The sequence below is a fragment of the Haliotis rubra genome, unplaced genomic scaffold (genome assembly GCF_003918875.1).
Source record: "Haliotis rubra isolate DU_JTF1 unplaced genomic scaffold, ASM391887v1 Scf306, whole genome shotgun sequence".
NCBI classification, from domain to species: Eukaryota; Metazoa; Mollusca; class Gastropoda; order Lepetellida; family Haliotidae; genus Haliotis; species Haliotis rubra.
In genome coordinates this window covers 204,884-326,761 of record NW_025766976.1, presented here as the reverse complement: position 1 = coordinate 326,761, position 121,878 = coordinate 204,884, and the positions used below count along the sequence as shown (strand labels likewise).

Here is a 121,878-nt window from a genome sequence, read left to right as displayed (position 1 = left end):
TTGTTAATTCTTTAAAATGGTGAAATCACCCAATTTCGGTGACAGAAAAGGTTACAGTAATTACAAAATAAATGCAAATTGCCATTTTTCACAGTCCAATCCTTAGTCCCAGGAATCAGGGTCTGACGGTCACAAGACAGGCAGTGCTATGTATAAATAAACCACCACTTAGGACAACCAGTTCGTGTGGTATATTCACTCAAGTGCAAATGAGGACATGTTATGTTTACTAGACTGCTGGTTAACAATATATACTACAAACAAAAAATATGGGAACACTCTAAAATTTGATAGTCGTATATAAACTGAAACGTGGTGACGTCATGTGTATTGTCTTCCACGTGCACTAAGCAGTTGTGATCGGGCATTTGAATCAAACATGGCGCTGGTGTGTTTCAGCACCTTTGTTTTTCGCTGTTTTTAACAACGTTTCATTTCACTCAAACTCAACGAATATTGAATCAGTTGCTTCACTGCATGTTCCAACATGTCGTTTAAAGTGCCCATTAAGCCCACAAAAAGTTGCGTTTACCTTCGAATATAAATGGCCTCACCACGTTTCAGTTTTGCCATGACTATCAAGTTTTAGGGTGTTCCCATATTTGTTTGCTTGTAGTATACATGTTGTCTGTGGAAGTTGTTGAACATTGTAAGAGTTATTTTCCCCTTCCTGGAGTGGTTAAGTTGCTCTGGCGATAATTTGAATGTACCCCAGGCATACACTAGGCCATTGTATCCCTAAATTAATTTTTAAGGGTACAATCAGCGGCTGTTTTCACACGTATCAGACTTGGCACAGTATCAGAACACTGGTACGACTAGTCTTCGGTAACCGGCGATGTGACATGAAATACAGAAAATAGAACTGATCTACAGTAATCAACAGGATCGGGTGGTCACACTCGCTGACTTGGTCGACACATGTCATCGTATCCCAACTGCGTCGATCAATGCTCATGATTTCTTCCACTGGGTTGTCTGGTCGAGACTCGTTTATTTACAGATCGCCGTATGCTAGCTGTAATATTTCTGAGTGGGGACGAACAACGAACAAACAAACAGTAAACAATACAAACTATTGGCTATATAAGGCTGGCCATGAGTGACTGGTTAGTAGTGGCGTTTCCACCTTTGATGTCTTCGTAGTCCCTTTCCTACAGATGTCTTTTTGGCAGTCGGTTTTACTCCGAAAGAGTCCTTGGTCCACTTCTGTCTCTGGCGGGCTTCAAGGTCCACTTCTGTCTCTGAGGGGCTTCAAGGTCCACTTCTGTCTCTGAGGGGCTTCAAGGTCCACTTCTGTCTCTGGGGGGCTTCAATGTCCACTTCTGTCTCTGGGGGGCTTCAAGGTCCACTTCTGTCTCTGGGGGGCTTCAAGGTCCACTTCTGTCTCTGGGGGGCTTCAAGGTCCACTTCTATCTCTGAGGGGCTTCAAGGTCCACTTCTGTCTCTGAGGGGCTTCAAAGTCCGCTTCTGTCTCTGAGGGGCTTCAAGGTCCACTTCTGCCCCGAAGAAGTCTTCTTAGTAGTCCCTTGCCTCCAGACACTATACACGAACATAAGCCTGCTGTGGGCGTTCTGGACGACGCTGACCAGTAGATGGTTAAGTAACTTGAACACAGAGGTCGGAGGACGTAATGTTCCTTGGACAGAGTTGATGGTTCTTGTGTGTAATATACAACCCAACTCCGAGATTTGTTTATGATTGTAGATTTAAGTGCCGAGGTCGAATTGTTATTATTCTCCCAATTCGCCAACTCCGGATGCTGTGGTTAAATTGAGTGGTAAATCCAACGTCATGGGCACAGCCGTTGAGTGCAGGAGTCAGACAGCGTTCACCAAACCTTCACATAAACAAACAACAAACACATTGTCACCACTTGTGTGGAGCTTTGTGTGTTGATCTTAACAATGTCACCTTGTACGCTGTTCATGTGAGACTACATTTTCTCCGAAAGGTTTATTGGAGAAATATTTCATGCTGAGAGTGGTAGGTTCTACTTGATTTCACATTTGACAATTGCAATGCGGTGAGCATAATACGACGATTCACTCATCTCGGTAGGGACCCGTTTCACAAAGCTATCGTAGCCCTACGACTGTCGTACCTCCTATACTGTAACATAGACAGTTGTAGCGCTACGATAGCAGTTACAGCGCAGAAGCATTAATTTTCAATTACGCTTAAAGGACGCTGGGCTGATGTTTGTTTGGTCTTGCCTTTCTTTGTGGATGGATTCGTATGGGTGAGTGTTTATATAGTTCATCTTGCTGTCATTAGTAGTTCATAGATAAATAAATTGTTTGATTCACCACACACTCTGTTTAAGTAGTTACATGTGTTATGTCTCTTCGTGGTGCCAGGATCCGCTTACTAGGCTTCGATTCATCCAAACTACAATTCACGGTCCATCAGCATCTCACCCTAATCATAACTCTGCCTCTGTTTCACTCAAGTTGTGGATGCCAACGTCCTGTGCCGGTGTGATTGGTTGGTTGGTTGGTTTAACGCCGCACTCTGCAATATTTCAGCTTTATGGCGGCGCTCTGTAAGTAATGAGTGTATTTTTTATAGTGCTAAATACTCCAGGCACTAAGAGTCTGCTCCAGGTGCTTGCACAGCACATTACTACCCCAGATAACCCAAGCTGCCGGCGTTAGAAGGTTATAGTCACATGACTTATCCCACCGGGTACCCATTTTCTGCTAGGTGAACAGAGGCATGTTTGAACACACTCTCTTGCCTAAGATGAGACCACATGTATCACATGTTTCGTTGTGGGACCGGACTGAAGTCCTAGAAACTCTAAGCAGTCAAGCTGCCGAACACGGTCACCCATCCGAGGACTCTCCGAGCTCGACGTTGCTTAACCTCAACCGCTTTATGACCCGAGCACCATGCACAGGATCACATGCCACCACTTAAATAATCAAGTCTGGACCAGAATCCAGTGATCAACAAAATGGGTATCCATCTACGCAACTGGGATACGATGGCATGTGTCAACCATGTTAGCGAGTAGCAGGGGCGGATCCCCCTTCTCCCCCGAAAACATTTTCACTGAGGAGCATGTTCCCCTAACCTTTGGACTTCATGATTTTTGTATACACATATGAATTACTCGGTAAGAAAGACAATGTATACATATATGAACTGTACCTGCTTAATTCTGTTATTCACCTTCAGAAAAGTGTAACTACAGAAAAGATATTTCTTTTGTATGTGACACATCTGTAGTATTTTCGCAAACAACATAAGTATATTAATTTCATTCTTCAGTAGAAGTGGAAGCAGATCAAGGGGCGTAATTGCGTTAAATACCAGAGATTCTTGAGTTGTTTCCCTTTGCGGGGCGAACTTCAAGGTGTTTGGAGAGAATGATCTGCTGTGGGTGTAATAAAGAACCGGTGTTTTTCGCAAATTGAGGTTGTTGTTAAGATTATTTGGATTCGAAAGAAACACAGCATTTTGGAGTGATTTCATAAATCACATCGTTCGCTTTTTATCATCACTCGTCTAAAAGGGGTGGCAGATGGTGTCAATATGTACAGGTATCTTGGTATTGTTGCCATCTTAGTGTCATGAACAAAGGCTTAAACAACAAATCAGCATTATCCATCAAACATTTTCTTCATATAAGTTCTATATATTGTTCTATAACTTCAGTAGATTAAATGTTATGATCACACCTATTATGCACTATTGGTCTTGTCGTACGAGGCGGGGCGGTGGGGTATCCCAGTGGTTAAAGCGTTGGCTCGTCACGCCGAAGACCCGGGTTCGAATCCCCACATGGGTACAATGTGTGAAGCCCATTTCTGGTGTCCCCCGCCGTGATGTTGCTGGAATATTGCTAAAGGCGGCGTAAAACCAAACTCAGTCAGTCAGTCAGTCAGTGTCGTACGAGGCGGCTAACAGGGTCGGGTGGTCAGACTCTGAACACATGTCAACATCCATACTCATTACGTCAATGACTAGATTGTATGGTTCAGACGTGGTTCAGATTGTGTTTACAGACTGTCGTCATACAGCTGGAATATTGCTGGCGTTTAACAACAAACAAAATCAGAAATCTTCAGAATGACATTATACGACTGTTTCTTTCAATTTGGGACCACTCCCTCAACGCATCTTAATGCAATATACATTCTCAGTTTAAAATCTGTACGATGTCTCGATACCTGTTTAGAAATTTGACCTTATCGCTCATCAACGGAACATAATATCCATGTTTCGCTGTAATAACTTCAGACTTGCTGTAAAATGCGTCCGCAGAACAAAAGACTCCTTAAATAGGACTGTCTATTCAGATGTACCGAGGGCCTTGAATATGTCGGCGGGGACAGAGTGTACCATGTGTACAGCGTCTACGTCCGAGCGAACGCTTTAACCAATAGGCAACGTTGAAGAGGTGAGTATCACGTTCTTAATTGTTTGATCGGCATTCAAAAGTTGGTGAGTCAAAAATGAAACATACAACTTTATGGATGACAACTTCTTATTTATTGCATAGGGCGGCGTTTCGATGTAGATCCTTACACCGTTATCAAACTAGGTGTAAAATCTCCAGCGAAACGTCTTTCATTTTACCTGCTCGATGCTTTAAACATTGTTGCAGTCCTATAACGGTGTATCGGTTTTGTGTCGAAGTAAAACCCGTAGAGATGCAGGTCTTGACCGCTTTGAGGAGCATGTGTGTGTGTGTGTGTGTGTGTGTGTGTGCTAACAAACCTGGACACATAATTCGAGCGAACGTTCTAAGGTTTTGGGTGTGCCCAGGGGACTCAACTCTGCACATTGACCATCTGCACCTCAGGTGACTTGAACAATTGATAACTTGAAACCATCTGTGTAAATTTCAGACTCTTCTTTTCCAAGAAACATGTTAGTTGCATGTTTTGAAGTAGTGGACACAAGATTATTCCAGACAAATATATTAATATCAAGGTCGTGGTGACTAGAACATTGTCTTCACGTGAACTGAACGTGCGTGGATGTATTTCAGAATAAGTATTGTACTCATCGTGTCATAAATTAATTCAAGCTCATTTTCAATAGCTTTTGTTTGTAGTTATTACCGAAGTGTATTGTATATACGATATCCTGTATTTTGTAGTATAATCTACACAAGCCCTAATGGATAACTCGGGTACATGGTCAGGTGGTAAAAGTCGATACTAACGGAAATAAGAGGTGAGGTGAGGTGAAATTGGGTTTTACGTCGTGCTTGAGAATATTTCGCTCATATGACGACGTGCATGCGTGTGTATGTGTACTGCTGCTTGTACTAGCCCAGACTTAAGCTGGTTTTTAAGTGCTAGACCACTGAGATACCATGCCGCAGTGAAGCATGAATACCCCACTCAGACACAATATACTGACTCCGAGCCGACCAGTCCTTGTTGTGCCCATTAATGCCGAGCGCCAGGCAGTGACCAACAAGTACCATATATTAACGTCTTTTGGTATGACGCGGTCGGGGATCGAACCCGCGACATTCCGCTCTCCGGGCGGACGCTCTAACCCCTACACCACGGAGGCGGTCCGGAAATAAGAGAACCAGAGGTTGAAATACACCAGCTTCGAGTGAACAGTAATGGTTTGTGTAATAATAGGGTTTCGTTTCTTCATTTGAGTTCTATATCACCGATAAAAACCGGTCCACGGGTGTGAGAAAGATGATGCATACATTAAACGTTCGCCTCCACAATCACAAGAATGCTAGACCAGGGTTCATAATGGATTCAATCCACCCAACACCCAATTCTCAACAACACCGAGCTGCAACAACGCTATCCACTGTGCCCTTCGTTGAAAGACGTCTCCATTCAGCGTTATAGAAAGAGACAATAAAATGTTTACATATTTTAATATGCTTTCATACTTACATGTGGTAATAAATCTATACATGATATTAAACACTCCCCTCCCATATTCAATGTCTTTTACTCTTTGTTCAATGCTACAGCATGGCAGGAAATACACGATTGCAGATAAAAATAAGACACTTTAGGTTTATGCAACATTTGATGACGTAGAACGCAGTTTATATGACGTATTTCACAAGCGTTTGACCAACGGCCAGGTACTATTGTTACATATCCCCAGATTCCCCGAATAAAACATGATTATTTAATACGTAAAAAGTCTAAAATGATAACGAAACTAACAACAAAATATTTATAATCTCATAAAAATTTTGATTTGAAGTGTATCGCGCTATGAATATATAATGGGTTTTATAATGAAATGTATGAACATAACTCTTGCCATAACTTATATATTGCTGTATAAAATATGAGACAAATTCTCAGATCTCACTGCTCCTTTCACCACACACGTCTCAAAACGTCACTCTCCGTGCAACACCCATTCTTAAAATATGCACTACTTATATTGCAAGGCACAACTCCCAGGAATTACAACACTGAGCACCAATTCCTTGTTACAAAGCACACTATTGGTCTCCACGCGTAACGAGGATTCTGATTGGACGCACTAAGCCGATGGCAGGGATTCGTCAGATCTCGATCAATCTTTTCAAACACGGTGACCCTGACCTGAAGTTATGCAGCGTGGTCAAAGATCGCACAAGAAGATCCCTGGGGTAAATAAAATTTGGAAGCTACTGGTTTATGGTCCGTTTGCACTAATGGAATGGTTCATTTAAATCTTGTCGGGGTACTAGGTGTTGTTGGTGTCTTTGGTGTTGACGGAAGTCGTCTCGTGCGCACCATAGACTTCGTAGGTGTAACACTTCCGGGTCGCTGAGGCGTGGACGATGAACGAGGGGAAAACGTCGTGGGGGTGGTCGGTCTCGACCTGGGTCGCGTTGACCCGAAGGCAACTGTAGGTGTGGGTGTGGTTGATCTGGGCGTGCCGTACACGCCAGAATGTCTGCGGTTACTGGGTGTTTGCCCGGGTGTGGGAGTGCGCGTGCTTCGTCCACCACCCTGGTTGGATGCTATACTAGAAGATGAAGTACTGAGACGTTTCGAACGACTTAGACTCCCCGTTGAACCTGAAACAGAAAAAAACCGTGTACGTTTCCATCACCACTGAGGGAGCTTGTCTGTCAAAGAGGGATGTTCAATACAAATTCATTAGTGCATATTTTAGTGTCCAAATGAAACCTATAATTCATTCAGTAATAAGTTATAACAAGCAGTTCTAATTCAATTTAATATGTGTGATATTTACGTAATTATCTAATATAAGTTAAACCATATACAAACATGTGGACTTTTCAACTTAAATGATGTTTGTTGACACATGTACAATTCAACAGCTCTATGCCAAATGGTTAATACACATATGGACACACTAGCATTTTTTAGTAATTGCTGTTTCTATGACGAATCACTAAAACTGCAAGTGGATTTCTAATCACAGGAAACACGTGAACACACACACATGAATGTGAAACTTTGAAACTGAAACAATGCGAACAGCTGCGAGTAAAGGTTACTGCATGAACTAGATTCTACAGGCAACGATCATTGTTCAATATTTGTTACTTCTCTCTCATCCGGGTTAGTCACAGGCTAACATTTTCAGTAAAGAGTTCTTTTCATCATAGAGCAAAACCTTGCTAACTCCACAACTGTATTTGCACCAGCTGGTGAATACCACGATTCATTAACTGCCGTCATCAAAGTTTGAATATTGTACAACGCCGTTTAACAGCATTATTCCAGCTATCCCATGGCGGTCAGTCAAAATAGTCAAGGTGGGGTCAGGTATTCAAACATCATGAACATCGATTTATACAAGTAGGATACGATGACATGCATCAGCCTGGACATAAGAGCACTTCAGTATTGTGTTGGCTTTGTGGCAGGCGACCCCGTATGGAGTGAGTGAGCGAGTTGAAGTTTACGCCCCACTCAGCAATATTCCAGCTATATGGCGGCAGCCTGTAAATAATCGACTCTGGACCAGACAATCCTGTGATCAACAGCATGCGCATCGATCTACGCAACAGGTATACGATGACATGTGTCAACCAAGTCAGCGAGCCTGACTACCCGATCCTGGGCCCCGTTTGGACCACAAGGTACATGTATAACAACTGTACATTGCTCGTCGTGAACTACTGCCAACATACTTCCAACAGTATCGCTGACAATAAGCTTACGTTGGTGAGACAAGATGTCTTTTACAGATATAGGTGTGTGCATGATGAAGTTTGGAAGGAATAAACATTTACTCTTTAAACGGACAATAATCGCTGCCACGAACGACACAGTTCTATACTACTCAAACCTACCAAACTCTGGGTTTTTGTTAAGAGAACCATTAGCATTAGATAGGTTCACCATAGAGGAAGTAATTCTACTGCGCCGCAAGGACGAATCTGCTGAACTTCCGGCTGAAAGAGCAATTGTGAACACACGTGACAATGTGACGTCATTAACAAACACGTGTGAGCCATGTTAGAAGTCCCCCTACCCCTACATAACTCACTTGTATCAAAGGGCCCTGAAACAAATTGCATAGATATTCATGCGTATTTATATACAAGCTTGTATATTGGGATAATAGGATATATTGAATCGCTTTACAGGGTAGATCAACAATTGGATGTAATATAAGCATGCTATATTTATCGTTATTACATTGCTGATTGTATTGTATGTATATCAGAGTTAGTAAACACACTGGACATGCTTGTTAAGGATGCTATAATAATGATAATAATGCATATATTATTCAGATTAACCAATATGATATAAGTAGGCATGGACATGAGTAAATATTTGTTATTCGTAGACCCGAAACTCATCCAGATTTCACCATATTATCGGAGATCCGCTACCGAAAATGCTATGGTTTAAAGACCAAATCACACGTATGGAAAATTCACAGCAACCACTGAGTACGCATGCTCAGCACCAGCCAATCACACTTCGTGTACCTGACGAATTCGATGACGCATATCCTGTGTCGTTTTGGCGTCGCCTCACCCCTGTGGGGAAGGGTGAAATGCTCCGCCCGGGGGTGCTACCCCTCCGGCCGTAAGTGTTAGGAGTTGACCCGTCAGGAAGTAATAGGGTGTCCCTGAGATCATAATTTGAACGCCCCCTCACTGTGGAAGTAACCAGATTAGTCACGTGATGAAAAATAAACCAGGACGAAAAAAGCATAAAACCCGGATGTATTAAGCAGACATTGCCAACACACACGAAGCAACACAATATCTAACATTTACCCAATTATACAAGTTCAGCCAATGAGTATTAGCATGATGCGTTCCAACGCATTAAAGCAACATTAAATTAATACACATGTGAGTAAAAAAGGTAAAACGAGTTAGCTCCCGACAAAAATATAAAAAAAGGAATATTTGTTATCTTCTTGTTAGGGATGGACAAGCTCATACATGCAAACATATTGGACTGACTAAGATTCATGGACCCACTACAGTGTCACTTGAATCGAGTATGTTTAAATAAATAATGGCCGTTTCAAATCAGAATGCACGTTTTACAAACTGTGCTCCGATCGGTCACTAATCTATGTTAACTTATCATGCAAACGGTAATAAGGTGTGAATAAAAGTTAAAGCTGTACAACATGTTAAATATACAAATATTGATCATGCTCTGTAAATAATTCATAGAACAATAATCACAATGATTTTTATAGCGTTTTCTAACTGAATGACACCGATATAATCAATGAATGCACTATTAATGGCACATGCGATATCGCAAATTATATAAAACGTAAATTAACAATAATTATCACGATTTTCACTGCCTCCTTGTACTCGTGTTAATTTGAGGGAAGGAGTGGATCTGGTTGGGAAGGAGAGAGTAATCAACCAAGGGCCGACAACTCGGTGATACTTACACCGACAGGGGTCGTTCTGCTCCAGGAACTCCTCCAGCGTGACCCAGCCTCCTCCTACTCTCACCATCACGCAGCTGTTGAGGAACCGAACCAATCGGATTTTCTCTGTCTCACCGAACTGAAACACGGGACGGCTCTAAGATGAACCTCAACGACAGCAACCGCTGACGGGATCTATCTTGCCCTCAACGTATTTTAACTATTTATCGTTCCAAGGCTTCCCATGCATGATACAAAATTTTACTAACACATTAAGCATGCAGTTTTATTGGTTGGAATCGACCGACGTTTTTACCCATTATTCCAGCGTATAACCCGACTTATATCAAACTACAATATGAGGTCTGCCTACAGCTTGATCTAGACACCCAGAGATGTAAATTGGCCCGTTGCATATTGTATTTCTATGAAGCACCATGCTACGTATGAAATGTACTACAAAGCCGAATGTCTGCCGAATCTAGACCTATTTCGCACATGCAAGCAGAAAGTCGGATCGGTAGAAAGATTAACTGCATCAAAAGACAAAATATGCACATGACCTCAAAAGACTTTAAAACTCCACAAACCCCATTGTGTTCAAACATCGTATTTGTGGGATATAGATATTCCCAAGGGCGATAAAATTCTGTACCACACCAAGCAAGTTCAACAATATTCGTGTTTTATCATATCAACAAGCGCAGGAAAGTAAACAGAGAAACATCACCACAGACAAAATGGCCCTTTCTAAAAAGTCAACATGTGAACTCAAACAAGTCAACATGTGAATAGTGAACAAGTAAACAAAACTCGTGATGGAACCACTCAATCTCACCCGACGTTTTCGTGAGTCTCCAAACTGAAAAATTTGAATTAAAATATAAATCAAATTTTTACAAACGAAAGATCAACAAAATTAGTGCTCACAACGAAACATCCCTCAATGGTGAAAGTTTGGAGACAAGAGTTATCTACCTTGTATTTGCCTTCGTCCACGAATTCGGCCCGGAACTGATGCCGACATTGACACGCCGACACTTCCCGCTCTATCTCATCATGGATCATCTCCACGTCAGACTTGGACCTGTTCGCAGCCTTCGCTCGGGCGGATTTATTCTGGGGATGGAAAGTCACATTTTACAAAGATGGATGATTATCTGACAGAGATGAACACATCAGTGCATGACTTCGGATTAAGAAATAGGCCAGACAGGTACGTCTGCAGTTCTATTAATCAATCACACTCTGTAACTACTTTACCATCACTGCAAGGATGGCGGGAGAATATAAGTCCCTCTAATACCGCAAGAATTATGGTACAAACTACCCATATGTGAACGAAAATGATACTACATAAAAGTCTGTTTGGTTCCTGTATGTTTTAGATATTTTAGCCTACACTAACACAAGGTTCTACAGCTCACCTTTTCTGGTTTAAGCGCATCAATAAACTCCTTGTATTCCATGTAATTCCTTCTATCAAATATGTCAAACACTGCATTCAGTTCCGTCTTGTTGGTCGGGAATTCTGCAAAAGAGGAGTCCATGTTCATAAAGATAAAAATATAACGTAGGGTAACTGAGTTTCCGAGGGAGAATCATCTGTTTGGAACAAGTGTTGGGCCAGAACCAAGTGAAGGAATACATACTTGATTTCAACATTCCTGTGACGAACTCCTCCCGCGTCACACACCCATCGCAGTCTCTATCCTGCCGCCGGAAGAAGTCCGTGATTCGGAACTTCTTTGCCTGGATCCAGTTCAGGTATCGCTGTCTCCAGAGGTCAAAGTTGAAATTCTTAAAGCTCTCCAACTGTAATTAAGAATAGATTGATATTTTGATATGATCCCACGATGCAGTACTTGTAACCATGTTATCGTTATTAATATCTCATAATACATCATGTTCAGATAGTTATCGGAATGTTACCTCTAGAAGTGTGTCGTGCGCATCTTGTAGTTTCTTCTTCCGGTCCACTGACATCCGCCATACTGTCCGCCATTTGCTCTGTAGTGCTGCCACTCGCGGGTTATAGCCATCGACTTCGTTCAGCCGCATATTGCTGTAAGTAAGGGGAGAGAATTCAGTGGGGACAGGTGCAACTCATTTTCAAATTTAACAACTACATTTAATAGTTGTTTTAAATACCAATAAGCATTATCCGTTTCATTTCATCGAAAATATGAACATAAATTGTTGTCAATGTGCTCAACGTAAGAAGGATCCTTTGATTAACGTACTCTATCGACTTTGACATTCTACAGCTTCTGATATTCAGAGATGTTGAATAAAAGCACAATAGTTTTTAAAATCTGACTTAGTATCTCCAACAACCATCTGATGTTTACTACTATATTCTCAGCACCATAGGAGAAGCGTGGACTGGAGTAAATAGTAAATAATTTCTCCTGACAATGTTGGTTACCTTCCAAACTGCCTGTTCGCTTTTGATTCACTGTTCACCAATTTGGTCAGTCTCTCAGCATCAGCGTTTTTACTGGTAACTTCTTCGTGGAACTCCTGCAGAACAGAATGGTTGAAAGACTGACCAAGGCTCACTTCAAATGTTTCCACAACCTTGTACTGTCCCATATCAGAGTCCAAGTATAATTTAATTGATCGGTTTGGGATTACATAAAAGCGGTTTACATGTGCATTATGTGTTGGCTATATGGAAGCAAAGCAGAGTCCCAATTTATGGATATTTTGATATCTATGGATATAGATATAACTTTAAATATGTTCATATGAGAGTTACACTGACAATGTGCTTGGCAACGAAACCATTTTGGATTTCTTGTTACCTTAATTGGTCAGGAGAATATACAAAATCTTTATTGCAAACAGTGATTAATTCATTGCTGGTTCCTCGATTACACCCAATGATTTTGGTTTTGGTGGATAATACATCTATATTTTCACGTGCTTATATCTTCCAACTTACCAGGTGCTCCTTCAGCAGTGTCTCGACAACCTTGAGATCATCAGGGATAGGGTCCCTCTCCTTAGTGGACAACAGGGCCTGGGCGTCGGTCAGCCAGGCCAGGAGCTCCTCCAGGAGTGCAGCGTTACCTTGGATGTTCCTTAGGGCGTCTTGCAGTCTCTGTGCTCGACTCTTGGCACGCTGCAGCAACTGTAACCGGAACAGTCACCAATACATTTCATCAACACACGAACCCTTCATAGCTAAATATATACCAAGTTGCGTTCACTATTAACATTTGTATTGGAAAACCAACAGTAAATAAATTAGCTGATAAGGGATAATTCATTTGTAAAAGATTTGACTAAAAACAATAGAAAATCAGATGAGTGTATGAAAACAGTGCTCTTGTGTGTGTCATGTCATGGAATTGGTGCTATCACTCACCTGGTCCCATCTTGTCTGAGTGATAGTGAGGTAGTACTTGACAAATCGGACAGCATTTGGATGACAGGCCTGAAGGATCTCCTCAGCGAGGGCCTTGATCTTGTCCACTGTATCCTGGTGGTTCCGCAGCTCCTCCTGGAACTTCTACAACAACAACACACATCGGTAACCTGATGAGCAAACATAATAATGGACAGGACATAGAGAGCTCGCTATACTGTCTGGTGTGCTTGATTTCAGCTTTGTTAATACTTCTCATCTACTGTGCTAATGTTCGCAATTTAGTGTGCTTATGTTCATCATCTACAGTGCTTATGTTCATCAGCTATGCTTATGTTCATCATCTACAGTGCTTATTTCAAGCATACATTGTGCTTTGGTTCATCTACTGAGATCATATCGAGCATGCTCTGTGAGGCTATGGCGTCTATATTCAGTATTTGATCGTCACCTACCTCGTGCTTTTCAATCAGCTGTATGATGGCCACCTCGTCTTCAGGTAATGCTCTGAATTTCAAAGCCGATTCAGCCTGTGGTAGAAACTCTCGCATCGTCGTGACCACGTCCTGGAACTCTTCGGCCTACAATAGCAATAATGTACTGATGCACAAACAAATCAAACCGTAACACCAGGAGGAGGAATACAGCTTGTATTTTGAGCAATGAAGTCAGAATTCAAATATCAAGTTCTCTATTAGTTTCTTGTGTAAATGAAGGTAAACCCATTACACCTGATAACCCATGGACAACACTCTCCAAGCTTATCATAAACGACTACACCTTCTACAATTGTCTTGAATGGTACTGGCGACTGGTTGTACTGACAAAGTGAAAGCCTACCAGTTTGAGAGCGTCCCTCAGTTTGTTGTCTCGGACGTCGCTGAGGTAGTTAACCCTCTCCCACAACTCGGCCAGCTCGTCAGCCTGCGACCTGGGGATGTTGCCCGCCGTCTTCATCGTCGTCACTGTCGTCTCCCGGGCCGCCAGCTCCTGCTGGATCGCCTACAAAACACATTGGAATTACAGAAAACAACATAGATATATATCACCCTTTAGATGAACACAAAATCGACAGCCATTACACAAATAGTTTGAACGAAAATTGTATCAAACACAAACGATAACGTTTACTTGCTAAATTGAGCCGGACGGATCATGCAATACAATAATGATGTGTGATATTTGTGTCACCTCACAGATCATGGCGAGGACAGAGTGAATGTTGTCTCCAAGCAGCAGTATTCCAGCCGTATCAGGTCCAACCCTCTTCAGAGGTAGATCCTAGATTCTACTCAAACAGTTGTGACTTACCCGATGCTGTTCATACAGCATGTGGACGGTGTCCAAGTCTCCTAGGACTTGCTGCTCGTCGGAGATTGTGGCCTCTGCTTTCTGCAGCCATTCCAGCAGGGACTGGATGGCGTCAGACACGCGGCCTGATGTCAGCAGTGCCTCGTCCAGCTTGTTCTGACTGTAACAGAAGACAGACGTGTTAGTCGTGTAGAAGTGCAATCAGTACATACACTCATAAAATACTCTGAAGAACCCAGAGAAGTACCTTCACAAACTCGTATAAAGGCTTCTGTAACATGTCTGCTGGTGCGTGCAATCGCCTGCTGTTGTGAGTGCTCATAATATCGCCTGCTGTTGTGATTGTTTATAACAGCGTCTGCTTTTGGGACGCTCATAACAGCATCTCCTATTGTGGTCGTCTACCGTTGCGATTGTTTCTAACATCGTCTGCCGTTGCGATTGTTTCTATATATATCGTCTACCGTTGCGATTGTTTCTTACATCGTCTGCCGTTGCGATTGTTTCTAACATCGTCTGCCGTTGCGATTGTTTCTAACATCGTCTGCCGTTGCGATTGTTTATAACATCGTCTGCCGTTGCGATTGTTTCTTACATCGTCTGCCGTTGCGATTGTTTCTAACATCGTCTGCCGTTGCGATTGTTTCTTGCATCGTCTGCCGTTACGATCGTTTCTAACTGCGCGTTGCGTTTATGACACTGCTGTTGGGATTATTTATGAGATCGTTAATAAAAGCAGCGTCTACTGCTGTCCACAACAACGCCTGAAAGACAGCCCATGACAGTGTCTGCAGTTGTTGCGATTGGTGACACGTTTATGTCTGCTGACGTGCCCGCCAGTGCGCAAAACATGTGTTAACAAAATGTCTCATCAAGTGTAAAGCACTTCTGATGAAGAAAACCATATTCGATCAGAGCGTCACACAAACTGTGAATCAGCCATATGCAATTACAATCCGATTCGACATTTAAAACAACAAAGCATCGTACCCAATCGACATGTGCGCAGTTATATACATATAAACGCCAAAGACAGCTGTTGTCGCGGTACATCACGATCCACGCAGAACTACAAAATCGGAATATTCAAACAAGACATCATCCTATTTCAACATAATTTATCGTCATCTCGCCATACCGTCAAAAGCACAAGGTGGACAATTTCTGGAAATAACTTCTTTAGCAATTGTGACTACTTTTTGACATGCAACTTCTAAAATTGCCGATCAAAAAGTTCTTCCTTAAAATATCGATCCGACACATCAACACCTATAATCATTATTCATCAATGGGTTATGTCCTGAAACAACGGAGGGGCCGTAACTCTCACCAATCATTCTGTTCAGTCTTTATCCTAAACAGGTCTTTTCGCAGGAGCAGTTTACTTGTGGTGGTCGTCATAATTACTGCGTTCTACCATCTGCTACAACTTGTTCTGACCGCCAGAGCCCTGCATCCCTTACATACTGTTGCCTATCCCCGACGACTGGTGAGTGGTCGTCAAACTTACAACAACACAAGCATCGAGCACCCTGCTGGGTTGATTGTGTCATGCACGAGAATTACCTGCACGTGTACACAATAGACACGTTCCTTTGTTGTAAAACATGCGGCGTTTTTTAAGACGACAGATCTATTGTGTGACCCTGTGTTGTTTTGACGGCAGTTTGACCCCAGACAGGTAGTAGCTGTTCTTATAGGATTAACTACTAATCCGTAAGTCCTTACGTAAACGATAAGTAGTAAACACACGATTGTAAACAATGCAAAATCTGTTTTACATTGTTAAATTTTATCAACTCTAAAACATTGTCACGTGTCAGATTTGCTCGCGTAAAAATCGTGGAAGGAAGCGGTTTAGGCGCCTATGGTGAATCTCAGCCTTGACGTCCTGTGAAAGTCGTGAGATTCCCACGGTTAATGATTGAAGTGGGACAGAAGGCTGCGCTTTGTCACAAACTTGTTTTTCATCCGGAAAATGATTCAATGAATCCGTTTTATGGTCACAGAATCATGAAAACATAATTGCTGATGTTTTGGTTAACGTCCAGTCTAAAATAGCATGTAATTCCTGATTGAAATGTCAATCGGGGGGCTCATAACGGCAAAGAGGAGATAACTCCTATCGACATAGTCATCACATGGAAGGAAAACCTCTTAGTTGTCCAGAATTAAGGTTGGAACATTAAGCATAAATACAATATGACATGCATATTCACAAAAGTCAGTATGACACACTTCATAACTTTTATCAAAATATACCCTCACTAACGATTATTTTATATAAACAATATACAATTTAATTTATTTTCTCGTATTTTTTTCTGAATTATTATAAGGTAATTGCCTAAGGTTTCCTGTTTGTCCAAAAGATTTAGGAAAAAATGCCACAATGTTCTTTATAAAGAAAACAATCTTGAAAAAGGCACATTTTTGGGCCACGACAGACAGTCAACGTCGATCGTGCTTGACGTAAACGTTACCAGGATATTTACATGACATGATAGCAAATCCTCTATGTCATTAGGGATCTGAAGAAGTATCTTCATTGACGGTAAATGTCCTAGAAACTGAAACGATCTGAAAGTGGGAAAGGACATACCACCTACCACGAGGCACGCATTTGTCGGGAAGGTTGTAATCACCATTAAGCCCCTGGCTGCCTTAGCCTCGTGAAAGTCAACATTAACCTCAGTTGACGTCCACATAAGTCAATAAGGAGAGCAGTGAAACTAACTTCACTACGTTAGGCCTGTATCTGAATCGCGAACCGATGTCTACAGGTTGCACACAAAACTATGCTCAACATACACGGAGCAGCCACGACATACAGGGAGTCCCCAGCATCGCGGGCAGCTCAGTACGACGTTCAGGATGCCCCCCCCCCCCCCCTTTGCATAGCAGTAGCTCAGTACGACGTTCAGGATGCCCCCTTGCATAGAAGTAGCTCAGTACGACGTCCAGGATGCCCCACCCCCCTTACATAGCAGTAGCTCAGTAAGGAAACCGAAAAGCTTTGCCTTGAGTAGAAAATATTTTGATGATAGCTACGGTGACAACACAGCCCAAAAAGTCAGACAGTCTGGGAAATTTAACAGTTACACAAAAGTTGTTTGAATTTCCCACATCACTTAACAAAGTATATTATTTGCAGCGATAACACACAGCCAAGAAAACGAGTACTGAAAACCAAAAATGAAAGATTTGTGATCATATCAAAGCCTCATTTGAGGTTTTGGAATTTATCGCTTTATCTCTGTGTCAGATAATGTGTACGCCGAGATTCCTATAGGTTAATGTATGATGGTGGTTGGAAGAGAAACTTGCTTACTCGGCATTTTAATGTAGTGCGACAACCTGGCCCTAGCGTACGTACAAACAACGCCGATATGCCCGGAGAAGTGGTCAGCCTTAGCAACGTATACACGGGTATGTAGAGCACTGGCCATGCGGCACGTCCACCCCAATGAGGACACCTAATCATATCATCAACAAACACTGGGTACATGCATGTGAGACTACCTGGCACTACAGGCTTTGTCGGTATGTAAGACAGCCTGAACACTAGCCATGAACGCCATTCCCAGATTACCCTGTCACGAAACCCCAATAAAATAATCTAAATAATAACGATAATAATAATAATAATATTTATATGCATTTGCATGATTTCAGAAAATAAACAGTAAAGGAGCTCCCTTTTCTAAAAAAATATTGAAGAAAATTATCATTTTGTAAGGAATGAATTTATGGATGGAAGGCAATCCTGTCTCGTTGGTTTGCTGGTGGATCGCGACAATCAGTGAAATGGAACCGTGTCTACTGCAAGGAATGTCCACCATGGCCTCGCGTATTGTACTCATAAGTACCCCGTGTGTGTCCTGAAACCCGACCCCACACCCGCTACCCATGATAGATGACGCTCTTTGACTGTTGGGTCGGGTGGTGGATTTGCCAGGTACCCCCGGGGTTAAGATGTATTGGTTGTGGATCGTTTGTAGATCTTTTCCCAAAACCCATGTTGGCTAGTTCAGATTTTGTCAGATAGGGATATTCCTACAGTATTGGTTACTGTACGTACAAAGATAAACCGTGTGAGTTTGGGTAATACAGTATTTCAGATGAATCACGGCGTGGCAGTTTGATGAGGGAGGAACGCTTGTGGGGATGCGGGTCTTGGATGTCAACCTAGCTGCTGAAACTCCTCACTGGATGTCGACAATCCTAGAAAAGTCATCAGGAGTAAGAGAGTGAGTTTTACGCCGCTTTGAACAATATTCCAGAAATATCACGGCGATGGACACCAGAAATGGGCTTCACACGTTGTAGCCATGTGGGGAATCGAACCCTTGTAATCGGCGTGACGAGCGTAGCCTTAACCACTCGGCTACCCCACCCCTTCATCAGGACGAACCGGATTTGAATAAACGACCATTGGTGCTTGGGAAGCCTGAGGGATGCAACTCTGGAGTCGGGGCGCCACCTGTGCTCAAAACAAACTACACCAAGCTGTGGCATCAGACCAAACAGTATCGAGAAGCGAGGGAGGGAGCTGGATTTAACGCCAGTATTCAAGTTATATTACGACCTTTTCACGTAATGATGAAGGAATGCCGGAAGTGATGCGCGGGACCCGGAAGTATACCAACATGGTGAAGCCCTAGCGAACCGATGCGGTGCTGACAAACCTAGACAAATATATATGTATATACAATATGTATATGTAATCGGGGGAACCGGGGTTGGAACCGACAATGATAGGTTCCTAAAGCGCCAAAGGGACGCAATTCTGCTCAGAGAATTGTGTTGTCTCCAAGCGTCGAGAAGCATTTGAGTTCTTGTAAATCGTTTCCCCTTGAATATCTCATAGTTAAGGCACAACATAGAGAGGTTAGATTGAGCTGTCTATGATCAAGTGTCGCTGACAGTCACATCAGACACATTAATGGTTACATTCTTTCCACACTACTAAACATGAGGTATCCTGTGTCTAATACCCAAGGTCCGCATTTAATTGTCCGTTTCACTTCAAACATTGCTTTGTGCGGATTCTCCCTTACCACGTATTCACCACCAGGACAGAGAACACAATTTCCCTGAACATTCTGTTCTCTTGGTCTTCACGAATCAGCCTGCATCACCAAGTTCACAACTTCATCGTCGCCGTATAGTTCAGTCGTGTAATACATTATTGAACAGAGACTTCTGAAACCTAATCACCCCATTCCATTCCGAGAGGGAGGGAGCCGACGCCAGTTCTATGCTAATTTGTCTTTGTTCAAGGTGGCGGAAATTAATAGGTGTTTAGCATGTGCAGGTTCTCCCCAATGTATTAATCAGAGAAGACTGGATCACTGAGCGAGACAGGTCTATGTCATGAGTGTGTTCACCCCAATACAACACATGTCAAGGCATGTGTCATGCGGGCGGTGACCGAGAAAGGACCACTTCTCTACCTGGCGATACCTGTAATTAGGGAGGAACTTCATGTCCCTCTCACTGACTACAACCAAGACGCAGGTCAACCACTGAATCAAAACAAAGAAACCCCACCCAGATCGGATCACGTGCTTGATAACGGTGTTAGAACCGACACCGACACGTCGCTCTCCCTGTAATACAGAAGTTGTTCATCCATAGATTGTTATCCTTCCTTCGTCGTGAGGTGAACGTCATACAAATGTACCGTTAAAGCTCGAACCGTTTATGTGTATGATTAATCATAACTTGGCCATAGAAAGTATGTTTAGTTGTTGTTTAATGCCGCAGTCAGCAATGCCTGTATGAAGGCATAAAGGCAAGAATTTACGGATGTCAACTTCTTTATTACGTTTCGGAGTATATTCTTAATCCTTTACCCATTTCTGGTGTCCCCCGCCGTGATGTTGCTGGAATATTGCTAAAAGCGGCGTAAAACCAAACTCAGTCAGTCAGTCTTACTCCTTTATAAGGCGACTTCCATAAATTCTCGCCTTTATAAATGCCGTTCAAAACTCCCTATGAAGACAGTCTGTACACAATATCTAACCATACAATCCAGTGATTGAAATGATCGATCTACGCGATTGGGATACGATGTCAGTCACAAACGAACTGTTACTCGTCTTACACTTATGGATTGCCGAAGATCTATTCTATCCCGGATCTGCAAGGGTACTAAAGAAAATATTTCGATACCATTAAACATATGATTTAATTTACCCAGACTACAAGCAACACGATTTGAATTACTGTCGTGTTATATAGTTAGAAACTTGAGAGATTTTCTTGTGTTCAGGAAACAAAACCAAAGAAATGCACTTCGTAAGAAGTATGTTATGTGTTTATTATTCTTGAAATATTATGCTAACATTCACAATGTCTTCCAAAGCTTTCCATTTCCACGTTTACCAAGTCAGTGACCTTCCATGGTGAACACTACAACCCATTTATCTGACTCAGCAGTTTGTCAGTTCATAAAGGACATTTACAACCTAGCAATAAAAAAGTGAGAACGTGAAATATGCAGTAGACTAGACCCCGGGTCCAATACCTACATATATAATGTCTTATTGTGACAGTCGGGACAAGTCTACCACAGCCCTTCCTCTGTGCACGTGTCAGGAGACTACAAGATCTGACACAAGGGTCTGTGTTGTGTTTCAGTTCACACCTTAAGTATTATATATCTCCTTGTATAAGTAGGTTTATACACTAGCTTATATACACCATCAATGGGTGTCTTAACTACACCGTCGGTCAATACAATGTACAAGTCGGGTATGCTAAACACGGACTGTGGTGCACTACATAGGATATAGTCCCCGTGGACAATGAGAGGGGACGCTTGTCATCTATTCGTATCATGCTCCGTGTCATGTGTACGTGCGCTCCATACCTCAACACAAAAGGTCTGTTTTATTTATGCATAATGTCAACTCGCATGTTGATGTGGAGACGGATTTCCATACTACACATCTACATGTCTTTCCGGGAGGGTGGTTGACAGACTGGAAGAAGAATTTCAAAGTATCCAAAACGTCTTCGTAAATAAATCAACAATAACCACTCTCGATTATCCGGTCATATATATTCCATTGGCGTATGGGGTAAACTAGCGATGCAGTTATATGAATGGATCAATGAAAATAAATGATGGCACCAGGTGTAAGGTAAGGGTAAGCATGTCCCCAATCTGAAACAAGGGGGCGGTGGGGTAGCCCAGTTGTTAACACGTTCGCTCGTCACGCCGAAAACCCGGGTTCGATTCCCCACTTGTGTACAATGTACAAAGCCCATTTCTGGTGTCCCCCGCCGTGATATTGCTGGAATATTGCTAAAAGCGGCGTAAAAATAAACTCACTCGATCTGAAACAAATCCCAGGGTGTTAAACGTACTGATTACCCCAGAAGGAGCACCTGCGTTAAGTATGTGAGATATCTTTCTCATTGATCATGTACATACAATGTTACGATGCTATTTACGGTGTTCACGCTGAATATAACAGATTGTCTGTCCCATCATTGTCGTGGAAGGATTCATCTTGTTATGACCATTGTCTCTACGAATGTTGATGGGGGTGATGTATTGCTAGGCACTCACCCATAGGGACAGATGATGTCCCTTAACATCTGTCCCTTAACACACAGAACTAGATCACCAAGGATCAACATCTCTCCTTCACTGAATCTAACTGAACTGACAATTATTATTAAGATTACCATTAACTGCTTGACTGATATGCACATAATAATAAAAATACACTTTGCCTGGAATTAATACACTCATGCGTCCCGAGTCCCGCTCCACTAAGTCCTCCTTTAATATCCATAGCGCCGAAAGGACCGGTTATATTCCTAGATCTATCACAATTCCTTTCCTAACTAATTAAATGTTTTATCAGCTTTTTAGTAAACGGTGTATATTTCGTCTTAATGAATGAAACCCCTTGTGTAGATATTTACATCTTTTAATACGTCTCTCAGAAGGAATTACCGCTATATAAATATTATTATTTAGCCAGATTATGGGCTAAGCAGCTGAACCGCGTTCACAATAGTACAAAGAAGCATAGTTTGTAATGGCGAGAGATTACCTCCGTGTATATACTCCCTGTGGAGTTGGTGTATGTTGTAGCACTACCAGGAATGCGTGTCTGGGGACTATAAACTCCATGGCTTATTCAACATAACGACGGGTGCAGCAGGGGTCGAATATTTATCTATTAGCATCTATATTATCCTATGATCAACAGATTACTGGTGGTAACAGCCAACTCGTAACTGTGATGGTATAGGGCGGTGTTGGTCGACTAAGGTGGTGGGAAGGTGCCCACTGTTCACATGGTATTGTTGTCAGTAGATTCGTCAACCTATATCATCAGAGGGGATAGGACTGGTTTGGGGTGGGGTGGGAAAGGGAGGGATGGCGTTTGGAAGGGGTGAGGTTGCGTGAGAGGACAGGCGTTTGTGTGTAGTAGTAGTAGTAGTAGTAGTAGTAGTGGTGGTGGTGAGTGGTGGAGGTGGTAGTAGTAGTAGTAGTAGTAGTGATGGTTAGTGGTGGAGGTGGTGGTAGTAGTAGTAGTAGTAGTAGTGGTGGTTAGTGGTGGAGGTGGTAGTAGTAGTAGTAGTAGTGATGGTTAGTGGTGGTGGTAGTAGTAGTAGTAGTAGTGATGGTTAGTGGTGGTGGTAGTAGTAGTAGTGATGGTTAGTGGTGGAGGTGGTAGTAGTAGTAGTAGTGAGGTTAGTGGTGGTAGTAGTAGTAGTAGTAGAGTGGTGGAGGTGGTAGTAGTAGTGATGGTTACGTAGTAGTGATGTAGTAGTAGTAGTAGTAGTAGTAGTGATGGTTAGTGGTGGTAGTAGTAGTAGTAGTAGTGATGGTTAGTGGTGGAGGTGGTAGTAGTAGTGTAGTACTGATGGAGGTGGTAGTAGTAGTAGTAGTAGTAGTAGTAGTAGTAGTAGTAGTCAGGGCAATGGGAAACGTGGGGGAAAACATAACCGATCAATCATATGCAACAATATGTATTGCAAAGTGACAGTTAATGTTACCTAAACGTATTATTAAATAAGATTGAAGCACTAATACTCAGCATCATACAGTTTAACAATTTGGGTCCGAACACAGAACACCGCCCTTCAGCCCAACACACCCTGGCTTTACATGGTCATGTGTGGTGAGTGATGTCTTCACAGACAGTGTATTGTGGCTACAAAACATTCAGTACGCTGTGAACCACATGTCAAGGTAAATAAGAAGACCCTTCTGGATTCATAAGAGATATTTCCAACAGCAGAGGGGCGGTGGGGTAGCCTAGTGGTTAAGGCGTTCGCTCGTCACGCCGAAGACCCGGGTTCGATTCCCCACATGGGTACAATGTGTTAAGCCCATTTCTGGTGTCCCCCGCCGTGATATTGCTGGAATATTGCTAACAGCGGCGTAAAACCAAACTCACTCACTCTAACAGCAGAGTCAGCTGTAGTTTACAATTCTTTACAAAAGTGTATAAAATCACGAACATGTGTTTATTAATCTATATTACATAGCAATGATATCAGGAGTTCGCGAGAGGGTAGGCGTATCTTGTCCCGACGGTTGAAGAATTACGCCAGACCTGGCATATTGAACATCCTCACATGATTTGGCAAGGTAGAACTTTATTACAAGTCGTCATACTGATAGCAACATGTATATGTGGTCCTATATTCCAAGCCTTAACGATCAATATCCTGACAACGTTACCCAAACACACCAGTCAATAAACATCTAGTGCATACTGGTGAACATCACCTGTCTATATGACATAAGTCGGCCATGTTGGTTCGGGTCACTGCCTATGATAAACTGTGTGCCAACCGTGCTTGGGGGTGTTTACACACAGATTATAGAAGATAATATTTATGAAAATGCCCTGAAACGTCAAGAGGGGATAAATACGTATTTAAACACCAACGCATACACAGCCATTAATGCTTGCATGTATTGGGAAGGACGTATTTGTCTCCGGACTGACATGGGCATGGATCTGGGTTATTCATATTGTTTCAATAAATATGTGATTGTTCGATCCATTCTCGCCATCTGCTACAAGGTAATTGATTGTGAATGCTAAACTTAATCTTTCTTTGGTTTGCAGTGACACGTGGTTGAATATATTTCCTTGCCGCACATGGTACTGTGTTTTGATCGTATTAGCGTGAATAGCATGGTCGTTACTGTAGCCAAACATTAAGGTTTTAATAGCAGTGTACTGTGCCTCTGGCAGCTCTCAGAGGAAACGTTTTAAACCAGATAATTACTATGCTTGAATTTCAGAATGTTAGAAATACTCTAAGGGGCGGGTATTGAATTTACCATTGTTTGATAATCACGTGGGTATCTAATGTGATATTGACATTGTAATTCATCAAATGAAATAACAGGTAAATCGATGAACATATTAAAATAATGCAAATGTCCTACACCTAGTGATACCCAGCGAATATGTACAGTCTTACCATGGCTATAAAAAGAATCACCATAATCACCATCGCTGGTAATAATTCAATCCGTAGGCAAATATTTGTGGCATGCCTAAGGATTATTTAAGACTGGTCATGTCTGAGGTCTGAATCGGTGCCCGATCAAACTTGAATAAATAGGACATAACAATCAGTAGCTGAATAAATGATCTTTTTCTCATGCAAACGTGGCTCTGCAACTGTCGAATACACGTCAAATGTCCCTGATCAATGTCACTTCTAGGCTTTTCGTTGCGAGACCCAGCTAGTATCTGAATTTGGAGCAAACACGTCACGTATCAGAATGTAAATTTGTTCAGCAAATTTTGAACATCATCTGAACCCCTGAGCATGAGCAAACATTTCAATTAAACAACTCCACGTCGTAGTGAATGGGAGCGGCACACCGGGGACAGTCACCTGCATGTGACACAACCAACTCTACAGTACTACATCACATGGCTGACTTTAAACAAATGCTTAATTCATGGATTAAAATTCCTGGTTGCAAAAAGCTTTACTGTTTTTGTCAGTTCATTGTTTAGCGAGTAAATATTCAACAATATTCAAAGATTTAACATTCTCAGTCATTACGAAACCCTAAAACACATCAAAGGCATTCCTGAGACACCTCAAAGAGACCATTCACCCAACCAGCATGATTTGATATGTCACAATTTCAAAACTGATATCTGTTAAGTAATATAAGTGGTTAACAAGGGTCTATTAAACTGAAGCAAACTTGCTTAGTCAGCATATTAATAATTGCCAACAGTACGTTATTGCTTCAGGGATGGGTTGCATACATATATCACTTACACGAAGAAAATCAATATCAACAAGGTTTCGTACAATATACATATATATAATACTTTGATACATTTCAGTTGTATCATTAGAAATGTAATGTGCCATGACGAGAAACGAGGCCAATTAGGAACGCACATATAATATTGTTTTCCAGGAATTCCTAGTTTAATGATGTCACAAATTCCTTAAATGATGTCAACAGTCCTATCAATCACCACAACAAATGACAATGTGACAACCGGTCCAAGTCAATATGAAAGGATTGGAATTGTTACACAATAAACAAAGCTAACGATTGATTTTAGCATTTATGTATTCTGACATGATGTCATGTCGATGGTCATGCTTCAGTGAGCGTGATCCAGCCATGAACAGCAACCGACATGGCCACGGGGTGTAAGGTGTCGTACTAGTAATCAGTTTCAGTGTGGCATATATTTGTCTGCCCTGTTTCTTGTCACATCTTTTGTACTTAAATAGGCCAGGTTAGTTTGGTACTTGAATGAAACATCAGGTTTAGTCCAGATAAAACATGTCAGCAAGTCCTCTGGATTAATGGCTGCAGTGTATTATTTGTGTTTCCTGTGATGTGTTTCATCGAAGCGGAATACTACACATACGTCAATAGCAGCTCACATCGATAATAACTGTGCTAGTTGTTACGCTCGGATAAATTCACACTTCGGTTACATTCATTTATCATTGTATTGCGATCGGGTCATGCCGTTGGTATTGCAACATTGTATATGTATACAAAGCCAGTTCAATAACTGCAATGCCCTATCAAATCATATGGTAGAAATGTAGTAGAGATTTAACGTAAATGTTGCAGTAAAACGTCCAGATCTTAGAAGTAAGAATACAATGCCAGCAAAGGGCAAACTGTTATGGCAGGAGGTAAACAAACATTTGAACAACAAGGACAGTTAAAGACCTGTCTCTCCACTTGCAAGAATGCTTAATATCTCACTGGTCTAGTCTGTGGGAGCAATGAATGTGTGTAGAAGTATGCCTCTGAACTGACATGATTCTAACATCACTGTGGCAACAGGGTAGGGCTTAGTGGGAATGTATATAATCTTACTTTCTTTAGCCTTGACCAGGAGGTCTCTCCAGTGTATTTGGACAGGCAGCGGTAGGCAAATATTCCACTCTCAGCATCGAGACGAAAGTTGGACAATTTCCCTAAATAGAACAGGTCTCAGCATACACCCCTGTCTCACACAAACTCTAATGTGTCAGATAGTGTGATACACACACGCGCGTTTTGTTACTACTGGAATCTCAGATTAGGATACAACTGACATATTTTCTTTTCGCATTATAGTGTCTGGGACAAATCACAGTAGGGGCATGCCCTAATTATCAAAAGCCGCTTACCACCTGCCTAAGAAAACTGACGTATATAAGTAGTGGTAAACGCAACGGGACTCCAGATCAAGCCGCGTTTAGAGCTTACTTTAATATATATGCCTTGAAAGTGTGAACGAATTTCAATACAAGGATGAACCAAGGAAGCTTGTTTATGGCGAACCGTCCGACCTAGGCGGCCATGTTTAAAGTAGGCCAAAGGCAATCAACTTACCTGGGTGACAGGTATGCAGGTAGCGGGAAGAACCTTTCAGGTTCATCATAATCATGATCATAATCATCACTGCCGGCACTCATTGTATTGGCATTCTTACGTAAATCCAGACACACATTGTCAACGTTCTGTCCAAGTTGAGACGCTACCGAGTTTCGGTATCCAGTGAAGCGTTCACTCTCACGAGGTACGGCTCGAATTGTACCTGTTGCTCTGATTCGACTGCACCTGACACAGGTAGAATTATGTGTCCTGTCACACCCTGTGTTTTAGCGTTCCTGAAAACCGACCCCCCGGGATTTCCCATACACCCGAGTGTTCATCAACAGGTGCTATTCTTATCAGCTACACCCCCACTGACCTGGGATGGTTTCACATCACGGTTGCCATATTTGGATGGCCGCCATCTTGTGTGTGTGTCGTTTTCCCGCGAGCGTTGTATCGATTACGGGGGACAGGTGAGAGTGAGGGCCTGGGGTTTACCTGCGATGGCTGGTCTTTGAAGTCAGCAATGCAAACTCATAGGCCCCGGGTATTAACTATTTGGACATGTTACTAGCTCTGTCATCGCATAAAGTATGATATCTGTCTGTGAACGGCATATTGTTTCCATTACTTATGCAAAACCGGATGGTGTCACGGTACTGCTCCAAATGTGCCGGATCATAACAACAGCTTAATTAGAGATACTCGCCGCAGGTAAACGCATAATGAATTAATGAATATAGGGTTAATTATTTTAGTCTTACTCTTCAAATGGCTTCACATCATATGGGGCATGACTCAGGAGCCTGCTATCAATGTGACATCATCAAGCGTTCATACTCAGTGATATACACGTGTATCCGTCATTGATTTACCTCCGTCTCAATATACCCAGTATAGCAACATAGGAAACCTCTTTAAATCGGAACTCCATTACTTCGCTATGTTCGTTTATTGCATGATCCACACTAAGCATTTGTTTACCCTTAATACAGGTCAACACATAGTTTATCTCGAACTGCCCTTAAGTCTAGATTCCGCTGGCCCAAAATCTGCCCAAACATTTATCACGTGGAATATGAACCAAAACAGCATGTACTAATCTAGGTGACTAACCAAGCCGTAAGGTATAAAGTGACACACGATAATCTCTCGTAGATTATATGTTTTGGTTCTGACAGTTTCATAGCTACTCTGATCGAGCTTATCGTGAACACCCAATCAATCCCATATTTCCATACATATTTCTTGTACTTGTACCACATGTCATTGTCTGTTTTCAAGTAAATAATTGACTTGCCTTTGCATGTGTGTTGCGACGGATGTCACCAGTTGGGTTGACCGGTTCGCGAAAAACTATCACTGTCTTATTATGATTCATAAACATGATTACGATAAAACTGAATCGTAGAATAGACCTTGCCTTTAGGATAGATCTTTTTATGATAATTGAAATCATGAATCACTTCTACACTCACATGGGGAGGTGTAATCGACATAAGTTATCAGTACCAAAAGGAATAATGATTTCATATGTGAGTCATCAACCGGTTAATGCCTTGTGCATTAGAGGGCATCTGGAGTGATTGAGTGAGTTTAGTTTTACGCCGCTTTTAGCAATATTCCAGCAATATCGAAAGGGGGGACACAATAAATGGGCTTCACATATTAAACCCGGACCTTCGGCGTGACGAGCGAACGCTTTAACCACTAGACTTACCCACCGTCCCAGAGAGCATCTGGACTTTCTCTGTGATACACTACCAATCGACACTACCAATTTTTCGGGCGTTAAAAACGCAATGCATATTTTTTATCTTGGGAGAGAAGTTTCAGCATTATCTTCCTAGAGGTAAATATACACCCAACAAACAACAAACACAACAACTGGAACACTGAGCAAGCAGCTGTAATAAACAGAGCCGAAACGTTCAAATTTGTCCACACCTTACACGACTTCCCAGACAACTACAAAATAGTGTTTGGCAGTCCTTTATGGGGCAGGGGCCTCTTAGAAGGTCCGTTCACAGATAATTAGAGTCTGGTAAAGCCAGGACGTTAGAGTTAATACCGGAGATTTATAGTAAGTAGGTTTCAGATAGGCAGATAGCTTGTGTAAACATGTAACTCCCAGTATACTGGATAGGAAGAATCGTTGCATACCTAATAGATTGTAGGGTTTCGTACTGACAGTGTGTGAGGTTTTCACTGCTTTTAGCAATATTCAAGCAGTATCACGGCGGAAAATATCAGAAATGGGTCCGAAATTTGTACCTGGGCGGGGATCGAACACAGACCTTTGACTTGACGAACGCTTTGACCACAACGCTACTTAAGCGCCCCTTTAGTGCTGAGGAACCTACAACGTTGAAGGTATTGTTTTGATAAAGGCAATTCCGGTATGAAATATGGCACATAAAATGCACATTATAGTAAAGTATGGTTATAAAAAATTCAAAAGGACCACTGATTTTAGTTCGTTATAAACGAAGTTCGTCATAGGCATTTCGACTGATATATACAGCAAGTGGCAAGACAAAAGAAAACACTTCGTTATATCCGTCTGTTCGATCTAAGCGTAGTTCACTGATTATTCATATATTTATCACGATTTTATTTTTCTCTTTTATATCTCAAGTGGCAGCTACCTTCGTGTAAAAAGGTTACCTTGTAATTGTTTTAAAAGTTAAATACCTGAAAGCAACCAGTCTCGATTATCAACGAATACTCATTCTATTTGGAAGAAATTGCAAAACAGCGGTCAAATTTATATGATAATATCACTAATCTGTGATTCCACCAGGTGGTTGTGAAACGGATAAGCATGCCTAACTTCTCATGAATGAATGTATCTAAATGACCTCAATGTATTCTCAGCCACGAGGTTTTTAATTTGGCATAAATGTATCTAACCCGAGAAGATCCGAGTTAGAATTGACCTTCAGCAGCCCACGCTTGTCGTAAGAGGCGACTATCGGAGTCGAGTGGTCAGGCTCGCTGACTGGGTTGACACATGTCATCGTATCCCAATTGCGTAGATCGATGTTCATGCTGTTGATCACTGGATTGTCTGGTCCAGACTCGATTCGTTACAGACCGCCACTATACAGCAGCAACATTGCTAAGTGCGGCGTAAAACTAAACTCACTCACTCCACGTTAGATCGAAAATACCCAGAAAATATGGAATACTATGGCAGCCACACTGATGATTGGAATTTAATTTAAAACAGATATTAAATGTAATTGCTTTTATCATATATTTAACACAAAGGCATTTCGAGAAGCAAGTATACGGTGTATAGATGTGGTTAGTTCATCATCGCAGCTGGGCCAATGATATCATTGACAATGAGAGGGACAAAGGTTATTGCTTCAAGCTAATCTGGTGATGTCTTGTACTTTAGTCAAGGTACATCTCCATTATGTCTATCCTCCGCACTGCCACGTATAATGATTGTGTAATACTATACACAGCACACTTGCTTATATATTGACGCTTCACGACTCGCCACGTTCATACATCAGTTTCTATGAATATTGTGTTAACAGTTACAGTACTCAGAGAACTACAGAAACGCGGACTTTAGCGGTGCGTTCAAGATTATTGCTCTCACGTGTGCATGCTCGTGCTTGTACTCGTCTTTATACCGGTTTTATTGGGAGTGAGTGAGTCATTATGGTTTTACGCCGCTTATAGCAATATTCCAGCAATGGCACCGCGGGAACACCAGAAATGGTCTTCGCGCATTGTAGCCACGGTTTTATTGTGATAGAATACTGAGATACACTGCAGCTTTCACAGGGTTTCATCCTTCACAATTACAATACTTACTCCTACTTGGTCGGTACTTCTTTTATCCCCTTGACGTCGAGTCCAAGGCAGGGTAACAAAAAGTACCATTTCAACGTGAATGGTTTGATGGGGCCAGATCGAAACCTAGGCCTCACCCTCTCCGAGCACACGCTTTGTCCAGTAACATCCCTAAGTTTTGTCCTTAAGCTTTGTCCAGTAGACCACGACGGTGTTTAAGGAAGGCAGGTATCATAGCAACGGTGTGACTTGAAGATTAACACCTACATCTCAACACGAGTTACAACATAACCCTTCCTACAAACAGTCTATTCACCAAACCAAAATGTCTTCAACACGCAGTCTTTGTCGAGCTAGATCCCTGTTATCGGAAGAGGCTAACAAAGCTCCAGGCAGCTCATTAGTAATGTCACTCACTTATGACATAATCTTGACAACCTGTCAATCAAATGACGTCATGTGTATGCAGTTAAACTAAATGGACCGGCAACGTGACTGGGACACCGTCTTTGGCAGAACTAATGAATATTGAAGGTGTTGGTGTCACACGAATTGTAGATTTTACTGTAGGAAATGTACATATGCTAGAAGGTTATAGGTCACGTTTATGTTATGTAACAGGATGAATGGGAACTGTTACGACAGTCCTTTTCCATGGACCAAACTCTGCCAATAGGTATATATGCACAGCTGTGGCTATGTACATCCCGCTTAAGATGGAGGGCACTAAAAACCAACACTCAACACTTCAGATATTTGTGCTCTATTTTGTCAAAACAGAATCCCGATAGACAACTTTGAATAACGTTTCAACCGACGAAAAGAGCGAAAATAACGTTTTTTCAACTAAAACGAAAAAGTAAAATCCTGTTTTTTTCAAACGATTAACTGTCTATATTTAACCTGCGCCACATAAAACTTAAACTATAAATACATGTGTTTTTTTATATAATGGCATTTTAAATACAGCGTCGTCACGTCCACAACACCGTTCTGCTGCACGGTAACAGTGGTAGAATCATTACCCCGTCAAAAGTACAAGTTCGTGTTCGAAATTATCATTTATCTCGAATATGAATAATTATGAAAAACTGTAAAACAAATAGTAGAAATGATAAGAGAAGTATGATGTACGAGAATGTACTAGTTTCGGTAGTTAGAAATTCTTGGATTCTGAATGTGTCCGAAGAATTTTTACGGTGAGGACGAATCAATAAAGTATTTCTTGAGAGAGAGGATGTACTGCCTGTCCTTGACCGTGTTTAATTGACCTTTTCTCTGACCACTGTCCGACAACACACTGACCATGAGCAAACTGACAATAACGACATGCAGATTTATCGGCTCTCATTAAAACAGAAGAAGTTTGGCTGTTAAAAAAAGAATGTCTGAATAAATTCTATATTATATAATATTCATATTTTATATCAGATAAATTATATTTTCAAATTTAAATGTCGAAACGGACAAAATTCAACACGTATATTTAATTGCCATCGCTGTTACCTGCAGTGGACATCTAGACCAAGGGAGATAATCAGGCAGGTGGGGAGGTTACTTGGCGTCACAGTGCAGTTAAATGTGAATGTGGAATAGTAATTACTCCAACGTCAATGTGACACTGTGGATAACCAGCTTTAATTTATCTGTATTACAATCGGTGACGTAATACACAATCTTAACCCACAGATAACTTACATTCGCTAGATGTTTATCCAATGACCTCAACAAATCTCGAGTGTTGTGGCAATGATAACCAGTGTCTTTAATTTGACAGTGGATGTTAAAAACAAATTGAACTGAATGGATAACTGAAATCAATCACGACACCAGGTGTCCGCGCGCCATCATTTCATGCTCCACCCATAGCACCATTTGAATGACACCGTAGTGGGGCTTGAACCATTTGTGGCACCAATTGCAAAAACAGTACCACGAGATTTGGCCCCGATTTCTCGAAACAAACTTAAGTCTGAGTTTTGACTTAAGTTAGAGTTTTTACTCAAATTTGAGAAAACGCATTTCCAAGAATGAACTCAAATCGATATTAAATTCATACATAGTAGATAATTTGAGTTTGGTGAATAGAATACTGAAGTTGTTTGGGCTTTTTTTATTTTAAAAATGCTGCTGAGTTAAAATTCAGCTGTTTCAAATAGTCAAACTCAGTTTGAAATCTGAGTAAAAACTTAAGTTTGTTTCGAGAAATCAGGGCCTGAATTGCTCTTCAGCAAACCATGCTTGTCGTAATAGGCGACTAATGCCATTAGGTGGTCAGACTGCTGACATGGTTGATTCTTGTCATGGAGTCCCAACTGGTAGATGGTCATGCTGTCAATAACTTGATTGTCTCACACAACATTTGTATGAACAGCTGTCATAAAAGTGGAATATTGTTTAACATGCAAAGATTGTATCTCATGGTTGGCTCATGCTGTCATGCTGTCAATGACTTGATTGTCTCACACAACATATTTATGAACCGCTGTCATAAAAGTTGAATATTGTTTAACATGCAAAGGTTGTATCTCGTGGTTGGCTGGGTTGGTTGAGGTGGAGTTATTTCCCTTGCATAAGCATCACACATTGTGTCTCGGATATTGGGATGAACATCTGATAGTATGCATGGTGACTGGGCTAATTTTGTGTCTGTCCCGATGCTGTCAGCCAGTTGGGTGGCAATGGGTGCCTGGCTAGCACTCAATGTATTCACAAACCGATGCGATAAAGCTGCGTATAGATTGTCAAGCATGACATAAAACATACCTTCACTCACTCTGATAGCAGATCTGAACATTGTAAGCTGTTACCCACTGTTATTTTAGGACAAGAGTTCGGTTCACGAGGTGCCAGAATGATGCGTTCTCCTACCTACATAAAACAACATTCACTCACTCACTCAGACGTGCAGCCGGAACACTTAATGTAGTAATATGTACTGTTATATTCTACACAGTTACCATGTGACAGGGTAAAGGGCTCCTACCTTTTTGATACCACCGATCGGACCGAGTTCCATCTATTCTTCAGCTCATCCAGCATCCCCTGGAGCACCTCCCTCTCCGTGTCTGTCTTGGTGCACCGGTCCTTCAGGTTCCGACCCAGTCGGGTGGTGCTGTAGAACTGAGGGTGCTTCGACGTCAACTGGTGCTGGAATTTCTGCAAATAAAAGAACCAATTTCGAAATGTCCCTTGGAAATAATGATAAAAACATCACATTTCTATTAATCTTACACTGCACTCAATACATACACGGTAAGTTGATATGCCATTAGAAATGCCAAGTTATAGGTATTTTCGGAGAATCTGAAATTTTGGAAAGCATTGAAACCTTACGGCGCCATGTCAATTTTTCAGTCTGGACCATACAATCTAGGGATTGATATCATGAGCAACGATTCAGCCTGATCCATTATTTCTCCTATTACGACAACATAATCATAATTCAGGGAACATGGATCCCTTGCTGTCAAATATACATTGCTTCAGTCATGATACAACCATATCCGAGTGTATCAAGATCAAGCTTCCTATGCCTCTTGACTGGGTTCTGTTGCCGACTTTAACCAAACTATAAACTGATCTCAGATTGGAGTAGGTTATTGGTTCATTTCAGTTGTAGAAACGTGTCGTCTTCGTGTGAGATGTGAAACCCAGGGGTGAAGGTACGGCGTTGGCACATTAATGATCATACATTGACAAATCTGGGATTCGAACCTACGGTTAGCGGGTCATAGGAAATGTAGCTGTACCACTAACTACTGGACTAAGGTGACCCTGTCCACTGTGTTTGGATGTCAAGAATCATTGCCTGGTACTGCTTAATGTGCTAAAATCAACAAACTCCATTTTCTCTGTTATGTGAAATAGTTGTGTAACATACTGGGAGCGAGTTATCACTGCACGATATTATGATCAAGCAATCGGCATGTCGGAACTGGCTTGAAACTATTGCCGACTAACAGCCATATTTCCGGAGTTTACCGATGTTGTTTGAATGTGTGGGAAGAGCATATTTGTCCACCGAGTAGACCAACACAGCAGCAACAGTGACCTTGAATGTGGATATCGGACAGGAGGGGTATTGATGACGTGGGTGGGAGGCGGTGACGGGATGCTGGGGATGTTTGGGTACAGGGTTATCAGTATATTGTCACGTATTTCAAAACTGTCAGTGTATGTTCGCTATGCACTTGGACAATACCGTACATGGTTGAAATTTAATACAAATCTTACTTGATGATTAACAGAACAAGATCATAATGTTGGTTCAGGTGAACCGCCTTATCACCCTGTTCTTTGCTGACACTTGATTAACTATTGACTGAGGGTATAAACCTATAGAGTATGGTGCCACATTACAAATCGTCCGTGAGTTACAATCAACAAGAAATATTTCGGAATCCGTCCACAAGCTGGAACCTAGTTTTCGATACACAAAGCATGTATACAAATAGTGATTCCAAACATCTCGATGCAAGCACACTGTGGTTAAAACTGCCAAAATGTGCATCAGCAGATTTGCAGCTATTTTACTTAAAATTGATACAGTAGATCATTCCATCTGTCTAATCGCAGAAGGATATGCAATTACAGTCAGCAGGATGAATAATCTTAAATTCAAAAGGCCAATGCTAGAGAAAAACAGGTCTCAATACCGGTTGAAACATATTCAACAAGGCGTTAGAGGCAGAAAAACAGTGATGAAAATTGTATGAATGGATACTGGAAATGAGAAACTCCCATCAAGATGATGGACTTCATCACAACATCAGTACTCATTGATACAGCCCAGTCAATGAGGAAGAAAGGCTCAGCAAGATCTCCCACACAGACAAGTGATCACCAGGACCTATTTAGCGTGACGATAGCAGCAGGATGTCAAGTTTGTGACGTGTACGCTACTTCAGGTGTGACAGTCTCATACACGGCCTTAGGTCCCGGCTTATTAATCCGTGAGAGTGAAAAGTTCACACACACCATGTTGAATGTCTGGAACAAACGACCACGGTTACTTAATGCTCAGAGATACAGATCTGGGGTATTGGCCAGAAGGGATGATTAATCTGCCAACAATGTAGGTCAATGAGTGCAGCAAGGAGATGTTCTTTGCCCATATGTTTTGATATTTAGCATGCAAAAACATGAATCGTGCATCTCATGCCTACTTAATTACAACACATGTGTATGTATTATACAAAATTACCAACATTATAGTATATGAAAGCATTCCAAGTCTAAAATTCAACGTAAAGAATCTCTTCCCGCATAAATACAGCACAACGTCACGTTTCTGGGTTCCCAAAATATATGTCAAATACTTCTTTCAAAAAAGGAAGCTATAATTTAACCACAATACTAATTTCAATTATTCATTATTTACAATAATCGTACTTTTTGAATGAATGGACCAAAACCATTTGAACTATAGGTCAGACTTAACAAGTACTAGAGAGCATTGATGGAAACCAATCATTGTCCTACCCTTAGATTCACCAGCCTGTCAAGATTGCATGGTATACTCATTCATGTGGAACAGGAACTGACATTCCTCCACTCGGAGCATAAAGGGTGCATTTTGAAGATTATTGAGTTTACGAGAATATTCCGCTCTGATACTTTGTAGAGAAAACGAGAATTAACATAGTGTTTTATAGTTGCTCAATGTTCTAGATGTTCCAGTGAAACAGTACTAGTTCTCATCTCAAGAAGTTACATATGACCACATTTGAATTTGGAATATTCCTAGGTGCTGCATATTATATGACGTTTGCACGTTTGCAACTTATTAATTTAAAGACAAAGCATTGAAATACTGCACAGTTTTTCACAAACTACTCCTGAAATGGCAAGACGTGGTCAGTTACGACCATCAGGGGCTAGTACATTTTGTATTGAGCATCAGTTGGTTAAAGGGCATCGGGATAAGAACAGAAAATGAAATGTCTACACCACGCCTTTAAGGATATAAGACATCAAAGATGCTGAACCACCTATTTTCTAAAGGCACAGGGCACGTTTCTGCAGTACAAAGAGATATAACACCTCCGACCCTGAATATAAGGTCCTCGCGTCTGGAGATATCAGATCCGATTCAGCACATTAATCCGTTCTCTGCATTCACACGTACAAGTTCCAAATGAAAACATCGCCGTTTAAAGAAGTGTATCCATGCAGGGTCTGTCACTGACGGCCATATTTTCTCTGACTCTACCTTTATGCTTAACGCATCCTCGGTGATAAATCCTTATTTACACACAGGCATCGTTCCCAGCACAATAGCCAGAGGGACTTGTGGAATGTCGTTCACAAAAGAGCAAAGGACTCCTCTCCCATATAATGTGACACCCTTTTTCTGGAGTAAACACTCAGGTATGAACAACCCAGACCGTATGTCACAGATTTGAAAGATGGTGAGCAGACGACACGGGCAAATGTCGTGAAACTGAAGCAGACGACAGAAAATAGCTGAACTGAAAGAAAATTCGGGGTCATACCTTTTGCAGACAGCGTTAATCCAAAGTTTGAGATCTCCGAGATGTTGTGTTTACTGTGTGTGGAGCCGGCCACAGTGACTTTGCTACATGTCGCCCTAGCCTGAAGCGACAGCAGGTTACCTGGCTCATCCTAAGCGGCTCGATGGATAAACCCGATAAAAATGTCACCCACTACTGGGCATGCGTATCATGAATCTGAGAAAGACTGGGAGGCCTTAAACATTATATAAGGTTACCGTTTACAGTCTGTGTCATTTGAACTGTCAACTATGATAGTTGGTTTATGTAATTGATCGCTGTTCGCTGAAGTGGAAAGGGTAGATAATATCCGCTTTGTTCACTGAGGATGATACCACTTGATGAAACAAATGAAATAATTGAGAGATTACTCTTTGACATAGAATATGTTCTTTCTATGAAATATACTACAACACACTCCTTATCGACTACAATAGACAAGAGAATAGTCTGAAAAGAGCCCAGGTTGATTTTATCCATCTTGCCGTTCAGTGACGACAGCTGATGCGGACGTCGCGCTCACGAGCACCCAGCTCAATCTCGCATATAATACCACCGCTATTTCACATTTTAAGAGGAATTTGTTACCTGGCAACACCTTTTATTCATTCAGGTGCTTTGACATAATATTTTTAAATGATTTGTTGCGGAACAAACTTGCCATTAGAACATCTCCTATCGTTGGGATATTTGTTCAAAGTCTCCACATAGCACCGCGATGCACCCTTTATGCAAATCATGTAACTGACAATGACTCTATTATACTCTCTGTTCACCGACCGTTGACCTTGGCGATATCAAGCGAAGTGACTGGTTTACATTTACACACTTCGTAAACTTATCTTCGTTTCACATGACTGACCATGGTTTAAAATGCAGGGACAAGAGGCGTTTCTTGAGGGACAGATTAGGGCATGCTCGACTGACCACCGAACTTCTCATATGGCCAATTTTCTGCTCCAACAATGTCTTTCTTCAGAAAGATTCAACTGACCCATGAAGCTTAACCGACCAGGAAAGATGATTTGGGAAAATTGCCTCAGAATTTATATGCGTGGGAGAATTTGTATTATTGTGGAAAATCGTACGTTAATGTACAGTTTGACAGTAAAACATACGTTACTGCATCCGTTCAGAACATTGATCAATCATGCGAGTGAGTGAGTGGGTTTTAACACTGTTTTGGAAGATATTTATGTTATGTTTGGATGAGTCAACTCGGATGAGGAAAGTTTTAAGTAGCGAAGGTCTTTGAGGTTCACCAAATTCGTGAAACCCAGGAACCAGTCTTTGGTGCTGGCACACATAGAAATTAGGACGAAACTTAAATGATCCGCTTGCATTTCTATGACTCATTTCTACAAAGTTTTAATTAATCTAAACAGACTTAAATGCTTGTTCACATATTTATTATCACCATGCGTTACCGCTTCCCAGTCTCCATCACAGCCCCTGAACCATATTATTTTCCTTCCCGCCTTTTCTTACTCTTAAACGGAGTTGTTTGCTTCTATCAAAATATATTTTGAGACAGTGAGGTTAGTCTGACCGTTTTAGAGATAACCAGGTGTTCAGACTGAGGTAGTGAGATTATGTGTGTGTTGGGAGGAGGATACCGGAGTGGGGAGACTGGTGAGAGGCGCACGAAAACCTCATCTTAAGTTACAGCTTCATGTAATGATATGTACACCGGTGTAGTCCGACATTGTTCCCCGCGTCTTACAGCGTCATGAGTGACAGGTACACATATCAAACTGTCTGTCACCGACGTGATATGGACATCCAGGATTAATGGACACGCAGAGGGCGATATAAGACATGCGTTCGACGAATACTGGCGCTAATAAGTCATACATACCTGTAATGTTCCTCGAACAGCCGTGTTTAAAGGTACCAACACACATTTATTGTGATCATGATAAATCATTATTTTCGCGTGGGCAGTACAAGCACAGAGGAACCTGATACTGGATCATTACATTATATGGAACACTGCCAACAAACACCGGGATCCAAGGACCAGACTATCCATGGAACGTAAGCAGTTATTACTGTGTGTGTTTAAACTGGCATGTTGTTGCCAAAGGGTTTATCAAAACCAACAAACCAATTCCAAAGATGTCTTGTGTGGGGCACCATCAAGTGGGATTATTATATGAGAATGTAGTCGTCTGTCACCTGTTCGACCATAGACATATTTTCTTTCACTGGACAGGAAAGCATCAGACCATGTATATTGTGACCTTGTCATGGTGACCTTTACCGTAACCTTCACTTACAAATGTCTGTCAAGTTCTGCCATCACTGATTTCCATCGATTGATTCATAGCATGGTCAAGGCTGTATTGCCTTTTTGGGCCTACAGAATGTGATTTTCTGATAATCAAGTCAGGTTATTTTGTGGCGTTTTTATGTCATATAGAATGTGTCGTTTTCTGTTTGAGTTCCGAAAATGAATTAACCAAATATGCCATTTTGACGTTACATACTATGCTGTATACTCAAATGGCGTCTTTCTAAGGCAAGAAAGATGTCCCGGGTAGTTGGATGCTTCATAAAGTGAGTGAGTGAGTGAGTGAGACTATGATTTTACGCCGCTTTTAGCAATATTCCAGCAATAACACGACAGGAGAAACCAGAAATGGGCTTCACACATTGTACCCATGTGGGGACTCGAACCCGTGACGAGGAAAAGCTTTAACCACTCGGCTACCCCACCGCCCCGCTTTATGAAGAACCAGACTCTTCCAGGTGACGTGTACCAGCATGTCTTACCTTGAGCTCATCGATGTCTGGACTTGGTTGCTGATGGATTCTTGGATGTGGCCATGAACTTATTCAACATCCGGGAACTGTCTTCAAGCCAGTCCAGCAAACTCCTCCAGGCATCGTGGAACTGCGAAACAAACACACCCACACCGCGTTACTGTGATACTCACTGAGTGAACGACTTTGTTTATTACTGATGCATGGTGGCCGGAAGATGACCACCAGAAGACTGATCAGTGGCCGAAACACTTCAAAATTTGAATCACCAAGATGGAACACAGAGGACATATTCGTAAACGAGTCCGACTTATCCAGCTCCTATTTTGACCTCTATCATCCACATAGGTCAGCGATATTCAAAATCATTTATATAACTGTTATTCTGAATGCAAAACAGGCTGTAATAGATATTATTTCAATCAAACCAGAATTAAGGAACCTATCTCTAACTCCAAAATATCAGAAATCATCATCGTTCATTCATTCCGATATTGCAAGATGGTCTGGTTTGATGCAACACTTGGGCTTAATGGTATTTCAAAAAGAGCGAATGTTGTTTTCTGTCAGTAGTATAACAGCTGCACCAAAGCTGCATGTTAGATAACATAGGGACCAGTTACGCCAGAGGTTTACAGGGAACACCTGGTCCACCGAGAAGGTGTGAGAACTCCATCTGAACAGGTGTCAGTTGCAACTTCTCTTTACCAACAATACCATAGTTTGCTCATATCATAAGAGATATTTAGAGCAGGCTTTGCTATAAAAACATTTTCCTTATATTTGACTCATTAATTAACAACGATAAAGAAAAGAAAACCGCCAACAACAACAAGCCGAAGCTCATACACAAAGACTGATAAATATAATATATTAAAACATCCACGACCTTGAAACCTGAATCTTGACACTATCCATTAACTATAGAGATACATATAAACTGACAACAGCTGCGCTCGGAATACATCGATGTACAACATTCAGAACATAGCATACACTGGTTCATGAAATAAGAATCTCGGTGCTGAGTACTTTATGAACCATTTTTGTTCAATTTATTCACATGCCACAAACATTTGTCATATTCATAACTCACTCAAAAACCAATACTTAATAATTCATCGTACAAATCCCAATAATTCATGTCGACACAATTATTTAATGATTCGCAGCGAAATAAGAACAATCCCATGCATAAACAACATAAAACATCAACAAAGGAGATGATTGAGAAGCTTTAAACAATGCTAGCTGACCATCACGAGTGACCATCCACATCGAGTGACCATCCACATCGAGTGACCACCGACACAGAGTGACCCGGCAGTTGAGCAAACACATGCATTCTTAACTCTTCACAAACTACACTATATACACTTAAATTCAACGTCATATGTCATCACGTGACCCACCCTCTTATCCTCTTTGTAAGCCTGCTGCAACAAGCGCCCTCTCTCGTCGGTTCGCCGCAGCAGTTTCTTCCATCTTAGACGGATTCCAACCAACAGGTTCTTGATGTAAATGGTGTCTTGTTTTCTACCAAAGTACTTGAGGTAGGTTCCAGTTCGGTCTAACGTCAGCATCTTCTCTGCCTGGGCTTCTAGGTCCGCCTTCAGTGCCTGGTGGAGAGGTCGGTCGGTACGTTGTATTGAGTGAGTGAATGAGTGAGTATGGCTTTGGGCCGCTTTTAGCAATAGTCTAGCAATACCGCGGCGGGGACACAGGAAATGGGCTTCCCTTAATCTAAACAAGTTGAGAAATATACCCGGGTCTTCAGCGTGACCAGCTACCTACCGCACCCGGTATATTTTAAGTATGCCGCCATTTAAGGAGGTATTAAAATAAAGTAACATAGTGGTATCTAGTCCCAACTATTCAACTATTATATGTGTATGCAAAGGAGACCATAAACGTAAAATCGGAGGATACAGTTCTTTTGTTTATTTATTGGTTAATTCTGCCTTCCAGCTGACGACGCTCTGAAAGTATTTCAGTCTGGACCAGACAATCCAGTGGTTTAAATCATGAGCATCGATCTACGCCATTGGGATACAGTGACATGTGTCAACCAAGTCAGGGAGCCTGACCACCCGATCCCGTTAGTCGTCTCTAACGACAAACATGGGTTGCAGAAACCCAGTGCCTACCCGGATCTTCTCAGGGGCCCGATGTCTAACGCCGTACTCGGCAGTATTCCAGCTATGTGACGGCGTTATGATAATATCGTATGTTGTATGATGATGTAATCTATAGTTAACATATCCATGCATTATCTAACATGTGAACAGCAACAACATCTTACTGAAATTTTCCACAACATCTGAGTGAAACAAGCACACAAAAAGAAAACTGAACGTGACCAGATCTTGGCTTTAAATGAATACTACACTCAACATACTTAAACACATGCTGTACTTTTAGATGTGTAGATGTAATGCTTACGTTATGGTCCTCGATTTGATGTGTGACCTTTTCCACGAGCTTGCTGGGATACTTGAAGCCTCGCATTGAGATCTCGGCATTATTCAGCCAATCAGTGAAGGCCTTGAGAGTATTGTTGAACTCTCCGACATTGCGGATATGCTCCTCCATTTTTTCCTGCAACAACAAGAAGGGTTAAGTTCTATACCGTTGTAGAAAGTTCGTATTTTAAATCAATACTACTTTGACATTCATTAACTATAAAACAGTTTTAATTGCCCTGTATTTCACAAAGTTCCTTACAAAATCAGTTGTGCCAATGTAGTGAGAATGTACCGCTGATCTCAGTTCAAAGAGATTTGTAAGTGTTTGTTTGTTGTTTAACGTCGCAATCAGCTATATGGCGGCGGTCTGTAAATAATCAAGTCTCCACTAGACAATCCAGTTATCAGCATCACGAACATCGATCTACGCAATTGGGATACGATGTCGTGTCAACTACGTCAGCGAGCCTGACCACCCAATTCCGTCAGTCTCCTCTTACGACAAGCATGGGTTGCTGAAGACCAATTCTAACCCGAATCCTCATGGGTTACGTAGAGTTTGTATTATCAATATTTTAAATTATTGACGAAAGTAGTGTTTATTTACTTTTTAACTTTCATTATGCACACATACCTTCCTCTTGCTGGCTCTGGTTTTCGTGTCCTGCCATCTATCTCTGAGTTTCTTCAGTTTTTCTGCAATGGCAGTGACATCTTCTGGACGGCACTTCTCCACCATGTCTTGACCATTTGTCAGCAGGTTCTGAACCGTCTTCTCGCGGCCGTCCATCTCACCGCAGCGCTCCTGGAAGACCATAGATGGTGTAAAAACTGACACAATGCGGTCGATTGGATTCCTATGCTTTGAAAATCTAATAGTCAATATTTGTAAATTTAACATTTCAGATTTGAGAGTTATCATATTTCATATACATCACTACTCTCAAACAGTCTGCTGAATATAAGTTCACTGTCTTGAAAGTTGTATAAATTGATTTAATTTCCGAAAACGCCTGCAGATTTTCGTGATGTTCAAAAACAAAACTATTTAAAGACAGGCTCCTACACAAGCATTAACAAGGAATAACAATCGCTGCTGATAACGCAACTCCGAAGCTTCAAGACCGTGCGTCCTTTTGAGCCTGTATTTACTGTTTTGAAATTATTTACAGATGACAGTAAAAACGTTTTTTCAAGTATTATTCCGTCTCTTCTATCCGGACGAATGCACCCAGTTCACAGACACTATAACTGACCAAGGATCTAAATAATTTCTATTACTTTAACGCCAATGTATTGAAAGGAACACATTATAAGACGGTACTTCTTCGTTTGTAGCCTGTGGCAGAGTTTCCACAATTTTTCATAACGTAATGCGTATATTCATCAAGAAACATCTGGCTATTTGAGGTTCAGTCATGATCGAGTTAAAAGCTGATGTAAGAAACACAATGTACATACTACAATTTGCATATGAAATCTTGATGGTGACTTTAAACAGATCGATGCATGTCAGATCCGACAAGCAGCTTTCAAAAGCTTAATATTTACCCCCAAATTGAATATTTAACTTGCAAACCTTCAAACAGACAGTAATCAATATAAAGGAAACATTGCATTGAAACAACAAATTTAAAGCCTCCCGAACACAACATTAGACCGGTTGTAGCAATGTTTGAAAAATCCAAACAAACATTTGATCTGAAAAAGATCACTATTATACATTTTTAAAACAGTGCCTCTCGAGCTGGCATTGACTGATCTTTCAAATACATTTGTATGAAATCAGTTGTAATGTATGAGTAAAACTCCTCCTTTCGTCAAGGAGCTACACGGCTTCATATCAGATCCTATGCTGTCATCTCTATTAGACAAGAAACCCGTACCAGGAACTTCTGGTACTGTTTTTCTGCTGTTTCCGGGAGAGCACCGAAGGGGGCATTTGTCTTCAACTCCGCTCGGAAATCATTCGTCCATTGAAGCATGTCGTCAAGGTTACCAAGATATTTCTTGACCTGCAACGCCAAGGATCAATGTTAGGACTTTCTTCATAATGCAAGGTCACATCATATTTCTTCAATGTATTAGATGTTCAATGTACCTTTGTAAACAATAGCAGTGATGATTTGGCTTTAGGTTTTACACCCAAATACAAAACGTAATTTTTAAGCATTAATAGTGATATAATTATGAATAATAGACTCGTCTAAGGGGTACCACCGTATGTTAGTGACTTCCTACCTGTCTTAGAGTTTCCTGTAGTTTATTTTCTTTGTCTTTAGCATTGGCTTGTGTGGCGCGAAGAAGCTCGTTCATGTCGTCACATTTGTGGGTCAAGGCCGTGTCACCGCCGTCTGTCCGTGCGACGATTTCATGAACTGCCTTGTTTAACTTTCGGCACGTCTTTTCTTGATTCCGTAGATCGGCTTGCAAAAGCTGGAACAAAAATGTTAGTAAGAAAAATGTCCAAGACATTTTGGTTATTGTCTTCGTTGCATGTCCATGATGACGTCTGGTTTAGGTGCATATGGTGTTAGAAGGTTATGCAAATTGATACACAGATCATATGAAAATATACATGTATTCAGCAGTCACGTTATCGGACACACACCTGTAGCTTGCGCATGTGTGTTTCCAAGTACTTGGGGTCTCCCTTAATGTGTTCCAGCGGTTCCAGATCCTGCTGAACTGCGTCTAAGGACGCCATGACACCAGACATGGCCTTGTCTACCTCTCCGACCTTGACCTGCATGTCGTTCAACTTGGCCTACATTGGGAAATTACATTGAAACCGTTAACAATGTAACTAAATGTGTACATAACTAAAGAAATGATGAACTAAATCAAATCTAAGAGTACCACATGCAATGAGCGTTTCTGAACAGCATCAGATTCACGAACGAACAATTGTTAATTGAGACCTAATCACACAATCACTTTTAACGCAGATGACATAAAAGGCATTCGTTGTCAGTGGATTGCTGCATCATGAACGACTGTAACGACTTACCTCTCTGTCACCAATGCCTCTGATGATGTCGTTCCACTTCTCATTCGCCTCTTGCACCGGCCGCAACAACGCCTCTGCTGCTACCGGGGACACGTCCTTGAGGGCAGCAAGCTGTTGGTTGAGCTGCTGCATGTCCACGATGTGAGGATGGGTCTGCGACTTGAACAACTACAAACAGGAAAACGGATGACACTATATTGAGACTGTTAGTGAGTCGGTATATGGTAATAGTGAAACAGCAGGTTGTGTTTTACGCGACCTTGCAATATCACGACAAGGGGTACCAAAATCGGGCTCCAGGCATTTCCGCATGTTCGGATTCGATCTCGGACCTTTGGCGTGACGACCGAAGGTTTAATCTACCTGGCTACCACAGAATTCCTTTTCAGCAACATTTAAGCCATATCAAGACGGTTGACAGTGAGTGCGTGAGTATAGGTTTACGCCGCTTTTAGCAATATGCCAGCCATATCGCGGTGAGGGACACCAGAAATGCGCTTCACACATTGTACCCATGTGGGGAATCGAACCCGGGTCTTCGGCGTGACGAGCGAACGCATTAACAACTAGGCTACCCCACCGCCCAAGGCAGTTCACAGATAACAATATGATGTCAACCCCAGCAATGCTTTCGACACTGATACGTCATCAACCACTATGAGACTAATGTCAATGCACTCCTCACCTTGAGTTCTTCAATCTGCTCAACAAGTGTTTTCGGGTCACTGGATGGCGACCTCATGCCCGCAAGCTTGTGTTCTGACAGCGGCAGCCATGACATCACCGACTACAACACAACAACAACATAGCAGTGGTAAGGCGAGTGACACATCGTATGTATAACCTATGTAATATGTATCGCTTTAAATCAGCGCGATGAGGATGCAACGAAATTAAAACTGCGTGTCAACGAGTTAATGGTTACCATGGAAAACCAAATAAAGAACGCCAAAGCACATTGTTACGTAAATATTATTCCCGCTCATATGTTAATTAAGCTTCCCTCGATAGATGTATAAAAAATGTTTTATGAACACCGATATTAATATTAAGGAAATAAAGAAAATTATTAAAAGCGTGGAAAAGACCGACATGACTTTGTAAATAACACGTTTACCCTTGTAAAATGATCAATAAGAAAAATAAGAAATAAAATAAAAATTGAACAACAAATAAGGTGCAATTGAGAACAGGGCAGTGATAAACCATAAGCACAAACATGTAATGCAAAACACTATCAACAAAATAAAGAGGAAACTATATAAACAAGCCATAACAAAGCTAATGGTTATCATCGCAAAAATATGCTATGGAGCCTACGGGAAACAAGGAAATAGGAATCTACTGACAACATGTTAAATATTATTTCATGGAGACAAATATTTAAACCCTCCATCACGAAGAAGGGAATTATGGACAAAGAAAGATAGACTAAACAGTCACGTGACGACACTTATACTTACTCTGTTATACTGGCGACAAAGTAAACACATTTAAAGGTTATTTAGGATCTATCTGATTTATATGTAGGAATTGAACGAAACATTACAGACACAATTATGGAGATAGATTTGCTTTGATGTATTCGTCTTGAGAGAAGTGGAATCCTGACAGCAAGAATATACATTTATACAACATATCAGACACGTACTTGTCATTGAACGAAATGTGAATCTGTGATAAGATAATAGTACAGTTTTGTATGTGAAAAATATAATAATGTTCATTTATGAAAACAATTAAATTATATAATCTTTTGCAGAAAATCATTGAAATATTTGTGAAATGCACACACGGTAGACTGGGAGAATATTAGTTAAAGCTTACGTCTAAGAGATGTGTGAATTTGTCTGCATGCTGGAAGGCGTGACGGAGTTCCTCGCCTCTGTCTTTGACCATGTCGTTGACGTCATCAGCCAGGTTGACCAGATCCTCCATCTGTTTCTGAACCTCAATCCGGCCAGGGTCTCCACACAGGGAACACAACTCGTCCCCGATCTGGGAACACTCTCCCATCAGTTCCCGGGCCTTCTCCATCTCCTTCTTAATGCCCTGAAGAACGAAGCAGCACCATATGTATAACGTGGCCATTTTATACAGAAACAGAGAGACGGTTTGCTGCTTTTGTGACATACTTCATGAAGACAAGGCCTTGCAGCTTTAAGACGACGCTCTAAAAGTATTTGATTCTGGACCAGACAATTCAGTGAATGACATCATGAGCATCGATCTACGCGATTGGAATACGATGACATGTATCAACCGTGTCAGCGAGCCTGACCACCCAATCCCGTTACTCGCCTCTTATGATAAGCATTGGTTGCTGAAGATTTTAGCCTGGATCTTCACGAGTTCTTCATCAGTGACATTCTATATAAATATTAGCCTATATTAATACTATACCGATTCTACCAAACTTCAAGTGTAAAGGGCATTTTAATTGTGAAAATGACAGCCTCTTTCTGAATTCTACAGTTGTGACTTGACTATTTATTACTCACTATATTCTCAGTCGCTTGCTCGCTTACTCACTCACAAATTGCCGCCTTGACTTACACTCAGTTCATTCTGTTGTTCTTTGATTGTAGCGGCGTCTACTCCTGGCGGCTCCTGAGAATACAAGCTGTCCTTGAGGTCGCGCAAACCGGACATAACGTCACTGCAGAGGTCATGGAACTTCTCTGAGGCATGGAGCGCCTTGGTAAGATTCTTGTCACGAGCTTGAGCTTCTTGCCCGACCTCCACAAACATACTGTTGATCTCAGCAACCTTGGCTTTCACATCTTCGACTAGACAAAAATGAAAAGAGAACAAGTATTAATAATGAGCACAACAGCAATTGTTTTGAAAGAAATCACATCATCCAGAGTTATTACATATTTTACCCGGTTTCAATTTCATAGATGTGCACACAACAACAACAGAATGGACACATCTCAACTCACTTTCTGAAGGATCCTCGATTCCATGGGCGGAGACATTCTTGGCGATCTCTTCAGCTTTTGCCTTATAAGGCTTTTGTCTCTCCAGATCTTCCAGCACAGCCTGAAACAAGGACACAGATAATATCACTATGGTAAAGGATAAGAATTCCATTATGGATGGGGACATCTGTGTCCACTAAATACTGCTACGGTATCATTAGTTTTACCTCTTTGAGATACAGGTCAAGGTCCCCATCCACAAAGAGTTCGTAACTTTACGACCTAGCATGACTCTATACTACACAATTGGCTTACGAATGACGTAACGCTACGAACGTTTTGTTGATAGGAACCATGGATATGAGGAGCATACATACCCTGTTCTCATCGATATCGTTCTTCAGTTTGTCGGGTGTGGCTGGGATGGGGTCAGCATTGGCTACAGAGCTCTTCAGGGCAGCCAGCTCCTCCACCAGGTTGTCCAGTGTGTCCGACACCTCCTGGGTCAGCTTCTTCTTGGAGTCGTTCAGCTCCCTGGCCTTCTGTCTGGCCTGGTTCTTCACGTTCTCATACCTCTCGTTGATGCTGAGGAGTTTATTATGGATGTCTGTGGCATCGCCATCACCACACAAGTCCATCAGCTCAAGACCGGTGGAGTTGAGGTCGTCAATGTAAGGCTTGTGGTCATCAATGATCTGCTGTGTACCCTGGGAACATAATTCATACTTTGCATAACTTAACATCTTGGGTTTATGTTGTTTAAAACTCTACCAGCAAGCATTCTTATTAATTGACTTAAAGACAATTGACTTTAACTTTTGCTTGTTTTTGGTTGTTGTTAAAGGCCGCATTGAACAAAATTCCAACGGTCTGTAAAATCATCGAGTCTGGACCAGACAATCCAGTGATCAACATCATGACCATCGATCTACGCATGGGATACGATCGCATGTTTCAACAAAGTCAGGGAGTTTGACCACCCGATCCCATTTGTCGCTTATGACAAGCATGAGTTGCTGAAGTCCAATCATAACCTGGATCTTCACGTATCTAACGAAATTGAATACATTTAAAGTAATTCGTAAGTGTTAGAACACAATGAAAGGCTACCTTTAAGTTTTCGTACTGCTTCCTAACTTGCTCCAGACTTTCTCCTGGCTTGCCTTGCGCTTTCAGTTCTGCTTCCATTTCGTCCAGCCATGCCTGGACCTCGTTTTGGTTCTCGCTGTAATGCGAGGCTAGAGGGTGGGCGGCCTCCAACTGCTGCAGCCTATCAGCGCTCAGCTGACACACGATGTCGGCCTGGGTTTTGATACTGTCCAGTCGACTTTTGATCTCATCTGTCTGTTCATTGGTCGTCTCCCGCAACATCCGGTTACATTTGTTGATGATGTCCTTGACTGCGTTACGCTTCTGCATCAAGTCATCGTTGAAGGCCTGCACGTGTGATAATAGCACGATTATTAATCATATATATATATATCCCTTATAATTCGTTCGGTCATACAGAACATAAAAACGTTGATGTACGTAGGTAAAAAACACACAGAAATAATTACTCTTTAAGAACAATGACATTTGTGATTAAGAACAATGAGATCATCCTTTACCCATGGCTGCTGATCTATCTGCACCCCACCACCCCCATATACAATATTTATTACAGATTGGGTTGATTTGTTACTAATTTTGTATTTTCTAACGCTGCAATACTCAAGCTATAGATGGTGGTCTGCTGAAAAAAAAATCGAGGCTGGTCCGGTGATCGATATCATGAACACACGCCTATGCAATTGGTAAACGATGACATGCAACAAGTAAGCAACAAGTAAGCCACCTAGGCTAACCCCCTGTTCCGCTTGTTGCCTCTGAAGACAAGGATGGGTTGTCCAAGACCACTTGTAATCTGATGCTGATTATCATGGTACTTGAAATAACGAGAAGAGTTCTATGGGTTCTGGAATACAACTTCTATTTTATTTATATGAGCGACGTTTCGGTGTAGCTACTAACACCATTATCACGCAATGGTGTTACAAGCAAGTGGAACGGAGTTAGTAGCTTCACCGAAACGTCGCTCATATTAAAAATATAGAAGTTGTATATCCAAAGAAATCTCCTCGTTGTTCAAAACACCAACTTATAAATGCCACTCAAAGACGTACCATAGCGTTTGATGATCCTTTGCAAGTAAGTGAGGGAACATTATGTCAGGATTATGAGTTAACATCGAAAGTTTGTAACAGAGATGGAATGTGACTTACATTGTGATCACGCAACTGAACACTAAGCGTCTCGGGGTCAACGCTGATTGGTTCGGCTGTATTAATCTCGTTCTCTGCTTTGTCCAGATACTTTAACATGCCGTCTATCTCCGAGAGAGCCTGAAAGGGAGACAACTCATGTTACACATAACAAACGATTTTACAAAACTGAGTAAATACCTTAACAGCAATGAAATACATGGTAAAACATTATACTTTAGGCAATTGTACCACGTGCCGACTAATAGCTAGGAACAGGTTGTGATCTTGCGAATAGCATTTGTTGCCAGAAACGATTGAAACATGTTCGTTTTTACACTCACCAATTTCCGTTCATCTCCATAAACAAATAAATCATTCAGCACACGTTTGGAGAAGGCGCTTCTAATAACACCATCAATATTATTACGGAACATTTTAAAACACTAAATATTCCAGGAACGTGCATTATTACTGATACAAATCTACACTCATCATGAACGCACATAGCACTAGTACGAGATGATCGATCAACTCTAGTGTACTCGGAGTTGGAAATACAAATCAATGGCCATTCTTTAGTTTGGTAATGGACTCTTCCCTTTAGGATAGTCAGTGAATGCAATTTATTGTCCCGTTATGACTTGTAATCGATTTGAAGAATAGTGTGGTTATTGATTAGGAATGCTTTGAATATGCATAACGCTTTGTAAGTATTTGTTGAAGCTAGCCGATTCCCCTGAAACGCAATGGTTCCATCGGCGCAACATATGCTGCCCGTTAGAGATTCTCCATTGGTATTAACAATCTTAGATATTTGTTGATAAAGGAATATAATAATAGTAAGTGTGATCACTTTGGCCTATATTAGACAGAATAACTGTGGAAGAGCCATCACTCTGTGAAAGGGACAGTCACTCAGGCATGTTGCGATTAAGTGAGTGAGTGAGTGACCTGGGTGCAGTCAACACCGCTTTTAACAGTATTCCAATTATTCTACAGCGTGTCGGTTTGCTCGAAGTGAAACAGATTCAAATGTTTATCATTAAAGTGAAACACTTGACCATGGTATGGTACTGACAAGTCTTCAAACATAATCATGTGTGGAGCCCATGTTTGGTGTCCTCCGCCGTGATATTGCTGGAATACTGCCGAAAACCGGATAAAACTAAACTCACAACTCAAACATAATCGGAGCGAACCGGGATTCGAAACCACATTCATAGGTTTCTGGCGTGGCCAAGGGACGCAACTCTGTAAGCGAATCGTGGGGCCTTACACACCTGAACCACATATACAATATATTTATACAAAGGCACATATAACAAAGAGCAGAGTTCATGCTCATTTATCACCTACCTCGAGGGAGACATGTTGCACGAGCAGCTCTGTGAGGTCATGCCACTTCGTCTCCACAGCGCCCAAACACTCCTTCATTGCGTACTCATCAGTGACTCTATCGTCATCCATCAGGCGTCTACAGGCATCTCTCAGTCCCTCCATCTCTTCCTCTCGCTCCTGCTTCTCCTTGTACAGGGCGTCGACCTTTGCCTTCATTGCCTTCTGTGTAGCTCCCTTTGGTTTATTTTTCAAGGACATAATTGACTCGTCCAGCCAGTAGTCAATGTCAGACATCTTGTTCTCGAAGTCATTTATTCCACTTGACACATCTTCCAGCTCTTGGGTCCTCATGTTAGCCTTCCTCTCCAGGTCTTCAATCCTGTCAGTCAGGTCCGACAGTTTCTCATCGGCTCCAGAAACATCATGAGCTTCTCTGGACAGACGGTCAATCAGACCCTTGTTGCTGCTGAGGTCGGCGTTCAGCAGTCTCTGATCTTGCAGCTGTTGTGCCAACTTGTCCTTGTTGAGACTTATTGGTTGACGAGTGTTAAGAATCCTCTCAGCATCAGCAATCAAATCCACAACACCATCCAGCCGACTCATCACATTCTGTTGCTGGGCAACAGCAGAGTCCAGCTGATGTTCCTTGTCTTGGATACACTCCAAGAGGGCAGCATGGTTCTCCTTCTGACCGTCCACTGTATCCAGAACATCCTTAGCCTCAGTCTTGAGACCAGCATCAGCCAACCCAGCAGCCAGTCTCTCTCCCGCTGCAGACAGATCCTTCAACTTTCTCTCCTGTCCAATAAGATCGGCCTTAATTGCCTTCAGATCTCCAAGATCCTTAGCATCTTTGGCAGGGTTCTTACCAAAGTCTTTATCCTCGATTTGCATCAGTTTTTCCTGAAGTGCCGGATAGACAGCAGTGAGTCTATCGTTGAGGTCATCGAAGGATTTCTTGTTCTTCATGAGAGAGGCAAGCCTGTCCATGTGCTTAGCACAGTCTCTGGATATGTCCTTGTATTTTGCCTCAATTGATTCAATCTCGTCATCAAGGATGCCATTTTCGGCCTCTTCGTTAATGGTAGGCAGGATCTGCAGTCGCTTTCTGTAGGCATCAACCTCGCGGTCGAAATCCTGGAAAAACAATAGAGGGACGGATTGAATGAATAGTTGTGTCAGCATGGATCTAACAGCTTTTACCAATTTTCGACCAATGGTACAGCTATAAGCGGAAGAAGTATAGCAGAGAGCAGCAATGAGGGAATCGAATCAGATAGAAAGACAGCAATTATCAGTCTCCTAACTGAACCTATACATTGTCCACATCGTGTGCGCTAAACACACGACATAATCTGAAATGTGAACATACACATTGCCCGTATGGATACATTCAATTTCAATATTACATCCAATGAGAAATATTCAGTCTGTTTCGTCTGTTTCCTTATAATAACAACACAAAAAAGTGTTTGTACAATTTCAATGATATATATCATTATTAGATATATGTGACTTTTATAAATAGAGTCCTTACAGTATCATTAACCACAAGTCATTTTCAGACAAGTTCATTGTAAGACACATTGACTTGTATGTTATTAACACCTAAGAAATACTCTATTCAGCTACCCTACTTTACAATGACGCAGCCTGAGGTTACTTCACTGTCGACACAAGCGTTAGTTCATTACAGGTATGTTTATAGAGGGGTTTGCCACCCCGATACCACAACGCCGTGAACAATGAAGGGTAGTGCACAATACCCTGCCACAGGGTGCTCGTCTATACCCCGTTCTCTTATATCACTCGCTCTATGTGAAGAAATCAGTTCTACTTTAACACGGCTGTTTACATTCAGGTAAATATGGTATTGGGGCCATATCCACTGTTATAGGAATCGGCTAACTGACACAGAGTCGTTGTGAAAGAGAATGTAAGTAATATTTGAGGTGGGGCAATATACAAAAAATGAATTGGGTGTGATGGATTTTCATTTCTCGGAAGATATTTGACAAGATTTCGGAATATATGTATATCGCGAACTGCTGTGTCGAATTTGAAGGGGCCTACGTAAAGAGTTCGAGTTATTTGAGGTTCGACATAACTGCAAAATGAAGAGGAATACGGAAAAAAGGAACACGCTGGAGCCAAACATCTGTTTCGTGATAGCAGTAAGTACGAATCATCTACGCTCGACACAACGTCACTTGTGTATCAGTATAAAGGCCGGGGACACCAGACACATGGCCATTGCAACCGGCGTATGACCACTAAACTACATTAGAACATCACAATGATCAGTATGATAGTGAAGTGACCTATTGCTTTACGCCTGCCTATATACTCGGAGATTTCCGTCGTCTATCAAAACCATTACACCATTCTATAAACAGCCCGTGAGCGAGTTAGAATAGAGTTGAGTTTACATTCTTATCATTACGTCACTTAAATGTGACGAATTACTGACCTGTTTGGTTGAATATTTTGGCATGCTTATAAAACACACGTAAAATGTATAATACTTTTACATGTGATAACAATACGAACTATGACAGTAGTTCAGATATACCGTCACACATGCTACTGTCAATGACAAAAAATGTTATTTCGCTAACATTTCATTTTAAGATCGATTCACGTGATGGAATGTTTACTGGTAAACTATCGCATCAACCAACTTTAAAAAGTCCAAACAAATTCTTGACAAAGGTGTGAAAACATAAATACCTCGGCCTCCTCGTCAAAATCCGACATGTTGATGTTAAGGTTGGCACCCTGTTATTTCCCGAATGAGTCGGGTTAAGCCGAGTGTATCAACGACCCCCAGACAATATCCACATAACATAGGTCCAGGTACCTCCTTCATGCTTACTGATGCATTCGATAGCATTAAGCCACTATAATGAGGCAATATGTCTCCCGTAGCGATAGTGACTGAGAAAGAAGTCATGCCTTATATCGAGGGAACTAAGTATCCCTTAACACTGGTGTAAATTATCTAACGGTTTGTTGATGTCAGTGTTCCCTTATAGCGAGTACATGTTTTTATGACGCGGACTTGATAGAAGACAACGGATGCACGAGCGGTGATTGGTCAAAATTGAATTGTCATTTTGAGTCAAACTGATTTCATTCACAAATCTGTTGTTGATAAAGGTATGTTGATTCTATACTGACAGATCGAAGAAGAACTAAACTTTGCAGTAGTTACAACATCAAAATATAAGAGTTCTTTCAAATATAGATGACGTTCTGTGATGCAAATGGACAGTTCGGTGTTCATCTTGTTTCAGGCAAATTAGGAAAATGCGTTTTTATTAGCTTCGTTCTTATTTACAATTGCTCATTAAGTTGATGATATGCTTATGATTTAACTGAAATCGTACAGTAGACACTACTCCTAGAAAATAGTTTTGAAACTTTAACAAGTGTTATGTCGCTCTTATTTTAAACACGATCGCCTCTAACGTGTGCTACTGCGATGTTTTAATCCTTCTTTCAGCCCCCGCCGTCACTACAACAATCTGAACTGTACCTGTGCCTCATCCCTGAAGCTGTCCGACAGCTTGGCGATATCAGCTAGGGCCTCCTCCTTCTCTTTCACCTCCTCCACGAAAGCCTGCAATAGGAACTGACGTTAAGACGATGCTGTTCGGGACATGGTGATGATGATGATGATGATGATGATGATGATGATGATATTTTACGAAACACAATGCAACTACTATTACTACTACTACTGCTGCTACTTTAAACAAAATACAGAAGACAATCGACGATTGAATTTCAACTTCTAAATAGTACACAAATACATTATAAATATTGTTTAATATAATGAATTAATATGCATTAATTCTATGTCGACATGTTTATGAATTACAATTTTATTGAGTACACACTTACTCAACTGATTGTTTAAATACCCAGTTAAGTGCAAATTCTGATAAGAAAGATTTACCTTGAAGGCGTTGAATTGTGCCTCCACGTCGCCCTTGGAACTCTGAAGGTCTTGGGTGCGTTCGATCGCACCGTCCATCCATTGATCCAGGTTCTCCAGCTTGCTATAGAACTGTTCTAACTCCTCGAACATACCATCCATGCGTTTGGTGCGGGTGGTGGTTTCATTCGACGCCTGAGATTAAACGTAGAAAATGAGGATTTTCTCAACATTTAACATTTAATACGCAGCCTCAAACATCACAATTCCGCAACGCGTCAAGCATTCGCAAATTAAAAATTATCTAGTATGCTTAACACTGGTTGACAAGATCTCCGAAGCAAGTGCTCGATAGGTAAAAATGACATAATTGTTAATGTACCGGCAAGCGCGAAATTTAACTGCGTTCTGACATCATTTGGTAACTGAATAAAATAGATATATGGGCAGTGAACTCTTCATATTCTGATCTGAAACATGTAAAACATTCAAATGCAGTTCGTTTTGTGATAAAACACATACTTACATGAAGGAAGTATCTTGTTCACATGAAAGACGAGCAGAAAGAAATGTACCGAAGTTCATAAAGTACTTACAGCATCGAACCTGACTTTGAGGTCAGCAGTGTTATAGCGGAGTTTCTTGATCTGTTGGTCTCCTTCATCTTTCTTGACACCTTTGTTGTTTTCAATGAGGTCTTCAGCCTGCTTAATGGCGGACCTTACTGCTGGCTCCCGCGTCTCGATGTCGGCCTTCACAACCTGGGGGAACGGAGTGAGGGGTGAATAAGTAAGGGGTAAAGTGAGTAGAGTGTTACGCCGCTTCTAGTTACATTCGTCATATGACACAGGGGACACCAAGAACGAGATTTATATATTTTACAAATTGAGGATTTGAACTCATTTGAACGAAACCTTAACCACTACACTAGTCTGTCTACAAGACCTAAGACAATAACTTAAATTATTTGGCAAGTAATAGCTCTCTAATTAAGTATTGCAGGGGTCAATTTGGATTTAGTTTGTAGATGCATACCTTTAGATAAGATAACTTTGTATCTGGAACACAATGGCACGTCTACAACTACACGACCCCAATACTAACTTGGGTAATAGGTGGGAGGGATGCGTACGTGACACAATAATTATCACAGACACCATGGCGGTCGTTTTGTTTGAATAGATATTCAAGTTTTCAAAGTTTGAATAATTTCCAACCATTATTTGTGTATAATTATAATAATCGGCAGCATTTGCTATTTTTTATATGAAACCAACGATACAAATGTCCATTCAATCAGGTCATGCCCACTTTTCCTGGGAACAAGTCGATTCAGCAAGCAGAATACTGAGATCAAGCTCATGTATCACCTGTGTACGAGAGCAGTGCATTGTACGAATCCATTACTTTCTTCTACGCCCATAGAATAGTATTACACACATTACATGACATGTATAACAGATAAGTTATGAGAGATACATGCCTATCATGGGTAGCAATGGCGTTAGATTTTCCTGGACGCTGACATTATTTCGAGACCGGCCAACATACAGGACATTTCTGTGTAGATAGGCTAGAAACCCTCCATGAGTAGTTTATAGGACATTAATCCGGGCGTAAGCCATCATTCAAAAGCACAGTGAACATTGCGATATGAAGTCAGGAGATATCCCAATTTAAGTGGAGAAGATAGGCCTATATTACTCGCATTGCAGCGTTAACTAGACACGGAAGACCCACCCTCAAGTGCAGTGACCTACTGAAGCTTACCCAAGTGCCCTAAGGTTACTTGTAGGTCTTTAATCATATGTTTGATGATAAATCACTCAATAACAAGTTTTAACTGCTAATTAGTCTCTTTCAACAGAAAGGTCTTACCTTAGTGTCTGTAGATTGCTTTTTCAATTTTTCAAGCCTCTCGCTTGGTTTCCCTTGACTACCAATTGTCTTTTCAACATCACTCAGCCAATCGGTGTTTTCCTTCACATCAACCAAAGCTCGCACAATTTCTTCATCTGACACCAAAAATAGTTCCCCAGTGGAAGGATCAAGTTTGACCTTTGATCCCATCGTCAGGAATCCATGGGCAAGGCCATCTCTCAAGGACATTCTAAGGTCATTCGGGGCAACAAATGTTGTTGATCTGGGATTAACTTTCCCGTTGTCGATAAGGTCTTTAAGCGTCGTAGATGTGTCAACATACTTCTCCGGCTCAATGCTTGGGGTTATCAGGCCACTGGCAATAGCCTGTTCAATGGTCATTGCTTGACCGGAAGCACTGCTGATCACCTTACCAGATTGAGGATCGAACTTCCCTCTGTCCATAAAGGACCCGAGACTGGTAACATTGCCAGTTTCATTGTCTACAAAGTACACATAATTAGGATTCCACACTCCGGAAGTCTGGGCAACATCGACAGGAATAGCTTCACGTGTATCTGCTTTCACAAATTTGCCTGATTTTGGATTTAAAGTTCCCGAACTTATGCTTTCCTGAAGCGAGAGTTTATCAAAAGCAGCAAAGATTGCAATAGCTGCTTCTGGTTCGACTTGGTCTCTCTTGACCGCCACCTGAAGTGGAATGTCCTCACTGACCTTTGAGTCTGCATAGGCCACAACGGGAATGTTAAGAACACCACAGGTTACAGCTTCTTCTATAGATAGCACCTCACTGGTAGTCGGGATCCTCACTCCCTTAATCTTAGTGTCCATTACACCACGGAGTTTGGAGATGGTCTCGGCGTGCTCGGCCATCTGACCGGGGTCAATATGGGCAAAGATCTGAGTAGCTTCAATAGCTTCACTCACAGATATCTCCTCTCCAGTTTCCCCCTTTACTATACAGCCTGTCTTGAGATTACATCTCCCAGCGGCAATGGCTGTCTGAAGACTCATCACCCTATTTGAGGGGACGTCATAGAAGAACGTTGTCTCCGGGTCGACGATTTTCTGAGACACTGCTGCCTGTAGAGTCAGGGTGAGGCCTGTTATGGGATCTGTAACTAATCCTGTGTCGGGGTCAAATTTACCTCCGTCTATCAACTCTCCCACACTGGCCTCTTGGTATGTCTTCAAGATTTCTTTTAGCACCGAGGGTTCAATGAGGCCTCTAGCAGTCGCTTCCTGTAATGGCATGATTTCACCGTCAAGAGTGTCATATTCTGCTGTAGCAAAATTGAGAATTCCCATTTCATATGCTTCATCTATTGATAGAGCTTTTTTGGTTTTGGGATCTCTGATACCTTTAGCACTGGTATCGATCTTGTCTCTGATCTTGCTGTAAAGAAGTTCGTTAGGGTCTATTTTAGCATTGGCAAGGTCCATTCCGTCTACATTGTCAAGATCTGCAGCTTGGAACTTCTGTCTCTTTACCTGAAGTTGTTGGTATTTCAGAACATCACCATCGTCCTTGTCTCGAGAAGGATCAAAAGGTCTTCCCTTAATGAAGCCTCGTTTGATAGCATCAGATATGGACATAACTTCCCCCGTTAAAGGATTCCGGTACACTCCGTTAGCAATGTCTATGACACCATCCTGTATTGCACGCTTGAGTGAGATTTCCTCTCCTGTAGCTGGGTCAATGATTCCTGAAATCTTATAGGAAACATCTGCCAGTTCCACAGACATGAACGCACTATACTCCTGGGCTCCTTCTGCGAAGAGGTCTGGGTCTGCCATCAGATACCCTGCCTTGATGGCATCTAGAATAGTCAGCTCCTCCCCTGTAACTGGATTTTTAAACTTGCCCGTCCTTGGGTCAAGAATTCCTGCAGCAATAGCTTCCTTAACACTGATCCATTCCCCAGTCCGAGGATCTATCACACCAGATATGTCAAATGTTTTCGTGTCAATAGAATTCTGCAGACCTGAAAATCCATTCTCGGCAATATCTCCGTTAACGAAATGATCCCTGTATTCTACAAGGATGTAGCCAAGATGGATGGCTTCTGGAATGGATATAGAATAGTCAGTGTCCGGATTATTGTATGTCCCTTGTTGCTGATTCAGGACGCCTTTAGACAGAGCCTGGAAGACACTCAACGTCTGCTTGTTGCGAGGATCTATCACTCCAGTGATCACAAATGTCTTCCTCTCCTCGAAGTACTCCGTAGTTTCTGAGAACTCCTCGTCTTGTGGTTTGTTTGATTTCTGTTCCTTCACACCGCGTCTTTTCCTAGGTGGCGCCACTGGCTTCTTGGACCTGTGTCGCTCGTGGATGTAGATCTCAGATCGGACAGTGGTCAGTCTGCTCTGCTTTGTAACATTGTCAATATCAATCACGGGCAGTGCTCTGCAACAGGAATAAAAAAAGGTCTGGTAAATGACATCGAATCAGAATGCTATCTTACTGTTTTTCTAATAAACTACCTGTACACATTAGAAAATTACAACGTGATATCAAAAATAATACTTCCCAATTAATAACGTGTCATATAATTTATAATTATCCATTTTCGCACCAGTTTTCAGAAGATAATTAGGACTCTGACGTTGATACTGTGTATTGAGAACCAAACTTCATGAGGTAAAATTTTATATTCCTGCTTTATGAGGTAAACGTCTTTGACAACATTAAAATGTGTGCATTATATTGACATGTGATCGTTAGTAAGATCAAATAATTGTTCACATGTAGATCTGTTATTCGGTATTAACTTACCTTTCAAAGTAGGCCTTGGAGGTGAAGGTTGGTGGGTTCTCCAGGTCTCTGACCACGAGGTGTTCTTCCTCCCGACGAGACCACACGTCTCTCTTGAACGTCCTCGTGTAGGTGAGCAGCTCCTGCAAGGGAGACAACTCGTGTTGGATTGCGCTCATGTGGGACTCATGTGCCGTTACTTAGTGTTTTTATTAATTTCATAAATCTGATACCAAATGCACTATAACTGATTTACAATATTTACATATGATTCTTTCAGTGAATTCACATTCCACGTTTGTCAGAATGTTTAACACGGGCATTGTCCAATTTATCAAAACGTAGTCCAATTTATCAAAAGGTATATTAATAGACTAATTTACTTGAACTCCCCACCCCTACCCCCAAAAAAAAAAAAAATAAATAAAATAAATAAATTGCTTTGCATATTGTAGACATACTTCAGTGTATATAAGGATGAATATTGGCATATCGGTATGTGGGAGCACATCATCAATATTTCAGCCGTAGTGTCACAAACTACATAATATGGTTGCAGAAAACTTACCGTATAAATTCGAAACGTCTTGTTTGTGGCGTTCCATTTATTAACCGTTCCATTCTTCAGGTCTTTTAGGCCTGAAACAAATGATCAAATTACATTATTGTTTAAAAGAAAACATATTAAAAGTATAGATGGTGTGATATAAAAGTGAAACGTGGCTATTTATATAACGACATACACATATGTGTGAGTGAGTGAGAGAGTGTACGGTCTTTTTGTTTAACGTCCCACACAGCAATATTCCAGATGTTGCGGTCCGTAAAAAAACAGACCAGACAACCGTGTGATCAACAACATGAGCATCGATCTACGCAATTGGGGTACGATGACATTGGTCAACCATGTCAGGGAGCCTCATCATCCGATCCCGTTAGTCGCCTCTTACCACAAGAAGACAAATTCAATACAGATCTTCACGAGTAAGCGAGCGAGTTCTCCTCCCCATCAAGGAGAAGTACGATCTTTGAGACGAAAGGCTGGACATAAGGCCGGGGAGCATTCCCAGAGGGGCTGACTCAGCACGTGAGTCAATACAGGGTTGTTTGCAATGACATTAGGTGTAATGTCCGAGTCGTGGTCAATATTATTGCACTCCCACATCAATGTGCGTGCACGTGTGTGGGACTGTAGAAGTTCCGGCATACATGTCGGTGTTAGAGTAACAGACCACTGAGATACCATGCCACAGTATAACATGGGTACCTGACTCTAATCTCACATCCCACTTCTATCCACTTATTGCTTGGCACCAGCCTGGGCAACAACAAATACCATCTTTTTACGTCTTTCGGAATGACCTGGCTGGACTGACAAACTATCCACTTCACAACGGAGGTCAGTTTCCAAATTAAGAAGAGATTATGAATTATGATTCAGAATTGAAGCCAATAATGGCTGCGGCGTACCTGGCTTAACACCGCTGATGACCTTTCGGATATTTGTCATCTGGTTTCGGAAAGCGATGTAATCCTGATCTTCATTGGTTGCAGGTCGCAGCAATTGTGTTGCTTCATTTAGCAACTTCATGTAAGCTGACTTCTGATTGGATGAGAGACTCTGGAACTGTTAAAATAAGAAATATTGCAAGTGACTGAAGTTTCGCTTGAAAGCTTTTTCCACTTCTGAATACATTTATTAATAAATTTGAAGAATTATGTTTGTTTTAAGGATACATGAATTTTGCTGGAGTTATACATACCTCTCGCGACTGTGTTTCCTTGGCAACAGCTGTCATAAACTGCACGAGCTGACGTCTGAGCGTTTGCACAGCTGTATCCCAGTGCACGTGCAGCTGACTTCGAAGTCTGTGAAACAATACAAATATCTGTCTTTATTTCCCTTCCTATTGTCAGTAAGATTATTATATATCTACCATGATAAAGATAATCATATTTTCCAAAGTTGCTGGCATTGTTTCCGTCATTATATATATTAAATTCTGTTAATATGGGTCCCGTGAAGGTCCGGGTTAGAATATTGATCTTCAGTAACCCATGTTTGTCGTAAGAGGCTACTAACGGGATCGGGTGGTCAGGCTCGCTGACTTGGTTGACACATGTCATCTGTTCCCAGTTGCGTAGATCGATGCTGATGATTACTGGATTGTCTGGTCCAGATTCGATTATTTACAGACCGCTGGAATATTGCTGAGTGCGGCGTAAAACTAAACTCACTCACTCACTGTTAATATGGCAGAGTTTACTTTGTAACAGTTTAATACTCCATTCACCATAGTCGCAAACGAAAGACTAAGGGAGGTAACTCTGACATGCTTCAAGTTACCCTTTAGTAAAAATGGGACGATACTCGAGATAAACAATGGATTCGAAACCTAGACCAGGCGACACTGGCACGACTTGAGAGACGAAGTGGAGCTTCAAGCAACTTGTGCATGTTCGGGTGAAAGGGCAAGGGAGATAACTTGGATATTCTTCAAGCAGATCATCGACATATGCACCGGAAACGTAATGTTAGGCACTGACCTCTGAGCTTCAATGAAGGACTTAGGGTCTGGAGGCGGGATGACAAGGATGATGGCGGGGACCTCGACCTCGTGGCCGGCGGACGTCTTCACCTACGACAAAAGGTCTAGTATGTACAAATCACCTTACTACACAAAGGGAGTAACCTTTAAAGGGAAAGGATACATCCAAGAAATTATCAGATAGTTCATCATCATCATCATCATCATCATCATCGACCGCGTACCTGCCATCTTTCTGGATCGGAGTTGTCAATCACTGTAATAGCCTCATCCTTCTCCAGCGAAATCTGAAAAAGCATATCATTACGGTATCAAGCTAATCTAAAACGGGACAGAAAACCGGAATGTCTAAATCTGTAATAACAGGGTCTTTTGTGAGCGTCTGTCAAGGTATTTATTAGACTTATAATTTGCATATAATGTGTACATTTTGTCATAGTAATATTACCAAAGATGAATTTCATTTAATATGTTTTAATGTCCTATTTTGGTGATTCAAAGACGTTAAGTTAACGTTCACAAATGTGTCAAAGAAGCTTTGTCTATACGTTCGTCATTATTATGATAGTATATCCTTCATTTGTGCAGCTTTCAAACCACCACCACGTTGTACGACTTATTGTTTGTCATGTAATTTACTTATACGGAACAAACCTCTTCTTCTGGTCCATCAAGATACATACCTGTTGATGTGTGTAGGTGACTAGGGACGTGGCTTTCAGGGGGTAGGGGGGCAGTTCTTTACGGAAGTAGATGGGGAACACAGACTTGCTCCTCTCACACAGGCGCTCCACACGGCCTTGGTAGTCCAGCAGCTGGTTTATAATCACCTGGAGGAAATACGGTAATTGTATAAAGAGGTGTGAAGCTTCCAGAGAAAATACGGTAATAAGTAATGTTTACTGACAAACCAGATATATGTTTTCGTTTCTATTTCCGGTACGTTTGCTGAATGCCATGCATGCAACATATTAATAACGTCCTAAACTAGAAGTGGCCGGTACAAAGCAACATTTTCTCCCATATTCATTAATCTGATATAAAAGTCAACATACGATTCCGAATACCTCATAAGCATGATGTAATTGGCATTAGTATGACGTAGTGATGTCTGATGATACGCGTTGTTCGCAAAAAGGTAAGCGTATCCTGCCATATTTTTGGAACAGTCACAAACACAATGCATGCAAAGCAAACACGCGAATTTGAGGACTGTGTCCAATTTTGTCTATGTCACCTGTAATTTATGTTGTAAGTATCATTGCAAGCCTTGCATATCTTACCCGGAAGTGGCTCGCCATTAGTTCTGGGTCACGTGTCTGCACCTGCTTCCGGAACACCTCTGTATTCAGCCACTGCAGGAATGTGTGCATGTCTTCATCCAGGTGCTTCACATCGTGATGGAACTGAGTAAATATAGGACACAGTTGTGTTGTACTAAGACCCAAATTGTTTCGAAAAGAAGACAGAAAGAAATAACCCTAAAATAAGCTTTGAATTTAATTTGACAGTTTCAGTATATTTGCGTGGACTTTTAGCAGTTTCATCCAGAGTTGTTGCCCCTACCTGGTGGAACTCTCCTGCGTTCTTGAGGTGCACCTCCATGCATTGTGTCAGGTTGGAGAGCCACGCCCAGCCTTGACGGAGGGCATACACGCAGTCCTGCAATAAACATACATGTTATTGATGTTTGATGGAACAACATGGCATGCATATACTGAGTTGGTCGCGACTAGTCTGAGAAATATGGTGATCCATAAAGAACTGGCATTTTCTGCATAAGTGAATATGGTATTACGCTGCTCTAACAACGTTCCACTATTGAGGACATGAGAAACGGATTTCATACACTGTACCCATGTAGAGAATAAACCCCGCCACTGGGAGTCCCAACCGCATCTTACATTGAGGTAAAAGTGTAGAGGGTACAATTTCCCAGTGTTTAAGCACCATTCATCAACAATACTACCAAAACTTGGGACCCAAGCTTCACACATTGGCCCCAAATTGGGAATCGACCCGGATATTATATCCATTGTATTATCATCTATTTTGCATTTGATGTGCTCTGTACTGAACCTTACTCTGTGCATACGTGACGCCTCCGCAATGTCTTCTCCTCTGTACACGCTCTCAAACACCTTCCGACGGTTACTGAGATACAGAGCTCGGTCCTCGAAATCAGCCTGGACATTCTGGTAAAATACACATGAATTAGATAACAAGTATGTCGGATACACTGCAAAAAATTCAAATGGTCGTGTTTGTTAACTTGCATTCTAGACATTCCTTCGTCTCTCTACTTTGATTTCTCGGGTTGTGAGTACTTTAACAGTGACGTATCGCGTATGATCGTGTTAGAAAATGTTCACGATGTTGTAAAGAACGACAACAGCAGATTATGGATGGATCAGCGGCCGTCAATGGACGTCATCCACACAGCACCCGTCATTGTAACACAGGAATTACCGGCGTCTGTTGAAGCTTCATGCACTGCCACTCAGCCGTGCAGGTTTCGCTAAGCGCCGTGTCGTGAAGTGGAGTGGTGTTTTAGGGTTGTACAATACATTGTAGAAACCTACACCTGACGGATCGGTCAGTGTATGGTCTGATGGATGGGTCAGTATCTGGTCTGTCAGTCTATAGAACTGGTCAGTCTAGCGTCTCAAATCTCTACATTCTTAGTATCTACTGTGTGTCTGTTCTGACAAAAGTATGCACTGAGCGTATTATTGGTGATATATTTTCTCACATGTGGGAATCTCACATATGTAAATACACGGTGGTCAAGATTTGTTATTAGGAAAACAGTTATCACATCTCCTCATTGAACGTATGGATGATGATGGTGATGATATATGAAGCCTTTATTTCTACCTTAAAGGAATTTCATTACATTCTCAACATAAGCATCCTAGCCTTTCAACTCTGTTTGTTTTTATCCTGCATAGGTTATGACTTAATGGCAGCGATCAGATTGACAAAGCTGACCCTTCGCTGCACGATCTCTCACGGAGTCAGTGGACCCCATGTCTTGTTCCAGCGTATATAATAGGGCCCATAAGTAGGTTACGGCACTTCGCGAGACCTTAGTATATCCGGTGACAAATAACGTTTCATACCTTTTCGAATGGTCTCGTGGTTGTCAGTTGACAGTAAGGAACCAATCACCTTTGCAGGAATAACATATCCCTAAATTAGCCAACTATTACGACTGTCAACAGTTGTGACATCATAGTTGTACACTTGACCCGTCTAGTCATATTTGGCGGTTCTTATATAGACGCTTGTCACTTGAATCGGGTTCACCGAATCGTAACCATAAGTAAGCTTAGTACTGGAAGTAGCACCTCGTGAGACTTACAGGCCTTATTGCCCTAAGTAACATTAGATATAGCGAATGTTTGAATCTTGCATTGATAGTGAATTAAACTTTCATGGATCAAGCGAATGGAGGAATCTTTCAAGGTCCGCATGAACACTGACAAGACAGCGAGTGAAGGACTCTGGCATAGATAGTGAATGCATACTGCATGGATCGAGCCAATGAAAGAATCTGACACAGATAGCGTAAATGCACTACACGCTACAGCGAGTGAATGAATGCACACTGTCCAGAGTGGTGAATATGTAGTTCTCCAGTTAACACGGTCTTTATATCTACCTGTCTCAACCGACAGAAATTCTGCAAGTGAGTCAGCCCTGTACTTTTGTAAATCTTCTCAAGGACTATACATATGATAAGTCTATTTAATATCAGTAATACCGGCGTATAGTGGACGAAATCGTATTGTGCTCAATGACTATAAATTAAATCCGATGCCTCTTTCCGATTTGTGTTTGCTCCACGGCGACGTGAAAGCGTCAAATTCAGAAAGGATGGTTACAACTGTCAGTACACACATAGTTCAAAATGATGGATTTAGCAGTCAGTCATTGACGGAACTGTCAATACATACAGCGACGTCAGGGAGAATCGCTCACGCTAAGAAAAGAACACTATTTAATGTTACTTCTATAATCTCCTCGCCATGAAAGGTGACGTGAGATAGCGGATCTAGGTCCCCATGACGAAATGAAACCCACGGCAAATATACCACATACAGTGGCATAAAGTATAAAAGGTATGTCTATCATATTGTTGTTACATTTATTCTGATGAATATATTTACTCTGAATTGTTAAACACGTTAACCATAAAATGTATGCGTAAACTTCAATACAAAATCTTCTGCGAATCTTTCCAAAAGCTGTGCACAAATTGTCACTCCCTTGGGTTAGAGAGCGAAAGTACGTTTACGAAACGTTGTATTTAAATGTATACACTTCTATAAAGTCTTTCGTCTCTTAAAATGATTGTGAGGAGTGTTCCAAATCTGAATTCACATAAAGCCTACTTTTAAAGCCTGGAGCCTATGACAAAGAGGTGAGGTGAGGTGAAATTGGGTTTAACGTCGTGCTTGAGAATATTTCGCTCATATGACGACGTGCATGCGTGTGTATGTGTATGTGCGGCTGCTTGTACTAGACCAGACTGAAGCTGGTTTTATAGTGCTAGCCCACTGAGATACCATGCCGCAGTGAAGCAAGAATACCCACTCACACACATTATACTGACTCCGAGCCGACCAGTCCTTGTTGTACCCATTAATGCTGAGCGCCAGACAGGGACCAACAAGTACCATGTTTTAACGTCTATTGGTATGACGCGGTCGGGGATCGAACCCGCGACCTTCCGCTCTCCGGGCGGACGCTCTAACCACTACACCACGGAGGCGGTCCTATGACAAAGAAACCGGCTGGATACATTTTGTCATTACACAGAAACTGTCGCATATTTACTATCATGATTTGTCCACTGTCTGCTTTGCATCAACGTGTATCCCGGAACACATATAGTGATATCAATGCACATATGACACTTAATGGGATTATCTCGGATAAATAGAAACTTTTGAAATGATCAATTTATTGTAGGCATGCCTTTAACGAGGTGTTTCGTGAGCAAACAGACACTTGCATTACAAACATATAAGACATGTTTGCATGTTTGTAATGGCGATGAACCTTAAGAATAAATCCTCCTTGTGAACATAAAGGAACGACATTATTGACTCCTGTTATGGTGTGCCATCGCTCTAAGAAGCTACATTTAGGAATTTATTAAGAGCAAAAGATTGCTTCATTTGGAAATCGAAACAGACCTTATGAGCCACTAGTGAACAATTATAGTACACGTGTCCTTGCCTTAAGGGTTAAAATGAGGAAGATTTTATTATGGCTATCTAAATGATTCACTGTAAAATAAATACGTGTTTACCTGAAATAGGTTCTCTACCTCACTGACGTATAAAAGTGTTTCCAGGCAACGTTTCCTTTGGTGTGCAGCATCCTGAAATAATAGAATAATTTTTATGACATTTTACGACAATCATACAGGGCAGATGAAGTATTTATGGCACCTTGGCACAGACAATGAGCGCCAGATGATTAGCGTGCTGTGACATCGAGTATATCTGCCAAGGATACTTACCTCTAATAGTAAATATTCATTGTCGGCAGTCTCAAAGTCTCGTGTATGACCCTGTGAATTAAGAAGTGAATGAGTGAGTGAAAGGTGTTTATGCATTTAATCAACAACGGACAAAAGGATTGAGTCTGAACAAGGCAAGATTGATAGAATGATACAAAATCACCAACGATCAAGGTTTTAATAAGGCAAACCAATGACCAATGTTCGATAGTTTGAATATCGACACCCAGTCATTGGAAACAATTATATACATCAGCCATGTTACGTTTTGAGTGACTGAGTGACGCCGCTTTTAGCAATATTCCAGCAATATCAAGTCGGGGGACAGCATAAATGGGCTTCACATATTGTATCCCTGTGGGGAATCGAACCCGGGTCTTCGGCGTGACGAGCCAACGCTTTAACCACTAGACTACCCCACCGCCCCTCCTACGGAGGAAATACGGTAAGTGTGTAAAGTGGCGTGAATCCTACAGAGGAAATGCGGTAAGTGTGTAAAGTTGCGTGAACGCTTTTACCACAAGGTTACCCTATCGCCCCTAAGAGGTTTGAGCTAGTCCATAATTCACCACCGTGATTATACTTTCTCGTTTTATTTTTTATGTTAGAGTATTAAGAAGTATAAATCGCCTTACCCGAGATTTCTTCACTTCATTTAGCTTTTCTCGAATTTCCTTGACGTCATCTGTTTGGCCTCTGAGGTCATCAAGTTCTTGTTGGATGGCGATGTAATTCTTGACAAAATGAGATTCACGGAGTCGTGTCTGCAACAAAGGGGAATGATGTACAATTATGTATGCAGTAATAAAATGATATGACAATAATGTAACGCTATGGCAATGATATTGTCATGACATGCAATGGCCGCGTACAATATACTGGAAGTAATGACATCTTTTCGTCTTTGTGTCCTGGTAAAGTAGGGAACAGTTTCACACGTTATATTTATTTATTTACAATTTTCTTGCACATCATTGGTCCTTAATTTGTATCAGCGGACAATTTTAGTCATGCTTACAGGCGGGACTGTCACTGGGTAAACGATTCTGACACAAAACATAATCATGCTCTCAACTGGACGTACACATGTACAGTAAGTAATATATATCTAAAGAACCGACGGGCTATAAGCACTTGTAGTATATTTTGTTCATGTTGAAAGTTTGGTGCATTTTCGTTTTGAAAGGAAATGATAAGAATGCATATCTTCGGAAAATATAGCGTTTAAGGAATTCATAAAACATATTTCACATACAAGTCAAATGTAAGACTTAAAACCTTTGTTTTGCTACAGAATAAAATATCTGTGAACAGATGGGCAGAATATCTTACGTAGAAAAATCGCAAAACCTAATCTGTGTAGGATAAATACCATCCGCGTTTTACTTCACTGCACAAAACAACACAGATAAACTTTATATCCCACAGTATATATGTATTAACGTAGATAAGCCGTATATTGTATCGTTGACAACGGCAGCGTGGTTTGCTCTTTTCGGCTTGTCAGTCCTGTCATAAACTGCACGTTCTGGTCTACCTCGGTTACACAGGTACTGTTTCAAACTACGTTTGGATAGTCGGGTTGTAGAATGGGCGTCATGGCACTCGTGCCCTGGTGCGTGGGGTTCGTATTGTACGACGTCATACGACACCAACGTTACCACAAAGGGGAAGGTCGTAGGGTGATCCTATATCAAACAGCTCCAGGAACACACATGCATATCGTCTAGGGTAGTACATATACAACCTCGCGACAGCTATAGTTTTATGGTCCACGGGACGTGGATTTATTTTCATGTATCTCACATCTTCAACAACCGTGTGTTATTATTGGTATAAAACGGGTATTCCAAGCGAAATTCAATTCAATATTTGGTGTAATCAGTAAAGCGTCATTCTTTGTGTGATGTGGAATGTGAATATAACTGTTGGGATGGTCAAACCGTTTGTCCATTGTGTAATATCCATTGGTTGTCATTCACGTAAATCAGAATATAATCAAACTTTACCTCTTCAAGCATAACCAGTGTGACAGATAGAGTTTGGTTTTACGCCGCTTTTAGCAATTTCCAGCAACATCATGGCGGGGGACACCAGAAATGGGCTTCACACATTGTACCAATGTGAGGATTCGAACCCGGGTCTTCGGCGTGATGAGCCAACGCTTTAACCACTAGGCTACCCCACCGCCCCATAACCAATGTGACCTTAGCCACAGAAGAAAATATTGCCTGTTGTGTGTCTTACTATCTGGACATACATTTCGTAGTAAGTGAGTTTGATTTTCGACAGCGAATGATTAAAGTTGATTGTATGTGACGTAGAACGTTGACGTGACCATTTTGGTGTGACCCATGAGCACGGATGTGGTACTGACCAACCGAGGGTCATAATCGTGTAGAATTGGGATTCGAACCGGCGAAGACCAGATCCTGGTGCTTCTAAGGAACGCAAACTGTGGCATCGTAGACAATTTTACAATAACCAGGCGATGTGGGTATCGCTAAACAGTGATTATACGAACATACACGTGGCCGAAATACGATAGGTACAAGGAGTTAATGTTTCATTTTACACACGTGTAGGTAATTAACACTAAACATGACTGAGCAGTATTGTAATGATATCACAGCGCGTCAGCGTGATGTAGAAAGAGATCTCTGATGCAGATGGCGCTTTCAACTCGGGTAAAACTGCGAGTACCGGCTTATTCTACTAAGCTCAAAATCACAATCTTGTGTTTGAACTCAAGACCACAGTATTCTGGCATACCTCCTATGATCATAGTGTTCTGTCACGCCCAAGGGACGCAACTCTACATTGTGAATTTTGAGGCGTTAAACGACTAGGACATTTGGGGCTCTTATTAGAATACACACATGACCCACAATGAGAAGAAGTGTTCTGTCACACCAAAGAAATAAATGAGGTTACATCTGGTTCGTTGGTGGTCAAAGGAAAGGAAATAAATGAGGTTACATCTGGTGTTGGTGGTCAATGGAAAGGAAGGGTGTGGCCACGCTGGGCGGGAGGGATAGTGATGTAGGCGGGGAGGATCTGTTACGCGTTGTGTCCTAACAATCAGATGTTTAAAGAGCCAATACAAGCAGATACTTAGGGCTATAAGATAAGATCTGACGTTGAAACAGAGTATAATACAGCGACCTCTTTAAGTGGGGTACAGATAAAATGATTACCGTCAGATGGAGATAGCCAGGGCGTCAGTTACACACAGACTGATCAATTATAACTATTCACGAACTGAGCCAACCGAATACACACTACCAGGTGACAAAGCATTGCAGTTTTACATCAAATATAACCTTTATGACCGTCAACACTACACGAAACTACCAAGACCAACATGACGACTTGACCTCCTGGTGTATGGGAAATGAATGGGCTCATATATCCTGTAGGGTGTGTCAGTGGCGGCCAAGTGACTGGACATTGTCAATATCATATGTGAACAGGCTCTAGGTAGAGTATGAGATTCATACACAGATACAGCAAACTTGAGGTGGTAAATCTGGTATACTAAAGTAGGTCATACCGAGCTGTGATGATTTACTGTTACAGACGATGATTTACTGTTATGGTGGATATTAATGGGGGTTTTAACATTTGATACTAGATACACAGATTTTTGGTAGGCCCTATGCTTTACATACATAAATAAGTAACAAAACACTTTGCATATTATTTCATATAAGATAAATGCGATAACGTCAAACATAGAATGTTTTTTTAATAATATCTACAAATATGTACATAGATAAAACTGACACATATATGACAGACAGTGCTAAAGGAAAAGGTACCATATGACAGTTGTTGTTAGCAGAGTACTGAAATATATTCGTTGTTTGACTTGGGAAAATATTGTAAAATAACCCTCTTGGTAACAGAAAATTAAACAAGAAATTTGGATATGCCCCAGTGACTTTAACAGCCATTTTGTAATCAAAATACACCCAGCTGTGATTTTATAGCAGCTGACATTCCAGAATGATGGATCGAGGTGGTGTATATTTCACAGCCTGAGCGCAGTGGTAGCTCTAAGAAATAGGATGACAATTAATTTATGTCCAAAGGCTTTTGAAAATACGGATTTCTTTTTCAAACATAAGGATAATTTTTAAAATTGAAATTTTATAACCCGCAGAAACGATTCATTACTGTCAATGTTGTTTATGAAAAGAATGAACACATCATTAAAAAATTATATATTGCACAACTCAGGAACTGTTCATTGAACCCTAAGTTTGATCACAACAAGTGTATGGCTTTAAACCTCTCCACCACCCATTACACAAACATAAAATTACGTTGTTAGTTAGATTTGAGTAGATCAACAAACTATTTTATGATCAGTACAGATTATAGAAGCGTTGAATATTATAAGACATAAAGACCGTCATAAATCATTTCAGAAAATACTTTGACTTTACAAATTGGGATAATAAGCAGTTACGCTTCCTTGGTAAATATTTGAGTAAGTTATTAATATGAATATGAAAGTCGAGTTAAATACTGAGTGAATGAAAGTCACTAAAAGAAATAGTGCATTAGCAAGAGGTGTATTGAAATAGCGAGAATAGCTCACTTAACAACCCACTATATGTCTCCCTTTATACCATCACGTAGACCAAATACTAGACGACGGCGTGTAGGATTATACCGGTTCCGCCATAGTGTTGGGAGCAAGAGGTCAAGGACCTTAAATATACATACTTATGAACGCCATACACTGCACTCCACAAAGGTGTGAGTGAGTTTTGTTTAACAGTGTTTCAGCAATATCATGGCGTGTCAGCAAGATGTGGAGGAAAGAAGAGCTGCAGGTCTTTTACCACTTTGGCGAAACCCAAGAGGACGAAAACATTATCAGGGCAAATCGTGGCTTGCAGGCCACGTTCACTGGTCTCGACACTTGTAGGTTACGCACGTCTTTACGTGGAAATCCGTCGTTAAACGACGGGGCCAACACGGTACACAGTGGTCTGCGGCAAGGTGGTATACTATATCCATGCCTTTCCTTTAAATATGCAGGAACATTTTATATCAGCTTGTTGCGTGTGTTTTTGTTATGATAAGGTCTTTAGTATTACAGTAGACAGTCTTGCTGTGCTGTTCTCATGAATATACAGGGGTATTAAACATTGAGACAAACTCATTGTCTGGTATATATTGAAAGGGTATATAAGGTGGTATGACATTTGCTGTGTGCTGTGGTCATAAGGCAATGAATACAGAAGCAACTTTGCACATGCAAAGACAAGATGCATGAAGTTTTATACATTTCCATTCAACGTTTTAAATCCTATTTGAACAATGGGACGGACGTGTAGAGTGATACTGAGTGTTGACAGGGATGTTACATAAACAGGACAATTAGAAGTAGAGAGGTGCTTGAGCACTTCATGTGTCAGGTGTTATCTCATCCATGCTAAGAAATGAATGTTGGGGTATGTGTCAGCCATTATGTCTCAGCAGATGATATCCCGGCTGAGAAAAAGGTAGGGTTGTGTTTCTCAAGCGGACAGCCTCACTACAGGAGTAGTTTGGGAATGACTCAGTGTTTGGTTGTCACACCGTTAGGCTATATGTAGCATTGTATGGGTTTGTTGAAGAGGTAGGGGTACCATGCTGATACACAGACACACGCACACAGATGCGTCAATATGTATATATATATATATATATATATATATATATATATATATATATATATATATATATATGTGTGTGTGTGTGTGTGTGTGTGTGTATGTGTGTATGCATGCATGCATGTGTGTGCGTTATATATCTATATTCACACACACTCTGTATTTGGTTGAGCATGCCATAAATTTCACATCCTCCTATAATTTATATTATCTCCCTACATTCCCCCCCTCCCCCATCCTTTCGTCCCACTCCTGTATCCCTACATCAACGTTATCCAAGATGTTGCCAATTCCAATTTACAAAGTTTCTTTCCTATAGTAACCAGATCCGCTTTTAAGTGTCAGTTTACACGCCTGACAAGAAGTATTGCCAAGTTATCGAACACCACTCACGACCACCTGTTGCGTAACTCGTCTATTGACAAATATAACCCTTTGTTCGGCTCCCGTACCTCATACAACGAGATAAAGAGGCACGAGCTGGCGACGCTAGCAAGGATCGGAATGTTAAAACTAAATATTTTCCAAAACGAATATATTAACGCTGGATGTTTTCTTGTGTTTTAGATTGACATGTATAATCCGCGACGTGCAATGTAAACGAGGTGAATGACTACAAAACACTTCCTCAATATACCTTGTACTTCTCTTTCCAAGAATGATACTATTTTAATGAAGGCTCATTCGAATGTATCTAGACTGATATTAATACATTTTCGCAGGATCATAAACACGTGTATGTATGTATGTACACATTGATTAGCTCGTAGATGTAAACCACAAATCGAAAATATACGTGTCTCAATATGTTTGCATTCTGTAAACACATTACCATTATTGTGTACGATTTCGACTACATCATAACTAACAGTTGTACCAGGTCTTCGCAGAAAGGTGCGGGTATCCTGTCCCAACATTGCACCAAGTCAGAAACACATGCAAAGACAAGGCAATTGTTCACTCGACAAAACACGAAAAATAAGTTTACCGTTACAAACAGAAAATTGCATCGGACATAATTTATCCTGTACGATATATATCCCTGCGATTTGTAGGGGTCAAGTAGAGCCGGGTTAATCCGAACTGTAGTGTTCTCATATGGGATCGTACATTTAAAGAACTTAGCGGATTAACGAATGATTAGTACATTATTTTATTAGTATTGTGGTTTTGATTATGCAAAGAGTTTCAAGGAAATAATCATGGGAAACATGGGTTTCGCAATACAAAGGGTCCAGATTAACGAAGTTACACAGTATTTCCACCCACACGAGCCGACGTGCACGTAGAGTGAAACCAGTTGAGCAATATATCAATACACGACCTTCAATACAAGCGGGGTTTAATATTAAGCTGAGATCGAAGTGAGATTTGTCAGTAATCCATGTCGCGAACTGCGTGTCACGTTCATATTGTGACATATGTCACGGGTTAATACGTCATGTCGTGGGTTTATCTTCCAGCAAACACTCATAAACAAACGTAACCCTTCGAATTAAACATTGATCGTGTGCGGAACTATAATGTCAATTGGGTGATATCGTCATATCGTGATGATATCAGTTTCCGTGTAAATTGCACGTTCGAGATTAAGTTATCACCTGACTTAAAGTGCAACCAAGAGACTCATACCATACTCTGATAGGCCTCCTACGGTCCTATTGTGCATGTGAACTAGGGAATATTTGTATACAAGGAACAACTTTGTTACTGGAACATAAGATAGGATGATTCTTCAACGTCTGGCACCGTGTTTGTGACTTAAAATGACATTTACGTTCAAGCATGTGGACAAACAGATTTGTCAGTGTCTTCAAATGTCATAAATAATCCAATAATAATATCTCACGCCACTGATCAACACAACTTATAATAAATTCTAAGTGAGTAGGATTTTGCGTCGTTTTGAGCAATATTCCTGCAAAACTAAGGCGGGAGACAACAGAATCGGTCTACACATACTGCACCCTTGTTGGGAATCGAACCCTGGCGTTGAGCACGATGGACGTACATTTTAAACACAAGGCTCAACAATTGCCCGTCGAAATTATCACCGCCCACAGACTTTATTCGCTGCAATACATCCGTGAAGTTCCGGGTAAGAATTGGTCTTCATCAACCGATGCTTGTCGTTAGAGGCGAATAACGGGATCGGGTGGTCAAGCTCGATTATTTACAGACCGCCGCTTGAATATTGCTGAGCGCAGCGTTTAACAACAAAAACTCTGCAATGCATTGGTGATGTAACATGTTGTGGCAATGAGTGTCCTGTTCTGAAGGTAGCACTTGCCTCATAGCAAGTCAATATTACTGACTGACTGAGTTTGGTTTTACGCCGCTTTTAGCAATATTCAAGCAACATCACGGCGGGGGACACCAGAAATGGGCTTCACACGTTGTACCCATGTGGGGATTCGAACCCGGGTCTTCGGCGTGACGAGCCAACGCTTTAACCACTGGGCTACCCCGCCGCCCCAAGTCAATATAATCAAACAGTTCTGAGGACGTCTAAAAGTACGTACAGCTGGATGCAAGGATATGTTCTTCGCTCTTATACTTACGAAACTTCTTGGATTCCAGTACATCCCTGAATACCGAGGATGGCGCTCCATTACTTACAGTAATACAAATATAAACACACAAATTGATTTCAGTTCAATTACTCCTCAGCAGGACGCAGTGTAAAAATGTCTGCATCTCTCCTGCATCAAAACTTTGCGCTGGCGAGATGTAAATTACGACATAATACTTACTGCAATCAATATTGACAACATATCGGCTATACGAACAGTGTTCTCCAGATACACATGAGACATACAGTTACGCCTTGTGTTGCGCAGTGCCCACCAACCACACGGCTCATGCCTTCCATAGAGCATATCGAGTGATCATTTCTTAGAATCAATACGGTAGTAGAGGAAACTGGCATTGATGAGGAGGAACAGACTGACCTTGGGATTGTTCAATTAGAAACGGTCACCTTGCTCTTGACTGGATTGAGTAATGGCGCCACCTTTGCTCAAGATGCAAGTCAAGCTGATCCGTCAAGAATGACTGCAAGGCAAGACATTAAGGAAATACTTGTTTCTCAAGGAGAAAAGTATTGTTTACATTATCCAGTTTCGAAGTAGCTTTTGATATTTTATATTGATCCCGTGAGTAAAAAAAATATAAAATAAAATTAATTAATTCGCATAATACGTCCAAACATGCAGTAGATTATATTGATCTGCAATTCATCAGCTGGAGGGACGGTGGGGTAGCCTAGTGGTTGAAGCGTTCGCACGTGACACCGAAGACATTCGAGTGTCACATTCGAGGGTTCGAATCCTTAAGTGCGTTCACTGCGTTACAGCCATTTCTGGTGTTCCCCGCCGTGCTATTGCCAAACCAGATTCACGAACTAGCTGGAGGGCGTTTAAGGACAGTTTCAGTTTCAAAGAGGCATGTTCCATTTACCTTTTAAGACAGAACCATATGAACGTGTTCTCTGTATTGTGTTGTTTAAGTACAGCAAAGCATTGTGTTCAGACTATTAGACATTTTCGGGCTACGTCCTGTGATCTTGTTTGGGTTCATTATACAGCTAATATTTCACTTAATATTTGTCTTGGTAATTGAACCAACAAAGTAACATATACCACTTGGATTCTAATTACAATATGTTTTCATAAGACACGTGTCAGCCGCTTCTAGTCCAGTGCCCTGTAGAGTTAATATACCTGTACATTGTGTTCATAAGAGAAGGTATTTGTCATGTCCCTCGACAATACCAATTATCTCCAACAAAGAACGCCCCTTCCCACGGTGTCTCAACGCGTGTGCAGTAGCCTGGTCAACACTATCAGGTTTGGACATAAACTGACCCTAACTGACCCTTTATACCACCCTTTGTGAGCCTACCTGCTTGGTCAAGTATGACCACAATAGATATGCTTGCATGTATACTATACAGATAGGTAAAAGCGAAGCCATTCCTGACAAAACGCTACCTCAACCGGAAGATTGGGTTAACCTTTTTAAAGGCAAGATTATTGCTTCTTGTTTAAAGTCGCATCCATCAAGGCATCCAAGGCTATTGGATGTCGGCCTGTATATGGTCGGATCTACATTTGACAATCCAATGATTGAGGTGAGGTGAGGTGAAATTGGGTTTAACGTCGTGCTTGAGAATATTTCGCTCATATGACGACGTGCATGCGTGTGTATGTGTATGCGCGGCTGCTTGTACTAGCCCAGACTTAAGCTGGTTTTTATAGTGCTAGCTCACTGAGATACCATGCCGCAATGAAGCATGAATACCCCACTCAGACACATTATACTGACTCCGAGCCGACCAGTCCTTGTTGTATCCATTAATGCCGAGCGCCAGGCAGGGACCAACAAGTACCATATTTTAACGTCTTTTGGTATGACGCGGTCGGGGATCGAACCCGCGACATTCCACTCTCCGGGCGGACGCTCTAACCACTACACCACGGAGGCGGCCCCAATGATTGATATTATGAACAACGACCAATAGAGTTGAACAGGTCAGCACTGACCACTCCATCCATTAAGACGCACCCTTCAGCTATTATGCGTTGCTGGGGCCTATTTTACAAGTTATCACAATGGGTGTAACGAAAAGAGGCCTTTGATGTCATTTGAATTTACATTTGATATGCATCTTCAATAGATTCCCACGAAAATAATATGTATCAATGTACACAATTGGTGTCAAATCGTCGCTACGTATACACTCTTTGTGACAGCAAGGGTTAACGGTAATCATAGCTATGTAAGCTAGTTTATAAGCCCCCGAGTCCTCCGATATAACAAAACACTAAATGGATACAAATCCCACCCGTATGTCGGGTACTCATCAAAGTACATTGTACCCGGGGTATTCAAGGTGGAGGTGATATGTGGTTTTATGTTGCAGTATAATACTACAGTTAAGTCCCATGGAATACGTGAATGTATTGTTGTAACCTGTAACAGACCGGACAAAGTACCGACATATTGGTTTGACAGACAGAAAACGCCCACATTGATTCAATTGCAGCGGGGTGCTCCAATAGGGGCTTACTCTGCTTGTCGAAATATTTAATTAAAACGAAGTGTGTATGAGTGTGTGTATGAAAGAGAGTGAGAATGGAGAGGCAGAGAGAGAGAGAGAGAGAGAGAGAGAGAGAGAGAGAGAGAGAGAGAGAGAGGGAGGGAGGGAGGAGGGGTCAGAGAGAGAGAGAGTCAGCACGAACCACCAAAGAGTTTACTCAAATTAATTTATAATTATAAATAAATTCAGATAATTGTATCAGTACGATTACATCTTTTTACGCATCGCATCCTGTTCCAGTCCTGGGACGCAACTCCGTATAGCACAGAAACATTAGACACTCAGTCGTATGGGATGGCAGACTTGATTAACACACCGATCACGCAATAAACCTGGAGTATGTCAAACCCATGCAGTATTCATTGCATGGAGTCGTCGAGTCGGAGCATCCGAACTACTCCCTGTATCTTATCGAAATCAAAAGTATCTTGTTTCCCTACCCAACAAATTGTGTACCAGTTCTCTTCCCCTCCCGTCTAGCCAAACTGACACAGCACCATGGGCACAAACAACCCCCCTTTGTGTGCAGTCACAGGGCCTCGCGCTCAGTCAATGTATCATTATTGCTGTCTTCCCGTAGTCTGAGCTGGTGGGGCAAGATGTTCAGCCCTCTCCCTGGGCAGTCAGTCAGAATCTAACTCTAACCTTGACCCAAGTCTGTTCACAACAAGCATACCTGTATGTGTAGAGACCATAACAGTATGCCAGCATCGAGATAAGATCCCTGGAGCTTTATGCATGGTATCGTGCAGTAACACGTCAAAACCACCTAGACCTGAATGTTTAACTCAATGGTTATTAATTGAATAGTGCCTATTGGGTTCATCATTTGAATATGTCTCCAGGACCGTTTCTAATTATAATGCACATTAACCAGATGTGCTGTATTGTGTTGCCATGGTAACATTTGATCATACTGAGACAGTTGACATATAAAACATAATACATAATACGTAATGTTCGTTCACGTCAAGGTCATTTTACTTGAAATCCACAAGACATGCTGTTCATGTTGTCTTCCCTTCAGTTTGAAGGACTATAACCCGCAACGGATGGGTTACTGCCTTAATGTGATGGGAACATATTATATACTAGCCGACAGAATGTTGTTGTTTACTTTTGTTGATGTTGATGACAGTTATACACAACTGTTATGTACTAAGAGTACCTACAGCTACAACTGTCATGTACTAAGGGTACCTATAGCCACAACTGTCATGTACTAAGGGTACCTATAGCCACAACTGTCATGTACTAAGGGTACCTATAGCCACAACTGTCATGTACTAAGGGTACCTATAGCCACAACTGTCATGTACTAAGGGTACCTATAGCCACAACTGTCATGTACTAAGGGTACCTATAGCCACAACTGTCATGTACTAAGGGTACCTATAGCCACAACTGTCATGTACTAAGGGTACCTATAGCCACAACCTGTAGCCACAACTGTCATGTACTAAGGGTACCTATAGCCACAACTGTAGCCACAACTGTCATGTACTAAGAGGTACCAATAGCCACAAATGTTATGCACTAAGGGTACCTATAGCCACAACTGTCGTGCACTAAGGGTATCTATAGCCACAACTGTTATGCACTAGGGGAACCAATAGCCACAACTGTTATGCACTAAAGGTACCAATAGCCACAACTGTCATGTACTAAAGGTACCAATAGCCACAACTGTTATGTACTAGGGGGACCAATAGCCACAACTGTTATGCATTAAAGGTACCTATAGCCACAACTGTTATGCACTAAAGGTACCAATAGCCACAACAGTTATGCATTAAAGGTACCTATAGCCACAACGGTAATGCACTAAAGGTACCAAACAGTTATGCACTAAAAGGTACCATAGCCAACTGTTATGCACTAAAGGTACCTAATAGCCACAACTGTTATGCACTAAAGGTACCTATAGCCACAACTGTTATGTACTAAAGGTACCTATAGCCACAACTGTTATGTTACTTAAGGTACCTATAGCCACAACTGTTATGGGTACCAATAGCCTAACTGTTATGGTACCAATAGCCACAACTGTTATGCACTAAAGGTACCTATAGCCACAACTGTTATGTACTAAAGGTACCAATAGCCACAACTGTCATGTACTAAGGGTACCTATAGCCACAACTGTCATGTACTACTAGGGGTACCATAGCCACAACTGTCATGTACAACCTATAGTTACAACTGTCATGTACTAAGGGTACCAATAGCCACAACTGTTATGCACTAAATGGTACCAATAGCCACAACTGTTATGCACTAAGGGTACCTATAGCCACAACTGTTATGCACTAAAGGTACCAATAGCCACAACTGTTATGCATTAAAGGTACCTATAGCCACAACTGTTATGCACTAAAGGTACCATATAGCCACAACTGTTATGCACTAAAGGTACCAATAGCCACAACTGTTATGCACTAAAGGTACCAATAGCCACAACTGTTATGCACTAAAGGTACCAATAGCCACAACTGTTATGCACTAAAGGTACCAATAGCCACAACTGTTATGCACTAAGGTACCAATAGCCACAACTGTTATGCACTAAAGGTACCAATAGCCACAACTGTTAAGCACTAAAGGTACCAATAGCCACAACTGTTAAGTATTAAAGGTACCAATAGCCACAATTGTTATGCATTATAGTTACCAATAGCCACAACTGTTATGCACTAAAGGTACCAATAGCCACAACTGTTATGCACTAAAGGTACCAATAGCCACAACTGTTATGCATTAAAGGTACCAATAGCCACAATTGTTATGCATTAAAGGTACCAATAGCCACAACTCTTAAGCACTAAAGGTACCAATAGCCACAACTGTTATGCATTAAAGGTACCTATAGCCACAACTGTTATGCATTAAAGGTACCAATAGCCACAATTGTTATGCACTAAAGGTATCAATAGCCACAACTGTTAAGCACTAAAGGTACCAATAGCCACAACTGTTAAGTATTAAAGGTACCAATAGCCACAATTGTTATGCATTATAGTTACCAATAGCCACAACTGTTATGCACTAAAGGTACCAGTAGCCACTACTCTTAAGCACTAAAGGTACCAATAGCCACAACTGTTATGCATTAAAGGTACCAATAGCCACAATTGTATTCATTAAAGGTACCAATAGCCACAACAGTTATGCACTAAAGGTACCAATAGCCACCACTGTTATGCACTAAAGGTACCAATAGCCACAATTGTTATGCACTAAAGGTACTAATAGTCACCGCTGTTATGCACTAAAGGTACCAATAGCCACAACTGTTAAGCACTAAAGGTACCAATAGCCACAACTGTTATGCACTAAAGGTACCAATTGCCACAACTGCCATGTATCATCCCGAATCTGCCCCTTGCTGGGCCAACTAGTTGAACTTCTTTCCCATTTACAACCAAACCTCATTTGTTAACTCTATATGACATTATATTCTGACAGTAACTATCCGTGCGACGGTTTAATAGAAGGAAGCGTTTAAGTTAATAAAAGTATTTTCAACACGCGAAATTACAACGACTCTCCAGAAAAGTCGTGATGGTCAGCAATGGCATAGGGTTACACACTATAATTTTAGAATATTCAGTCGTGTTGTCGTCCTCCTCTTTCGTTGCTAAAAACAATAAAAAGCTGATCTGGTTTAGTTAAAAGAACGTTGTTTACAGTAGCAGAGGACTCCATTCTTTTTGTCTGTTGTACGCTTAAACTGAATTGGCACTCAACTGCAGTTCTGACGTCCTGTTTGATTAAGGGTCTTACTACGACATTGGGCGTCGGATTACGTCAGTTTACGACATCCCTGTATCAGTTGCGGTAACGAGGTATTTATGTTAAGCTCTTTCGAATAAACGTGTATGAAATTAGCCACGGCAAAATAAGAACATCAAACAGACATGGTACAGTAGTTTAAGAGACACAGTGTTTAGACTGTTTGAAGATGCTCGAGCCTGTCAACATTGAATGTAATGTCGCATAGTTGTGGCTTAACGTGAAAGACGACCTGGTTGTATTAGCGACATCCTCCAGATTAACAGGAAACATAAAAAGTATATTCAACAAGCTTGCGGAACAAGTTGTCACGTGTCAGTAGCTGTATCACTGTGACCCAACATCATCAACATCTACGTCAAAATGTCAACATGTTCAATAGCTTTTGTTATTGAATTGAACTATTTCCCCATATCAATATCACAAACACTTTCATTGTATTTCACATGAAGTGGAACCGTTGCCCATTTCGTTTCAATACAGGTTTTGTTAATGCGAACGCCTGTAGCACTTGCAGTTGAATTGAACACACATCTGTCTGAACGGATGTATTGGTTGATCGACCTTTCATCGAGACGTTTGATTGATGGGATGTCGGGCACCTTATGACCCTGACGATGCCTGGTATGTCAATATCAGTTACATTAAATGATTCACCCATTCAAATAGTAGTAGGATACTGGCACGCCGTATACTTGATATAATCATAAGTAGGTCAGGTGATATATACAGCAATAGACGCCACCTGTCGCCCTGTCATTTACACAGCAGGCCAAGTATGAACCTGGTATTCGATCATAAATGATGGAATCGATTTCAACGTTTTATATATTTCGTCATATGGACGTAACATCATATTGTAACGAAATATTCGAAACTTTGCTATCATTGTGATGATAATGTACAGCATGATGACATTTCCTTCGACGGGTTGTACACTATGAATTAGAACCAACGCATGCTTTGATCAACATGGTTTCAACGATACAACGGATACAAGACACATTTGATGAATACGGTGAGGGTGAGAGTGAGAGTGAAGAAGTGGGATTGAAGACAGACTGACTGACTGACTTAGGTTTTACGCCGCTTTAAGCAATATTCCAGCAACATCACGGCGGGGGACACCAGAAATGGGCTTCACACATTGTACCCATGTGGGGATTCGAGCCCGGGTCTTCGGCTAGACGAGCCAACACTTTAACCACTAGGCTACCCCGCCGCCCCCTGGGATTGAAGAGGGGATGAGGGTGACGGTGACGGTGGATTGAGAAGGGTAGGAGGCAGGCGAAACACAGCATGGGCCCTCCACTTACACCAAACTGACAGAACCGAAAACGGTTCTGCTCTGTGGCTTCACGTACAAGGCTACCCAACGTCTGAGTGAGATGCCATTACATCAAGACCTAGCCTGAGAGGCGATGGGGAAGCCTACAGTTAAAGTGTTCGCCCGCCACGCCTAAGGTCCAGGTTCGATTCTCTAATCGGCGTAGTGTCAAGCCAATTTCTTGTGCCCACGCCTTGATATTACTGGAATATTGTCAAAAGCCGCGTAATACAATTTTCTCTTACTGCACACGGCGAATATAGGAAGGGTAACCTTTTTGATAAAGGTAAATATGAAACGTCACGGCTAGAATAACCAGTCTCGGTTTTCCAAAGATTCTGTTCGGCGTAAAAGGGGGGGGGGGGGGAAGGTGTAAGTCGGAGATGACACCTGGCCTCATTCGGGCAGCTACAGCACTATACCCTTCAGCCTATCATGGTCACGGCGTGACATAAGTTTGTCACGAATTGCTTGTGTTTCCCACGTTATTCTTTCACATACGTCACGTACAAGTATATATCTACAAACATATTTTACATTTTTTACGTACTGCAAGTGACAATATCACGACACAGCCTCAAGAAAAGGTGTCTGATACCCGTGTTGATGTGACGTGAGGTAGTCTATAGCCACATCCCTGACCTCATCCTGCTACCTCCCAGCATGATATCACGGCTTGACCTCTCGTGACACGGGATTTCACCCGTGTCCTAAAATGGAATGTTTCAAGTCGGAATCTAGGTCAAGTTGCATGCTTGTAAGTGTAAAACCCCTGGTGACATGAAAATTGCAGGTTGTCGTCAAACGTCTGTCTGAGACCTGAACGTACACCCCTGGGTTGAAAACGTCGGGAGAGCGAAGGGAGGGCGGGGGACACGTAACTTGGTCTCAGGGGAACGACAGAGCTAGTTATAGGGTTTAGAAGTGCCGTAACTGCGTCTCACGTAACTGTATCGGATCAAGAGGCGTAGGCGAAGGTTATGACGTCTGTGAAATACAGCTTTTTTGTCAACACAGAGTGGTTAAGATATAGAGCACTACTTATCTGGTTTGACGGCGCGTGTTGATATGTGTTAGCTATAATGATCATATTTACCATGACAGTTTTGCAGGATTAAATTGTAATTCTTAGCGATATTTTCATTGTAACATCTTATTAACATCACAAAGTTGTACACAATATTTCGATAGATGTGTTTGGTTCTATACAACTTCGAATTTCAGTAATATTAACCAGTTTGTCGGCTTGATCTGAAGAAACGTCGAGGTGAGGTGAAATTGGGTTTAACGTCGTGCTTGAGAATATTTCGCTCATATGACGACGTGCATGCGTGTGTATGTGTATGTGCGGCTGCTTGTACTAGCCCAGACTTAAGCTGGTTTTATAGTGCTAGCCCACTGAGATATCATGAAGCATGAATACCCCTCTCAGACACAGCATACTGACTCCGAACCGACCAGTCCTTGTTGTACCCATTAATGCCGAGCGCCAGGCAGGGACCAACAAGTACCATATTTTAACGTCTTTTGGTATGACGCGGTCGGGGATCGAACCCGCGACCTTCCGCTCTCCGGGCGGACGCTCTAACCACTACACCACGGAGGCGGTCGAAGAAACGTTGAACATGATGCACCACGATGGTGAAAACTTACATGCACGATTATGGTGTTGATATACCAACGTTCATAATCAGCTCGATCAATATCAGATTCGAACCCCGATCTCACCAACCAAAGGACAGAACTCTTCAAAGCGAAATGCAGAGCCCTTGACCTTGGCCACGGGTGTCTCGCCTCTGTCCAGAGAGTGTCACCAGCTGTGGTTGGAAAAGAACGTGTCGGGACGTAAAGATAACAAGCGAGTCGCTGGACACCGAACATGGCCCCGACTGACCGCTACAGTCGCCACATGGTATTAACATAACCAGCCAACTGTGGTATGTCCGTCTGGGCTGGGGTCAAGAGTGTCCTGACACTCTGGACCTAGATGAGACAGGACGGCAGTGGACATTCTGAACAACTCACATTTCATGACTGCTTGGTGTTAGGTGATCGATCTGAGCATAGACACGCAGGCGAGGTGTTGTGAAACATGACCCCCAAATGATTTACTGGACTAAATTGACCATGAGTTCTTTGAAGGACTGAAGGAGCACATACAACCCCGCTGTAGGTATACTAGACAAAAGAATATAAAGAACACAAGTGGAAATTGTTTGCTGAATGCTGCCTGCCATGACAGATTAACTTCAAATGAAAACATCGGACGGTCCTTTAACTTTTCAGTAAAATTTGGGGTGTTTCTTAAACATATTTTGTGAAGCATAAAACAACAGGCGAGCAAGATTATGGTTGAGAGGCGGACATTGTATCCATGTGGACAATCGAACCCGGGTCTGAGGCGAGATGAGCGATCATATAGGATCCTATGACCGTTGCACTAACACATTTTTCAATCGGTTCGCGTTAGGACGTCAATTGATCTACATGGGACTATCACGCTGATTCTTCGTAAATTGATGAGTCAGCTGTTTGCAACGTTCTGATGACGTCATCACGACACACCTGCCAGCTGGCTTCGCTCCTGACGTTAGGCTTGCTGCACGTGGATGATAAATAACTGATAACGGTTCCGCACATTTTAATATTGAATAGCAGAAATAATTACAGCCGTGCTCTCCATGGCATAGGGCACGGCTGTCAGATACACTGGAATAACGTTGTTAAGGGCAACCGTAGGAAACGGAATGTTTCTGTCATGGAAAGCTACACAACAAATTTAACTTTTACCGTTATCTCAACTCTCCGTCATAACGGTTGATGATGTATCTGATAAGATAGGACGAGTGATTGTCGGTCTCTAAATCAATCGTCAGTTTAATAGGTCATGTCAAAGATACAGATGGATATAAATTTGGATACAGATACGAATATACATGGAAACTCCCTGGTGTACATAGCTCGATATTGACATCTCAATGTCCCCACCCCGACAGCAGCCCCCTCTTGTGACAGCTCCCCTGGGGGTGAGATAACAGGCACGTCATACCCCTCACACCCCTTGCCTCTGATAACCCACATATAGATAACGGTATATAGTAGGAAACAGGTGTGCAGGAGGTTGATGACAAGGAGATCAAAGAAAACAGCTGTGACTGGCGTCCGCTGGAAACCGTTTTTTAACATGATTAAACACACATCAGGTTTATTATATCGACTGTTAGTGAGTACAGATTTACGCTGCTCAAAGTAATAATCCAGCTTTATCACGGCAGGGGACAAAACTCGACTTCACGTACGCTACACACGAGGGGAATCGAACCCGTTTTTCGGTTTCCGAGCAAAAGCATTAACCACTAGACTACTTCAACGACATGAATATGTTACACATGATGGATCTGTGAAGCTGATTTGCTGAAAATCCGAACCTAAAAAGGACTAGAACGGCAACAAATATTTCTAACCTTGTCTGTGTTTGTCGAATGTATAATTCTCTGGACTTACGCAAACTACACAATAAACAACCAAACGCAATAACAAACATCAAAAGCGACATCCCCGATTTGGAAAGGTCTCCAGATCTGCGCTTAAAGATGGCTGTTTGCTTCAGATAACTCTACCACAATATCCCAAACACCAAACGACATTGACAGATTTATTAAAGACTAACCATTTAACGTGTCTAAACAATGAAACATAACAGTATTTCTTCATAAAGACCAAGCATTTCCCTTCTGGACAAGCCATTCAGGAAACGCGGGTTCGGATTCTGAAAGGTATTCTCGTTGATCACAATAACAACCAGGACCACTACCCACTGCTGGTTACCTGTCCCGTACACGCAATGTTAATAATCAATACATTGGTAGAAATGAGAGTCCCAGGTGACTGTAACAGGGACGTTACCCTGTGCTTAGGCCTCAGTCAATACATCGACCGTGCGTCTTAATCAAGGATTAACAAAGCCAGCCGGCACCTGTGTGTTCCTGAGCCAGTCCTTTCAAAAGTCCTTTCCGAAACAAAAGACGAAATATTAGAAACCATAAAATAGCATTACTTCTCAGGCGATGTCAATGTTCCCAGTAAATTGGCTGAAGCAGATTGTGGGATTCTGTGTGCGAACATTTTGGCAGGAATTGGGTCAAATTGGGTTAATATTTGTCCAGGATATGACAAATATTTATAAGGAGCGCCATCTGACTTTGACTGACTGGTAACAGCCTGACCTTCTCTGTAAAGCGCACTGTCGTACAACGGTTCTTTACAATGTCCATTATTGCCATAGAAGCTAACACGTGCTTATTCCTTCTACTGGTCCAAACCTTTGTAGTTGCCTCTGGAGAGAATTGCCCAACGAGTTGTGAAAATTTATGATAATTCGATCGGCTTATTTCTTACAAAGAACGCAATTATTCGTGAAAAGTCGTATTATTTCATCGCGCACTATATCCCTAAAGCAAAGTCATCATCAAAAGGTATTTACCAACAAAATCGATGGAAATAAAAATTTACGAGTGTTTCCAGCCATGGTTGACATCGACCACGGAAGTTGCTGAATACAAGAAATAATGAGTCTCATTCACAATGACGTCGCACACACGGACTGTGAATCTCAGCTGTAGTTCAACATTAGTCGTCAAAACATCCTGTTAGCATCGCGCCTTGCCGCAAGTTGGCCACACTGTTACATTTCCGGCTTGTCGTAAACTGTTAGTGCAAAATGGTGATAGATCGAATCTCATGGTTTCAATGATTCATGTCAATGGGCGCGGTTTACTTGTCTGAATCATGACACATATATTTATTACAGTATGATTCACACTGCCCACGGTGTAAGTACGACTACCAAATCAATATCTTCTCAAACCCGCTTCTTCTTGTCTACATGTGCAAACTGCATCGGTATCATTGTTGACATTCAACTGAGGTTCGGGATCTTATAACTCCAAAATCCTTTATTACGATTTGGCGCCATGACACCTGAAAAATACCTGCAATATTGAATCAAACAAACACACAGACGACCTTTGTTATGAGCAAATTCGATCCAATATCCTTGTTTGACACAAACAAATCATTTATGACCTGTTCCTACGAGATCTCGCGTGATTGTGTTGAATAATGAAGAAGAACTCTAGGCTTGGTCCAAAATCCGATGTCTTGCTATGGAGTTGTTTTTGTCTGCATTCATTTACTCTTCCTTCTGAGGGTCCGCGTCAGAATTGTTCCTTCCAAATATATTGTACCATCTCAGACAGAGCTATTTTAATTACCAATAGTACGCTATGTCCATTTTAAGGTGTCCATTAATTGCTGTTATTTGCCCTCAAGGCCCGATGGAATCGGTTTGAGTGACTGAGTGAGTTTAGTTTTACGCCGCTCTCAGCAATATCCCCGCTATATGGTGGCGGTCTGTAAATAATCGAGTCTGGGCCAGAATATCCAGTGATCAACAGCATGAGCATACGCAATTGGGATACGATGACGTGTGTCAACCAAGTCAGCGAGCCTGGAATCAGTTTGAGGAGACATTCGGACCAGTTCTGTTCCAGCGTAGACGTTTGACGTTTACTAAAGTACTTATGATTAGCAATATCTCACTCGTCCCTGAACACTACCCTAACGTGTCACCCCTACTGGATGATCTACAACTCACACAAGTGCCATAAACAAAGTGTAATTACTTCTGTAGAAGGTATCAGACTCCTCATCTTGAGACGTCATCAACGTCAACAGCAGCGTCAAACATTACAAGTCAACGGTAAACACAGACAGGCTTTAATATTTGGCCTCGTAGATAAAGACACATTTGCTTTTTACTTATTCAGCATAAATCATCTCTGCCAAGCAGACGCTGGTAAATATTGACCAGCAGGTTTAAAGAAAACCCAGTGCCAACATAGTCGGAATAGTTGGCAGGTCAGTGTAAATATTGACTTCAGGAAAACAGTATTTTTATAATTCGTGACGTTAAATGTTTAGAAGATATCTTGAACGAATAGCTTGATTATAATTAGATTACTTATACGAACAAAACACTGGGATGATATCGAGGTCATTACGTGTCTATTTCAACATCTTACATGCCGTTTATACCATTCGTTGACCTGATCATGTCGTTAACGTTTAATACGGTTATTCATAAACTGTTTTCTCGACAGAGATGAAAAGGGTTTATGTCGGGGATGTTTAAGAAAGTAGTCTGTATAAGCCTTTGATGTTTTCAATGACCACTGGCGACGTGACTTTATGGGTCTTCTCCTTCACAACTAATATCCTACTTGATTACAACTAACTTTCTGTCGAGTGTTTGGCCGTGACTCCTGATGAAGGCTACGTGGTCTTCTGATCTCCTTAACACGACGTTAAGTGTAATATAGCTGAGATCCTAGAGAATCTTCCCTAAACAACCTTGCAGGACGGATTACCTATAAACAACCATTAATTGTAGGATTCTAGTGCTGAATAACGTTGTACTGTATGATTCTACTGATGAATAACCGTGTACTTTATGATTGTATTGATGAACAGCGGTGCATTGTAGAGTTTGGAAACAATATTGTACTGTAGGATGACAGTGATAAACAACGCTGTATTGTTGCAGTTAAACAACGCTGTAAGTAATGGCAGTCTTGTACCGTTGGATTCTGGTGATTGTACTTATTACCAACGTTGTTCTGTGGGATTCTACTGATGTATAGTCTTGTACCATACGAGTATCGTCATCCTACAGACGAACAACGATGTTGTTGATTCTAACGATGCACCACAAAGTTGTAGTGTGGATTCTACTGATGAACAGTGGTATACTGTAGGATTCCAGCAATGCATAACGTTGTACTGTATATTCTAATGATGAGCAAAGATGTACTGTAGGATTCTACTGATATGCATCGGTATACTGTAGGATTCCAGCAATGCATAACGTTGTACTGTATATTCTAATGATGAGCAAAGATGTACTGTAGGATTCTACTGATATGCATCGGTATACTGTAGGATTCCAGCAATGCATAACGTTGTATTGTATATTCTAATGATGAGCAAAGATGTACTGTAGGATTCTACTGATATGCATCGGTATACTGTAGGATTCCAGCAATGCACAGTATTGTACTGTAGGATTCCAGTGATGCACAACTGTGTACTGTATGATTCTAGAGATGACCAATGATGTACTGCAGGAATCTACTGATACACAACTGTATACTGTACCATTCTGTTGTTGCAAAACGTTCTACTGTAGGATTCTACTGATAAAAAACAGTGTGCTGTAGGATTCCAGTAATGCATAAAGTTATACTACAGGATTCCACTGCTGAACACCACTGTATGGATGTATATATCACACCGTGTAGAACACAACATCCACAACACACATCTACTGCAGCACGACCCAGTAGCCATAATGAGAACTATTTATAAAGGATTGGAATAAAATCCAGCCATCGGGTTGGCATGCTGCTCATAAATCACGTGGTCTGGTCCTGCCCTTCCGGCACGTGACAGCATGTTGAACCAGTGCAGCATGTTGGTATCTCGTAAATCTCCGCCATTGCTCCCAGAAAACATGTCAACCTTTTAAGTACACTTGCTTGTTTTCCTATTTCCCCACAATATTCACAGGTAATGCAAAAATATCAATTACATGCTCTAGTCATTCATCATATCAGACGCATAAGTGTCCAATAAAACATGTGTTATGTGATTCTTGTCCATCAATGTCAATTTCGGCGCAGCGCTTGTCTTTAATAGTGAAACGTGTTGCACTGTCAATCATGATAAAATGACACAAGCTACACGGAAAACGTAGGGGTAAATACATATAAAATCTCAGACCGGGGTTTATTGACCGTAGTTTGAAAATATTAAAGTGATCCCTATCGTTACCATTTGAGAATGTAAATGAGTGAATTAATTAACCTCACCATACAAGTATGCCCCCCTCTCTAATTCCACATCGGCACACACGTGTACACGTTTTGTCAGTATTACGATGACCCTCTTTCATGAAAGCCAAATACAATGACAAAATAGCCCTAAAAGTTTTATTAGAAAACGCCACATAAATGACAAGCATAAATAGGTCAAGGTCATTCCAGGGTGAAATACTATTAAGGTCAAGGATGCCGTGAATAAGCCTAAATGAATGTTTAGCGACATAGCTCATTGAGTACCTTGTTCTGACTGACATTCATGCCAAACGTACGGCTATTAAGCTGCGGTTTTATGAACAAGAGCTTTTTTATGGACGAAAGGTGTGACTGGTGTCTTTAGCGCCTCTGCACTACACAATTAATCCTCAGCCAAACAAAACCACCGTGTGTCTTTTCCACCAGGACCCTCCTTGAAGAGACTCGTTACCAAGGCTTGACCTGACACTCTTGTTCCTTTTCAGCTTTAGCATTCCCCTCCCGCTTGTCTTCAGCTTTCCTTCTGGTCAGTGCACTGTCCACGAGATTGTCCAGTCACGAATACGACATGACAGTGTGAAAGCGATGGTTAAGTGTTGCCAAACAAGACGTGACACTTGCAGTGTTCTGTGGGTGTGTCCGAAATGACCTGTATGTAGGTAGTCTGGACATCGGTAATATTTTACACCAACCCTCCTTGTCAGTAACGATAGCATGGTAGGAAATTCAAATATAAGAAACATCGAGATATCTTGTATTTATAGTAGTTTTCTCCGAGTCCAGTTTCAAATACAGCAAACACTCTAAGCTTAAGGGACCTGTGTAACTGCTTCGAGTTATGTAAAATAAAATTCGAAACGACCGCAAAGTAAAGACTAAATGAAGAACAAACAGGGACCGAGCTTCGAGACAACCATAAGTTCAATACAGTGTTTGACTATATTTAAACACGCGAAACGGCATCAGATTTCTTCTTACATATCGTATCCTGTAACGGTCATGGGATGCAACTCCATAAAGCATAAGTTTAAGCATATCACCAGGACACTGAGATCTATTTAGGATACTGATAATAAATTAGTGAGTGAGTGAGTTGAGTTTTACGCCGCACTCAGCAATATTCCAGATATATGGCGGCGGTCTGTAAATAATCGAGTCTGGACCAGACAATCCAGTGACCAACAGCATCAGCATCGATCTTCGCAATTGGGAACCGATGACATGTGTCAACCAAGTCAGCGTGTCTGACCACCCGATCCCGTTAGTCGCCACTTACAAGCATGGGTTACTGAAGATCAATATTCTCACCCGGACCTTCACGGGTATGATCATAAATTAAACCTGTGCACATCGAGCACGTCACTGTTTATGATCTGAAGTCAACACTGTGGAGTATCTGACCAATTCCAGTATAGAGAAGGCTCATGTTACTCTCAGTTATATATATACAGACAGAGAGGGAGGCGTAAAATTCGAAGAGTGAAACTGGAAGTGGAATTGTACCAATATAGAGATAAGTAGTTAAGTAACTAATATGTAAGGCCAGTGGGCATAAAAAGCATCATCTCAATGAATGGATAGATGAATTCGATAACACCCCTTGACGCACGTTCATGGCAGCATAAAGTAGGGTAAACACGCTTCACGGTCACCAATGTTTAATTAATTTAGGCCGCCCTGCTACGAACAGATTCAGCAAGTCAATGTCAAAGTATGAAATAATAATGATTCCCTTAGCCTACAACAGCTCCGCTGAGCTATACACTGTTTTGTAAGCAGAATGTCGTGCTTGGCGTTAAGGAAATGACGTTATTTGCAGTCAATATTCTGCGGGGTTGATTAACGCTGTTCCCGTTTATCTGTTTTATAAATACTGACGGGATGCCATACAAACCCTATACCCACCATGGAGTGATAACTCGTCATAAGACAATACTCGAAAACAAAACGAGTGTATAGACCTAGACTTAAGATGCACACTGTTTGGGATGATGCGTTACTTAAATACCACAGGTCTGCGTCTATTTCTTTAGCCGCGCTAAACCAACATTTTATGCCATGAAGACCTGTTAAGTCAATCCTTGTAATATCCGGGCATCACAGCCGTCAAAGAAACACCAAATCGGAGAATCCAAAAAACAAAAAATATCAAAATACCTGTGGGTGAAAATATCAACACGCGAGGTTTTGCGAGAACTCAACACGATTTAGCAAAGTTTTACAATTGCAAGAAAAAGTTGGATAAACATTTCAGCGTGTTCTTGTGTTAATTCTGGGGAGAGATTCCAATGTTTCCACAACGGCACCACGTACCATTGTTTGCAGCCAGCCAATAGTCAGGACAAGCGGGTCTCTCAGAGAACTATCATAAACAGACTACACACACACAAACGGTAAATATGTATAATGGTTCCAGACATTAGGCAACCAGATCATGTTACGCCAATGCCAACACGCTCGTTACCAAATTATAGCGCCTAAAATAGACGGCATGGGTATCCATGACAACTGGTTTGAGTCTATCCGTGCAACACTGCCTTCCTTCAATGACATTGCTCAAACATTAATCAAACAATTCATTTGATCATTCGATGAGGACTAATTAAAGGTATTAGATAACTGTCTCCTGTATTCGGAATTCAATGGCTTTGACACTGGATTATGTTTGAACGTGTTCAACAATATCAAAATATCAATGGTAAACTGTATTTTATAAAATTTGAAAACAATATGGTTTGTTGTAAAGTAAAATTCAGATAGGGTTTACAGCCACGTCCCCCATTCGTGCCACCGCCTACTGACGTGGGCTGACTACAGAACCAACACCGTATATATTCTGTTGTACTCGTTCACCCAGTGTTTACATGTGAATAAACGCTGTGTACAGTGTACAGTCAAACCTCTGCCACGGTACAAAACAGATAGTTATCAGACCCTCCCACGACACACAAAAATTGCATGAAACTATTTCAATCCAAAACACTAGTCGTGCCTCGGCATGATTGGTAAGAAAGAGACATTAAAGATTTCCTTACAATGTTGTGTTGTATCGGGACTACGAAAACATCAAACGTGTTCGACACATCAGTAACAAGGAGACGTCAGCGCCAGGGCCCCATGTAAAGCTGAGCTGTTATGAAACTAAAGCTGAATGCAAGTCGAAGATTGCATGTGTGTGTTGTAGATATACAGTGACAGTGTTGACCTCCTTTCAGGACTCCACAATGGTACAAGGCCTACGGTGGTACCACTAGTTGTAGACTCAGAGTTCATTTACCCTTTCAAGATGATGAACAACGAATCTCCTCAACTTGTACATACATTTGACGGCTGTTGAGTGTACGGTGAGACAGTTTGCCCATGTATAACAGTTGAGCGACCTAATCGTGTGACATGTGTTAGTATGTTGTTTCATATATTCAGTGTGTTATGTGGAAGGGCATCAGCTGTGGTTATATCTTCATATCTAACATGTCTAATGGATTAAACATTGGTTTCTCTTCCAGTCAGGTGAGAGTGAGTGAGTGAGTGAGTTTAGTTTTACGCCGAATTTAGCAATATTCCAACAATATTACTGCGTGGCACACCAGAAATGGGTTTCACACATTGTACCCATTTGGGGAATCGAACCCGGGTCTTCGGCGTGACGAGAGGACGCTTTAACCACTAGGCTACCCCACTGCCCCCAGTCAGGTGCACACGCACACAGTGATGACACCGGGAGTTTTGGAAAAGGATAACCGTGTCCTGTGCTATCTGCCACCCACATAATCTGGATAAAATAATAACTTTGGCATGCTTGTTTGTAGCTTAGCAACGATGTTAGATTAGGTATTAATGTGTGGCAATATAAAACAGTTGCTATGGTGACAATGCGTATAACTGACTGGGTCAGCGTGCTCCAGTCGAAATGCAGAAAGGTATCAGTGTTAGATAAAAGTATCGGTACTATGGGTTCAAGGATATCCGTGATTTCATGCCTTCCTAATACAATGTATACTCAAGTCATATATCGGCGAAGTACCAAACCCGCTGCTCTAAACTATAGTCTTTGTACATATCACTACTCTGTAATGAACACTCTGAAATAACATGCAATAGTCCAGCTATATAACAGAGCTACAGATAACTTTTGGGGCATTGAGTTATGTACTCGCTTGTGTTCATCTCAATTGGGTATTCTAATTTTCCTTTGAGTAACGTAATAAACTGTACCCACCTCACTGAAACTCAACTGGGTATTTTGCCATTTTCCATTAATTGTACAAAAATATAATAAAGTTTAAATATTGGTTTAAGTGTTTGTTATTTATATTTGATATTTAATATGAGAAACGATAAGAAAGAAGTTGCCAAGTTCATGTGTTGAAATAGTACCTCTCAGTATACCTCAGTTATTTCATCTATCCACCGGTACACTAAGCTAAGATTTGACTTTTGTGTGTACGCATATAAGATCAAATTTATTGAGTATTTACAAAAATTCAAGCGTACTTGTACGCGATAGACATAATAGGAATTGACTTTTCACATAAATATTTGCGTAATTTACGCAGATATTCAGCTTATCATTTCGAAACATTTTGTTTGGGGCTTCAGACATTAGGAACATGCGACATCACCAATATTCTGACACCGACACCATTCCACAGTGAGGACGCAGCGAAACCCTTTCAGGAATGGTGTTGATGACTGGTCCCGAAAGTCCCCGTGTCACTTGAGGTAAACTATTGACATACCCTTTTGTCATCATCCCCACATCAAAGAGCCGCAGCCTCAAACAACGCAGCCATCAAAGGACCCAGGTAAATATACTATGACATTTGAGAAAGGTGGAACCTGTACACTGAGAAACGATGAGCAAGTCGGACAGGTGACTTCGTCGTTTTTTGTTGACAATACCTGTCAATGTGTTAGTTGATGTATGTTGACAAATACGTCTTCCTATACATTCACTATTAACACGGACTCAGGAATCGATAAAATGTCTGTAATTAAGGCTTCTCATAATAATGATTATCATCATTTTGAGTTAAGAAAGGAGCAGTAATTGCCATACGGCTATCCTTGGTGGTATTCACAGACCTTTGAACCATGCAATAAAACTAGCTCCATAGAAATAACTTAAGAAACCTCTATTTGCCATGACATACGAAGCGTTGTGTATGTCAGTGATCCATACAAACGAAATTATGTTGTACCTTGAGATCAAATCTGGATCGTGCCATCTGACTTTTAATGGCCTGAGGTTTGACTACAGAAGTCAAAGGACACCATGCATGGTGTGCATGAATGAAATCAACTGACGTCTTCATCTTGAGCTCAAACACGTGGATGTAACGTCGGGCTAATACAACCAAAGAATGTTTACTGTCAACTCTATGTGTCTGAGCTATGGATCTGCTTCTTTGTGAATGAGGTTCAAAGCGGGTCTAAGCACCCACCCAAATCGTCATTCACTTGATGAGATGAAGACATGGTTGTTGAATGTCATCGTCTTTGTGAGAGCCATAACTGAGTGTGTTGACTTTACGCTGACATTAAGATACACATTCCAATACCATGACCTGTCTGCCAATAGGTTCAAAGGGTTCAAACACGCTCAGGCGTATCAAATCGCTATAATGGCCCTAGACAGCAAACTGCTACTTCAAGCCTGATATACAAATTAACCTACAAACATCAGGTGATATCAGCAGGAGATTCATCGTCCCGGATGCTGGTTTTGAATTTCAAAATTCATAAATTCAACAAAATTCTTTCTTAGAATATGATCTTCATGAAAAGTACACTAACGCAGGGCGTATTTGATAACTGTCATTTGTATGTCATTCACACCCGTTAAAGTTAAAATAAATTAATTATTGGTCTTCAGCAACCCATGTTTGTCGTAAGGGTTGACGTATAGGACCGAGCGGTCAGGCTCAAGCAACCCATAGGACCGAGTCATCAGGCTCAAACAACCCATGCTTGTCGTAAGGGTTGACGTATAGGACCGAGTGGTCAGGCGCACTGATTTGGTCAGTGTTCGTCATCGTGTTCCATTTCCGTGAAAGGATCTCATGATACCAATCACTGGATTGCCTGGTCCAGACTCGACTCCTAACACACTGTCGTCATGTAGCTGGAATATTGCTGAGTGAGGCTTTAATCAACAGATAAACATTTACTTCCTCCGTTCCATGAAATGATTGTATTGTATACACACGTGAGTGTATTTGATAACGGTAAACTTATAACGGTAGACATAAATCAATACACAATAACGCAGCTAACGTAGGCTTGATACATGTAGACAACGATGTACATCCAGACAATCATATGCATGCTGTGTAGGGATACGAGTTGTGTCATATATATATGCAATGTGTTATGACTCACAGACTGAACAAACACTGCATATATTGATTGACTAGTCCAGTAAACCTGGTGATATAAACATGGTGGCTGCTTATCTGGGTGAACGACATCGGATCTCCATTTATAGGCAGCCAGTGCAGCAAAGATATACACATGACCACACACAGGGGATCATCCAATAGTACAACCGAACACCCATACCAGAATGGTATTGTTAGTGTGTTTATTTTCATGGAAAATAATAATGATAACGATGATGATGATGATAACGATGACGATGATGATGATGATGATGATGATGATTGATCACACACTTGTCACAGGTCTGTATCGATTCCACGACTGAATGGTATTGTCAGTGATTTATTTATCATCATCATCACCATCATCATCATCATCATCATCATCATCACTGTCATCATTACACCTATTAAGGCCTGGACAGAGACACCTGGCCAGTCCGATGACACCACATGCACGTCAGTTATTAATTGAACTAACGTTTGCAATTATTGATAATAACGACGTTATCAGTTATCATAATGGCCAACGCTCAAGTAGCTCATATATGAAATTACATACAAGTACCTTAATCGTCCAGGGTCAATCTGACGCTGACAGAATAGAATATATATATACACATCTATCTACCTAAAACGCCCACATCACTTCAACTACAGTATCAAATATCAAAATATTTTTACAGGTGTGTTGCGTTTAATCGACTTGTGGCACAACTTTGTCATCGGTTTAATCTTAAAAAGTAATTGAATACAACGCGGAAATGGGAGTGCCCAATGTAAACATTGATCTGCGCGCGACGTCATCTTAAGAATGGTCCTGTTAAAGTGATAAAATAAACAAAAACGGCAAAACAAGTTTGGTTTTTATGTAGGCTGGATTTCTGTTAAATCTCTCCCAATGAAACAACTCCATCGTATACTACATCGTATACATTAACTACACATGTAGATTATCTAAAAGTTTCATGTTCTCGTTAGATCCGATCGTAAGATATATCATGTAGTTAAACGTGAGGATAGTGTACCTGGGAAAATTACGTTACACTACTTATAAACATGATTACATATCTAAACCAACAACATCATAGTAAAACACGCTAAACGACACACAAGTGGTCGTCGAACTATTTCAAATACAACCAGACAGACCATCAAACGCGCCGCTATGGTCAGGTGAGAGAGAAAGTTTGCATTTAGCCTGTGGAGTGTCAAATACACCGACCGACAACGCGATGAGGCCAGGTATGTCACAGGTGGGAACTCGTACAATCTCCCGCAGGAAAATTGTCAGTTGACAAATCGTTATTAAATATCCCGGTTCAAGCTTTTATCATTCAGGGCACATTCTTACAGCGAAATCGCGTTATTTAGAAGTAAAATTCCTCTTATAACGAGAGCTTTAAAAATGGTGTCAGACTCTGTGTTCACATCTGGGACGCCCTTGCTTTCTCTCACCTGGGCCGACACAACATCAAAGGACACAATGATATAGGTCACTTACCTGTTTTTCTCGTATATCCGACAGGCACTTATCCAATAACCCCGCGTCTCTCCGTGATCCCATTTTACCTGTTAAAACACGGAATGCAATATTTCAGTCATTGTCAACGGTACTCTCTCTGCACATGCGCACACAGTTGTACAGGTAACCGTCTTCCTCATCCCGAAACTCCGCACAGCACTTTGAGGGCTGTTGGGAGTTTAGTGGAAAGCCCAGGTAACTAGTTTGCCACACGGGGCGTTATTTCAGATGGTCTAGTGTAGCAGGTTGTTGTACAGATTATTAAAGATTATTTATGAGTGACCATCTCTATTGTTATTTTTCGCAAAATAGCAATATCTGAGAAATGAATAAATAATATATCTTTAAAAAAACAAGCTATTGAACGAAAAACACAAACACATGTTGAGTGTTTGAGCCCACATACGTGTACTTTTATTCATGGAGCTGAATAGCTTTTGAAAAATAATAAACTACTTAAATTGTTTTACGTTGCACATACACACATAAAACAACGTAAAAAAACACTATTATAAGAGTCGCAGTATAAGCCGTCAGTCCACTGACACACACTGAAAATGTATATTTTTGTTAGAAACGTTAAATATACATATGAAGGACATAGACATAGAGACGTGTGTTGGTCCAATCGTCTCTGGTCATTTATCGTTTGTCCATCATGCATTCACAATACGTGACAGTATTTTACGAAAACAAAGTTTGAAATAAAATCTACAACAACCAATCCCTGCACCCTACCTGTCTGTAAAATGCCTGCACGCATTTTAAGTATTTTATGCCTTAAATAACGCCTCCTCCGTCTATAGAATAACGTCCATACATGCCAGTAAAGGCATCCGGTATATCGTTTGATCAAATACGCAGCTACCACAACGAAGCTGTACATATTGGTCTGAGGGGTGCATGTTGGCTCTCTGACTGTGTACAGCAGGGGGTGAGATATATACCATCAACAGGAGCGTGGTTCTATGACAGGTTTACATAACACGGGCTATGTTTATGTCATATTAACGAAGGCCTGATTAACGCTAATCAGGAGTGGACTGTGGTATGTGTAAAACACGGCTGTCCTGATCAGGTCGTGCATGAGTGATTTCGTGTTGCACGGTCCAGGGAGTACGATATTTAAATTCAGTGAAAGGTCTTTCAGGTGGCACTACAATGGTGGCAGCCTTGAAGTTGATATCGACAGTGGAGAGGAGACTGGCTGATTACCTTAAGCGTTAGTCTTTGAACTGATTATTTCCCTTCTATTGTTCAGTTTCATTTCCCTCATATTCTGTTTCACATAATTTCTCATTTAGGTATGAAGTTTCATGATATTTATCATTATGGTTTCACATGATTCACATTTCAGAATAACGTTTCACATTTCTTATTCCAATATATTGTTTTCATATTTCTCATTTCAACGTGCAGTTTCACATAAATTCTTAATTTCAACATGCAGTTTCAAATAATTTCTCATTTCAGTATAATGTTTTACATCTCTTTCTTATTTCAATATACAGATTTACTATATTACATAATTTAATATACTGTTTCCCTTTATTTCCCATTTCAACATGAAAGTTTACATTATTTCTCATCCAACTATACAGTTTCATATGGCAGCTATTGCTCCTAATTGTATTTTGGACGATGAGATACGTGTATACTCATACAATCTGATCCGCTCATTACTGTAGCGTATAGTATTGATCTCTGAATATGTAGATATAGCAATAGTATAGAAGTATAGACAGCAATAACATGGAATATATAACAATATCGATATTACTTCTGTTGTCACCCTAATTAATAATATTTCAACATAGAACCATTAAGCACATGGGGACCTATTCACGGCGGGTCAGGTTTTTGTGGATGGAAGATCCGGAGTCATGCAGGTCCTAATATTGCTACATTGGTGAACAATTGTTTATTTGTTGAGCTGACAAGCCAGGAAAAAAACAAAATCAGCTGGGAAATGGAGTTCGAAACCCAAGGTGTTCCTGGTACACCCAAGGGACCCCACGTGGGGTAGCCTGGTGGTTAAAGCGTTCGCTCGTCACGCCGAAGACCCGGGTTCGATTCCCCACATGGGGTAGAATGTGTGAAGTCCATTTCTGGTGTCCCCGACGTGACATTGCAGGAATATTGCTAAAAGCAGCGTAAAACTCCCTCTACTCTTCCTTCCTCGTGGGCATAAATACCAGCAGCCAACACACAGAACAAAAATCTCATGAAATCTCATGATCGTCGATAAGCGATACTTAACCGCTTAGTTTGTGTTTTGATACGAAGCCAAGGCTATTACATTTGTACATAACCTACCAACACGCGTTCTGGTTACTTGTCCGTGGAATCGGATTGATCAGACATCTGTGTATGAGGCCTGTCAAAGATCCAACAAGGTACATGCCTGTATCAGACATAATGGCTTAGCCTATAATCCCGATTAAGATTATCGGGAAATTAGGTAATTACTGACACACCACACGTGGAGCGTTGACTTTAGGGATCTGTGACTTGGCTGTGTGGCCATTATCACAGCTTCCATGGTTAGTTTTGAAAATATTATTCTCTTCAGATTTGGTTTCAGATCTTCAGTGCTCATCACTGGTTGAATATGTTTCAACGTACTGATGTTACTTCATAACGAAAATATGCCTTTCGTTTAAGTCCACGTGTAGTACAACCCTTTAACTCAAAGTACTTGATCTTGAAATACTTGATCTCGTATATAGTTTTATCCTCTGACTCTTAGGCCAGTGCGAACTCCTTCTGCTTTCAAAGTAGGCAAAGACCTCTTATCGTCTTAATCTTTCAACGAGCATTGTATGCGCCATTAGCATACCATCGTTGTGGCTGACTGACTGAGTTTGGTTTTACGCCTCTTTTAGCAATATTCCAGCAACATCACGGCGGGGGACACCAGAAATGGGCTTCACACATTGTACCCATGTGGGGATTCGAACCCGAGTCTTCGGCATGACGAGCGGACGCTTTAACCACTAGGCTACCCCACCGCCCCACCATCGATGTGGAGTTTGGCGACATATAGTTGGACATGTATCCATTTTTATCATCATCATAATTATGACCACCATAAAAAAGCTTGAAGCGTTCAGAGCCACGGGTTAATTTGACATATTAGACCGTAACACTTTCGGAATCCTCTCTCCCGCTCTCTCCCTCCCGCTCTCTCTCTCGTTCTCTTTCCCTCTCTCTCTCACTGAGGTCAATACCGTCCGGATTAACGAAGTTTCGCTGTATTGACATTTACCTCGATGTCTTCCTGGTTTGTTATAGACGGAGTGGGCGTCACCTGGTTATGTATGCTCGTAACCATAAACTCTGTCATCTTGACACTAATGTCAACAGTTATTGCATGTTCAGCGCTTACTCTACGGGACTGCAGTGGGTGGCAGGTTTACCATCTATCTCTGATGGTAAACTGAACACGTAAGCATACACACACAACACTAGTACAGGTGGGCTTGATATAGGTGTCAATGACCCACTCTTCTACCCGATTGAGACATACAATGGACAGATGTCACATTCGGTATGCTCTTTAAGGGCTAAGCTCTTTATACAGCCTCGTGCTTTGACATACTGTCGTTAAAACGTTCGCGCCTCACGCAATAGACAGGGTTCGATTATCTCCTGGGGTGCACAATGTTACGCTCTCAAGTAACTCACTCACTCACTCACTCACTCACTGATTTCTTCATTCACTCACTTTACACCAGTGTTACATAAATTCTGCTGCATGAGAGCTGCACGGAGGACAGCGTCACTTCAGCGAATACGAGCCAGAGATAGCAGGCGGTTAGCCGTCTCGATACGGAAATAGAAACAACCTGTTCTAGTTTCATCTTGGCTGGGAAACTTCAACCATTAACTTGTCCACCGTACAATTATACCAACATTTTCCCCATTGTGAGGGGGACACTGGAAACTCACGAGCCACTATTCATCCCCTGATTAGGAAGCATCACTTGACAATGGGCACAATGGACACTTCATTATGGAGAGCTACAGCTTTTGTGTGGTATGGTCAAGTATGGCTAGCCGGTCCTTGGGGTCACGGTGACCTCCGGCGACATCTACCCCCTCCGGATACCCCCTGCCTTTCTGTTTAGTGCGACATTATGAAGAAGATGCTGATCGGTTATTAAGGTGTCACATGTAGTACTACCTGAAAGTGGTATCGGCGAGTGGGTGTGCGTGCAGTGCCCAGCAAACATAACACAACTCGTTTAAAAAGTTTAAATTATATGATTAACAAAAAATGCGAGATGCTTAAAATTGGCTGGTTGGTTTGTTGTTTAATGCCTAACAGCTATCCCAGCTGTATGGCGGCGGTCTGTAAATAATCGAGTCTGGACCAGACAATCCAATGATCAACAGCATGAGCATCGATCTACGCAATTGGGATTCGATGACATGTGTCAACCAAGTCAGCGAGCCTGACCACCCGATCCCGTTATTCGCCTTTTACGACAGGCATGTGTTGCTGAAGATCAATTCTAACCCGGATCTTCCGCTTATGACGCACTCATCCACCAAGCCCAATCTACTGTATAAACTCTGCTGTATAAACATCTCATTATTATTTGTACATCATTGGCTTCCACGCCTGTCCTTTGTCTACTCTCTGGCTTCATCAGCTTTCTGCCTAGCCAATTATGTTAATTATGTTGTTTTCTTTGTTACGAACATGTATAATGTAACAAACATTTGTACTTATTCTAGCACACTACCCACTCCCCATCTCAAACATTCCTGTCATGCGCAAACACAGTGTGTACTTGTGACATCCATTAATTCGCCAATTCATTCCTATTTAAATAGCATTCATTCACTATTGAGTAGGACTATCCCAGTTACAGAACCAATAGACGCATCCCTACTCACATACTCTCACACAATCACGTGTTGCCTGGGATGGTCAAGTATGGTCGATTGGTCACTCGGGTCGCGGTGACCCAAGGCTATGTCTACCCCTAAGGTTTCACACGCCTACTGGTCTACCGAGACGTTATGTAACAGATGACAGATAGACAGATCCTTCCAGGTAGATGGATCACTCAAGCGACCACTCGGTGTCTAGCTGAAGTCCACTGCCTGATTTAATGCACTGATATGTTGGTACGCCTCTGGGATCGCGGTATGCAATACCTGAAGCTGATGATGATGATGATAATGATGATGATGATGATGATGATGAAATCGTAGATCACCGACAGCGGTTTACATTATCAGCAGATGATGACGGTGACAATGCTGCTGATGATGATAAAGTCGTAGATCACTGGGCCAGCAGTGCCCTCCATGCATAGTCATCACTGATTTCCAACGCTCCATTCTAACTTTCTCACCATTATTTTGTCATAAACCCAATTTAGTTGAAGCGTAATGGAGACGTATTCTCTTTAGTAGACGTCTTGTATTTAGAACGGAGAGATACAGATTACAAGAGACAGAAGCTATGTATCTTAAACCTATCCCTAGCATTTCAGCAGAACCCACGAATCCGTTGGTATATGACCAGATGGTGGCTACATGAATACGTGCAAACACCTAGTTGCGGGTACAGCAACGTGCAGTGAACTTGGACAAAGTGCTGTGACTATGTGTCCCAGTTCACCCAGCTGTGAATGGGTACCTCGTAAGGATGAGAAAGCCACAATAACTCGGTGCGCCTAGTGGCTGCAAGAGTTGTATACTCCTCAGGGAGTTGAGATTGATAATACGATGTGCCATTGAGATTGGCATCCAATGATCGAGGGAAATATATCAGCGCCTTGAGCATGCACTAGTTGCCTGGATATGTGCGCTATATAAATATCTAATAATAATAATAATAATAATAATTTGTAATGCTAACCTAAAGATCCAGACTCAACAAATATCAACAGGTAATCATGTTTAAACGACTGAGTGTTGTTCTACGGCGCACTCAGCAATATTCTAGATACATCAAGATAGCATCAAAATAACCCAATATAGGTAAACCATGTGGTCGACAGCATGAACAGCGCCGCTGGGACACGATGACACACATTGTAACCAAGCGATCGGCATCAGTCTGTTGTCATAAAACTTATATGATTCCTAGTACGCATAATGCCCCGAACTCGTCACAGAACCCACAGTTCAACCATCCTGTTGATTAACTGCCTTATTTAAATTGTCGTCATTAATTTTGAAACTAATTTACCCACGAAGTTGATTATTAAAGTAATGAATTACGGTTCAATGAACCCTGCCAATAATGTAGGACACGGTTTTCTGGTTAAACTAGCAAGCGTAAAGCGTTTGACAAAACTTTACACAAGGATGACCTACTTTGGAAATACGTGGCAATAACTAGATGCTCTGTTTGCAATAAAACATGTCTGATAGAGATAAACACCTGTAAATCTTGTTCTGAAATAATTATTTTATAATTATAAGCGAGCTGCTTATCATGAAGGCTATTCGCAGAATATCGGTTTCCTGTTAAGAAAATACTCAAGATCTCAAGAGCCCCTTAACACCCACATATCTGTATAATAGAACGTACTCTTCTGTTAAAGCACATGTGAGCTGCAACGGCAAACGAACTCTACCCCACAGTCCCTGAACCACATTATTTTCAGTTCCGCATAAACATATATGCAATGCAAAGCCTTAAACGAAGAAAGTCTATATCTCAATGCTCGCTTGGGATCCTTTTCGCTATAAAATGAGTTACTTGTTTCCATCAAAATTATATAGTTTTCAGAGGCTAAGCGTTGGTGTTCGGTACATGTACCCATTGTTTTGAATATCCAGTTGGAGTGAAACAGGGGTATGTTCTGAGTCCGGTACTATTTTCGGTTGTAACAAAATATAACTGTGACTCAGGCAATAGTTATTTCGATGCATTCTAGATATCCACGACAACAGCCTTTCGCTCCACTTATCAACACGATCAGTTAGTTACACAACTATCTGGAAAAGAGCACAAGCTACGAATCATTAACATGTGAACAATTTATATTTGTACATGCGCATCACATCACTGTATCTCGCACATAAAACCATATATATCATACAATCTATAACATACCAGGCAGTATATATCTCCAGGCAGTACTTGCATATAACGGTAGTCAGTAGTGACACTCCAGGCAGTAGAGATAACCCTTGAATGGCATATGAGGGGAAGAACCCTTTAGAGCAAGAAGATATTTGCTTCTAGGTCTTATTAAAGAGTTCTTTAATTGCCAGGATAGTAATATATTGCATAACCTAAAATTACCCAGCTAAGGGGAACTGTGTTGAAAGGACAGGATGGAATCGAGGAATGAGGAAAACGATTAAATTCTTCTTAACGAAATATTTTATGACACTCTGCTGGTAAGTGGTGTATATCTCCGCGGAAATAATTGCTTACTAACAAAACACTGTGTGGCTCGCAACGATCCGTGTTAGAATTGGTCGTCAACAACTCATGCTTGTAAGAGACGACTATCAGGATCAGGTGGTCAGACTCGCTGACTTGGTTATAGGCATGTCATCGTGTTCCAATTACCTACACCGATGCTCATGATGTCAATCACTGGATTATCTTGTTCAGGCTCGAATCCTCACAGACCGGCGCTGTCATATAGCTGTGTATGAATTACGTAATAAGCTATATGAATGTTTATTTATTACAAAATTGACTTTCCGATGTTGTTTGACTTTTTAGGATGAGTATATATCTCCGCAAAACGTTTGCGTACGAGTATACAAGCATCCAAATGCTCTTGACATAATAGATATCTACATTGACCCAATTATTCCACTAAAGCCCGGGTAGTGACGTGAGGTAGCCTAGTGGGCAAAGTGTTCGCCTGATACACCCGGACTGGGTTCCTTCCTCACATGGGTTCAGTATGTGACGCCAGGTCCTCGTGTGATATTGCTGGAATATGGCTACAAGCACCACGAAACAACACACACACGACAAAGGTCAGCGGTTAAAGCGGTGGACAATCGTTTTGTTTTCTATTTATACTTCAGCGACATGTTTAGTGAGTTTTTAAATAGATGACCTGAGCTGGAGCACTAACTGTTACTAAAATCGTCATATTTCGTGACGAAAGCAATAGAACAGAGTTAATCGTTTACTTTGGGTTGTAAGTTAGTACCGCGAGGTTAAGTCCGGTGAAAGTGACACACTACATTCGTCACACCTAATAACCTCTGATCCGTACTTGAATCACAAAATTCTAAAAAACAATCACTTAATGAGATTTATGTGCATGTAGTCCCCCACGCTTTAGGCGTAGACTTAATCGAATTAAACTGAGTGATGGTTTTGTGGTTTTGTAAGCGTTTTGCCAAGGGCGAAAAAGATTTACAAAGCCCCAGCGTTTCATAACATGTTGTTGTTCTTCGGGAAGACGTAATGTTTTCACTTGTTTTATGGATATATCTAGCTGCACGAGGGGTCGCGGGTTTCACGTAATGATAAACTTCTGGACCATTTATGTGCTTAAGTCGACGTGTTCTGTATGTAAAGCGAGAAAACAGACAGGCGTACAGGGTCGTTCCAGCAAGTGTTGTTTACGGCAGATTACCATCTCTCTTCCACCATCACAACATGAATGTGTACCTTGTATGAATCTGTCACGTTTAGTTATTTAGATCATCACAGATGCGCACAGTTTCGTCACTTCATGTTTTAACAACACATGACGAGCTGAGGCACGAATATTGACTTCAAATGGAAATGGATAAGAGAACCCCAATGTATATTTTTTTATTCAGAAAACTATTGTTGAATATCAGATACGGTTAGAAAGGAAATGAGAGCGTAGATATAGAGACACATGTACACCTTCTATATAGTTCTGTCGTATGTTGAGAATCTATATAGTTCTGTCGTATGTTGAGAATCTATATAGTTCTGTCGTATCTCGAGAATGCAGGTGATTCTGTAATACATCAAGATATATTATATATTGGTAGTTCTGTCATATGTTGAGAATCTATATAGTTCTGTCGTATCTCGAGAATGCAGGTAATTCTGTTATACATCAAGATATATTATATACTGGTAGTTCTGTGACATGTCGAAAATCTACATAGTTTTGTCAGGGATGAAAAATCTTCATAGTTCTGACATATGTCGAGAAGGCTGTATAGTTCTGTCAGGGGTAAAGAATCTTCATAGTTCTGGCACATGTCGAGAAGGCTATATAGTTCTGTCAGGGGTAAAGAATCTTCATAGTTCTGGCACATGTCGAGAAGGCTATATAGTTCTGTTAGGGGTAAATAATCTTCATAGTTCTGACACATGTCGAGAAGTCTATATAGTTCTGTCAGGAGTAAAGAATCTTCTGTCACATGTCGAGAAGGCTATATAGTTCTGTCAGGGGTAGATAAACATATTTCTGACACATGTCGATAAGGCTATATAGTTCTGTCAGGAGTAAAGAATCTTCTGACACATGTCGAGAAAGCTATATAGTTCTGTTACGTGTGACGAATATAACGACAAAAACTAAGTTCGAGCGAGATGAGTGTCCCCAAGCGGCCGCTAGACAGCAGGTGTCAACATTATTTCAGAACAGCCTATCTCGTCATCTAGACGTCATGCATACATTTGTCAGACCCTCTTGGTTTCTGTCTGGAATAATCTCTACTCTAATTGCCGTATTATGCCTCTATCTATCAGCACCATCACACAGAGTCACGACAAATAGGTACAATGTATAACGCGCGCGGGGGGCTCGTAGGGAGTCTAACAGAAGGGGGGATCGTATCGCTACCTGTAAAACCAGTTACATACCATGTCTTCTTGTAGGCTTAGCCCCGGGACAGAATATCAATGAAGTAAAACTAACAAACGTATATCGTATTTTATCTTGAGAATCGCATGTTGGCAGGGGTCTGACCGAGTTTAGCTGTGTGCTCGTTAAAGCGACAAATATGTCTCAGCCCAAAGAGTTCATTGTACTGTTGTATGAGTGTGTGTTTATGAATCCCTATAAAAAGTAATACCAGCTGAAATGCATTGAGTGTTAACTTTTTATTTTCACCAAAACATAAAAATTCGGTTGATTCTCAATTACAGTAATTTTCATTGTTGACAATTAAAGGGACTAAACTCACTCACTGTTAAAGGGATGTTTGCGTGACTGTGTTGTCTAGGAGGAAGCAAATCTTTCACGGTGATCTGTTAATGTTCGAGTCTAGGCCATAATCAAGTGGTTAACATCATGAGCATCGATGCACTTCATGGTGAAATGACACGCATTTACACAAGTCACTCCCGGTCACTTAATCGTATGTGTAAAAATTATTCTTTTTATAAAATGCCAAGCCTGAATATGCATATACTTCATCGATGACTCAGGTGTACATTGATCAAACATACATTCCGATACATACCGTGTCTCACAGTCTAGACTGATACCTGTATGCAGTTACGTATTTGCCTATTTTGGAGGTGAGGATTTACTGCAAATATGGAGCCACTCCTCCTCCTCTAACTAGACCTTCCACATTCCTAGTTTTCGAGACAGCCATGTCAGTTTCGTGGTATTCATCCCACGTACTACGTAGGCACTCCGCAGTCGAACAAATATAGCACCTGGTTGGTTTATGGGATCAGCACACTCCAGCAAACATCCCCGTTCCTCCGATAATAAGACCATAACGCGTACCTATTTTAGAACACCTGTCATCACTAATTTTCAGTTATCCATTCTTACAAGTTTCATAATATACTGATGTGCAAAAGAAAGTACACACTTGGTGCTTTGAGACTATCAAAACAACGTAAATATTTTGCTAGCAATGTTCCAATTGGGTACGATATCTATGGTGTTATTGCAACACGTACACAATGTTTGTGACTTGTGACTGACTGACTGAGTTTGGTTTTACGCCGCTTTTAGCAATATTCCAGCAACATCACGGCGGGGGACACCAGAAATGGGCTTCAAACATTGTACCCATGTGGGGATTCGAACCCGGGTCTTCGGCGTGACGAGCCAACGCTTAACCACTAGGCTACCCCACCGCCCCTTGTGACTTGTGAGTCGGAATCAAAACACTTTTCTAAATATTACGCTGTTTTCAGGAAAACATTTTACCAACGCATCAGGTGTGTACTTTCTTTTGAACGTCAGTTTACTTTGTTTTGCATGCCCAGTGAAATCTGATTCGGAAGATCGTCCAGGCAGATTATCATCTTGTTTTGATGTTTTATGCTTATGTTCACATATACAAATCGTTTACATAATATCACACGGTATAACCTCTGACTGTTACGAATGTCTTCCATGCATACATCTCAGAACGAATACGTGGTTAAAGTCAGTCGTCACTTTTTTAACGTAACCCACAGGTTTAAGTCACAGGTTGGTGTTTTGGCTTCGGTTAGAGGCTGCTAGAAGTTTTTACACATATCGATGTGAATGCAAATTTATGCACTTTGCCCTGTTATTACCCCTATTATTAGTTTGAATATTGCTGAGTGCGACGTAAAACTAAACTCACTCACTATTATTTTGCATGTTGAACACCCTCCAACACACTTATCTGCCATAATGTTGCGTATAACCCATCTCAGTGAATACAGTTTTACGCCGCTATGGCAATATTCTAGCAATATCACGGCGGGGAAAAATGGGCTGTACAAATTGTACCCACATTGGGAGTCGAACTCAGGTAGTTGTCGTGACGTGCGAACGCATTAACCGCTGTGCTTCCCCATCCATTTAGTTTGAATGCAACTACAAAAAGATATGAAGGGAGTATCTTTGTTTGCAGTTATAACTAGTTCCATTATCGCAGAAAAACGCCTTTAACCTTTCATGCACAGGGTTTCAAATACTAGACTGTCGCTTATACGTGGAGAAAACATTCCGCTGTTTGAGTGTATATACATGTATATCTATTCATAAATCTACGTGCAATATCATCGGGGTTTAAACGGATCTTCATTGAGTGGATTGATGACATGCATATTGCTCGTATGAATCAAATATTTGAATAAACTTGCGTATTTTTCCACTCGAAATTCCGCGCATATTTAATCAGCCAAGCGGAACTGTACTGTCAATACAGTCAATGTAGAATCTAACGTAACGCGGAACAAAATGCGTGTAATCGCATGACCTACATATTCAACATTTATATTCAACATTTATATTCAACAATGAGTGTCAGTCGATGTAGTAAACCATGAGGTGAGACTCACCAAAGTTATTAGTATATGTTTTGGGAAATATGATTATGGGAATCGAACCCGGGTCTTCGGCGTGACGAGCGAACGCTTTAACCACCCCACCACCCCTATAAACATTCCTGGACCACACTATCCAGTGATTAGTAGCACGAGCAATAGGAGTACGAATCTACACTGACAGTCAAGTCAAGTCTGAACCCGATCCACAGAACAATCACAATGAGTTTTATAAACACAATCTGTAAAATGTATAGCATATGCAGCTGAGACATGAAAAGGCAAAAATGTAATAATGTTTTGCTCAACATGAACGGGAAATTATCGCTAAGGATATCAAATCATCTCTTTTGTCATTCACTTTGATACATTGGTCGCCATTATTTTGAACCACTGTGGATTTAGTTTCTTTGTTTGCTGTTAAACATCGCATTCAACAATTGTCAGCTATAAGAGGACGGTGTTGTAAGTAATCGAGCGTGGACCAGACAATCTAGTGATTAACATCATGAGCATCGATCTACGCAATTGGATAATATTACAGAACCTCTTAGGAAGTCCCGACAGACTGGACACCAATCTTGTATTTATTTCCATCAATAATTGATTTATGAAGAAAACATATGCACGCATGTCCCTTAATTCTCACAAAATTCATTCATTCTGAATATTGCAACAAAAACACACTATGGAATAAGTCACCTGGACTAAATACACATGCTTGACCGCCCAATGACCATTATGCAGAGCTGTATAAACACCAACCGTTGTCCACTACATATCCCACAGATATTATCATCAGAGAAATAGTATATGTGCGATTAACTTTATGATAATGGTATACGAGAATGTACACAGGGCTAACCGCGTGTATCCCACATCGACTGGCCCTTGTGACCACGGCGAGAGGCGATAAGCTATGAAGGGGTACGCAGCTCGAGTCACTGCCCGGCAGTCAAGCTTGTACGCCTGCAGTAGCTAGCGATCAAATTACACGTTTACAGTCTGTTCTGATGACAACAAATTCCTCTTTATTTATGTGTACTTGGCACGGCATTCCTAGATATTTAAACTGTGAATACACGAGTGACTATTCCCATGGTCTGATTAATGCAGAGCCAGTTTAATCATATGTTAAGAACCAACGATCACAATGCTCCACGCTCGTTCAACATACTTAACCCCTATTGTACCATCGTAATGCCCTACTAAATGTTCAGGAACCAGAATTATATTAATTGTCATTACGCTGAACTCATCCGTAAGATTTTAATCTTACTTTCATATATATTAATATTAAAGATAACATTCTCAACGATGTCAATATATTACTATGGGGGTGTTTGACTTTCATAATGTAAACATAGAGTAAGTATGTAATGTAAACATTATGAACTGCAGCACGTGTTGACCCTTAACCCCTCCTCTTTCAATCACCGATTGACAAATGCATTATTTTCTCACCTTGAGCGTCCAATATCCAATCTACGTCCAGGTAACACCACAGGTAAGTCTCAGTACATTCTGCTAACTATCCACTGAAGAGGCAGAATGCCTTTCCTTTTCCCCGAGACTAAATCCAGGTAGAAATGTAACTAAATCTCAGGTGCGCCAGGTAAAATCCAATCAACGATGCGTCCGCGCTCAGCATAAACCTGAGGTATTAGAGTGAGAGACGAAAACAGGCTACCATATAGAGACAGGTAGATGTGTGGTCACGTGACACGTGACGGCCATATAAGACAGGTCTTGTTTGACAAGCTACACCTGTAGAACAGCCTTTACCTGTGTATAGTGATACGAGAAACATTTGTGTATAGGCTCTTTCTGAAGTCTCGTGATAGACGTGACAAGTTATTGGACGTGCATGCAGCTGGAAATATGCCTCATTTGATCTTAACACGAAATTAATCTTAATCAGCAATGACTCAGGGATCAATTTATTTCACAAGAGTAGATAATCTGCTTTATGTAAAGTTCTAACGCGTTTGGATAGGGTGGTATGATATGTTTCCAGTCGTATTCTGATGGTTATCAGTTGCTATAGCATAGACAATAAGATAAATAAATATGTAACAGTTGATAATTGAATGATTATTACAGGTTATTGATTGGAGAGAGAGAGACAGACAGAGAGAGAGAGAGTATGAGAGAGAGAGAGACACATAGAGAGGGAGAGAGAGAGAGAGAGAGTATTCCGTAAGACTGAGAGAGCATATAAAGAGGGGTACATGTATACATATTACTTATTGCTTGTGATATGGTCGAAATATTACTTTTGTTTGCATTTGGAAATGTTTTTTCCCCATTTCATCCATCACAATAACAGTAACTACACCGAGTTCAGTGTATCCCCTGCTCATAAAAATAATAACGGTATTCTGACGGTTAGCAATGTTTTACTGGAATGTTTATATTCATATTTATTTGACATTCTTCCTCACATTAAACAGCAGAATATGTATTCAGAACAGCAGTAACATTTAATGAAGCATCGCATTAACATTTACTGCATATTTCCCCTGTGAGCCTGCCAGAATAGACCAGCTACAAGAACAATAGCGGCGTCTCTCTCTGCCCCCATTAACGTGGCACACCTTGTTTTACAGGGTTTCAAATCAAAATTAACATGTCCTGTGACCATTGACCTCATTGTAACCCCAACCCTTGTAATGACCCTGTGATTCGTGCAGCGAATGCTGGGAGAGTTACGCTCGGCGTTTGTAGGGGAGGTTACACACCTCCAGTAAGGGAGACATGGTTGGGGAAGAGTGGTCAGGGGGTCGGTCAAGCGTGGGTCGTTTGGGGACAGACTGGATCTAATACAGAGATTTATGTATGTTATTGTAACAGATGCCAATTGTGGTAAATAATAGGTTTGGACAGACACGTGGTCGAGTTTTACAGGCACTGCAAACGTATGCTGCCCTACGAGGGAGTGTTTTCACAGGGTTTCTGAAAATAACATGTCCCAAAACATCAGGTGACGAAACATCAAACATGTATTTATCCATGAAATACAAGACTGCAATCATTTGTCCAGCATTAGCAAGTTGACCTGATGATTGATCTCACGTGTCTCTAATTTTCATGCACCCCACAGCATGATCCTTATACCCCTTCCCCACCAAACAGTAAATGCCTACAAAATAGAAACACGATTTTCATGAACACCAATTCCCCTGTCTAAAAGAATCGTCCCTTAATGATGATCAATTGTTTGTATTTGAAAGAAGTAAGTGCAAGACTCAGCGACTTCATGCGTGGAACTCGTTTACCGTTGACAAGCATGATCTAAATTGACGAGACCCGGGAAGATCCGGGGAGAATAGGTCTTCATGCTTGCCACAAAGGCGACTATGCTTGTCGTAAGAGGCTACTAACGGGATCGGGTGGTCAGGCTCGCTGACTTGGTTGACACATGTCATCGGTTCCCAGATCGATGCTCATGCTGTTGATCACTGGATTGTCTGGTCCAGACTCGATTAGTTACAGACGATGGAATATTGCTGAGTGTGTGGCGTAAAACTAAACTCACTCACTCACTCACATGTTGTGGATATAATTTTTACTGGTGTTTGCTTGTTTGTCATTTAACGCCGCACTCAGTAATATTCCATTTATGACGGCTATATATCTGAAAGTAATCGAGGCTGAACTCGGCAATGCCGTGATTGATATCATGAGCATCGAACAATGCACGTGTGTGATACGATGACATGGGTCAACCAAGCCAGCGAGTCTGACCACCCCATCCCTTAACGACAGGCATAGGTTACTGAAGACCAATTCTAGCCCGGATCTTCACAGATCTATTTACAGGTGTACTAGATCCTTGAAACAAAATACACTAACAGGGATCTATACACTTGTATACCCTCGTGGTAGAAGTTGTGGAATTGTAATAGCAAACGGACAAACCACTATAAAATTGTCAGATGTCTTGAGGACAGAGGACTCTTCAAACTCTCCAAGTTGACGTCATCCGTCAGTGTCACCATTAGGCGGTGATAATGCAATCTGACCACGCAGATCAGTTCCCGGTGTTGCGTCACAGACATTCCCCTTGCAATCAGTCACTTCCTTGACGAGCTCCTGCTCCAGGCGAGGATTTGTCCAATCATTGAATAAGCCGGCGGTGTAGTAGCATTGTGTCAGAGAACATGATGTGGCTTTGTCTCCACAGAACAGAAGTATCATGATACCTAGTCTGTCTCACAGTTCCCGAACCACATTAATTTCCCTACTGCCAAGCCATCTCTGCAGTGCTAAAGCCCTAAATAAAGCAAGTTTAGATTTCCTCAGGTTCAGGTTCCTCTGAATCTCTGGTCTCCCTAGTGCTCCTTTTCAATATAAATGGGCTTGTTTGTTACTATCCAAATTATGTATATTCAGAGACTAAGCCTTAGTCTACCTGATACCCTACATTTGTAGTTCCATTGTATGGAAGTGTTATAAGTTGGGAAGAGAGCACGCTCTACCTCAGTATTAGTGAAGGATTAGTCTGACTTATCATATATTTGTGATTAAATTAAAATTCAAACCATGCGGGCAATAATTCAAACCATGTTGTAACGTGTAACATATGTTATGTTGGGATTGCACTTTTCAGTACAGTACCGATTCTAGTACTTTTGTTAGGTTTTGCGTTGGCTGAGTGGGTTAGATCGCTGACTTTGTGTGTTGACGATTAGGTACCTGACTTCAAGACTCAACCTAACAAAACTACTAGAATCTGTACCTTACTGAGAAAGTGTAGTCCGAAATATAACATTTGTTACACTTGATCATTTCCGAAATGACATTGTGTATTCATATTGTAACTGGATAATATATATGTATAGCAAGTAAAATTGTTGCCAAAGAACAATATATGTACAATCACTTGTAAGTATTAAATCACACTACTACGTCACACTTGGCGAATGACCAACACAATATAACATTAAACATTCCGGCTCTCGTCCCTGACCAAGATGAAGCTAACATTCTTAAGACCTTGAGGACTGACAGTATATCTTCTACATGCATGATAGCCAACAGGACTGATTCCATCCATCTTCACCTGCTGGGGGATTGTTTGATATTTTAAACATTGGCTAGCATTAACAAGCATCCTGCAAATACAACCTTTCCAGGAATACAGTCTATTGAATGAAGTGAACTAAGACACCCAGTAAATATAAGCTAGGAATGCATGCCTAAATATTTGCCCAAAAAATTGAAATACCTTTTCACAACCTTAATTCTTAATTTAATCTTTACTATATTGATACATAACAAACATAAAAACCAAATGTTGCATGAAAACTGTGTTTGATTCACAGACACGTTTCATGGAGTTATCCTGATCTAAAGATGCTTAATGACCCCCAAAAGGTTAATTATCGCACATTGTCCAAACCAACACTTGAATGACGTCATAGCATGTGCATCCCATACTGGCCATGACGACCTGGTAGAGACCATGACGACCTGGTAGAGGCCATGACGACCTGGTAGAGACCATGACGACCTGGTAGAGGCCATGACGACCTGGTAGAGACCATGACGACCTGGTAGAGGCCATGACGACCTGGTAGAGGCCATGACGACCTGGTAGAGGCCATGACGACCTGGTAGAGGCCATGACGACCTGATAGAATGGCGACCATGAGGCCATGGCGACCTGGTAGGGGCCATGAGGTTTCTACGGCAACTAAATGAGACGTATAAAGCATGGACAGACATCATTCCTAAGTATCACAGAAATATTGGTCCGACAACTCCGACAGTGGATACATGGCCATATTACCAGAACATCAATCTCAACTGCGAAAATAAAAATTCTCACTACTCTCGCACACGTGCTCTGTACAGTCTCCGCTGTAGTACCCACCGTCCTGGTATAGTGGATGGAGCGCCAGCCCGAAGAGCTGAAGGGTTTCGAGGTCCCAGGTCGCGTCATACCAAAACACGTTAGAAGATGGTACTTCCTGTTTCCCTGTCTGTCGCTCGGCATTATGGGTAAACCAAATATTGCCGGCTTGGAGTCAGTATGCTGTGTTTGAGTGGGGTATCTATGAGATTGTTAAAACTGGTTAAAACGGGCACTGTGTAAACAATAAAACTGTGTAAATAATCCGGTCAAGTAAAAAACACCCACGCGTTCATGCAGGGGCGGTGCGGTAGCCTAGTGGTTAAAGCGTTCGCTCGTCACGCCGAAGACCCGGGTTCCATTCCCCACATGTGCACAACGTGTGAAGCCCATTTCTGGGATTACCCGCCGTGATATTGCTTGAATATTGCTAAAAGCAGCGTAAAACTAAACTCACTCACGCATGCACACCCTTATATAAATGCAATAATACGACGTTCAACGCCATTTCATCTCACCTTGCCTCCGTCATTATGAAGGTAAATCACTTAACAAATCTGTATAAGCCCATGGTCCTGTAGTAAGACATGGCCTGTCGGAAGGATGATGTATGTTTTAATGTGATGGATCCACATCACCGACGGCAATGATGTTACCGATTAACACGCTGGCGTTCAACCACCGCCATTACTGTCAGACAACAGCAATATATGCATCATCACAACACAGAGATATCAGATAGTGGAGTCTTATGGCAAACAACCCGATGTGCTGTTCCTCTGAAACCCAGAAGAGGGGCATGGTGCTGATATTGTGATGTTTTGATGGGATGGCATAGTTCAGTTACGTCATGAAAATTTTCCAAACAAATGATGTTTGTGAACAAACACTAAAATATATAGTTATTCGATATTGCCGCCTTGCAAAGGGACGTTGAATAAAACATAGCTACTTGTTAAAACCGCCGCTCGTTATGCTAAAGACCTGGGTTCGAGTCCCATGACTGGTACAATATGTCTGAAGTCCAGCTGTCTTAGTATACGTGATATTCGCGCATATTGCAAATGTAAAACATCATCTACTTATTCAACAATACTTCTAAGGAATTAGTTCAAATTTAACCAGTTTCAACAAAGAAGAATACAAACGGGGCCGTTTTGGCCCACTAGTACTGTAGTTTGTTAGTAATTAATTATGTCTTATGCGCTTACTTTGATGACAATTTGGGGTGATGGTGGATTTGATAGCACCATACCCGTAGCCGTGGATTTCATCAAGTGGTAAACGTTTGAGACCCGTATTACTTCGGGCTTCCCTCCCACATATAGCAGACACGCCGTGATGTAACTGGAATAGTGTTCAAAGCGGCGTTAACTCCACCTAACTCACTCATGCTCTGTATGTAATATAACATTCCACCGATTCTATATCTCTTTGTGTGAAATGGAAACTAAACTTTGGAATCTTGATAACCAACTGATACAACAATCCTACGCCCAATGCTATTGCGTCAACAGTGACAGAACATAATTGATATTACCTGAGTACAGACTTGAGAGTTGTACGTGACACTGACAGGATTAGTAAGGTATGACGGATCGTCGAGGTCACTGACGATTTGTAACAGAGATCTCCCAATGACTGGCGATCTGTTACAGGGATCACCCTGGTCCGACAGCCTCGACATGGTTCTCGTGTGTCCGACCAGGGTCGCCATCTTGAACTACTTGTCTGACAAATATCATCACGGTTAGCGACGTAAAAGATGACGTGAGCGGACAAGGGAGGTCATCAAGATGATTGATGTACAAACACAGATTTCACCTGGGATATTCTATCGCCTCGTGTTGTCATGTTTATCACTGGACGTTCTGCATAATAGGGAAATCTACATGAAACGTCCAGACAGACTCCACCAACGACATGGTACTTTGTCGGGGATCACAATAGGAGAAAAGAATACAAGGAACTTCGTTTTCGCAAACACCTGGTGTCGTCAGTGAGTGAGTGAGTGAGTGAGTTGGGTTTTACAGCGCTATTAGCAATATTCCAGCAATACCACGGCGGTGGACACGAGAAATGGGCTTCACACACTGTACCCATATGGGGAATTGAACTCGTGACAAGCGAACGCTTTAACCACTAGGCTACCCCACCACGTGGTGTCATCACTGATTTCCTAGATATTTTCATATAATTTCCCACCCTGTGGAAGCTGTTCGTCAGATAATCGGGACTGATTACTTTTGTTGGCATTGGCGTTTTGAGATGTGAATGGGTTGAAATATACTACTCACACTTTGCTAAGGATCACAACAATTCGCAACTGTTCTTAAACGTAAATTTATATTTATAATTTGAAACTGTATTCGTTTAAAACTGGATAAATAATGATATGGTAACACATTTTTAGGAAAACAGCCACTTGATACTTATGTAACCATAAAAAGGTTTTCATGGCACCAATCAACCATTTTGAAAACCATGGCACGGGTCATTGACAAGTACATAACACCTGTCAATATCAGGTATGGGATCCACAAGATGCAGTGAGATACTGAAAACTTGGATCCATGCTTACAATAGGCTTAGATATTTAAACCTTTGACCCCACATCATAGTTTTCTGATGAATCAATGATTTGATCCTTAGCAAAGTGTGAATAGTATATATTAAGCCCTTGATAAAGTCAAAGTTCTCCAAAACTGTGGTGAGATTGTTTACCACTCTTTTTCCATAATAAGTAACCATAAATTTAATAAAAATATCAGTAATTAAAATCGTGATATCATAAATATGGTAACTGCACCCGAAACAACCATCGTGCTGCGATCTCGTACCTTCCTTAATGGTTAAATAATATATCTATTCATTTACCAATTCAGTTTGATGTAATGATAATAAAAGCATTGATCTAAAGGCGCATTTGAGGCATCGCACTATATACTTCGTGGTGTACAGGGTATATATTTTGTTTAGAATAGCCAAATGTTAAATTGAGTCCAC

The 121,878-nt window shown here is 41.3% G+C and overlaps 1 protein-coding gene across 1 annotated transcript; it reads right to left on the bottom strand.

Moving 5' to 3' along the window:
* Positions 1-5,849: 5,849 nt before the first annotated feature.
* On the bottom strand, positions 5,850-114,725 carry LOC124282895 (dystonin-like). Its single transcript, XM_046718936.1, is given in 50 exon segments — positions 5,850-7,018; positions 8,267-8,368; positions 8,915-9,085; positions 9,853-9,970; positions 10,810-10,950; positions 11,259-11,362; positions 11,484-11,646; positions 11,764-11,896; positions 12,260-12,354; positions 12,779-12,967; positions 13,205-13,348; positions 13,660-13,785; positions 14,045-14,206; positions 14,516-14,675; positions 34,171-34,375; positions 40,475-40,595; positions 41,878-42,084; positions 42,908-43,063; positions 43,565-43,735; positions 44,817-44,945; positions 45,172-45,366; positions 45,542-45,697; positions 45,941-46,108; positions 46,626-46,727; positions 47,768-47,992; positions 48,497-48,729; positions 48,886-48,985; positions 49,242-49,571; positions 49,975-50,301; positions 51,129-51,248; positions 52,467-53,585; positions 55,987-56,070; positions 56,410-56,583; positions 56,985-57,149; positions 58,267-60,679; positions 61,049-61,170; positions 61,596-61,666; positions 62,498-62,654; positions 62,791-62,896; positions 63,575-63,666; positions 63,801-63,863; positions 64,260-64,406; positions 64,860-64,982; positions 65,143-65,238; positions 65,661-65,771; positions 68,897-68,968; positions 69,110-69,160; positions 69,745-69,873; positions 100,796-100,863; positions 114,480-114,725. Coding segments are annotated over 49 exon segments (10,470 nt in total). The 5' UTR covers positions 100,859-100,863; positions 114,480-114,725; the 3' UTR covers positions 5,850-6,659.
* Positions 114,726-121,878: the final 7,153 nt, after the last annotated feature.